At 40.6% G+C, this 121896-nt stretch overlaps 3 protein-coding genes across 5 annotated transcripts; 1 reads left to right on the top strand and 2 right to left on the bottom strand.

Moving 5' to 3' along the window:
• Nucleotides 1–472: 472 nt before the first annotated feature.
• Nucleotides 473–80179, top strand: LOC126358757 (RRP15-like protein). 3 transcript variants are annotated; one of them, XR_007566226.1, is made up of 6 exons: nucleotides 513–1011; nucleotides 12367–12698; nucleotides 24956–25041; nucleotides 36891–37071; nucleotides 57535–57752; nucleotides 77205–80179. XR_007566226.1 is itself a non-coding variant. In XM_050007575.1 (6 exons), the coding sequence occupies exons 1-5, from the start codon at nucleotides 957–959 to the stop codon at nucleotides 57670–57672; spliced, it is 792 nt and encodes a 263-aa protein (XP_049863532.1). In that variant the 5' UTR covers nucleotides 513–956; the 3' UTR covers nucleotides 57673–57684; nucleotides 77205–80179. The 3 variants fall into 3 exon arrangements, 2 of the variants coding, with proteins under 2 accessions (XP_049863533.1, XP_049863532.1); XM_050007575.1 differs by having other exon boundaries at nucleotides 57535–57684; XM_050007576.1 differs by lacking the exon at nucleotides 77205–80179 and having other exon boundaries at nucleotides 473–1011; nucleotides 57535–57782.
• Nucleotides 80180–83378: 3199 nt separating this feature from the next.
• On the bottom strand, nucleotides 83379–83873 carry LOC126364340 (N-acylneuraminate-9-phosphatase). The gene has a single exon (XM_050008050.1). It carries the CDS (start codon nucleotides 83871–83873, stop codon nucleotides 83379–83381), a length of 495 nt encoding a protein of 164 aa, XP_049864007.1.
• A 364-nt stretch (nucleotides 83874–84237) lies between these two features.
• On the bottom strand, nucleotides 84238–97667 carry LOC126358658 (neurochondrin homolog). Its single transcript, XM_050007567.1, has 2 exons — nucleotides 94745–97667; nucleotides 84238–84288 (listed from the first exon to the last, which is right to left on the bottom strand). The coding sequence occupies exon 1, from the start codon at nucleotides 97283–97285 to the stop codon at nucleotides 95054–95056; it is 2232 nt and encodes a 743-aa protein (XP_049863524.1). The 5' UTR covers nucleotides 97286–97667; the 3' UTR covers nucleotides 84238–84288; nucleotides 94745–95053.
• Between the last annotated feature and the right edge of the window lie 24229 nt (nucleotides 97668–121896).

The following is a 121896-nucleotide window of genomic DNA, read 5'->3' as shown; positions in this document are numbered from 1 at the left end:
AGAGTGGATGTATAGTTAAAATTCATACTGTATATCTATGTCCATTTAAGGGACATGTTGAGAAACATAAATTGATTTCGACAGTATTTTTTGTTTATTCCTTTGCGTTGTAATTAGTCGGTGGTGATTATGGGTTCTGGGGTACGTAGTTCCTGTTATACACGTCCTGATTAATTAATAAAACGTTAGTTCAGAAAGCTTTCACTTTTATATTACAAAATGCTTAACATATTAGCAGCCCGAATTTCACATAAAAATTAAGAACCTGTACAGTAAGAATACTACAACGATAGTAAAAAGGTCTTAAGTTGCCAGCTATCTCAACCGAACTGCCCTTTCATCTCGCATACTTGTATCTGACTTCTCGATAAAGAGTAAATAATATTCCTAAAAAGAAATTCAAAAGTAATTTTACTCACTCATTTACTTTTCAATCGACATTTCGTTCTGTATTAAAAACTCTTTCATCTTTGACGCCCCTAAATGTTTTCAACGGGAACTACATTTTTGTATCCAGTGTTTGTGGGGCCACTTTATTTTCGTTAACGCGTCTGTTAGCTCTTGACTTAGGTTCTGACAATTACATTTACACCGTCGGAACTTATGTCAGCATTTTGAGTACGGTGGCAGTGAGAAATCATGTTGCACGGTTTGAAACACAAATGGTGTTTCTGGGAGATGGTGAGAGGGTGCATGTGCAAGTTTTCCTTGCTTGCCGAGGCCACACATGACAAATTGACATTATAGGTAGTGTTACGAACTTTGGTTACGACTCTTCGTGTTAAAGCTCTGATGTTATGACGACGATGTCAACATCAACAGTGTTGCACGTGGGATTGTTTTGGTGGAAACGTTATGTTTATTTTAGCGTCTCTGGTGTATGTAGTGCGTGAAATAAGCTTAACTGATTAAAAAAGAATTAGCAGTAAATTTCTGGAAATACTGACACACTCAACATGGCAACCTTTCTGAGCTTTTCGGAAATTGTGGAGGAGCCACGAATTAATGAAGGTATATGACGATTAATTTATCCAAACGTTACTCCTGCATGTTACGTCTCTGAAACTGCATGTTGACGTAACCTTCCACAGAGAGTGGAGGGAAACCTTACAGTTCTGAACACAAACACCTTCCACACATTTGACCATTTTAATTACGTTCTTGTTTAGAGTACAAACGCATTATCGTTTTAACCTCGCATCCTTCACAGCTTCGTAATTTGAACTTGTCATATTCAATTCGCAATTCTGTTATCACATCTCAACGTGACCAAGATATCGTGGTACACAGCTTTTCACTCAGTGACCAATACTGATAAATTTAGAGCGCTATGGGGATTCCTCAGGCACACAACTTATCAATTTATATCTAATAATACACATTTGGGTGATGAACTTCAGATAACATTTATTGGTCTCTGAATAAGCACAAGGAACTGTGAACTTGGCAACGACCTATCAACAATGGAATAACCGATAATATTACTGAGTTATTCCTGGAAAAAATATCAATTTAAGATATTCGGATTGCAACCCTCAACACTCCCCCTCTATTCAAATCTCTCAACTATTTCCATGCATGTGCAAAAGGAATCCTGGGGTAGATTGTCTTTTTCACTTCCAACATCTGTATCTGCATAGAAGAGAACCAACTCAGCTCCTCTCCCACAGTTCAAACATAATTTAATCTAGTTTTTAAGTTCCCTCAAATGGCACCTCATTGTTTGCTTTTGTATGTAATGAAATAATTTGCTGCTACATTCAGGCCCAGTCTTGTAAACAGAGCATACACTATACAATCTGTCAATTGGCAAAATATTTCGGAATCACGTGTCTAATCTTGATAATTATTCTACTCTTCTTTGCTTTCCGCTTTGGGTGAGGCATCTTCTACACTAAAATGTAGTCCTATCTGAAACGGAACTGTTTTCTGTTTAGTTTTCTTTACCATTAATCTTTGTGGTATCTTGCTAGAGTGGCTACATGTATGCCTTGTGCGGAAATTACATTTAACATGTTTAACAGCCATGAAAGCATTGTACATTTTGTTGGTTTTTGTTTTAGTTATTGCATGTCATTGCTGTGGCATGTTTGAGATATACCTAACAACGACATACCATGAACCTATCCAGTACTTGGTTTGTACGCTTATAGTGTGAAAATATGTTTTGCAATGTTACTCAGATCCAATCTTTGCTATTCAAAGACTGTGCACCATCCAAGCAGACCTCACAGAGCAACTCGGAGCATAGTTTCTTTTCGTATACGCAATATTCATGGCTGCTAGCCTTTCCACACAAAAAAGTTGTAGGCCCTGCAGGGATCCTTACAAACAAACAAGTTCTACTATCGCACACCCTCATCCACAAACAGATTTGCCATTCCACATGGACACTAGAGAATTTTTGTGACACTGTATATCTATTGAAAACATATTTTGTAGAGTGGACACAGAAAGCAAAATCAGTTACTTTTTTTTTTTTTAATTCGCTTTTAGTGTCTTACAATGTAGTCATACACTTAATACCATATAATATTTGTTGTATAAAAATTGTGACCAGTTGTCAATGCAGACATCATAAGAGATTAAATCTTCAGTCCAGTCACAAATCTTTATTTGTATTCAATACAACCATACTTTTGTGAATGGTTGTTGGTGTGATACTGAGTCAGATGGATTTCAGAAGTCAAGAACTACTGTGTGCACCTCATTTTCTTGCCTTTTAGATGTCATGTGAGAAAAGCGCAAGTTGGGTTTTAGGCAATCAATATTCTTGGAGTCGATGTCGGTTGACACCGAGGATGTCATCTGTTTGAGATATCTCGTTTTGTTGGCGCTCATAGTAGGTTCTATAGTAGAGTCGATGAAAAAAGACCCTAATAGCTGGACTAAGCTTTGTGTGGCTGATTTACATGTGTATCACAGCCAGTCACATAATACGAATTTGTATGCATCTCTGTGGCAATGTCTCAGTGTTGTTGCAGCTCTGTAGACAACTGTTGTTTTCACCTGCAGACATTTGTGCCTTACAGTTAGAAGCTGGAAAGAGCACTTACAGTTATCAGGTATCATCTTTTACCGTCACTGCTGTAGAATACTCTTAACAGATGGCCCCTGTTGAGACAAGACGATAGTTTTGTGGATTACTTCTGCTATTTTTCTTGTAAACTAGTGTGACATGCTTTCTTCCTGTCACTGGCCACAGTTTTCTGTTTGTTGAATCTGTGGTATATTATGGTTAAAAGGCAGCTAACTCAGCTGAAAATTCTGAACGGAATCTGACTGGGATTACATCTGTCCCTGGAGCCTTGTTTAATCTTAGCCATTTCTCAGTGCCACTAACTATAATAATATCTACATCAGTCATCTTGGCAGTGGTGTGGAGATTAAATGAGGCAAGTACTTCTGAATCTTCCTTAGTAAAGGAACATTTGAAAATAGAGTTCAGCAGATCTGCTTTTTCTTTGCTACCCTCTGTTTCAGTTCTTGCGTCATTCATGAGTATCTAGACACCAACTTTGATGCCCTAACAGCTGTTACATATGGCCAGAATTTATTAGGATTTTGTGATTGAGCTTTTGATAAGTTTCTACTATGGTAGGCAATGAAGACTTCACGTGTTTCCCTCTTGACAGCCAAGCACATTTCACTCAACATTCCCTATCTATAGCCATGTGCTTTGTTTACACCTATCATGCAGTAGGCTATGTTCCTTTAGAAGTTTCTCCAATTGTAAACTATTCTGCTAGGTAAGTATCTATTAAATGCTTGGGCAGCTATTCTTCCAAAACTGAGCCACATTTCTTCTGCATGCTCCTCCTCAGAAATTGTTTATAGTTCCGTATTGAGATATGACACTACTTCACCTAGTTTGCTGATGATATAACTGTTTCTGTTTGTTTTAGCTGCTGTTTGTACTTTAGAAATCATAGTTGCTGCAATGGCCCCATGTCCACTGATACCAGCTTCAATATGAGTGCCTTTCAAAAATCAGTGACACACTGGTTGTATTTAGTCTTCCAGACCATATGTTCAAGGTAGTTTTCAGGGAAGACATTAAGTAGCATTTTACAGGATGTTTTGTCAGACCAACCATTTACTAAATTGTGATTTACCCAGTGGATTCCTGGATGATTAATGATGACAGTATGGCTTCTGTTAGCTAAGTCTGCTTTTCTCTAAAGTTTTTGGTTACATCTGGGTGTGAGCCTGGTGGTTTATAGACAGATGTGATTATAAGTTCATGCATGCCCTTGATGCTGAGTCTTGCTCAAACAGTCCAGTGGATTTGAAGTGTCTACTGTTAGAGTCCTTTATACAGGTTCCGTACATTGGGAGAAATGCCACTACTTTGAAAACGTCCATTGCTCATTTTGTTGCTGTTTTTATGTAATATCCTTAAACAAAGTGCATAACAGAAGCATCCAATTCCATCCCTCTGCTTTGACCAATGACGTCAAAAATATGGGGCAAACAACCATTCACAACATCTCTGATACCGCTCCTATGATGTCATCAGGTAAACATGACAGCAAACACAAAAATAGTTCGAAAAAACCACCAAACTGATATTCCTCCAAAAATATAATGAATCCTTAGGACATCTGCACAAACAGCCGTCTGTTCCGAGATGCAGGAACTAGTAAGCCTCATTTCTTCACGACACACTGAACATTTCACGACTTCAGCCAACATGCCGAATAGCTGAAGAAATTTTAGTAGACAATGCACTGCCCCCATCATCGCCAACAACCGAAAACTGTTTGCCTTGTCCGTCATATCTGTACCTAGCAAAGACATAAACAAAGCAGTTTACTAAAATTCACACACGATGAGCAGAAAAAAGAACTACAATAATGTCGACATAACAAAACCAAAATCGTTAACACACTGAAAAATATTTCGCTGAAAGCACAGTCGCCACTGATACCACACACGTGCAATGCTACCACACAAATAAACCCTATATGCCTCATAACATGCTACCCATAAACACACCACCAGAGAGAACCACCGACCATAACAATACGCCACCTGTAAACACGACACACCTGCAAACTAAACCAAAAACATCACCTAACACACTACACATAAACACACCACCAGATAGCACCACCTATCACATCAAAATGACACCTACAAACACGCCACTCACAAACTAAACTCCGCACCATTGTGACGTCACACACGACAACAGACTTACGTTACGGGTCAAAGCCGACGGGTGGAATCGGACGCTTCCGTTGACCCCAAGGTTCTACTGTAATTTTCCCGCTGTCAGCTTTTTGCATACTGACAAAGTCAAGATCTGTAGCATACAAATATTAGAGCTGTAGAGTTGTTCCAGGATGCTAGAATTCATGTTTTCCAATAGTAGCAGAAATAATAATATTGCTGCACGTAATGTCGTATATTTCTCTCTCTCTAGAGGTTGAGTACCAGTCTCATCCTCATTGATGATATGGTTTAAGAATGTGTCACAATTGCATTGGGCTCGGAGGTCAACAGCAAAACTGTAGTATTTCATTCCATTGTTGTGTTAATATTCTGGCCAATCATACATATTTTGGTACTTCAGTAAAATTGCACTTACAATGTATTGAGGTGCTTGTGTTGCATACTGCTGTTGCTAACATTTCACGTGATAAATGAAGGGAAGTGAACACAGTGAATTGTGAGTTAGATGTGAGTAGACAGTCGCATTACTTGTTCATAGTTTCCTATGCTTCATAAATGATGGTACATGGTATTTTATTTCATTTGCAAAAACTGAAGCTAAAACATTAAGTCCAGCCTAACCCTAACCTTAGAAATTGTGACTGGTGAAAAAAAAAAAGCTAAATATATTCCAGAATGATTTTTCGCTCTTCAGTGGAGTGTGTGCTGATATGAAACTTCCTGGCAGATAAAACTGTTTGCTGGATCAAGACTTGGACTCGGGAACTTTACCTGTTGCAGGCAAGTCCTGTATAGATTGAGCTACCCAGCATGATACATGACCTGTCTTCACAGCTGGCTGAAATAAAGCTTTGAGGATGGGTCATGGGTCGTTCTTGGTTGCTCAGATGGTAGAGCACCTACCTGCGAAAGGCAGAGGTCGCTAGTTTTAGTCTTGGTCCAGCACCCTATTGTGCTTGCCGTAAACTCAGCTTCGATGGAGCATTGCAATCTGCTCGGTGGTAAATCACCAGATTTACTTGCTTGTCCACTACTACCTCCGCTTTTTCTCCTGTAAGTTTCAGCAATGCACACTCGTCAGCTTGTAGCAAGCAATAGATCACGAGTCTCTAGCAGAACTCTCTGAAATCAACTATGGATCATCTCAACCTCCCATCCGCTAAAAGGTGGGGTGAGGTGAAGGGGGGGGGGGAAGCACCATATAAGCCTCCTTGTTAACATGGCATTTACTGTCAGGCTTAATCTGTCTCTGATAATGCACCTGCCTCCCTCTCTACACCTTTTGAGAGGTAATGCATTGATTATGCCATTAACTAGATAACCACCATTTCTTATCATCTGCAACCATCCTTTGCCGAGCAGATCAACCATAATTTAAGGGCAGCCTTAAATATATACCATGCTAAGAGTCAGTCATGAGTTTAGCCTTTAATACTGCATTTTTTGAAGCCCATAGAACTACTCCTGCTCAGTTGATGCTGGGCTATCCGGTCAACTAGAAACTTTCTAACTGGTGGATGATTGGTGACGTGATGCCAGACAAGGTTGACCCATCAGATATGAACTCTACGTGGAGCATGGCATATTGAAATATCGCTCATGCACATCAGAAGCAGCCCAAGTGGTACAATCAGAGGCATCAGGAGTGTAGTTTCGATACTGGGGATTTGGTTTATGTGCAGAATTTAGGAGCTCAAATCAAGGCCTGTCGGAGCATTACCCAGAAGATTCTCCCTAGTTTTGCAGGTCCATGCAAAACTGTAGGAAACATCTCTCCTGTCAGTTTCCAACTGCAGCACACCATAACGAGGAAGCGAATGCAGGTCCAGTTTAGTCAGATTAAGCCTTGTGGGTGTGTTTAGTGTGGGACATTTAGACAGTCCATAATCGATTACAGAGTCTTACCATTGCCCGCATTGTATTACTCACTGTGAGGTGGTGAGCGTGCAGCACCAAAGCTTATAGGTGGAAAGTGCAGTCTGGTGGAGACACTATTGGATGGGCCAGTGAATATAGCGGTTCACCATCAAACGGATTGCAGTGCTTCATCAAAGTTGACTGTACAGCAGGCATGAAGTGGAGTGGCACTGAAATGTCCTTTAAAATTGTAGTACACAGAAGTGGTAGCTGAGCAATAGTGTGATGTATTACTAAGCCATTGTTCATGGGCTTACATGGAAATACAGCGTTCGGCATGAAGTAAGTTCCTCATTGCAATGTGTTGACACTTTTGTGGCTTGCTAAAAGTGGAATACAATCGATGCAAAACACCTTTAGTTGCTGTCACATTGAGAAGGTGTTGTGTACTGATGGAAAGTTATTCTACATAGTTAAACAGTATAGAGCTTTGCTTCAGCATGACGTGGGTGAGCATCTGTAAGTGTTTACAACTTTTTCAATGCCTGTGCTTTGTTTGTAGTATTTCTGTCCTGCTTCTGATGCCACTGAGCTTTATTACCCTTATATGAATTTGGTGTGTCATTGTGCTTGCCTTTCAAATAACAGGTATTTTGTTTCCATATGTGTGTCAGGGTTGTTTTAAAAGCTTTTGTTTTATTTCCATTTTATTAAGTTATCTTAAGTGTGGCAAGTTTATCAAATATGCTTTCATTCAATAACCTTAAATTTACAATCATTGGCCTATTATCTAGTCATCGCAACTGTTCACTAATTGCTTATTGTTGGACATTCTTGCTACTGTGTGTGTTGCCTTTTCAAGTAAAGTAATCTGGTCCCTTCAACCCACACCAACCAACCAAGTGAAGTAATGGCTGAGTAATTTTGTGGCTCTGACTATATTTTATTTAAAGACAATTTTTAAAATTTTCTTACTTGTGAAAATATATTATGAATTATAGTTATTGTTGTTGTGGTATGATCCTGAGCTGGAGCAGATTCTGAGCTTTTGAAATCATTATGTTAGTGGTTAATGTATGCTTGCTTCTTATTTTATAAGTTTCCTGTATCAAGCTATAACCAGTGTGTTTCTGATATGGCTGACAGGTGCTGTTGGCATAATGCGGGCGTGATGCGCCCCTTTTCTAACAGCCTTTGTAATTAACAGTGTTTTTGGATTACAGCTATTTATCTGATGTAAAATATTGTAATAAAGTGTAATGATTTTAAAATTGTTGCCTCTCAACCTGTTGTAGTTTTTGTTGTGGCTTTCAGTTCAGAGATTCTCTTTGATGCAGCTCTCCATGCTACTTTATCCTGCACATGCTTCTTCATCTTCGAATAACTACTGCAACCTACATCCGTCTGAACTTGCTTAATATATTCATCTCTTGGTCTCCCTCTACAATTTTTAGGCTCCACGCTTCCCTCTAGTATTAAATTGGTGATCTCTTGATACCTCAGAACGTGTCCTACCAGCCAATCCCTTCTTCTAGTCAAGTTGTGCCATAAATTCATCTTCTCCCCAATTCTATTCAGTATGTCCTCATTAGTTACGTGATCTACCCATCTAATCTTCAACATTCTTCTGTAGCACAGCATTTTGAAAGCTTCTATTCTCTTCTTGTCTAAACTATTTATTGCTCATGTTTCACTCCCATACATGGCTACATTCCATACAAATACTTTGAGAGACGACTTCCTGACACTTAAATCTATACTCAGTGTTAACAAATTTCTATTCATCAGAAACACTTTCCTTGCTATAGCCAGTCTACATTTTATATCCTCTCTACTTCGACCATCATTAGTTATTTTGCTCCCCAAATATCAAAACTCATCTACTAGTTTAAGTGTCTCATTTCCTAATATGATTCCCTCAGCATCACCTGATTTAATTCATCTATTGCATTATCCTTGATTTGCTTTTGTTTATGTTCATCTTATATCCTCCTTTCACGACACTGTCCATTCCACTCAACTGCTCTTCCAGGTCCTGTGCTGTCACTGGTAGAATTACAATGTCATCGGCAAACCTCAAAGTTCTTATTTCTTCTCCATGGATTTTAATTCCTACTCCAAATTTATATTTTGTTTCCCTTGCTGCTTGCTCAACATACAGATTGAATAACATTGGAGATAGGCTACAACCCTGTTGCACTCCTTTCTCGACCACTGCTTCCTTTTTGTGCCCTCGACTCTTGATTACTGCCATCTGGTTTCTGTACAAATTGTAAATAGCCTTTTGCTCCCTGTATTTTAACAGTACCATTTCCAAAATTTGAAAGTCAGTATTCCAGTCGACACTGTCAAAAGCTTTCTCTAAGTCTGCGAATGCTAGAAATGTAGATTTGCCTTTCCTTAATCTATCTTCCAAGATAAGTCATAGGGTCAGTATTGCCTCACGTCTTCTAACATTTCTACGGAATCCAAACCCATCTTCCCTGGGGTCGGCTTCTACCAGTTTTTTCATTTGTCTGTAAAGAATTTGTGTTAGTATTTTGCAGCCATGACTTATTAAACAGATAGTTTGATAATTTTCACATCTGTCAACACCTGCTTTCTTTGGGATTGGAATTATTATATTCGTCTTGAAGTCTGAGGCTATTTTCAGCTGTCTCATACATCTCGCTCCCCAGATGGTAGAGTTTTGTCAGGGATGGCCCTCCCAAGGTAGGTCTAATGGAATGTTGTCTACTCCCGGGGCTTTGTTTTGGCTTAGGTCTTTCAGTGCTCTGTCAAATTCTTCATGCAGGCATCATGTCTCCCATTTCATCTTTATGTACATCCTCCTCCATTTCCATAATATTTCCCTCAAGTACATCACCCTTATATAGACCCTGTATATACTCCTTCCACTTTTCTGCTTTCCCTTCTTTGCTTAGGACTGGTTTTCCATCTCAACTCTTGATATTCATGCAAGTTGTTCTCTTTTTTCCAAAGGCCTCTTTAATTTTCCTGTAGGCAGTATCTGTTTTACCTCTAGTGATATATGCTTCTACATCCTTACATTTGTCCTCTAGCCATTCCTAGTTAGCCGTTTTCCACTTCCTGTTGATCTCATTTTTGAGATGTTTGTATTCCTTTTTGCCTGCTTCATTTACTGCATTTCTATATTTTCTCCCTTCATCAATTAAATTCAACATTTCTTCTGTTACCCAAGGATTTCTTTCCCCCACTCCAGTCAATCGTTCCCTAATGCTCTACCATTAACTCTCTACAACCTGTGGTTCTTTCAGTTTATCCAGATCCCATCTCTTTAATTCCTACCTTTTTGCTGTTTCTTCAATTTTAATCTACAGTTCATAACTAATAAATTGTGGTCAGAGTCCTCATCTGCCCCTGGAAATGTCTTACAATTTAAAACCTGATTCCTAAATCTCTCTGTTGCCCTAATATAATCTAACTGAAATCTTCCAGTGTTTCCAGGCCTCTTCCATACAACCTTCTGTCATGATTCTTAAACCACGTGTTAGCTGTGATTAAGTTATGCTCTGTGCAAAATTCTACCAGACGGCTTCCTCTTTCATTCCTTATCCACACTCCATGTTCATGTACTACTTTTCCTTCTCTTCCTTTTCGTACATACTGAGCGAGGTGGTGCAGTGGGTAACACACTAGACTCGCATTCGGGAGGACGATGGGTCAATCCCAGGACTGGCCATCCTGATTTAGTTTTTCCATGATGTCCCTAAATTGCTTCAGGCAAATTCTGGGATGGTTCCTTTGAAAGGGCTCGGCCGAAGACTGATGACCTCGCAGTTTGGTCTCCTCCCCCAAATCAACCCAGCCCAGCCCAACCCAACCTTTTCTAACTGTCAAATTCTAGTCCCCCTTAACTATTAATTTTTTGTCTCCCTTAACTATCTGAATAATTTCTTTTATCGCATCATACATTTCTTCAATCACTTCATAAACTGTGGAGCTAGTTGACATATAAACTTGTACTACTGTGGCATATGGGTGCTTCGTGTCTATCTTGGCTACAAAACTGCATTCAGCATGCTGTTTGTAGTAGCTTATCCACGCTCCTATTATTTTAATCATTATGAAACCAACTCCTGCATTACCCCTGTTTGATTTCGTGTTTATAACCCCGTATTCACCTGATCAGAAGTCTTGTTCCTCCTGTTACCGAACCACACTAATTCCCATTAGACCTACATCTAACTTTAACCTATCCATTTCCCTTTGTAAATTTTCTAACCTACTTGCCCAATTAAGGGATCTGACATTCCACACTTCAATCCGTAGAACACCAGTTTCCTGTCCCCTGATAACGGCATCCTCCCGAGTAGTCCCCATCCGGAGATCAGAATGGGGGACTATTTTACCTCCAGAATACTATACAGTAAGGCTGCATGTCCTTGGGAAAAAATTGCTCCTCAACCTATAGTCATTCAAAGCAATTAAAATGACAGAGTCCATTTTAGTTGGAGAACTATAAGGAAAAATAGATCATCTATTGTAAAACAGTTGTAAGACTGCTAGGGATTCGTTTCTTGAATATTGTTCTTTATCTGCATTTGTTGCAAAGTTGCAGTCATTAGAGAAGGAAGGGGAAAGGAGACACAGCTACGTGAATCTCATTGGGCATGTTCAGCTAACATTGAATGCATTGACAAACACTCATCTTTCTTCACTGTGAGAAGGTATGGAAAGACATTAATCTTTTGGATGACTGGTATTGAATCCGAGGAACTTCTCCCCAAAGAGGCTTCTCCTTACATGGTAAACAGTTGCTTTTTTCTGCACTGCATTTGAAAATAATTTAGATAGGCAAGAAGAGGTACTGCTTCTCTGTGGCATTCAATTTTGAATGTAGTGGTGTAGCTGCAGGCAAGTAGTGGATAATTTAACCAGTGAAAGTAAACGTGCCAAAAGCTGATGAAACACAGCAGCAAGCTGTTTATGTTTCATGACATTTTCTTATATAAGAATCCCTTTCAGCACATAGTGTTTGTGTGTCAGAAAAATTACATAGCAGCTTTTACCTCACTTCAGAGCAAATAATTAATTCTTAATTAGACTTTGTTCCACTTAGGAGGGGGGGGGGGGGGGGGGGAGCACCCTCGTGTATTACCTGTGATTCAGTTTCTGACTGAATTTTCTGTTATTTGACTTTCTGCTCTAAAACACTGTTCTACTAACATTGTTTTTGTAAAATTATAATTTATAATTCCATATCTTTAAAAGTTAAAAACGACGGAGCTATGAGCCCTCACATGAATTACTGGTGCTTTTCTTTCTGTCTTTCTGCTTTTCTTTATATTGTGTTTACATTTGTTTAAGATGAAGAAGCTGAAATATCTTCACTTGATGAAGACCACGAGATGGCTGAAAATACTAATGACAGTGACTGTGGAACAGACACAAGTAAGAGTGCAACTGAGGGGACAGGTGTCATTGGCGGGAACCCTGGCTGGGCTGATGCAATGGCCAAGATTCTGAAGACAAACAAGCCAAAAAATAAGAAAACCATTGTGTTAGCTAAAGCAAAGAAGCTGCAACAAGTTGCAAAAAAGGAAAAACCAGCAGTAGAAACTGATACTACTGAGAAAGAAGAGAAAGATACCACTGTAAAATTTGAGAAAAACGCTATGAAGGATTCCAGAAAGTTAAAGGTGAGGCCCGATTTACATGTATTGAAAGTAATGAAATTGTTGTCAGCTCCCAATTATTTTCACTGTTCTGCTCTTTGCATTCACATAGTCCTAATTTTATAATTAGAAATGCAAAGAAACAACAACAGACTAGGCAGACCTCAAATATTGGTGGGCAGGAACTGCTGAGCATTGTTGAGGGTGGCTGTAAAAGATACGTGAAATCAGTGGGAGTGATAAGTGCCCTTGTGGCGTCAGTGGTGCTTCTGCTGTGTGCTGCTGTTGGCATTTTGTTTCTATTGGTTATAACCAATCAGGTGATACAGGACTTAGTATACAGTAGCCTCTGAGAACCACTGAGTCTATTGACTTGTTTCGGCAGAAGATGTGGCTTTATTACTTTTTTTTTCAACATGGATAATGCTAGATTGAAGATTACTGATCTGGCTGTTGTTGATTAAAAAGCTGTTTACCTTTTTTGGTATGTATTTCTTGCATTGTATATTTTGCTCGGAATACTACAGAATTTCTTGGAACATTGTTTCATATTCCAGTGTGATAGTTTCATTGTAAGTTGGTGAAGTTTGTGAATATGCCTGGAGGAAACCTGGCTGTGGTAACAGACTGATCTGTAGCATAGCCCAGTGATTGTTTTGAAAATTTTGTGGGGTATTTTCAAATTGTCCCATTTCTGAGGTTGTGGTTAAGCATTAACCTAAGAATACAGTTTAAATTTTGTGGAGTATTCTGTTTTAAATGTCAACATTCTGTACAATATATTCCATTATGCCACCACATAATTTTGTAAACTCCACATCATGATGACATTTATCGAACAGTATTTTCTCATTGGTTCCTCCAGTTGGTTTAATCATGTGACTCATAATTCATCATGCCCACTTCCCATCATTCACCACAGATACAATTACCAACTGCAGCATGCAATGGAAAAGCCGCTGACAACATATGTGCTCTTCAATCCAGTGGAAGCACTTACTCTTAAGTTCCAAGACATTACCAGCTGACCAGGTAGTACAGTGACTGTGTGTACGGAGTTAAGAAATATTAGGTACATGTTCAAACAGCTCCAAATAAGCCACCCATTTTTGTAGTCAGTGCTAAGCGACAATTGAGATGGTGTAAAGACTGACACCACTGGACAGCATTTGATTGGATATGAGTGATTTGGAGTGACGAGTCATACACCATGAGGCAATTTGCTCGAAGGGTTAGCATTTGGTAAATGCCTGGAGAATGTTACTTGCCATCCACAAAGTGGGGGGCAGGTGGTGTTATGGTACAACTGTGTTTTGTGTTCCCCTTATTATCCTGAAGAAAATGCTAAATCCCTAGCAGAGGTCAAGCAATCATAAAGGCAAAGGATGGACACACTGAAGCTTAATATCCACTAATAGATGTCTGCATACTTTTGATCATGTAGTGTGTATCACACTGTACCATAGACAGGATAACCTGTAATAGGAATCAGGTCATGTGGCAACTTCACTGCAATCTCTAAACAGTTTTCTTTTCTTTTTTTAATATAAGCATGATAACCAATCAGTTGTTCATCTGTATGTATGGCCGTTGTGAAACTGTTCACATGGATTTTTCCTTACTCGCTGATAAAAATATGTTACTTATAGTGATATTCCTTTATTCTGGTCATGCAGTGTAATACTAATAATTAATTTGTTATAGATTATTAGTTGAGTTAAACCAATTATATTTAGATGTGACAGCTTTTCATTTCAAATTGAAGGAAACTGGCACGTAATCATTCTTTAATCATCTGGATTGGTGTCTGAATGCAACTAGTTATTCACAATGCTCAAATTAAGTATGCAGGAACTCTCAAATTTCAAATAACTGTAATAAGTGTCATGAATTTTAATTTATTTCATATCATCAAAGATCTTACTTCCGTACTGCTTACCATGATCTTACCAGCAGCTCATGTTATTTTGTGCTCTGTTGTTAATTTCAACAACTCATAAAAACTTAAGCCTTTATGCTATTAATTTCATCTTATTCTGTGTGTTCCTACAAAGAAACACAGAGACTCAGACACTGATACATACATTGCCTTTGCACTGTGGTTGCAAGTACCAAGCTTGGAGTTATTTGGCAGAACCTTAGCACATTTCTGTCCATTACAAAAACTTAGAATCTATGTCTCGCTTGTTAAACATCTTGTAAATTGCTTTAGTGTTTCTATGCACACATTGTGTTTTCAATTCTGTGTAATATTTTGTATCAGAATCCCTGTTACAGTTTTTTGTGAATGTACAGTACATGCACTCTTTCCAATCAGATGCCACTTGTAATTTACTCTGCTAACAGATTATCTGCCTGGGCTGCATATGTTGGTGTAATAATCTAAAAAAAAGTGTGAGACCAATGGCTAGCAGTAATTAATGGCAGTGTGGAGAAATTTGAAACAACACATTCACAAATATGATGGTTTTTCAAAATACCAGTTCATTGCCCTCTTCTTACAAACAGGGTCACTGTAAAGGTGTTGATGACAGACTGGCTTGAAAATTGTTTATCAGTAAAAAAAAAAAAAAAAATACGTGTCAGAGATCATATGTGTGTCACAAAATTAAAGGGCTTAAACTTTGAAGTTAAACAATGGATTTGGTATATTCTACTTGCAGGGCCACCAGACAGTATAAACCTGTGACTATGAGCTTGGAAAAGTCAAACTTGCCAATCATTTGAGACACCATAAAAAATAAATTGTGAATTTGGTTATAAATCGAGTAGTGACATTGCTCTACTAACTTCTAACAAATCTTCACTGTATCTTGAAATATAGACAACACATGTGAATCATAAACAAAAGTTTCCTACACGATGAATAAGAAAACAAATATTTGTTACTAAAATAATAAACCTTCTTAAACCAATTTCTATAATCCACACTATTTTTACATTAAATAGCTGGCAAAATGAATTTGAGGCGCAATTCTGTCAGACATCTCCAAACATAGAATTGAGTATAGTTAATTGCAGGACAAGGAGCCTAGACCAATTTTTGATAACACTATTTGTTGTAGAATGTCAGCAGTGAAAACAACACTCATCTTGCTGTTTGATGTCATAGTAACTGTTGTTATAGTGATTCTTTGTCCTAAAAAAGAAAATGGGATTTGAAACAAATACTAACAAAGAGATAGAGGGGCTGGCCAGTACTTACCTCAGCTCAGTACAGCCGATAGATACACAAAAAACAACCGAAAATTTACGTTCCTAGCTTTCGGAATAAATGTTCCTTCATCAGGGAGGAGAGAGGGGAAAGAAAGGGAAAAAGGGAAAGTGGATTTAGTTACTCACAACCCAGGTTATGAAGCAACAGGGAAAGGAAAACAGGGAGGGTAGAAAGGATGGAGGCATGGTTGTCAGAGGGAAGCCAAAGATATTCTATTGTAAGTACTGTGCCAGCTTCAAACCAAAGAGGATGCATACAGAAGTAAAGAGGTATATAGTATAAAGATGTAGGATGAAAAGATGCACAAATGGCTAAAGAGGAAAGGGAAAGAGGAGAAGACTGAAGAGTAAATGGGAGTGAGGTTGTTTAACATAGGTTCAGTCCAGGGGGATGGCGGGATGAAAGGATGTGTTGGAGTGCAAGTTCCCATCTCCGCAATTCAGAGTGACTGGTGTTGGGTGGGAGAAGCTAAATGGCACATACGGTGTAGCAGGTTCCTAGGTCCCTAGAATTATGCTGGAGGGCATGCTCCGCTATTGGGTATTGGACGTCTCCTAGGCAGACAGTTCGTCTGTGTCCGTTCATGCGCTCAGCCAGTTTAGTTGTTGTCATACCAATGTAAAAGGCTGTGCAGTGCAGGCATGTCAGCTGATAAATGACATGTGTAGTTTCACACGTGGCTCTGCCTTGAATTGTGTATGTTTTACCAGTAGCAGGACTGGAGTAGGTGGTTGTGGGGGGCTGCATGGGGCAGGTTTCGCAGTGGGGTCGGTTACAGTGGTAGGAACCGCTGGGTAGAGAAGGTAGTCTGTGAATATTGTAGGGTTTAACAAGGATGTTACGGAGGTTAGGGGGGGCGACGAAAGGCAACTCTGGGTGGTGTGGGGAGAATTTTGTCAAGGGATGATCTCATTTCAGGGGTTGACTTGAGAAAGTCATATCCATGGCGGAGTAACTTATTGATGTATTCGAGGCCTGGATAATATTGGGTGACAAGGGGGATGCTTTTGTGTGGTCTGAGGGTAGGAACATTGTTGTTGGACGGAGAGGAATGTATTGCTCAGGAGATCTGTTTGTGGACAAGGTCTGCAGGATAGTTGCGGGAGAGGAATGCACTGGTCAGGTTATTGGTGTAATTATTGAGGGATTCGTCACTGGAGCAGATACGTTTGCCACGAATACCTAGGCTGTAGGGAAGGGAGCGTTTGATGTGGAATGGATGGCAGCTATCAAAGTGAAGGTACTGTTGTCTGTTTGTGGGTTTGATATAGACAGAGGTGTGGATGTGAGCTTCAACAAGATGAAGGTCAACACCCAGGAAGGTGGCTTGGGTTTTGGAGAAGGACCAGGTGAAATTCAGATTCGAAAAGGAGTTGAGGTTATGGAGAAAATTAAGGAGTGTTTCTTCACCATGAGTCCAGACCACAAAGATGTCATCTATAAACCTATACCAGGCCAGGGGAAGCAGCTGTTGGGTCTTCAGGATAGCCTCCTCCATGCTGCCCATGAAGAGGTTGGCATAGGACGGAGCCATCCTGGTTCCCATGGCCGTTCCCCTGATTTGTTTGTAGGTCTGGCCTTCAAAACTGAAGTAATTATGGGTGAGGATGAAGTGTGATAAGGAACAAGGTTTTTGGAAGATCTTTGGGTGGGCATTGGGAGAGGTAGTGCTCAAGGGCAGAGAGACCATGGGTGTGTGGGATGTTTGTGTAAAGTGATGTAGCATCTATGGTGACAAGAAAGGTTTCAGGTGGGAGAGGAGTGGGAATGGATTTGAGGCGTTCTAGGAATTGGTTTGTGTCCTTGATGTAGGATGGGAGTCTGCAGGTGATAGGTTGGAGATGTTGGTCTACCAGAGCTGAGATACGTTCTGTTGGGGCTTTGAAGCCTGCTACAATGGGACGGTCAGGATGATTCTCTTTGTGGATTTTGGGTAATAGTTAGAAGGTAGGGGTACGTGGCTCAGGTGGAGTGAGTAAGTCTATGGAAGGCGTTGTGAGGGACCTTGGATTTTTAGGATTTTCTGCAGCTCATTCTGGATGGAGGGAATGGGATCCTGGGTAACAGCTTTGTAGGTTGAGGTGTCAGAGAGTTGACGCAGTCCTTCTGCCACATACTGCACACGGTCAAGTACCACAGTTGTGGAGCCTTTATCCCCCGGGAGGATGACAATAGAGCGATATGTTTTCAGCTCCTTAATGGCACGGGATTCAGCTGGGGGTGATGTTGGGGGTTGTCGGGATGTTCTTTCAAGAAGTCCCTCTGAACTGCAGAGATGGGAACTTGCACTCCAACACATCCTTTCATCCCGCCATCCCCCTGGATGCTTGTGTGTGTGTGTGTGTGTGTGTGTGTGTGTGTGTGTGTGTGCGTGTGTGTGCGTGCGCGCGCACGTGCGAGTATATACCTATCCTTTTTTCCCCCTAAGGTAAGTCTTTCCGCTCCCAGGATTGGAATGACTCCTTACCCTCTCCCTTAAAACCCACATCCTTTCATCTTTCCTTCTCCTTCCCTCTTTCCTGACGAAGCAACCGCCGGTTGCAAAAGCTCAAAATTTTGTGTGTGTTTGTGTGTTATTTTATTGTGCCTGTCTACCGGTGCTTTCCCGCTTGGTAAGTCTTGGAATCTTTGTTTTTAATATATTTTTCTAATGTGGAAGTTTCTTTCTATTAAAAACAAAGATACCAAGACTTACCAAGCGGGAAAGCGCCGGTAGATAGGCACAATGAATAAAACACACACACACACACACGCACACACATACACACACAGAATTTCGAGCTTTCGCATCCAGCGGCTGCTTCGTCAGGAAAGAGGGAAGGAAAAGGGAAGATGAAAGGATGTGGGTTTTAAGGGAGAGGGTAAGGAGTCATTCCAATCCCGGGAGCGGAAAGACTTACCTTAGGGGGAAAAAAGGATAGGTATATACTCGTGCGCGCGCGCGCGCACACACACACACACACACACACACACACACACACACACACACACACACACACACACACACACATATATATATATATATATCCATCCATACATACACAGACACAAGCAGACATATTTAAAGGCAATGAGTAAGGGCAGAGATGTAAGTCGAGGCGGAAGTGTGGAGGCAAAGATGTTGTTGAAAAACAGGTGAGGTATGAGTGGCGGCAACTTGAAATTAGCAGAGATTGAGGACTGGCGGATATCGAGAAGAAAGGATATACTGAAGGGCGAGTTCCCATCTCCGGAGTTCGGATAGGTTGGTGTTGGTGGGGAGTATCCAGATAACTCGGACAGTGTAACACTGTGCCAAGAAGTGCTGGCCGTGCACCAAGGCATGTTTAGCCACAGGGTGATCCTCATTACCAACAAACACTGTCTGCCTGTGTCCATTCATGCGAATGGACAGTTTGTTGCTGGTCATTCCCACATAGAAAGCGTCACAGTGCAGGCAGGTCAGTTGGTAAATCACGTGGGTGCTTTCACACGTGGCTCTCCCTTTGATCGTGTACACCTTCCGGGTTACAGGACTGGAGTAGGTGGTGGTGGGAGGGTGCATAGGACAGGTTTTACACCGGGGGCGGTTGCAAGGGTAGGAGCCAGAGGGTAGGGAAGGTGGTTTGGGGATATCATAGGGATGAACCAAGAGGTTACGAAGGTCAGGTGGACGGCGGAAAGACACTCTTGGTGGAGTGGGGAGGATTTCATGAAGGATGGATCTCATTTCGAGGCAGGATTTTAGGAAGTCGTATCCCTGCTGGAGAGCCACATTCAGAGTCTTATCCAGTCCCGGGAAGTATCCTGTCACATGTGGGGCACTTTTGGGGTTCTTCTGTGAGAGGTTCTGAGTTTGAGGGGATGAGGAAGTGGCTCTGGTTATCTGCTTCTGTACCAGGTTGGGAGGGTAGTTGCGGGATGCGAAAGCTGTTTTCAGGTTGTTGGTGTAATGGTCGAGGGATTCAGGACTGGAGCAGATTCGTTTGCCACGAAGGCCTAGGCTATAGGGAAGGGACCGTTTGATATGGAATGGGTTGCAGCTGTCATAATGGAGGTACTGTTGCTTGTTGGTGGGTTTGATGTGGACGGATGTGTGAAGCTGGCCATTGAACAGATGGAGGTCAACGTCAAGGAAAGTGCCATTGGATTTGGAGTAGGACCAGGTGAATCTGATGGAACCAAAGGAGTTGAGATTGGAGAGGAAATTCTGGAGTTGTTCTTCACTGTGAGTCCAGATCATGAAGATGTCATCAATAAATCTGTACCAAACTTTGGGTTGGCAGGCTTGGGTAACCAAGAAGGCTTCCTCTAAGCGACCCATAAATAGGTTGGCATACGAGGGGGCCATCCTGGTACCCATGGCTGTTCCCTTTAATTGTTGGTATGTCTGGCCTTTAAAAGTGAAGAAGTTGTGGGTCAGGATGAAGCTGGCTAAGGCGATGAGGAAAGAGGTTTTAGGTAGGGTGGCAGGTGATCGGTGTGAAAGGAAGTGCTCCATTGCAGCAAGGCCCTGGACGTGCGGGATATTTGTGTATAGGGAAGTGGCATCAATGGTTACAAGGATGGTTTCCCGGGGGTAACAGACTGGGTACGGATTCCTGGCGTTCGAGAAAGTGGTTGGTGTGTTTGATGAAGGATGGGAGACTGCATGTAATGGGTTGAAGGTGTTGATCTACGTAGGCCGAGATACGTTCTGTGGGGGCTTGGTAACCAGCTACAATGGGGCGGCCAGGATGTTTGGGTTTGTGAATTTTAGGAAGTAGGTAGAAGGTAGGAGTGCGAGGTGTTGGTGGGGTCAGGAGTTTGATGGAGTCAGGTGAAAGGTTTTGTAGGGGGCCTAAGGTTCTGAGGATTCCTTGAAGCTCCGCCTGGACATCAGGAATGGGATTACCTTGGCAAACTTTGTACGTAGAGTCGTCTCAAAGCTGACGCAGTCCGTCAGCCACATACTTCCGACGATCAAGTACCACGGTCAAGTGGAACCCTTGTCAGCCAGAAGAATGATGATGGATCGGTCAGCTTTCAGATCACAGATAGCCTGGGCTTCGGCTGTGGTGATGTTGGGAGTAGGATTAAGGTTTTTCAAGAAAGATTGAGAGGCAAGGCTGGAAGTGAGAAATTCCTGGAAGGTTTGGAGAGGGTGATTTTGAGGAAGAGGAGGTGGGTCCCGCTGTGATGGAGGACGGAACTGTTCCAGGCAGGGTTCAATTTGGATAGTGTCTTGGGGAGTTGGATCATTAGGAGTGGGATCAGGATTATTTTTCTTTGTGGCAAAGTGATATTCCCAGCAGGGACTACGAGTGTAGGACAGTAAATCTTTGACAAGGGCAGTTTGGTTGAACCTGGGAGTGGGGTTGAAGGTGAGGCCTTTGGATAGGACAGAGGTTTCGGATTGGGAGAGGGGTTTGGAGGAAAGGTTGACTACTGAATTGGGGTGTTGTGGTTCCAGATTGTGTTGACTAGAATTTTGAGGTGTTGGGGGGAGTGGAGCTGGAAGTGGGAGATTGAGTAGATGGGAGAGACTGGGTCTGTGTGCAATGAGAGGAGGTTGAGGTTTGTTGGAAAGGTTGTGGAGGGTGAGTGAGTTGCCTTTCCGGAGGTGGGAAACCAGGAGATTGGATAGTTTTTTGAGGTGGAGGGTGGCATGTTGTTCTAATTTGCGGTTGGCCTGTAGGAGGATGCTATGTACAGCCGGTGTGGATGTGGGAGAGGAAAGATTGAGGACTTTGATTTGGGATAGGAGTTGATGGGTGTGTTCATTGGCTGAGTCGATGTATAGGTGAAGGATTAGGCGGGTGAGGGCTATGGATTGTGCTGTTTGGAACTGGTATAAGGACTGATGGAAAGAAGGATTGCAGCCAGAGATGGGAACTTTAAGTGTGAGGCCTTTGGGAGTAATGTCAGACAAGCCTGAGTAAATAAAATATGGGAGCGTAATCTGGCTAGGGTGAAGGCATGTTTGCGGAGGGAATGTAAATAAAATTTAATGGGGTCGTTGTAGGGATGTTGTGATGTTGACATGGTATTAGTAGGTGGAATGGGTAATATGAGGTTAAAGTGAAAGTAAATAGAGATTTATATAGGGAGAGATAAAGGTGTGAAAAAAGTCAAAAAAGTGTTGGTTTGAGATGAGCTATGTTGATCATGTGCTGAACTTAGGTTGGTGAACAACAATGGGTGCAAAGGTTGGGTAGTTATGTTGTCTCCAGATCACGTTAAAGGGTGGGGAAATTGAAAAAAAATTTCTCGAAAAAAATTTTTTCGAAAAAAGTTTCGAAAAAATAATTTCCGAAAAAATAAAATTCGAAAAAAATTTTCGAATAAAATCTCGAAGAATATGTGTGTAAATGTATTCAAAGGACTGGTTATGTACTGGCAGGTTATGAGAATGAGGCTAACAATTGTTTGATGAAGAAATAATAACGTGTAAACCTGTGGGAAGCTGCTAAAAAATGATCGGTTATGTGGGAAAAACGGGAATGGAAATAAAACGAAAGTTGTTGGAAAAAACTGAGATGGTTGTGTAATGGGTGAAAGGAACTGAAGCTGTGAAATAGTATTCACGAGTTTACACGAAATGTTTGTAAAGTTGGAACAATGGATTTTATAGCAGCGGTTATGTTGAAAGTGTTGAAAATTTTAGGTTATGGTTTGGAAGTAAATTACGTATTATTGAGTATAATTAGGCAGGATAAAATGTATGGTAGATTACGGAAAAATGGACGATGAATACAAAGTGAAACTTCTTGTACAAACGAAAAGAGAAAGTAAGACGATAGAGAATATTTCGAAATGCAACAGAGACAATAACAAACGTAATTGTTGGGTTCAAATTAATGATGATGTAAATAAAATAGAAAGAAACTTCCACATGAGAAAAATATATTAAAAACAAAGATTCCAAGACTTACCAAGCGGGAAAGCGCCGGCAGACAGGCACATGAACAAAACACACAAACACACACACAGAATTACTAGCTTTCGCAACCGATGGTTGCTTCTTCAGGAAGGAGAGGGAAAGACGAAAGGATGTGGGTTTTAAGGGAGAGGGTAAGTAGTCATTCCAATCCCGGGAGCGGAAAGACTTCCCTTAGGGGAAAAAAAGGACAGGTGTACACTCGCGCGCACACACACACACAACCACACACACATATCCATCCGCACATACACAGACACAAGCAGACATATTTAAAGGCAAAGAGTAAGGGCAGAGATGTCAGTCGAGGCGGAAGTACAGAGGCAAAGAAGTTGTTGAAAGACAGGTGAGGTATGAGCGGCGGCAACTTGAAATTAGCGGAGGTTGAGGCCTGGCGGATATCGAGAAGAGAGGATATACTGAAGGGCGAGTTCCCATCTCCGGAGTTTGGATAGGTTGGTGTTGGTGGGAAGTATCCAGATAACTCGGACGGTGTAACACTGTGCCAAGATGTGCTGGCCGTGCATCAAGGCATGTTTAGCCACAGGGTGATCCTCATTACCAACAAACACTGTCTGCCTGTGTCCATTCATGCGAATGGACAGTTTGTTGCTGGTCATTCCCACATAGAAAGCGTCACAGTGCAGGCAGGTCAGTTGGTAAATCACGTGGGTGCTTTCACACGTGGCTCTCCCTTTGATCGTGTACACCTTCCGGGTTACAGGACTGGAGTAGGTGGTGGTGGGAGGGTGCATAGGACAGGTTTTACACCGGGGGCGGTTGCAAGGGTAGGAGCCAGAGGGTAGGGAAGGTGGTTTGGGGATTTCATAGGGATGAACCAAGAGAGCCACTTCCTCATCCCCTCAAACACAGAACCTCTCACAGAAGAACCCCAAAAGTGCCCCACTTGTGACAGAATACTTCCCGGGACTGGATCAGACCTTGAATGTGGCTCTCCAGCAGGGATACGACTTCCTAAAATCCTGCCCCCAAATGAGGTCCATCCTTCATGAAATCCTCCCCACTCCACCAAGAGTGTCTTTCTGCCGTCCACTTAACCTTCGTAACCTCTTGGTTCATCCCTATGATATCCCCAAACCACCTTCCCTACCCTCTGGCTCCTACCCTTGCAACCGCCCCCGGTGTAAAACCTGTCCTATGCACCCTCCCACCACCACCTACTCCAGTCCTGTAACCCGGAAGGTATACACGATCAAAGGGAGAGCCACGTGTGAAAGCACCCACGTGATTTACCAACTGACCTGCCTGCACTGTGACGCTTTCTATGTGGGAATGACCAGCAAGAAACTGTCCATTCGCGTGAATGGACACAGGCAGACAGTGTTTGTTGGTAATGAGGATCACCCTGTGGCTAAACATGCCTTGATGCACGGCCAGCACATCTTGGCACAGTGTTACACCGTCCGAGTTATCTGGATACTTCCCACCAACACCAACCTATCCGAACTCCGGAGATGGGAACTCGCCCTTCAGTATATCCTCTCTTCTCAATATCCGCCAGGCCTCAGCCTCTGCTAATTTCAAGTTTCCGCCGCTCATACCTTACCTGTCTTTCAACAACTTCTTTGCCTCTGTACTTCCGCCTCGACTGACATCTCTGCCCTTACTCTTTGCCTTTAAATATGTCTGCTTGTGTCTGTGTATGTGCGGATGGATATGTATGTGTGTGTGTGTGTGTGTGTGTGTGTGTGCGCGCGAGTGTACACCTGTCCTTTTTTTTCCCCTAAGGGAAGTCTTTCCGCTCCCGGGATTGGAATGACTCCTTACCCTCTCCCTTAAAACCCACATCCTTTCGCCTTTCCCTCTCCTTCCTGAAGAAGCAACCATCGGTTGCAAAAGCTAGTAATTCTGTGTGTGTGTTTGTGTGTTTTGTTCATGTGCCTGTCTGCCGGCGCTTTCCCGCTTGGTAAGTCTTGGAATCTTTGTTTTTAATATATATATATATATATATATATATATATATATATATATATATATATATATATATATATATATTGTGTGTGTGTGTGTGTGTGTGTGAGAGAGAGAGAGAGAGAGAGAGAGAGAGAGAGAGAGAGAGAGAGAGAGAGTGTGTTTTATTATTTATTTTATATTTGAATAACACATATAGCCCGTAAAGCTTTTATCAACTCTTCTATCTTGCAGAAGAAACTGTGGGAGAACAAAGGCAGGGTACAACCACATATTTTGGACAAGAACAGAGAAAAGGCGTTAGCCAAGATAGCAACAAAGTAAGTAACAGGATAATTTTTATTTCTTGCATAAAATAATATAGAAAATTAATTAGCTTTTAAAACCTGGTAAGTACATAGATATGAAAACATAAATGTCAATTACAATGTCAGATGCTCTGTTGAAGTTGACATAAGTGGCCTTAAGAAATAAAATTGGTGGCCATAAGTGTGGGGAACAATAGGTTTATTGAATATATCTTGGAGACGTAACTATGAGAAATAACTGGATTCCTATAATTAATTATCTAATGGACTCTTGTAAATACAGGCAGAAACATGACTGCGTATGCATAGGCACCACCACCATCACCACTAAATAACAGTTGGTAATGGAATTAAGAATTTTGGAATTGATGGTTCTATTGCTAGGAACTAGTGAGGCGAATGTTGATAAAAAAAAAAAAGGCTGTTTAAGCGAAGTATAAGACTGTTGAAACAAATTCAGGATGATGTGGACTTTTCCATGAAAGCAGCAATTAGAAAACTGTAATATTGTTGTGAGCTATGGTATGGGTTACTGGATGGTGTGCTGCAGGTTGCTATTTCAAACCTGACCACCAGCAATTAGTTGTTACTTAGTATTCATTGTTTCTGGAATTACTTCAAAATACCTTATATTTGTAATGGTTGTATGTTCTGTTACATTCAGTATTTGTATCACTACCAGCTTTCTGGAATATACAATGATTGTATAAATCCCTTCAAGCAGAACAGAACTGAGTTCCTGGACAGGGAGTGCAGCCATTTATACAAACACTGTATATTCCAGAAAGCTGGTATTCAGTAAAATGTTCGATGGGAAATCTGTTATTACTCAGAACAAAATATCTGAACTGAATTTCAGAATAAAACATAAGAGACTGACATTAACTCTCTCCTTTTCTTCTGAGTGTTTACATTGTCAGTAAGGTGCTTCTTCTGCGCTTTCCAAAACACTGCCAAGCTGTGACACCAAAGTATAAATGCCACCTCTAGAGCAGGTAGAGATTCGTGGCAGCATCGTGTCTTGCCGATGTTCTCTGCTCATGCTTCTTGCATTGTCTCTGCAGAAACCAAAATCAAAGCACGCACAGTGGATATTCTTTAGATACTAAATATGTAGAAAACATTTTTACATGAACATCTTTCATCTGATTTCAAGGAAAGGGTGTGGTAACCTGTTATACCACAGGCTGTATGTTGTAGTCAGTAATAAATGTGCTTTCACTGCTAACTGTTTTCCCTTAATCCAAGACCCTACTTTCCTATTTGCACTTGATTGTGGTTTTGCTGTGACATTGTTTGATAGAGATGTCGGGTACTTCAAAACATCTACATCACCATGGCTCCAATTAGGCAATGTAAAGGCCATCACCTACACAGAGGAACTGAAATACAGGCAGTGCATTCAGGAGATAGATAGCATCCAGAACACCAGTGAGTGAGCTGCATCTCAAGTATCTATCAGTCTTTTTCAAAGACATTGTGCAGGATATGACAGAATGGCTGAAAGGATTTGACCGAGTCACCAGATACAGTAGATGGGACAACATGGTGTGTTTGGCAAATGTGTACTTTTATTTGGATGGCACAGCTCAGCACTGGTTCAAAAACAATGAAGAGAAGCTTAATAGCTGGGACAAATTCGAGGCCAAATTGAAGAAACACATTCAGTGACAGCCTGCAGCAAATCTGTTTAGAGGCAGAAAAATTGAAAGATAACACCCAATGTCATGAGGAAATGACACTGTCATACTTACAGAATGTTTTGGCCCTATGCCGCAGTATAAATCTGAATATGATAGAAGCTAACAAAATTTCACACTTCATGAAAAGAGTTGCAGAAGGCAAACACCAAGCTCTTCTCATAAAAGGATGTCACAGTTACAGAGGAATTCATCAAGTGATGCCAGTGAAATGAGAAAATTTAACAGAAAAGAGTCTGATGAAAGACTGCCAAATGTGCTCCCTGTGGCAGTTGTGGAAGACCACTATGAGCTTGTCTCTCTCATACACTAAATAGTTTAGTAATGTTAAACTGATTATACAGGAGATTAGCAGCCATGAGACAACAGAGAGTGTTGAAAAGATGTGTATCAATCTTTGGCACCATTCTCAATCACTAGTCGAGCACACCATGAAGAATGGATTCGGCCAACTCAAACTTATGCTGCAACTGACAAACAACCACCCAGCATTGAACCAACACAGGTGCAACTGACAGGTAAGTCAAGTACAGTGCACCACAGGAAAACAGGCATTTGGAGGACTGGGAACAACACCCAGATATGTTTTCACCTGCAGGATCCCTGGATATGTTGTACACTGCAGCAAAGGAGGGAAGGCAGTTTTCAGTTACTGATATGGCATCAGATGTGAACTATCGCAACAATTTTATTCACACTACTCAGCTGCAAACAATATACAATCAACATGTGTGATGAAGCCCATCACTGTACACTGGACAAGGTTACTTCTCAGCGTGTTGCCATATGGAAGTATGTGTCATTCACCTATCACCCAGCTTCAGGAAAACTTAAGTGAGGTGACATGGAGGTAAAGCTGACACAGATGAAAATCATCCATGGATGACAGTCCCTAATATCTCAGGAAATCTCATTGAAGTTGTCTTTGACAGCTGACCTGCCCAGGCACTAGTTGATTCATGGGTTTCTTTGTGTGTAATGTCAAATGATTATCATTGTCATCTAAACAAGACTATGTTCTGTGATACAAAAGCAGTTGTGCTGAGGGTTGCAAATGGGAAATACATCCAGCTGACAGGAATGTTTATTGCAAGAAGAGCTATCAGTGTCAGAATGCAGCCTTTCAGATTTGTTGTGTTAGCAGAACATAGACAAGATGCTATTATCGGATGGGACTTCTTGCAGAAGTTATAGACTGTGAAAACCGAGCGAGGTGGCGCAGTGGTTAGCACACTGGACTTGCATTCGGGAGGACGACGCTTCAATCCCGTCTCCGGCCATCCTGATTTAGGTTTTCCATGATTTCCCTAAATCGCTTCAGGCAAATGCCGGGATGGTTCCTCTGAAAGGGCACGGCCAATTTCCTTCCCCATCCTTCCCTCACCCGAGCTCGCACTCCGTCTCTAATGACCTCATTGTCGACGGGACGTTAAACACTAATCTCCTCCTCCATAGACTGTGAAAGATCAGAGCTCCTTATTGACAGAGCTATTCCAACAGACACACATAACAAAGATTAGGCTAGGGGATGTTCCCATTGCAGATGCTATCTGGCCATCATCAACGAGATGAGTTCTAGTCATCAGTTGAGATGCTCGGTGCAACTATGGAGTTTTTTTGATTGCAAAAGCTACTCGGGCTCACCAAAGAAATCTACATGCCTGCGATAATCATGGGTATTGTAGATCGTCAAGGAGGACTTTGGATCACTAATTGTCATGAACAGCCACAACTCATCCCTGAAGGTATGTGCTTAGGGACAGCCAAACAAGTCCAGGGGGGCAGCATAGTGTTATCGACAAAGAACCATTCTTTGCTACGACGAGGCATTGCAGTGAAGGAAGCTGCTATCAATCTGGCAATAGTATGTGGCCTGACTGAGGAGTAACGTCGACATGTGATAGCTGTTCTGTGTCAATTTTCAGGTGCTTACAAATCAGGAGTGATACCTGTGAACATTCAGAGAGTCCTTAATCCTCTCCTATGGTCCTTGGGAAGGAGGAGGAGAGCACATAGCACTCCTGCGTTGACTGTCGATGACTGAACAAATTCATGTAGAGAGATGTCTATCTGTTGCCACAAGTTGACTAGCCTGAAGGATCCAACAAGTCGACTATTGAGATGGGCACTGAGGTTTCAGGACTACAACATTATAATGGTATGCAAAAATGGGTGCATACACATGGAGGCCAACTGTTTTTCAAGAAATTCTTTGGCGAATCACAGCAGCATGGATGAAATCCCAGTCATCGCTATGTTAAATGACGTGCTGCTGAGCAGAGGGAAGATCAGCACTGCCGAAAACCATAAAAGCAGGAAGGAGGAGGCACCAACCATAGGAGAATTTCAGTTCATTAGTTAATGGAGCATCATATAAGAGGGTCAGTAATCCAATGGGGTGGTTATGGTTGTTCGCCATCTGACCTCACATAAAGACAGCTATCCTGAAATTTTTCCACAACATTCCCAACATCTGGTCATCTGGGATTTGTGAAAACTCTAGATGAAATCAGACTCAGATATCACTGGTCAGGTCTTTACTGATCCATTAGACAGCATGCCAATGATGGAAACACGTGCTGCAGTTACCTTCGAGGCACTTGGATTTATTCCTCTGGCTGTTATCACTTTGTGATCTCTGTTGAAAGCATCTTCAGACTTTGATTTTGAATACTTGGAGGCCTTTTTTTTGTTTCTTGTGTACTGGTAGATTGTGGTTTTGGGTTTTGTGTCAAAAGACTTAGAGTACCCTTTTAGTCACCACATTCACTTCCATTCATTTGAGGAAACCACAAAATTATGCATATTTTTTTAAAAAATGTTTGTGATTCTTTTCTACTTTACACTAAATTTATTTGTTGAACTGTTTAATGAAAGCTGTTCTTGTAAGTGGTTCTCAGAATTATCTGACACTCTTTTTGCCCAAACTCTCTCTCTCCCCCTACGGGTTTGGGGGTTAGAATAGGCCCGCAGTATTCCTGCCTGTCATAAGAGGCGACTAAAAGGAGTCTCAAACTTTTCGGCCTTATGTGATGGTCCCCTCTTGGGTTTGACCTCCTTTTTTCCAAATTTCCGTTGTTAGTGCATGCCATTTGGGGAAGGACGCCTTACATGGTGTTTTTCTATTGGTCCATCATGCACCATCATCTTGCATGCTACCTATTGTCGTGTGGCGGGATTTACACCCAAAGTCTTCTGGGTTTCCTCCTTCTCGTCTTGTGCGCAATCCCCTTCTTAGCGCCCACGACAACTGTGGACCCTTTCAACACATAAAATCCAGCACGGTAGCCAGTCCGTTGTGGTGGGGTCGTCATGTACCCTCTTGGTGGTAGCCCCCTGACCACGCAGGGATCGCACTACAGATGCCAGAGCTGGTTCCTCCCCATGCATGCCAAGGAGTATGTGCCCATCTTGTCTGGGGCACGAGGACTCCGGGCAATGGGATATCGGCCAGGTACCTGTTGCTTTGGCTGGGTGGCGCCCTTGGGGAGAGCCTTCGTTCAGAGTAGGTGGCATCTGGGCGGATGTGGCGCAATGAAGCGCAATAAATCACACCAAGCTGGTGGTCGCATGGCCACCAGTGTCTCTAAGCGAGGCAGAATTGAATTTGATGCTGCGCAATATGACCCTCAGTCGTTCCCCTCGTTGGCTGCGCCGTGGGAGGGATGCGTATCTAGTGCCAAGCGGGAGCCTTACGTACCACAAAGCCTTGTTTGCATCAGGACTGATGGTGACTCCCTTCTTACAATGAAACCTCTGTTTTTTGTGGAACACCTGGAGGATAAGTTTGGGGAAGTGGCGGGGTTGTCTAAAATGAGGAATGGGTCCATCCTCTTCAAGACGTCCTCCCCAGCCCAGTCACGGGCGTTGCTCTTGTGTGATACTGGGTGACATCCCTGTTACCGTCACTCCCCACAGTAGCTTAAATATGGTCCAGGGGATTATTTACCATCGTGACCTATTGTTACAATCCGACGACGAGCTGAGAGACGACTTGGAACGACGTGGTGTGCATTTTGTCCGTCATGTACATAGAGGAACCAAGACTAACAGGGTGGCCACCGGTGCCTTTATCTTGGCCTTCGAGGGTGCTGTATTGCCCGAGAAGGTCAAGGTAATGGTTTACCGTTGTGACGTCAAGCCATACGTCCCTCCCCCGATGCGGTGCTTCCAGTGCTGGAAGTTTGGGCATATGTCCTCCCGTTGCCCATCCAGCGCCACATGTCGAGATTGCGGACGCCCCTCTCATCCTGATTCTCCATGTGCGCCTCCGCCTGTATGTGTCAACTGTGGGGAGCACCACTCTCCATGCTTGCCGGATTGCCCTGTTCTTCATAAGGAGCTGAAGATAATGGAATTTAAGACCCTGGACCGGCTTACTTATCGAGAGGCAAATCTGAAATTTGAAAGGTAGTATCCTGCTTCCCTTCGAACATCTTATGCTGCAGCCACATTATCGTCGCCCTCGCGAGCGGCAGTTGTTGCCTCATCAGTGCCGCCTTCAGTGGGCCCACGGGGCCGTGCATCTCTGTCTGCCCCCCTAGTGTCTGGGGGCAAGCCTTCCTCTGTTGCCCCCTTAGCAGTTGGGGGCAAACCCTCTTCTGTCGCTCCCCCCATGCTTACTTTGGGAGTGACATCAGCTTCAAAACCGGGGGACTCGATGCCTCCCCCTCCTTCTCCGCCGGCATTGTCTCTGCCGGTTCCTCTCTCGCAGAAGGGGTCCCTCGGGGCTCTCCCTTCCTCCGTTTCTTCTCCTACCCAGCCGGATGTCAGCCAGTGCCTGTAGGTTCCGTCACCTGCTGGTCGTAGGGCTTCTGCGTCGTCATCAGCCTCTGACGCTCCTTCAGAGAAGCTCTCCCAGCCCTCTAACCCAAAGGACAGACGTAAGAAGAAGGAACGGAACGTGTCCAAGAAGAAGGACGTTCCGGCGGTTTCAGTACCACCTGCTGTCAATAGTTCTGGCTCCGGGGAGGAGGTGGAGATCCTCGCCTCTGCCGCGGATCTCGCCCTCACGGAACCCTCGTGGGCCTTTCCTCTGGATGCAGCTGACTCTCCCCCAGTGGCGGCCGTTGGCTCTGAGGCGCCGTGTGCCTCTTAGTCACCTCCGCGCCCTCCCAGTCCCTTCCTGCTTCCATTCTGCAGTGGAATTGCGGCGGTTATTTCCGCCACCTGCCTGAGCTCCGGATACTTCTGAGTGTTTCCCCTGTTATCTGCATTGCTCTTCAGGAAACTCGGTTTCCAGCAATGCGGATCCCCGCCCTTCACGGTTATCAGGGATACTATAAGAACCGTGCTGCCTGTCAACGAGCGTCAGGTGGAGTTTGCCTCTTTGTTCACCACTCTGTCTGTAGCTCTCCCGTACCCCTTCTGACGCCTTTAGAGGCAGTCACTGTCAGGGTTGAGCTCTCGCCGGCTATTACTGTTTGCTCTGTTTACATTCCTCCAGGTGGGGAGCTCCCCCGACATGTCTTGGCTGCGCTGCTGGCTCAACTCCTGCCTCCATTGCTGCTTCTGGGCGATTTCAATGCCCACAACCCTCTATGGGGTGGGACTGTCTTGGCCATTGATCTCTCTCTTTGCAGCCCTGGACTTGTCCTATCCCTCCACTGGAGAGTGCATGCTGACCTGTGTGGTAGTAACCATTTTCCCATCTATTTGTCACTGCCCCAGTGTCATTCTTCTGGCACCTGCCCCGCTGGGCTCTCAACAGGGCTGACTGGCCGGCTTTTACTTTTGCTGCCATCAGTGAGTCTCCCACACAGGGTGACATTGATGAGGTAGTCCATGTCTTGTCCACGTCAATCATTTCTGCGACTGAGGCTGCCATCCCCCGCTCTTCTGATCTCCCTCAGAGGAAGGCTGTACCCTGGTGGTGGCCGGAGATTGCTGAGGCTATTCGCGACCATAGGCGGGCTCTCCAGCGTCATAGGCGGCACCCGTCTCTGGAGACCCTCATCGCCTTTAAGAGGCTCCGTGCCTTGGCCCATCGTCTTATTGCACGGCGTAAGCAGGAGTGCTGGGAGAGGTATGTCTCATCCTTGGGCTCCCGTGTCTCCCCCTCGCTCGTGTGGTCCCAGATCCAGCGGATTTATGGATACCAGACCCCTATGGGTGTCCCTGGGATCTCCCTGGACGGCGCTGTCTGCACAGACGCTGCCGCCATTTCTAACCACCTTGCCGCGCATGTTGCTACGAGCTTTGTGACTTATCCCCCCCCCTCTCCAGGGACTGCCAGAGACACATCCTCACTATCTTTAACCGCATTTGGAGCGAGGGCGTGTTCCCTTCGCAATGGCGAGAGGGTGTTATTGTCCCCATCTTGAATCCCGGTGCGGACCCACTGGCGGTGGACAGCTATCGTCCCATTACCCTCACCAACGTTTTGTGCAAATTGCTCGAATGTATGGTGGGGCGGCGTTTGTGTTGGGTCCTTGAGTTGCGCGGTCTCCTCGCTCCATCCCAGGGTGGATTCCGTTGGGGCCGGTCTGCTGCAGATAATTTGGTGCAGCTGGAATCTGCTATCCGTACGGCCTTTGCCCGACGACAGCATCTCGTTGCTATATTTTTTGATTTGCGGAAGGCATATGACACCACATGGAGGCATCACATCCTTGCTACGTTGCATGAGTGGGGTCTTCGTGGTCAGCTTCCAGCTTTTCTTCAAACCTTTTTATTGCGCTGCTCTTTCCGGGTGCAAGTCGGTGCCGCCTCTAGTTCATCTTATATATAGGAAAATGGGGTCCTGCAGGGCTCAGTGTTGAGCGTCTCCTTATTTCTAGTGGCCATTAATGGTCTGGCTGCAGCTGTGGGGTCGTCGGTGTCTCCTTCTTTGTATGCCGACGACTTCTGCATCTCATTTAGCTCAACGACTACGGGAGTTGCCGAATGCAGGCTGCAAGTAGCCATTCGCAAGGCAGCATCATGGGCTTTGACTGATGGTTTTCAGTTCTCTGAAGCCAAGACTTGAGTTATGCACTTCTGCAGGCATCGGGCGTCCACCCTCATCCTGAACTTCACCTCGACGGCCACCTACTTGAAGAGGTGGACACCAGCCGCTTCTTAGGACTCGTCTTTGATGCACGGCTCACATGGGTTCCTCATATTACTCATCTGAAGCAAAAGTGCTGGTGGCACCACAACACCCTCCACTGCCTGAGCCATGCATCTTGGGGTGCAGATCGCTGCACGCTGTTGCGATTGTACAGAGCCCTTGTGCAGTCCAGGCTTGATTATGGGAGCCTGGCCTGTGGGTCTGCATCACCCTCAGTGTTGACGTTGTTGGACCCGATACACCACTGTGGGGCTCGGCTTGCAACTGGCGCTTTCTGTACGAGCCCCATGGATAGAATACTGATGGAGGCTGGGCTTCCCCTGCTGCGGATTTGCCGCCATCGCCTGCTCGCCGACTATGCTGTCCACGTGCATTGCTCGCCGGGCCATCCCAATCATCGCCTGCTTTTCCCTGCCATGGTCCTCCATCTGCCCGAACGGCGACCTAGGTCTGGGCTTTCCATTGCTGTCCGTGTCCAGTCCCTGCTGTCGGAACTGGGGTCATTCCCTCTTCTGCCTCCCTTCCGGGTCCGTGCACCTACGCCTCCCTGGTGTCTGCTCCGCCCAGACTTGGCACAGCAACCCAAGGACTCAGTTCTGCCTGAGGCCCTCTGTCGATGTTTTCTTGCACTCCACTCCTCATTCTTGGGCTGTGAGACTGTCTACACTGAAGGTTCCCTGGTTGATGGTTGTACTGCCTACGCTTTTGCTCATGCTGCCCATGTAGAACAGCACTCCTTGCCAGCTGGCTGCAGTATTTTTACTGCAGAGCTGGTGGCCATCTTGCACGCTCTTGAGCATATGCGTTCCTGCGCAGGTACGTCCATCGCCATCTGCAGTGACTCCCTGAGCAGCCTCCAGGCTATCGACCGCTGCTATGCCTCTTCTCCTCTGGTATCCGTTATTCAGGAGTCTGTTTCTGCCATTACCCGCTCTGGTCGTTTGGTGGTCTTTGTTTGGAGGCCAGGTCACGTTGGCACCCCGGGGAACGAACGTGTTGACAGGCTGGCCAAAGGGGCGATCGACGCCCCAGCTTTGGAGATCGGCCTCCCGGCTCGTGATCTGCAGTTGGTGTTGCGCAGGTGCTTGGGCTGTGGGATGATGAGTGGCATGGCCTGACATCGCCAAATAAACTGCGGGCTGTTAAGGAGACGACCGATATGTGGCGGTCCTCCCTGTGGGCTTCTCACAGGGACTGTATCGTCCTGTGTTGGCTCCGCATCGGCCATACCTACCTGACGCACGGACATCTTTTGCGTCAGGAGGATCCCCCTCTGTGTCAGTGTGGGTCCCGGCTGACGGTCGCCAACATTTTGTTGGAGTGTCCCCGACTGCGCACCCTGCAGCAGTCTTTTAATCTCCTGGGCACGTTGCCTTTGGTTTTATGCAACGATGCCTCCATGGCTGACGACGTTTTAAATTTTATCTGTGGTAGTCCTTTTTATGGTTCCATTTAGGGAGGTCCTGCACCTTTCCCTTTCTGTGTCTCTTGTCCTCGAGTCTCATAATTGGTTGCAGATTTTAGTGTGTAGTCGGATGGTTGACTCTTTCCCTTTTTTTTGTTCTCATGGTCAGTCAACCAGTCTCCAGCCGTCTTCTTTTCTTCTGTTTCTTGCTGTCTGGTGTTCATCTGTACTCTCCTTGTCTGTAGTGTTCGTTGCCGCATTTGTGTTCTTTCAGTGACTGTGGGGGAGTCTCCTTCCCCTTGGGGTTTTACCTGCTCTGCAGATTTTCGTCTCACCTGTTTTTGGAATGGGGGACTAATGACCTTAGCTGTTTAGTCTCCCTTAAACATCCCAACAACCACCAACTCTCTCTCAGAAGTTGCCATTTGTGTTTCTGCTGCATACAAAACCGCTGCGTTCAACATCATCATAGAACAATGTTTCCTTTTGTTCTGTGAAAGGCATTTTTGTTGTTGATTGCTAAAATTTGCATATTCTTTTTTGAAGTGCATCTGCTCTTTCATTGGTGTTCAGTTTTTGGTCTGGTGTGGTTCCAGGTGTTCCCTCTGTGGTCCACTTCTGCTAGAAAAGTTCTTAGACATTCCCTCTTCAGTCCAGTGCACCAGGCCAGGTGCAGGTGCAACAGACTGAAGACATAACACCAGCACTTGACTTGGTGCACCAAATCAAAGAGGGAATAACTGAGAACACTGCTTGTGGGAGCAGACTGCAGACAGAACGCCTGGAACTGACCATGGGAGGGGCAGGCCATTGATGTAATTACTGGACCCATTACACTTGATGAGCAGTCTCTGGTAGCACCTAATGAAGATAATGACTCACATTGTCCAAATGGCATGCATGAACAATGCTGGTGCGTGGCAGAATACAAGACACCTAAAGATGTCAAAGCTAGTCAGTTAACTGCGGTACCTTTAAATTTGTTTCCCATTCTTATTGGGCTAAACAGTTTTTGTTTTTCTGTTTGATTTGGACAGTATTTTCAAGAATGCAACTGTAAGGCAGTTGGGGGGAGATCATTACCTTGTCAAACACCTTTTTTGTGTTCTTCTTTTCTGTAAACTGTGAAATTTTGTTGCAGAGATACATATTCAATTGAATGAAATTAAGTAAACAAATAAAAAAGTAATAAAAATCTTTTACAATTGTAATGGTGCTACTCTTTAAAATTATGTCTTTGTGGTAGTTTGCCTTATTTGCAATATGCATAGAAGCCTGCTCCAGCAGAAATAGCATATAAATCATAACATCTGAAATTGACACTAAGAAGGAAATGTGGGTTTTTGAAGTATTACCCAAGACTATAGAAAATTTACTTGGTATTCTTCTACCAATTAATTGTGTGACATTATAAGGATTCACAGGACTCAACCTTCAAAAATAAATAAATCTATCATTTTTTGTTTTTACAGAATAGTATCTTCCGTACTTTTAGAACCAGGTATAGTTTCAGAATACTTTATGTAGAGTAAGGTTTGCCTTTATACCCAATAGCATTTCATCCCTTATATCAAAATCTGTATAAATGGTTTGGTGTCAGTGTGTATTGTAATGGAGAATGTATTTTTTAATCTACCTAATTAATGAAAAATGACCAAACTTCAGTTGAGAATTTTTATTTGAATTAATACTATATTGTTCACAGAGGGGTGGTGCAGTTGTTTAATGCAGTGCGACAACATCAGAAAAAGCTGGATGAGCAGTTTAGAGAAGTCAAGCATTCTGAAGTTAAAAAAGATAAAATTATGAAGTCTGTTGATAAAAAGGCCTTCTTAGATGTGCTAATGGGGAAAGGCAGTTCAGCCAAATTTGAAGCTGATATGAAGGTAAGCATGTTTTGTATGTTCAAGTGTCACTGTAATACAGGGTGTCCCAAAATAATGTATACACTCTTTGAACCTGAACATCTCTTTAATGAAAGGGATTAGAAATACAATTTGAGTTGTGTTAGGCGCCTCATGGTCTGACTTAAGGTGGTAAATGTTCAAACTTGTGTCCGTCCATCACAATACACCATCGACGATTCACGACTGAGCGACATGCCAACTTTATTGTTTCCAACAGAATAGCATCACAGACTTTTCTGTGCGAGTACACCACAGAAAGAAGTCTAGAGGAGTTAATCTGGAGATCAAGTGGGATACTCTACATTCTCTCTTTGTCCTATCCATCTGACAGGGAATGTATGATGGAGAAATGCCGTCACATACAGGTGAAAGTGAGGTGGCACCCCATCCTGTTGATAGTAATAATCTTCATTTCCAAAGACAACACTAAGACCAGGAGTTACCATTTCCGAGTACGAGTCACCCGTGGCAGTGTTTTCAAAGAAGTACGGCCCGATTAACTCTAGACGACAGACCACACCAGACTGTTACTCCTGGTAGATTGTCATGCCTTTGCTCAGTTACATATGGATTCTCCATGGCCCAGTACACGCAATTTGGCAGTTAATTGTTCCATAAGATTTAAATGTCGCTTTATCTGAGCAAAGAATTTGATCTTGGAAATGTTGCTGTTCTTCACGGCTGTTAATGAACCACTCACAAAATTTGATTCACCTCTCAGGATCATCGTCGTTAAGAGCATAGAGAAGTCTTGGAATGTGAGGCTTAAAGTTCCGAGACCACAAAATTCTATGAACACTGATTTTGCAGTTCCCAGTCTCATAAGAACTTTGCCTCACAGATTTCTTTGGGAATCGTGTGTATGCCTAGATTACTGCATCAACACTCCCATTGTCTGTTGACCTTCCCTTTCATCTGCTATGTCTCTTCTTCATATTGTGCACCATTCCTTCGACTTCAAACTTATCTCTGATTCTTGTAATTGTTACTCTTGTCAGTGATGGTGTCCCAAATTCAACTCTCCAATGTCAGCGTACCGCATGTACATTCTCTGTTTTCCTCTTTAGCACCCATTTCTGTTGTTCAAACGATAACTCCATGTTTGCTAACAACCCTGAAACAAAAGAAAGCATTGTTATGTTTTTTACCCCCTTCTAGATTATTACCCATAAAAATTATTATCCAAATGGGACGGAAATCAGTAGATGTTATGTACACTTACAAACAAATAAGGTCGTCAGATCTCTCCCCCAACTGAGAACATTTGAAGCATTATGGCCAAGGGCCTCCAACCAGCTTGGATTTTGACAATCTAACATGCCAATTGAACAGTATTTGGCATGATATCCCTCAGTAGGCTATCCAACAATGCTGTCATCAGTGCCAAGCAGAATAAGAGTTTACATAAGTGCCAGAGGTGGAGCAACACATTATTGATTCTCAGGTTGTGAACTTCTTTGTCTTGAATAAATCATCCAATTTTTCTGAAATTATAATCATTTGCTTGTCTGCAAGTGTACCTTACATCTACCAAATTCCTTCCTATTCAGATAATTCCTTCATGGTGTGTTGTAGGTGCCAGACTAATGTTTTAGCCACTACTCATATACCTTGTTGATCTGAAACTAGAAAAATTAAGCTGCAATTGCTCTGAAGTGAGGAGAAACTTTGGATAAGACCACTTTTGTAGTGTCTTACTTGTTGAATTATCGATAATCAGTAAAATATTTTGATTCTACATAGAATCTACTACTAGTTGATGAAAATCGTCTAGACAGTCGTGTGTTTATCATGATGGCAGTGAAATGGAAGGTGATAAGGAGGATAAAATACTAACTTTTCTCTTCCAAAATGATCTTACCAAGGAAAAGACAACAAAGTTCATATTTTCAACCATCACAAAGATGTGGAAAAGACAAAAACAGGAATAAATGATTCTCAGGACTGAACAACAACTGAAAAATGCTTCGTAGAGGAACATCTGCTACACTTGATGGTATACCAATTACAGTCAGTGTTGAACTTGCTCATTTCTATAAACAGACTTTTATAGGTCAATGGAACATCCATTATGATTTTAAAAAGACTCAACTCATTGAAGTCTTTAAGAAGGCTCGCATGGCAAGTGCACTGAACTACAGACCTACTTTGTTGATGTCAATTTGCAGTAGAATAATGGAACATATTTAGTGCTTTGTGTCAATACTTCCTTGGCAACTGAAAAATTTCTTTCTTCAAATCAATATAGGTTCTTCAGACACAGATTGTTTGAAAATGGCTTGCGCCGTTCGCTCACAAAATCCAGAAGTTTATAGAAACTAGAGCCCATGTTATGCTGTGTTTCTTGATTTGAGGACACACTTCTTTCTTCTATACTGATGCTATTCTCAAAATATGTCAGCTGTGTGTACTACTTGATTAATCTGCTGTTCACAGTTGTATTCATACGAGGATTTTGTGGAGTATTACCCAGGGCATGGACTGAAGCACAAAAGATTAGCTACGTTTCAGGTTATATCCAAGGTTATGGTGCATTATGGGCCATGGATATGATGGATAAATGCAAGGCTTATGAGAAGTTTGAGAAGGCGTTTCTTGCTAAATATTGGTCCCATGGCATGCAAGAACGAATAAGGTAAGAAGTATTTAACCTGGAACCTTTCTGTGCAAAATCTGTAAGTCTACGGTGATACTTTGAGAAGTATTTAAACAAAGCTAATTTAAACAAAGCTAGATACTGGGATGAGCCTATAACACATAAGGATATTTTGTGGATTTTGAAGGCGAAACTTCTGGCTGAGAAGCAAGAAAAATTAATACATGCATCAGAGGAGAATTTAGAAGAATTTATGTCAGTCTTGGACTCCACTGACTTGATCCGAGAATATATTAAGGCAAGAGCAGGTAGAAATGGCTCGTACTCGAAGGCAAATAATGCCTATGGCAGCCGTGTGAGCAATCAGCTAATTCAAGAAACAAATGCGAGTTGTGTGCCGCAGCATTTTAATAATTATGGCCAACATCGTAACCAGTGTAGTGTCAATGCGAATAATGTCTGTTATGGCAAAAACAGACAGAATAGACATGATAGACAATACAATCCAGGATATAATGTAAATCCAAACACTAAAACTGGCAAAACAATTACGACAGACGCAGCTTTCTGTGCCAATGAATAATGACTGGAGACAACAGACACCAGTTATTAGAGAAGTGAGAGAGGGTGTGATTCATGCAAAGGAATCGCGCTCGGAAAACTAATTCCGACTGAATCGTGCCCCGGAGGAGTAGTTGAGGAAAGGTATAGGGGCTATGGACAGAAAGTTTGTATGAGAGATATAATGAAGGAAAGTTAATAGAAGAGGAGTTTTGTGCTGAGACAGCCACATGTACCGAAGAATACTTATCCGTACCCACATCTGCATTAAAGTTGTAATAGAGAGTATTCCAGCAACAGTAGTTTTGGATACGGGTGCATTGGTAAATGGAGTATCTATGAATATATTTAATAAATTAATGAAGAAGACCCAGTTACTGACTTTTCCTGCACAACACTGCAAGATACTAGGAGCGTTTGGCATGCGATCCCAACCTGTGAGGTTGCAGGCGATGCTAAAACTGAATCTAGGAAATGCAGCGATAACATGCATGTTCCTAGTAATTGATAAATTAATAGTCAGCTGTGTGTTTGGCTTAGAGACTATTTGGGAGAAGGACGCAAAATTAGACTACTCTACCAGGAAGGTAAATTTTTGGATCGATGGGGCCCTAGCCCAGATAGGCTTTCTAAGGAAAGAGGGAAAACATGGAAGATATTACCGATGGGCAAAGTTACAATTAATAATAAAAGAGCACTGCCAATTCAAGACAAGTCCGATTAGAGTAATGCAAGTAAATAGAAGTGTCCGAGTAGATACAGCAGAGCTCAAGTGAGCCAGAGCACCTTAAAAAAGAGCAAAGGACACAATTGTCTGCTCTATTATGCAAGTATACGAGAGTATTCAAGAGCAGCCAGGCATCGTCAAGGGTTTACAAGTCATCTAAACATCAAGCTAAACAGAACATGCTGCTATAGTTTCTATCCCGTTCCTTGGAAACAATGCAAAGCAGTGGACTAAGAAATACAGAGGATGTTAGACTGGAATATGACTGAAGCTTCAAACAGTCCCTACTGCACTCCGCTTCTTGTTGTGCCAAAACCAGGTTGAAAAGTATGTCTAGTGTTTGATGTACACGTAATTAACACAATTATTGTACCAGCATGCACTCATTCAGAAAATGTAGATGAGCTGATTCAAAAGTTCAGTGGAGTGAAGTATTTTACAACAATTGATTTTCGTGCTTCATACTGACAGTCACGTTAAATGAAGATTCAAGAAAGTATACTGAATTTGTATACAGTGGCAAGAGTTACCAATTCAAGGTTCTTCCATTTGGTTTGAATATCAACGCAGGCGTATTCATATCCACATTGGATGCAGCATTAGGACCTGAACTAAGGAGTCAGTTTACATTATTTGTTGATGACATCCTGATAGCTACATATACCTGGGAAGAACATGTGAATATACTGATATGAGTATGAGAGAGATTTTGTAGAGTGGGAATAACAGTGAACCTACAAAAGTCACATTTCTGCCTGGAGAAAATAAAATTCTTAGGACATTTAATAAATTCAAGAGGTATTTTACCCGATGAAATTAAGATCAGTGCATAAAAAATTTTCCTGTTCCTAGAACAAAAAGGCTGTTAAAAGGATTCCTAGTTTTTGTATCATTTTTTCATTGGAGATTAGTTGATGAATTCTAGGCCATTATTAAATATGTTAAGGAACAATGTGTATTGGCAGTGGACTGAAGAATGTCAACAAGCATTCAAAGCAATCAAGCAACCTTTGTCCAATGTGAAGATTATATATTATCGTGATGTGTCAGTTGAATTTGGATTAATGACTGATGCTTCATCTGTTGGTTTGGGTGTAGGGTTGTTCCAGATTCAAATTATAAATGGCAAGCCCACCTTTTGCCCAATAGCTTTGGCTGGTGGGACACTATCAAGTTGCGAGAAATCTTATACTACAACAGTACAAGAGGCTTTTGCAGTAGTGTGAGCATTCAAAAAGTTCATTATTATTTATATGGAGCAAGAACCACTGTATATTATGACCATCAAGCTCTTAGCTTTTTACAAACCAGTAAGCTATTACATGCGAGATTAGCAAGATGCACAGCTGCTCTTCAGGAATACCAATTTAGTATTGTGTATATATATATCCGAGAAAAGGAGACTATCATAGCAGATGCGTTATCCTGTCTTCCAGAAAAATTAGAAGAAGGCATCATGTCGGTTGAAAATGAAGACGAGTTTCCAGTATTACTGACGAAAAACAAGGTAAACTGAAGATACTATTTAGAGTTATGTGGAGATATGACGAGACTCCAACAAAGTGATCCAAGGTGGATAAACATTAGACATAAATTAGAAGATCCACAAGTAGATAAAATAAGCCAGTACTATCAGGTAGTGAATGATGTACTATTTCATTGCCGGAGCAATATGAATCAGAACTGATGTGTGTGTATACCCAAAGAATATGAGGAAACGTTATTAACGAATACTCACAACACTTTGGGACATTTTGGTGTCAGGAAATGAGCAAACAAAGTGCGAATGTACTGTTACTTTGCAGATTTATGTTGGAAAGTATGGAGGGTTCTGAGAAAATGTGTTATGTGTCAGAAAACAAAACCGAACGACACAGGTAGTAAAGGCCTCTTACATTCGATCGTTCCTGAAAAACCGCTAGCTATTTTATCAGTCAATATCGGTGGATGGTTACCGAGGGCTAAAGGAGGCTATAAATATATTGTAGCTTTCTTGGATGTATTTAGCAAACATTTAACAGTCTATTGAATGAAAACTACTACAGCAGCATCAATTCTGAATCGTCGCGTTGGGAAGCCGAATGCAGTTTTATCCGACAATGCTACAAATTTTACCGGATATACGTGGAGGCACACATTAGCCCTAGCAAATATAACACAAATCTTGATTTACAAATATAATCAGGGCACGAACCTGACTGAGAGGGTTTTTCGTGAATTGAACAGATTTATGTGAACTTATTGCCATGTGAAACAAACAAGATACCTTTGAGAAAATCTTGAACAGTTTGCCTCATATGACCACAAACTTTACACCACCTGAACTAGTTCCAAAATTAAAGTATTTGTTTCCTGTAGAGATGAAGCTGCAGTCTCCTCTACACAAGGAATTTCACAGCTTTCTGGAACTCCACTCCTAATTGTTCTTCTACCTCCTTAACATATTCCTTAATATTCTCTGAAATTGGTAAGCCTACAGTAAGCCATTTGCTTACTGCTTCTTTTATGCTTTTGTCTACACATTGCATCACTTGCTGTTCTTTAGAGGATGCCCATTTATCCATTTTAATTTGTGATCGAGTCTTGACCGTAAGCTAATTAGACCTAAACGCTTTTACAAGCCTAATTATACTACTTTACATAAAAAATTCTCCTGAAAAGAATGCACAGAATAGTTGCCTAAGACTACTTCTGAAGAAAATACAGAAATGAACTGAAAATATGGCACAGTTCTACAGTGTACAGGTTGAGCCTATTCAGATCATAGCTCCAGATTCAGACAAGAATGTTGATAGTTGTGTGTGCTTGCCTTATACAGCTTGCAGCGATGTGAATTTCTGCAGTGGGGATTCAAACTGAGCAGCTCAAACGACCAGACTCCACCAATATTAATTATTGTACGTGAAACACACACACACACACACACACACACACACAATATATGGATTAGTAATGCATATAATAGTGAAATATAATATATACAACAATTTCTAATTGTTGGACATCCTGTACTCAGATGCCAAAGTAATATATTATAATTTTTTAATTGAAATATTCTTTATTTATTTATTATTAGTAGTAAATACTCTTTAAGTGTGCTTTTATTTTAGTTATTGGTTTAGCTTAATTCCATATTTTCTTTTATCTTCATTCTCCTAAAAACCTGGAAAATATAAATAATTCATTTTAAATACCACACGAGATCAAGAGATGTATTCCGCAGTGTCAATCTTGTGGAAATTCCTTGTCATTATCTGCTTCACCTGGAATGTCTGAAACCTTTATTCACTATGCAGATCGTTTGATACAACTGAGTGCTATGTTGTTCAGTGAGTCTGGATGATAAGTCCAGCAATATAGCAAGTTAAAGTTTAGTAATTTGGAGATAATCTCTCAATGAATTATGACCGTGGAAAATCCAGGTTCGCACTATCGTACCAAACATCACCTCCGAGCGATCTGCGTCTCATAATACCTGTATCATAATAATTAACTAATTTTGGTATGGATATATACACACCTTGAATACCTGATGTTAGTTATTGGATTTTTTTGTGCAGAAAACTATTTGAACATTTACTATATACTGTAACGGCATCTCACAACAATACAATCTCTCTACTTCTCACACATGTCTGATCTCTCCATTTCCTTCACAAAGAGCCCATAAAACAAAATCTATGACTTGGTAAGACACAGTTGCGTTCGTAGCTCGGAACGTGTGACTCTCACAGTCAGTATATGCTGTTCACCACAATATAAATTTGTCCCACCCAAGTTAGAGTTTTGCACACATTGTTACACCATAATGTGTTTCTTCTTTATATAATTGTTATCCATTAAGTTATCTTATTGTGACAACTGAAAATTTGCCGTTGACTTGGGATTCAAACCTGAATGTCTACTGATTGCAAGGATTTGCAAGTACCAATTAGACAACCATTGTAAGCTGCAAGACTTAACTGCATTTCCAAAGTTATTGATATTTAAACTGCAATTACAGGTTCTCTTTTTGGTTGTGTGAGAATGATACCACTGGGAGAATGCATGGGGTGGGGGAGGGTGGGCTGCACCACAGACTGAAGGACGTAAATATCCACAGAATTACTGATACTCAGGGTCTGTGGCACTGTCTTGCCCTTCCATCCATTCACCCAGCCTCATGTTATTCGAGCTGATAGGAACAAAACATTGTGAAAACTGTCCTTGAGAAAATAAACTTTGTTGTTTCATTATATTTCTTTCTCTTTTCCCTGTTCTGAGAGGGAAAATTCCTATGTTGCAGTTTGAATCCTTTGATCTTTATTAACGTGCCCTTATTGCTCTTCTTTGTTCTTTTCTCCAACTGGAATAATTATTATACACTATGTAATCTAAAGTATCGGACAACCCCAAAAACAGATGTTTTCATATTAGGTGCATTGTGCTGCCACCTACTGCCAAGTACTCCATATCAGTGACCTCAGTAGTCATTAGACATCGCAAAAGAGCAGAATGGGATGCTCTGCGGAGCTCATGGACTTCAAACGTGGTCAGCTGATTGGATGTCATTTGTGTCGTACGTCTGTACGCGAGATTTCCACACTCCTAAGCATCCTTAAGTCCACTGTTTCTGTTGTGATAGTGAAGTGGAAACTTGAAGGGACATGTACAGCACAAAAGCGTACAGGTCGACCTCGTCTGTTGACTGACCGAAACCACTGACAGCTGAAGAGGGTCATAATGTGTAATAGGCAGACATCTATCCAGACCATCACACAGGAATTCCAAACTGCATCAGGATCCACTGCAAGTACTATGACAGTTAGGTGGGAGGTGAGAAACCATGGATTTCATGGCCGAGCAGCTGCTCATAAAGCACACATCACGCGGGAAAATGCCAACTGATGCCTCACTTGGTGTAAGGAACGTAAACATTGGACAATTGAACAGTGGAAAAATGTTATGCTGAGTGACAAATCACGGTACACAATGAGGCGATCCGATGGCAGGGTGTGGGTACGACGAATGCCCAGTGAACGTCATCTGCCAGCATGTGTAGTGCCAATAGTAAACTTCTGAGGCGGTGGTGTTATGGTGTAGAGATGGGTAGTTCACGAACTAACAGGTCCAAAGAAACGGTTCACCAAAATGAACAGAATGAGCATGGAACGAATTCTAAGGTAAGGCCTTTCATTGTTCAATTCGGTCATGGCTTTGGCTTTCTACTTATAGTTCCCAGGAACGGGAAACAGTCAGTCTTGTTCCTGCAATGACATGTTGAGCGGTCTCATTCCAGCCTCGGTCCCGTTCCCGTCTGTCTCAGTCTCGGCTCTCTACTTATAGTTCCTGGGAACAGGAAATGGTCGATATCGTTCCTGAATGGCATGTCAACCGGTCTCGTTCCAGCCTCGGTCCCGTTCCCATCTGTCTTGGTCTTGCTCGGCCATACTTGTCCATCTTTGCGTGGCCACTAGTCGCAGTTCCACTGCAGATTTTTCATAGTTAGTTCAGTGTTGAGTAGTTGTTGTTCGTTTCATTAGCTTTGCACGCCCATTCTAGATCTGTTTCAAATCTTTTCTGAACTCTGGTTCTTTTCGTATTCTATTCAGTGTCCATGACTGGTAATTAAAATGATTATGTGAATTACGTAAAAATTACGTGGTATGTAATACATATATCTTTTCAGGTAACAAAGCAGCATATCAGTTTACTTCACTATTTCGATAAAGAGCAGAAGAAATACTTGTAAAAAGGCAAGATTTTTGGTGATTACACATGCAAAGGACATCGTCACGGCACACATGAGTGACCATTTTCCATCTTTTTTTTTGACCCAAGGTACAAAAGTATGTTCATTGTTATGGAAGGCAGACCAACTCACAACCAAATGAAGCCCACGGTCCGTAATTGAGTGTATGGTATTACTTTTTGCAAAGAGAATATGGTAACTCCTACAATATTATTTCAGTGGTATGGGGTGGCACACAAAAAAGACCCCGAGTACTAGACTGCTCATTGTCGCTTACCAGTCATCGTCTATTGTTTGGAAGCAGTTGTTTGCATTAGCTTATTTGTTATTTCTTCACTGCCTAATTATTACATGTTCATCTATTCTGCTCGTAGCTGTCAACAAATAGTGCATAATTGGCAAGCAGTCAGTACTCGGGACAGGATTTTTCGTGCGCCTCCTTATATTATTTCACTGCGATCAGCCATATAATGCTACAGTTGGCTAAATGAGATGTTTTGCAGAATCACGAAAATTACTCTGTACTCTAGGGGGTAGGCAAGTGCCCACTCTTAGCGCCTTCTATTTTCAGCCACCTATGCTACTAATTTTCAATTTTTTCATAAGAACCATATACCAAGCACAATGCATGGTGAACGATTAAAAATGAATGAGTCCCAGAAAAGAGCGATCACCAGTGAAGTAGTTCCCAAGGATGAACGACTTTGTCCATCTCTGTTATGGTGAGGTCATGTTTTTCATGGACGGGGTTTGCACCCCTTGTTGTTTTGCATGGCACTATCACAGCACAGGCATAGATTAATGTTTTAAGCACCTTCTTGCTCCCACTGTTGAAGAGCAATTCGGGGATGGCGATTGCATCTTCCAACACATTTGAGCACCTGTTCATAATGCACGACTTGTGGTAGAGTGGTTACACAACAACAACATACCTGTAATGGACTGGCCTGCAGAGTCCTGAATCCTATAGAACACCTTTGGGATGTTTCGGAACGCCGACATTGTGCCAGGCCTCACTGACTGACATCAATACCTCTTCTCAGTGCAGCACTGCGTGAAGAATGGGCTGTCATTCCCCAAGAAACCTTCCAGCACTTGATTGAACATATGCCTGTGAGAGTGGAAGTTGTCATCCAGGCTAAGGGTGGGCCAACACCATATTAAATTCTAGCATTACCAATGGAGTGTGCCACGAACTTATAAGTCTTTTTCAGCCAGGTGTCCAGATACTTTTGCTCACATAGTGTACCTGATTCATAACTCACATTCCACAAGAAGATTTATCATCACTGAGTTTAACTTGAACAGTGTCCTATCTGAATATTAACAACCTTAATGATTCCATGATCAATAAACATTAATTTGTAAGTCAGTTTTTGTTACAATATTGACCTTTCACACTGGGTGTAGTGATGGGTCATTAAGAATGCAGGTGCATTATGTATTCTGCACACACACACACACACACACACAGAGAGAGAGAGAGAGAGAGAGAGAGAGAGAGAGAGAGAGAGAGAATGCTTTGTGGTTGCACCAGTGAGCGGTCTTTCTTTGTCCCCCAGCACAGACTTGAGCTGTCACCTACTTTGGCAACTGGCCACACTACGGTGCTGTGGCATTGGGCCACTGTTTCTGCTTCTGAGTCTCCTTAGAATAATGTATATGCTCAGAAGATTATCGCTGTCACTGGGTAACATATTATTTGATGTGTATGCTGTATGCCACCCATAACAAACATTACGATACCTAAGTATCTTCACCATACCAAAAATAACATGAAAATCAATGCTAAATCTTTTCTGCACACACTGAAGTGCACTCTGCAGACAGATTCTGCGCAATGGCTGTCGCACACCACCCCTTGTTACTGTGCTTCATCCTGCCAATGACCTTTTTATATGCGCACCAATCTACTTAGTGGGCAACAGATTATTCTCAGCCAATTATATGTAGTAATTCTGAGACAATGGACATAGAGCAAAACATCTAGAGGGAATTCTACGGTATTTATCAGTGAGTCCTCGTTATGGTTCAGGGGCATACTAACTAAAGTGTAGCCCAGCAACCTCTATGAGGGCAGCCTTCTAAGTCTTTACAAAAACAATGAAAAGAAGATATTTTAGTGGTAAGAAAGTTTGCCTTCAAAATTTATACACTTTAGCATGTGTATGAATCAATTTTGGAATCATTTTGATGTTGGTACATAAAAGACAACATGAGAATTTACCAATTTCCTGAGGCAATGAAAATTGCCGACCACACCATTTTTGTTTGACATAAGGAAACAAAAAAAGTTTTAAGTGATGATTTGAGCATTGACGGATTAATTTGATATTTTTGAATGATCAAATAACTAATTGTTTGTTGGGCTGTATGAAAAATGGCATTGTTAAGATAATGATTAAAAAAAATGATTTCGTGAGTTACTTGAGACCGCGAAATTGTTGTGTATACGATTCAGCATTAACTGTTCTTCGGTCTTCTAAAGCAGTGGTGACAGTGTCCTGTTTAAAAAAAGAAAAAAGAGAGCATTTCCCTGGAACTGCTTTAGCTAGTTTTGATTCACACCCAGACCGTTTTTGGCTCCTAGGAATATACTTGAGATTTGTCTGCTGTTATGATGCTGTATATAAGGTGTTTGCATTTCCTCAGTCGAATTTTTCAGCATTTCCTTCCCCCAGTTGACATGAGCCAGCTTTTGAGCTTTTTCACAGGTAAATGATCAGGTAAAATTTGAATGTTGTGCAGTCAGCGATATGCCTAAGAATGGCTGTGTATTTATTTTAAAGCTTGCCATAAACAAAGTACTTGGCCAGTTTCTGAGCTACCATTGTTTTAACAATGACAAATAACAAATTTAAAATAGTAATAATATCACACTTCCTAGGGCTATCTATTGATTATTTTATAGCACTAACCTGGCGCATTTATGTTGCTGCGACTTACCTTACAGTTATACATAATTGCCACAGTTACTGCGATCCTAGTAATGTTACCCTTTTATAGGGCTTGACTGTGAACATGCATGTAATGGGTTGAGCAATCAGACTCTGAATTTTTTTTCCTAACATAGCCTCAAATTAAAAAGAATGATCTGAAGCAATAATAGGATTCAAACCAATCTTCCTCAGCTATAGTAATTTTATGTGGCAATATAAACACAAACAGTCTCCAACTCGTATTGAACAGATGATTTCTAAACAAGTCGTAATAATTTTAGCACTTCAAGAATGAATACTGAACTTTAAATTACCTCAATTTTCAAAATGCAAAACTAAAGTAAATTCAGATGAGGATGCGCTAGCAGGCTCAGTCATTTATCTTCAATTTACATTGGTCTATTGATATGTGTGGATAAAGCAGTAAATTTTGTCACACTAACTTGTACTAGCAGATGAACTGCATAACCCCTATATTCTGTAGTGAGCTTCAGTTGGCTAATGACCAGTACAGTATTAGTGAATGGAGATCCAGAATCTCTTATGGTGTATCACTGAACTTTTGATTGAACTTTTATTGTACACAGACACATAGATTTTATCAATATATTACACAATGTAACAGTAAAGAACTTTTTCGGAAATGTAGATTTTCTTAATGTCTTTGCCTCTTGAATTCAAAAATGATGCTCAAAGTATCATATTTCACAGTTTTGGCACCAATTGTATACTTTGCCAATATTGATCTCACATATTGAAGTAGTACAAATATATGGCACATGAATGATGCTAAAGTAGGATAAAAATTTAAAACAACAAAATATTGAAATAGGCACACAGTGGACAGATGAATACAGAGAATGTGGTACAAAATATGTGCTGACCTTATTCATTCCATACTTTCTTAGTTGTCATGGTGTTGCCTTTCCTCGTATTGGGCATTTCCATGTGCTCATGGTGAAGCATCCAGCAGTACTCACCCATCATCTGAACATCCCAAGTTCTCATATCGTTGTTCCATGGTCTTGATATGCTGATGGAATTTTTTTGGAATTTTTCACCCTCTTGCTCACTTACAGCTATTCCCATGAAGTTTTAAACCACACACTTAAAGGCAGTCCAGGATTCTCACTCCACAGCATTCATTGAATGAAGGAAATCTTTGTCTAGCATTAGTTTCTGAATATCAGGACCATTGAACACACTCTCGTTCAATGTAGCATGACATGTTGGGGAACTTGTAACAGAGACATGTGAAACAGTTGTCGCACTCAGGTAATGCCTTGACAAACTGCTTCATTATGCCCAGTTTGATGTGCAGAGGTGACAAGAATATTCTGTGTCTTTCCACTTTGCAGTGTGATTGCTCTAACATTGTATAGACACAGTATCAGAAGTAACAACAACCAAGTTTTATTCTGCTTCGAAATGAACAACTTTACAATAACACTGAATGAAGTATAGAACAGTACAAAGCCTCATAACTGTAGAACACATCAGTACACAGTCTCATAGGTGAGTATACAATAAGCAAGTAAACATAAGTGAGGCCGAGGGGCTGGTACGCAAGGCTTATATTGGGCTGCTTTGCACACAGCACAGAACTTGCTGTGCCCTGTGGTTATGAGATGACCTCTCTAGGCCAGTTGTGAAGGTACTTGTATCATTTACTGTTTGATTATGGACAGTCACCCATAGGGTTACAACTGTGACAGTGACAGCTGAAGGTGCAGTTGAACAGTTGAAAGCGATGCGTCACTTCTGAGCTTCATATGGTGTTTGTGTATATATTATCATTATTGCAAATGTATGTGATTTGTGTATCGGTTTTGAGTTAAGGAGACCGAAACACATAAAGAATGCCTACATTTCCAAAAAAATGTATTTATTACCTTGTAGTTTCGTGCTTTGTGTTGTTATGAAAATTAACAGATTTTTTGAACCACGCAGTGACTAACACATGGGTACCGTGAATCCATTACAATACGCTAATGTGGTTCTAGTCAAACCTTCACTGTGTACAAGCTCATAAACCTTAACCAAATGTCACTTAATGAAATTAGAGTGATTAATAATGTGCACACTGTCTAAAGTGTGAAGTACCCTAAAACTGTTAAATTATTTACTACACACTCTTTTAGCAGGAACTCTTACTATGGATCAGCGTGTAAGATATAGATACACTATTTTGAAATAAACTTCACTTATTATAATTCAGTGAAAAAAAAAATGAAATGAAATGTCGTGTGACGAGGGCCTCCCATGGGGTAGACCGTTCGCCTGGTGCAAGTCATTCGATTTGACACCACTTCGGCTACTTGCGCGTTGATGGGGATGAAATGATGATGATTAGGACAATACAACACCCAGTCCCTGAGTGGAGAAAATCTCCGACCCAGTCGGGAATCGAACCTGGGCCCTTTGGATTGACAGTTTGTTGCGCTGATCACTCAGCTACTGGGGCAGACTTATAATTCAGTATATTACCTAGAACATGAGTCAGGCCCTTAAACTAATATGACCTACAACATACTTTGCTAAACACTTTTCAGGTTCAGATATGCATAACAAATAAAATATACTCAGCATTAGTTCATTAAGTAAATTTAAGCAAATATAACTTTGTATTAAATTAAGTTAATCACTTCAGTGAACACTTGAAACTGTTTGTGATTTAGGAATAGCATCTTAAGATACGTGAAGTGACATGTTCAAAGTTATATACCTGGCACATATCTACATCGATACTTTGCAGATCATACATAAATGCCTGGCAGAGAGTTCATCAAACCACCTTCACAATAATTCTCTGTTGTACCACTCTTGAACAGCATATGGAAAAAAAATGAAAACCGATATCTGCCTGTGCAAGCTCAGATTTTCCCTGTTTTATTATGATAACCATTTCACCCTATGTAGGTCAGTGTCAAAAAATATTTTCACAATCAGAGGAGAAAGATGGTGATTGAAATTTCATGAGAAGAGCCCACCACAATGAAAAACACATTTGTTTTAATGAAGTTCACCCCATGACACTCTCTCCTGTATTTCTCGAAAATACAAAACATGCTGCCCTTCTTTGATCTTCATCGATGTACTACATTAATCCCATCTGGTAAGGGTCCCACACTGCACAGCAGTACTCCAAAAGAGGATGGACAGAAGTAGTGTAGGCAGTCTCTTAGTAGCTCTGTTGCATCTTCTAAGTGTTCTGCCAATAAAATGCAGTCTTTGGTTCACCTCCCCCACAACATTTTCTGTGTGTTCTTTTCAATTTAAGTTGTTTGTAATTGTAATTCCTAGGTATTTAGCTGAATTTAGACCTTTAGATTTGATTGATGTATCGTATAACTGAAGTTTAATGGATTCCTTTTAGTACCTTTTAGTACCTCACTCTTTTTATTTTTTAGGGTCAGTTGCCAATTTTCACACCACACACACATCTTTTCTAAATCATTTTGTAATTTGTTTTGATTTTAAGGTGACTTTATTAGACGATAAATGACAGCATCATCTGCAAACAACCTAAGACGGGTGCTCAGATTGTCTCCTGAATTGGTTGTGTAGGTAAGGAGCAGCAGAGGCCCTATAACACTCCCTTTGGGGACTTCCCATCAGTTACTGCGAACTGTGACCTCTCTGACAGGAAATCATGAATCCGATTACATAACTGAGATGATATTCCATAAGTGCACAATTTGATTGCAAGCCACTTATGAGATACAGTTTCAGAAGCCTTCTGGATATCTAGAAATATGAAATTAATTTGATATCACTTATTGATAGCACTCTGTTCTGTGTATGTAAAGAACTGTTTGTGTTTCACAAGAAAGATGTTTTTTAAATCTACATTGACTTCTCTTCACCATAATTCATAATGTTCAAAAACACAGTGTATGTTCTAAAATCCTGGTGCATATCAGTGTTAATGATAGGGGCCTGTAATTTAGCGGATTACTCCTATTGCTTCTTGAATATTAGTGTGACCTTGCAGCTTTCCAGACTTTGGGTATAGGTCTTAAGTCGAGCAGGTGGTTGTGTTGTATTTGATTGTTAAGTACGAAGCTATTGCATCAGCATACTCTGAAATGAACATAATTGGTGTACAGCCTGGACCAGAAGACTTACTTTTATTAAGTGATTTAAGTTGCTTCACTACTCTGAGGATACCTACTTCTAAGCTACTCATGTTGGCAGCTGTTCTTGATTAGAATTCTACAATATTTACTTCATCTTCTTTGGTGAAAGAATTTCAGAGGGTTGTGTTTAGTAACTCTGCTTTAGCAGCACTGTCATCAATAGTATTTTCGTTGCTATTGTGCAGAGAAGGCATTGATTGTGTCTTGCCACTAGCATCCTTTACATATGATCAGGATCCCTTTGCATTTTCTGTCAGGTTTCAAGACAAAGTTTCTTTGTGGAAACTATTGTACGCATCTCATATTGAAGTCCTTGCTGAATTTCAAATGTCTGTAAAAGATTGCCAATCTTGGAGATTTTGTGTTCATTTAAATATGACTATTTTTTTCATTTTTTTCTGCACCATTGTTATGACCGGTTTTGTGTACCATGGACATCAGCTCTCCCATTTGTTAATTATTTTAGTATAAATCTCTCAATTGCCGTTGATACTTTTTCTCTGAATTCAAGCCGCATCTGGTCTACGCTTACATTGTTAATATGAAAGGAGTGGAGAGTATATCTCAGGAGGTGTAAAGTGCATTTTTAGCTGCTTTTTTGAATAGATATATTTTTATTTATTTTTGTAGGATTTAGAAGTCATGGTATTTGGTCTTGCCGTGACAACCTTATGTTCGCTAATCCCTGTAACCATTTTGAAGCTCCTTATTAGCTCAGGATATATGTTCCTAAGAGGTCAGATGTGTTTTCACAACCATGTACCGTTTGAGTAGTCTCATGAGCTAACTGCTGAAAATAATTTTCAAAGAGTGTGTTTAGCACTATTTCGGATGATGTTTTATACATATCTCCAGATTTAAACATGTATTTTCACCAATGTACTGAGGGTAAATTAAAGACACCACTATAATTGTATGAATTGGGTATGTGTTTGAAATTAGACCCATGTTTTCCTTGAACGTTTCAACATTTGTATCGTCTGAGTTGAGAGGTCAGTAAAAGGATTCAATTATTATTTTATTCCAGTTGCTAAGGATGTGCTCTACCCATACTAACTCACAGCAACTATCTACTTCAATTACACTACAAGATAAACTACTAACAGCCACAAACAAACCCCCTCCAACTATATTTAGCCTATCATTTCTGAGCAATGTTTGATCCTTCACAAAAATTCCAGCTGAACTTAGCCCCACCTTCAGTCAGCTTTCAGTCCACGTAACAATTTGACTATCAGTACTTTCTATTAGCGTTTAGAGCTCTGATACTTTACCAACACAGCTACTACAATTTACAATTGTTATACCAATGGTTCCTATACCTATATTCTTCCTGTGTTCAACCTGCACCTTTTGATACTGAAGTCCTTTTTGTGTTTCCCCAATACCCTCTAACCTTAACAACTGCTCAGCTCATGTCACACACTCCTACTATCCGTGTAGCCACCTCCTATGTGTAATGGACTCCTGACCTATTTAGTGGAACATGAAACTCCACCAGCCTATGGCACAAGTTGAGGAATCTGCAGCCTACAAGGTCACAGAACCGTCTAAGCCTCTGATTCAGACTCTCCAGCTGGCTATGTACTAGACATCCGTAGTTCGTTCTGTTGACTATGCTGCAAATGGTGAGCTCTGCTTTCACCTTGCAAGAAAAGCTGGCAGCCTTTACCACTTCTGATAGCCACTCGAAACAAGAAAGAGTCTCTTCCGATCCAAAGCAACACGTCATTGTTGTCAGTGTGAGCACCACTTGCAATTGGTTACATCCTCTGCTTCTCTTGGCATCTGAAAGGACCCATTCCACATCTGGAATGACTCCATTCGGTGTGCACATGGAGTGCACACTGGCTTTCTTCCCATCCTTGGCAACCACATTCCTAAAGGGGTCCATAAGGCACCTAATGTTGGAGGTCCCAACTACCAGTAATCCCACCCTCTGTGACTGCCCAGATCTTGCAGGCTGAGAGATTTCCTCTGAAAAGGATAAGCGACTGAGGGACAATGTCAGCCACAGACAGCACCTAAAACCTGTTTGACAGACTAACCAGTGAGGCCTTATGTTCAGCCACTCAGGAACTCTTTCACAGCCTGCCATGCCCCAAGGCGACCTCCCACTTGAGTGTGACTGAGAGGTCAACCTCAATGTGAACAGTCACTGGGCTGGCCACCAGTGCAGATTGATCAGTGAAGTTGGAGGCTACACTGGACATTTGTTGGATCCTCATGGCTGGTCCAAAGCAGTGATACTCATCCACTGCAGCCTCAAGCCGTGTAACTGAAGTCAACACAGCCTGGAGCTGAGAGCGAACTGTCACCAACTTGGCTTGCATCCGCACAGAGCAATCACACTCCCTATGCATACTAAAGACTCTGGAAAACTACACTACACAGGCAAAGTACTGTCAACACCCACTGCAGAATTCTACTGTAGACACTGATGAAAGTGTGACAACTGTGTCTAATAAATTAGATTAAAACACACAGATTCAACAATGAAGGTAACAAAGCACGCAGGTGAGACTAAATAATTCACCTCTGGGTAGGGACTTCTAAAATGTCACAAAATTTCAGGAAACACATTCAGAACACATTAAGAAAAACTGGTCCAAACATAACAACACAGTTTTAGTGCATTACATTACCAGAAGGTGTTCAAAGAGTTGAGCTGCTGTGGTGGTAGTGCTGGCCAGAATTATGCAACTGTGGCTTTTACTGCAGAAACTTTTCTGGGCAACAGAATTATAAATTAGGGCATATGACTATTTACCATGCAACCGTAAATAAATGCCCAACTCCATCTGAAGCTCATTCTTTACAGTTTTGTAATAACATTGCCTCTCTCTTCTCTCCTGTTGCTTCCATGTCACTGGCTATCCACAGACTGTGTCTTTGTTCTAGTATTGGTGTTCTTTCCAACTGTTTCAGTTGGCATGTTCACCTCCCAGGCATGGAGGCACGTCCCTCTACCTTTTCCTGTTACTTACAGTCCTAAAAGCCCTAAGCATGAACCAGTTATATTGCATATTAATTCATACACTTAATGTACAAAAGACACAGACTTCATAACAATGTTCAGTGAAATTACAAATGTGCAAATATTCAAAATTAAGAACACAATAAAATACATGTGTGTCAGCTAGGATTCCAGCAAGAGGGCTGAATGAAGCATTGGCTGCTCAGTGCGGCTATGCACACACTCGTTTGCACAGCAAGTGCCACCTACCATATTTTACCTAAAACCAGTGCCTACACAACTTAGTCAGTCAACTAATGCCACCAGTCTTGTGTGTGTCATACTAAATGTCTGGTGGATCAAGTGTCATGTATGTTTTATTTTAAAAATCGTACGACAAAGCCCTACAGTATCAGATTTCTACCTTCAGTAATGCATTTTCACTGTTGATGTTTATGGTTGACATGCACTTTGTATTAGAAAAGAGCTTTTTGACTCCAGCATCCATTCTTGTAATTTAATGTTACAGAATTTTGGTAAAATTATTCTAGTACCCTCTCGTGGAATGTGCCACTTCAGAAAACATTGCATCGGTTGAAATGAGACTGTATAACTTGTTTACTTACTTTAATTTTGTGTGTCGATTGTCATGGCTGAAGGAAAAGGTACTTCTCTACCACAAATAGAAAACTGCAGAAATGGCATTAGCACCTGTGGGGAAGTTGTATAGAGATCAAGTTGCTGATCATGTCTTTTTATCGAAAATATTTCACAGAACATACTTATTTTTCAGGAGGAAGAGGACGAGAATAAGGAGGATTCTGTAAACCAAACATGGAAAGTATTGCAGGATGATTTTATGACCGGTGTCAAACTGAAAGACTGGGATAAAAATGAACTTGACCTCGAAGATGACATAATGCATAAATAAGTAGCTGAGTTGGTAAGCGTTTGCCAAGCTACACAAAAAGATTTTCATAAATTTTGTAATATAATACTGTGTAACTAAAGGTATGTAAATAAACTACTAGTAATTTTTTATTTATGATTTTTAATCACACAAACCTTTGTCACAACATTATAACTTGAAAATGCAGTCTTCTGCTGGTGTATATCAAATGAGTGCCATGTAACAAGAAATATATTGTGTCTGTCTTTATCATCATTGCTAGAAGGTAATGTCATCAAATAATTTCAGGCACTCAGTAATGAATAACTTCATATGGCCTGCTTGTATAGTTTAATGTGCAGCCTGCTAACTTAAAAAATAGGGAGGCAAGCCATCATTATGTAAGCAATGATTTCCTATGTTAAAGGTAGGCAACATTACATATTAGTTTAAAAATTGTACTTAGCTTTTCAAGATGATTTCAGCATCAAGTCAAATATTAAGAAGTAATATCCACCACAGGGTACTCAACTCTACTCTTGGTGTGGATAGCTGGTTTGTAGGCATGCTCACATCAAATTCTGTGCAGAAATTTCAGCAGAGCTGATACGTAATTTGACTGCTGTCACAGGTGGGTGCGCCTCTCATAGGATAGGATATGGAGGAGCAGATTGTATTAGGTGAGTGTTTCAGATAGGCAGAATACCACTTTGAGGGATCTTGAATAATGACAACAAACCAGTGGCTGTATTTGAATCAACAATTGTTTATTCCTTTTAATACATGCTAACAGTTTCGAATGTGCAATGAACAGAATTGTAAGCAGCAGTCACCTTCAATGGCAACAACAAGCCCAGCATGGTTGTCTGATCATGCTGGGCTTGTTGTTGCCATGGGAGATATGAAATTCAGTTAACTTTGGCCTGCTGCATACGATTCTGTTTATTGCACATGAAAATGGTTGTGGATGGAAGGTTATGTTCAGGGCCTGAAGATGACACCATGTGGTGTTGAAACTGGAAGCATGTATTAAAAAGAACAAGTAATGGTAGATCCAAATACAGCCACTGATTTTGTTATCATTATCCAAGTACTATATGTGTGGCTGCAGTCTTGCTTTCCTTGATAGTTTACCAGACTTTGAGGGAAGGTTAACATGTCATATTTTCTCCATTTACAAGCAGATGATAAGCAGTTGAAGCCCTGGTGAGGAAATCATGATTGAGTGATGAGGGGGCTGCTCCTTTGCAAATGGTTACTGGGAGTGGTCAGACGATAAGGGCCATAAATGGATATGATAGAGTAAATCTAGTTGCAGACTAGGTTCAGAGGTTAATGCTGTCTGTGAGGACCTTAGTAATACTTTCAGTCTACTATCCAAGGTATTGCTTGTGACAGCAATGTGCCATCTGTGGGTGGCCAAACTATATGGAAGAGACATTTTGGTGTGGAAGGGCTGGCAGCTATCAAAGTGAAGGTACTGTTGCTGGGTTATTGGGCTTGGTATAGATGAAGCCACTGGAGAGGTAGAGGTCAATTTCCAGGAAGATGGCATCCTGTGCTTAGGAGAACCAGGTGAAGCAGATGAGGGAGAATGTGTTGAGTCTGTGGAGTACTAAGGGTTCAATGCCTTGGCCTTGGGTCCAGATCGTGAAGATTGTCACTGAAGCTGAACCAGATACATACTTTGGGATTTTGGTTGACTGGAAAAGTGTCCTCTAGATGGCCTATTTACAGTTTGATATGGGAATGTACCATGGAGGTGCACATGGTCCTGCCACAGATTTGTTTGTTCATCTCTTCCCCAAATAAGAAGTAGTTACACTTAAAGATACAATTTGACAGATGTATAAGGAATGAGTTGGTGGGTTTTGAGTAGATAGGACATTAGGAGAGAAAGTGATTGGTAGCAGCCAGGCCATGGGCATAGGGTTCATGTCTGATATGGGAACTGCAAAATTACCAGTCTGTGTATTTTCTTTCTGTTGTGGATTGCAGTGTAACATGAGATTATTCAGAATAAAATGTTCCACTCTTATCCTCTTAGGCTGATGAATGATGTTTGTGAGAGCTGAAAATGTTGTTTAGGTAGTTGTTGAGGGGAAAACGTCTCAGTGTGCACGTTCTCATTTTATGTCTGTGCAGATATTGTGTAATTCACATCAGTTTCAGACATTGACAATGTCTGGCAGCAAATAAACCTCTCCTCCTGCTGTGACAGAGCACTTGTTCTTTGGATATCACAGCTTGGTTGTGCTTGGAGGTCAAGGGGCAGAGAGATCCATTCAAGAATATAAACAAGCAGAAAGAAATGAAATATCTTTTTGAGAACTGGTACTGACTCACTCATTTTCGGTTGCTAATGTCATAGCAAGACACATGTCTCTTTTAAATTGTCTACATCTACATCTATAGTCTGCAAACCAACATGAGGTGCATGGCAGAGGTTATGTCCCATTGTATCAGTTATTAGGGTTTTTTCTTGCTCCATTCACGTGTGGAGCACAGGAAGAATGATTGTTTGAATGCCTCTGTGCTTGCAGTAATTATTCTAGTATTATCCTCATGATCACTGTTTGAGTGATACATAAGAGGTTCTAGTATATCCCTAGAGTAAACATTTAAAGCCAGTTTTTTAAACTTTGCGAATAGACTTTTTTGGGAGAGTTTACATCTGTCTTCAAGATTTTGCTGTTTCAGTTCCTTCAGTATTTCTATGCCACTCCTCCATTCCCCTGTTAGTCCTATATGGCACAGGTCCCACACACTTGAGGAATATTCTAGAACTGGTTGCACAAATGATTTGTAAGAAATCTCCTTTGTAGACAGATTGCACTTCCCCAGTATTCTAGCAATAAACATAAGTCTACCACCTGCTTTACCCATCACTGAACCTATGTGATCATTCCATTTCATATCCCTACAAAATGCTACACCCAGGTATTTGTTATGAGTTGGCCGATTCCAGTAGTGATTCATTGGTATTACGGTCATAGGATACTGTTTTATCATTTTGTGAAGTGCACGGTTTTACATTTTGGAATATTTAGAGCAAGTTGCCAATCTCTGCACGATGTTGAAATCTTTTCAAGATCTGACTGAATATTTATGCATCTCCTCTCAGTTAGTACTTCATTATAGATAACTGCATCATCTGCAAAAAGCCTAATTTTACTATTAATATTGACTGCAAGGTCATTAATATACAACATTTACAGCAAGTGTCCAAACACACTTCACTGGGGCACACCCGAAGTTACTTCTACATCTGATGGTGACTCTCCATCCAAGATAATATGCTGTGTCCTCCTTACCAAAAGATCCTCAATCCAGTCACAAATTTCACTTGATACCCCATATGATGGTACTTTTGACAATAAGTGTAGGTGTGGTAGGTTTTTAGCTCAGAACATGCTGTCAGATTCTGCATTAAATCAATGTCAAGAATATCGGATGGTAATGTTGTGGATCCACGATCCTTCTTGTAAACAGGTGTGACCTATTCCCTTTTCCAGTAACTAGGAATGGTTTTTCGTTCGAGGGATCTACTATAGATTATAGTTAAAACAGGGACTAACCCAGCCTCAAATTCAATGTAGAATTTGACAGGGACTGCATCGGGGCCTGGAGCTTCATTCAATTTTAACGATTTCAGCTGTTTCTCAAACCACTGACACTAATACTTGTTTCATTAATCTTTTCAGTGATATGAGGATTAAATTGGGGCAATTTTCCAGGGTCTTCCTTTGTAAAGGAACATTTGAAAATGGAGTTCAGCATTTCAGCTTTTGTTTTGCTACCCTCAATGTCAATCCCTGACTCATTTGCTAGGGACTGGAGACTAATTTTGCTACCACTAACAGCCTTAACATATGACCAGCATTTCTTTAGATTTTGTGAAATGTCATTTGACAGTATTCTGCTATGATAGTCATTGAAGGCATCACACATTGCTCTGCTGAAAGCCAAATGCGTTTCATTCAGCATCTCTCTATCTATACCCCTATGCTTTGTTTTACACCTATTATGCAGTAATCTGTTTTTCTTGATGTTTCTTGACAATGACTGTATACCATGGAGGTTCCCTCCCATTATGAACTATTCTATGGGGTACATATCTATCCAGTGCATGGTCAACTATTCTTTTAAACTTGAGCCAGAGTTCCTCTACATGCTCCTGACCTGTGCTGAAAGTTTCAAGTTCCTTATTGAGGTAAGACATTACTGAGGTAAGACATTACTGACTTTATCTAGTTTACTGAACATATAAATCTTTCTGCTTTTTTAAGTTGTCCTTTGTACTTTGATAGTCATTGTTGCCACAACCGTTTCATGGTCACTGATACTAGTTTTGATGTGGCCATCCTCAAAGAGGTCAGGTCTACTTGTTGCCATTAGATCCAATATATTTTCATCATGAGTGGGGTTCCTAACTATCAGTTCTAGATAGTTTTCAGAGAATTCATTTAGTAAAGTTTCACAGGATGTCTTATCATGCCCGCCACTAACAAAATTGAAATTCTCCTAATTAATTATTGGATTATTAAAGTCTCCACCAGTGATTATAATAGGGCTGGGGAACTTACATACAAGTGAACTAAAGTTTTTGGTTACATCAGGAGATGAGTCTGGTGGACAATAGAAGGATTCAGTTATCATTTTATTCCCACCCCTGATACTGAGTCATACCCAAATGATCTCATATGCAGCTTCAATTTCTATCTCATTGGATTTGAGTTTCTTGTCCACTGTGACAAATATACCAGCTCCATTTCTCATTTGCCTATCTTTTCGACACATGTTTAAATTTTCCTCAAAAGTGTCACTGCTATCAATTTCAGGTTTCAACCAGCTTTCTGTACCTAATATTATGTGAGCTTCATTGCTTTTCAGGAGTGCTTCAAACTCTGGCACTTTGTTGTGTATGCTTTAGCATCTTACCATTAGGATTTTAACACTCTTACCAGTGGGAGGCATTTCTTTCAATCCTACACTGATACTTCTGGGTTTCCTACAGCCATCATTGTCTGGATTGGATGGAGACTCACTTAGTCTTAAAAAAACTTGTGTGCTTCGCACATGCAGTCAGCCACCTGAGTAACAGCCTCTGATGTGTAGTGCACACCTGACCTAGTTGGGGGACCCTGCTGTTCTCAACCATATGGCACAAGTCCAGGAAGTTGCAGCCTAGCTTGTCAAAGAACTTTCAAAGTATCTGGTTCAGTCCTTCCAGTCGACTCAGACCCAATAGGGCCATGATCAGTTCTGGGACTATGCTGCAAATTGTGAGATTTGTTGAAACTCCACAAGACTGGTCTTATCAGCCTTCTCTGCCAGTCGCTGGAATGACCCAAGAATGACTTCAGAGCCCAGATGACAGGCATCATTTGTTCCAATGTGTGCCACAATCTGCAGTTGGTTGAACACTATTCGCACAATGGCTGCTGGAATAGCCTCTTCAACGTGTTGAGTGAGGCACCCAGACTTACACATTGGGTGCCCCTGATGTCCTGGCCTGTCCTTTGCTGCCATTTCCCTAAGGTGTACCATGATTCACTGTACATTTGAATTGCCAATGATTAATAGACCCCTACTCTTTTCAGTTTAGACAAGAAGGGAATGGAAGCTTTTGAAATGTGGTGCTTCAGAAGAATGCTAAACATTAGGTGGTTATATCAAGTAACTAATTAGGAGATACGGAATAAAATTGCTGACAAAGGAACCTCCCCATTGCACCCCCTCAGATTTAATTATAAGTTGGCACAGTAGATAGGCCTTGAAAAACTGAACACATCAATCGAGAAAACAGGAAGAAGTTGTGTGGAACAATGACAAAATAAGCAAAATATACAAACTGAGTAGTCCATGGGCAACATAAGCAATATCAAGGATAAGATGAGTTCAGTAGCGCCGTGGCCCCGTGGTTAGCGTGAGCAGATGCGGAACGGATGCGGAACGACATCCCTCGAGCGAAAAATTTAATTTTTTTTTTCAGTTTATGTCACAAACTCTTATGTTTTCATCACTTTTTTGGGAGTGATTATCACATCCACAAGAAAACCTAAATCGGGCAAGGTAGAAGAATCTTTTAACCCATTCGCCAAGTGTACAAGTTAGGTGGGTCGACAACATATTCCTGTCATGTGACGCATATGCCGACACCAGTGTCGTATAGAATATGTGTTTTCCTGTGGAGGAATCAGGTGACCTATGACCTTGCTATCAAATGTTTTCAGTTCCCATTGAAGAGGCACGTCCTTTCGTCTACTAATCGCACGGGTTTGCGGTGTGGTCGCAAAACACAGACACTAAACTTATTACAGTGAACAGAGATGTCAATGAACGAATGGACAGCTCATAATTTTACGAAAATAAATAAAGTAAACTAATCACTCGATGGAAGACTTGAACCAAGGACCTCTCGTTCCGCAGCTGCTCACGCTAACCACGGGACCACGGCGCTCCTATGTTTACGTTCTCGTTGATGTTGCCCATCTTGTGCATGAACTACTCAGTTTGTATATTTTGTTTATTTTTTCATAGTTCCATACAACTTCTTCCTGTTTTCTCGATTGATCTGTGCTCAGTTTTTCATGGCCTATCCACTGTGACAACTTATAACTAAATCTGAGGGGGATGCGATGGGGAGGTTCCCTTGTGAGAAGAGGAATTTGTGGGACAACTTGACTAGAAGAAGGAATTGGTTGGTAGGACACATTCTGAGGCATCAAGGTATAACCAGTTCAGTACTGGAGGGAAACATGGAGGGTGAAAATCGTAAAGGGAGACCAAGAGATGAATATAGTAAGCAGATACAGAAGGATGTAGGTTGCAGTAATTGTTCGGAGATGAAGAGGCTTGCACAGGACAGAGTAGCATGGAGAGCTGCATCAAACCAGCCCCTGGACCAAAGAACACAACAACAACAACAACAACAACAACAACAACAACAACAACCCTTTTGAGGTTGACTCCTCCTGACAACAGACAAAACAGATGAAGTGAATCCCACTGGCTCAGTTTCAGTGAAAGACAACACTTCAAACTTATTGGTTAGGGGGATTGGTACAACACCATGAGTCCTTCGTGGTCCCCGTCCACTCTGTACAGGATGCCTAGGTCTACCATTGACAAACCATTCGTAGTCAAGTGGATGGGTAATCACAGATTCTGTACTTTCTGCAGAGGAGAGACGATCCACAGGAGAGGATAGTACTTGAGGTACCACTGGTATAGGTATCACAGGTACACAATTATCAGGAGCTCTTCCAACACACCAATTCGCAGCGGCTGTCAATCGTTTGACAGTAGCCAGGGGGATTTCCAGCAGCTAACAAATGTTGACGAAACCTTCCATTGCTTGGGAACAGCATTCTGGCTGGTGCAATGCATTACAAGGCAGTGAACAAAGGATTTTAAATGATATTTCTATTAAGGCTACACAAAAACATGTGGTAGAAATTACTAGTTTCCTAAAACGTTCTGATGTTAATTATACTTGTTAGCAAACTCAAAAACCAAGATAATTTACGATAAATACAGATAATATATAGGGTTACTCCTCTGTCAGGGAAAACTAGATGTAACACAAAATATTAGTTAGAAAATCTGCATCAGTAACTAAGTCACTGACACTGATTGCTCATAGATTATGCAAAAGACGATGGTAGCTTCCAAAAATTCTCAAAAATGCGTGTTTATTTGCATTGATATACAATGAAATTCAGGGGTGATGTATACTTTGACTGAACTGTGAAGTACAACTGTTGATTTGCTACAAATTAAATTATGTATCCAAAACAATTATACCACCAACTTACGAAAATACAGTATTTAAGTGTCCGAAAATAATTGGACAATGAAATTAGAGAAAGATTGTTTTGAATGAGGATAGACCTGCTGTCCCTAAAATTTTTAAAAGACAATAATTTAGTTTAAGCTCAAAACTGACAATAACAGTACTAGTTTATCGCTGCACCGGTGAATGTTCAAAATTTCACAGTATATTACATACAAATGGGCATTGATTCAATCAATGAAAGCTTATGCAGAAGAAGTGACACAAACAGTAAAGAGTCTGTCATGAGCCATGAGATCTATTCACCATTCATTGTAGTTGAAGCTATCTATCAAAACCAGTGGATGCAAAATACAGAGGATTTATTGCAAAGCATTACTTTCGTCTGTACTCAGTTCATTTGCAACTAACATTACCTTGTAATCCATTGAATTCACTCTCAACACAATATTAGCAATAGTACTAGTACTGACACTAACGACAGTGAGCCTAATTGTCCTTCAAATCACAATCCACCAAAAATAACACAACACATCATTATATATTACACATACATACCCCGTCATTCACAATAGAAAAGTTAATAGTTAATAAGATACTAGTATCATGGAGGCTGTAATAAATGTTATTATACAAAACGAGCCACTGATTTTTATTGATGCAAATACAACAAAACTGTTAACACGATCATAACCATGTGCACACTTACGTCGAGGTGTAATCCTGCGATTGTAAGCCACAAACTGTGACACACACATGTATACGAGGAGGTGTTAATTATGTAATTGTTAGGTATGGGATCTCAATGAGCGATGAAAAGATGTTAATTGCTTGACTGTCTTGCACAAACTTTTTAACACGGAGGTGTTGATTGTACAAATGTTGACGCAGACTGAGGATTTTTGAGGTGGGAGTTCTGTGTAAAGAATGGCGTTATGATTTTTGTGATTTCGATAATTGCATTATAGTTTATAAAATGGCTGTGTGAAAATTTAATAGAATATATTATCTAAATCAGGGCTGGCCAAACGCTGCACAGTGTGCAGACGTGCGGAACTGCTGCACATGTGCGACAGCAACATCTGTTATTATACATGTGTCCTAAATGAACGGCGGCGCCTCTACTTCCCTGTTTATGTGGTACAAGCAAGAGTGCAACATACCCAGTCTCGTTTACCCCTGGTGACCATAACCTTAACAGAGATATAGGCTACTGAGAAATGGCAGGTACTATGAAAAAGCAAAGGATGGGAGATCTATGTTCACAGTCATTTAAAAATGACTGGGAACTGCAATTCTTTTTTTGTAGCCGTTGGTGAAAACTCACAGTTTGCTGTGCCGCCAAATAATAGGCGGCCAGCGTAAGTTTTCAATTGAAAGACACTACAATACATACCACAAAGTCGAGTGTTGTGTACTTAACAGTGAAGAACGGCAAGCAAAATTAAATGTCCTTAATAAAATGGATGAGACACATCAACTCGATTTTACTGTACGTCAAAGTAACTGATAATTCTTCAACTCTTATTTTCTTGTGTTACATTTATGTCTTTTACTGTACGCTGTACAATGCACTGTTTTCAGTTTTCCAGAATGACAACCACACTAAATATTTACTGTGACCAAGTTTTTAAATTGCATTAAGAACTGCACAATCTGGGAAACCCTTTTCCAAAGGGGAGTTTGTGAAAGGGTGTCTGATTGATGCTGCAGAACTAGGGTGTCCCACGAACGTTAGCATGTTTCAAAAAATCAGTCTATCCAAACAAACAGTGACAAGACGTATCAGTGCTATGGCCTGCGATGTGCACAGGCAGCTAATAAATAAGGCTAAAGACTTTGTTGCTTTCTCTGTTACGCTCAATAAAGCACCCGATCGTACAGATACAGCCCAGGTTGTGATATAAATACGAGATGTCGATAACGCACTTTGTGTAAAAGACTTAGTACCTTTGAAAGGGACTACTACAGGTGCGGACTTACTTCAGGCTGTCAAGCAAGCGATTGATGATGTTGGTATGGACTGGAATCGGTTAGTCTCAGTGACCACAGATGGAGCACCATCAGTGCAAGGCCATCAGAGGGGACCCATAGCACAGATGCGCAAAAAGCTAGGGGGCGCACAGACGAGACGTTGTATGGAATTCACTGGATTCTGAATCGAGAGGTGCTTTGTGCAAAATCAGTAACGTTAGCAATGTCATGCAAATTGTTGTGCGTACTGTAAACTATCTGAAGACACATGGGCTTACTCATCGACAGTTTCGGCGGTTCTTGGAGGAATTAGGAATGGAGTACGGCGACATACCTTACTATACCGAAGTATGCTGGCTCAGTCAAGGTAAAATGCTGAAAATATTTTTTGATTTACGTTTGGTCATAGTGACATTCTTACATGAGAAGAGAAAAAGTGAACCTATGTAGGAAGGCCCTTGTTGGATATCAGACCTTGCATTTCTCGTGGACATTACGTCTCACATGAACAGTCTGAACGTCAGTTTGCAAGGTGAAAATAATTTAATTTCTCACATGTTGGAAAAAGTAAATGCCTTTGAAAGGAAGCTTGCATTTTGGGAGAGCCAGCTATTGACAGAAAACACTCCACATTTCCCGACTCTTGGACTGGTCCATGAAAGTGCTAGATTTCAAGAATACATGTCAATAACTGTAAAAATTAAGGAACAATTTCTAACACGATTTGCAGATGTTACGAGTTTATCTCCTTTCATTCACCTCTTTGCTCGACCGTTCTCGTCGTCAGTTGAAGATGTTCTGAATGATCTACAGATGGAACTGATCGACCTACAGTGCAGTACAAGCCTGAAGGACAAGTTCTTTGCAGTGTGAAGTACAAAAGAATTCTACGAAAATTTTTCACAACAGGAATTTCCAAGCCTGCACTGAGAAGCTCCGAGAGTTATGTCCGTGTTTGGGTCGACATATGTCTGTGACAGATTTTTCTTGCTGATGAAAATGAATAAATCAAGATTTCGATCAAGCATAAATGATGAAAATCTTCGCAACAGCTTGCATTTGTCAATGAGCCGTGCTTTTGTGCCCAATATTAACTATATCATTTCTCATGACCAGTGATAAACGTGTTTGGATTTATTCTTTTCATAATTAAAAATTATTTTTTACTTACTGTGCATTATTGCCTCATTCTGCTCCATGTTACATTATTATCAAGAAAAATAAGTCATTAAACCAATAGTTCCAATGTATGCTTACATTTACGGTTTTTTTAGGGGCTACGTTCAGATGAAGTCGATAAAACATAACATTCATCTAATTGTTGGTTATTATGCAGATTGCAGACGGAACTGATGAAAAATATAGCAATAATGGTATTGAAATAACAGGTGATCATCGAGAGGTCTGCGGTTATCATTCTGCTCAGAAGTCAGTGAGATAGAAATAATGTGGGTGTAACCGAGGGCACCAAGAATTAGTTATAGGAAACCTTACATTAGTTTAATATTATTTGAAATCCTGAATAAGGTTCGTTGGAAGTCACTAAGTGCTCTCTTTCTTAAATACTAGATAAAAAACATTACATGTATTTACGTGCAGTCAGTCAAGCTGCCTTAATAAAAGGCCACGGTTGTTAACTGTATTACTTGTCTTACCGGTTTAAACTGTTAACATAAAAGTAGACGTCTAAATGAGTAGACTGTGACAGTATTTTAAATGTTTAATGCGTGAAATACCTTCCCATGGTTGGCTTGCAAGCCGTGGAAAGAGCACTGGAATACACCGGTACAGAGTATCCTAACATGTGGATAAAGCGACATCTGTGCATAGAAACATGCACTACATGAAAACTGACGGCTGCGTTGTGCATGCTGCAACCCGGAAGTTGCACATGTGCAGGAGCACCGCATGCATGCAGAATTTCTGGCCAGCCCTAATCTAAAGGTTCCAAAAATGGTTTGATTTAACTGAAGGGTAATTTGTTCAAAAAAATATAAAAGTTCTCAATACAACAGTAACTGATATCCCTGGATGAAAAATAGGTAGAATAAGGGAAAGACAACCACTTACCAATAGAGGATGGTGCATAGAAACACATAACAGAAAACAGCTAACACTAGCTTCCTAACGTGTTCTTGCTCTTGCTCTTTTTCTGCTAAGAGTAGACACATTCACACAGGCAACCAGACACCCAAACATACTCGTTCGTGGTATTGGCAAGACTGATTGTTGAATATTGATTGTTGAAAGTTGGAGGTGGAGAGGAGTAGGGAAGGATGCACGAGGCAAGGAGGGGTAGAACGGTAGTGTGAGGCAAGTCTTTGGCCAAATACTCAGCAGCTAAACAACATGAGGAAAGGAGTTTAGAGAGTAGGGGGGGAGGAAAGGAGCTGGAGGAGATTATGAAAAGGGAGACAGGGAGGTGAGAGAGTAAGGGAGAGGGGTGTAAAATGGGAGAGGGAGTCTGTAACTTACCAAACGAAAGTGTTGGTACATTAACAGAAACAGTAAGAAACACAAACACAAATTTCAAGCTTTCACAACCCATGGTTGCTTCATCAGGAAAGAGGGGAGGAGAGGGAAAGACGAGAGGATGTGGGTTTTAAGGGAGAGGGTAAGAAGTCATTCCAATCCCGGGAGCAGGAAGACTTACCTTTGGGGGGAGGGGGGGGGGGGACAGGTACACACACAGACACACACACACACACACACACACACACACACACACACACACACACACATAACAGAAACAAGCAGACATATGTAAAGGCAAAGAGTTTGGGTAGAGATGTCAGTTGAGGTGGAGGTACAGAGGCAAAGATGTTGTTGAATGACAGGTGAGGAATGAGCGGCGGCAACTTGAAATTAGCGGAGGTTGAAGCCTGGTGGATAACAGGAAGAGAGGATATATTGAAGGGAAAGTTCCCATCTCCGGAGTTCTGATAGGTTGGTGTCAGTGGGAATTATCCAGATAACCCGGATGGTGTAACACTGTGCCAAGATGTGCTGGCCGTGCACCAAGGCATGTTTAGCCACAGGGTGATCCTCCTTACCAACAAACACTGTCTGCCTGTATCCGTTCATGTGAATGGACAGTTTGTTGCTGGTCATTCCCACATAGAAAGCTTCAAATATATATGATATATTGTGCAGATGGATATGTGTGTGTGCACGCGAGTGTATACCTGTCCTTTTCTCCCCCTAAGGTAAGTCTTTCCGCTCCCGGGATTGGAATGACTCCTTACCTTCTCCCTTAAAACCCACCATCCTTTTGTCTTTCCCTCTTTCCTGATGAAGCAACCGTTGGTTGCGATAGCTTGAATTTTGTGTGTGTTTGTGTTTGTTCGTGTGTCTATCAACATGCCAACACTTTCGTTTGGTAAGTTACATCATCTTTGTTTTTGAAACTATGGTGGGAGAGGGCAGTACACAATCTGAGTGGGGAAGGTGTGGTATGAACACTGAAGTGAGAAGGCAAATGGTAAAGTGAGGCAATGGGAAACAAGTTAGGGAAGGTTTAGATCAGGGGAACTGTGAGAATGCAAGAGATGCTCGAGAGAGAATTCCCACTTGTGTAGTTCAGAGAAACTGGAAATAAGTGTCTAAATGGCCTGTGTTGTGAAGCAATTGTTGAAGTTATTACTGTTGTGGTGTGCAGCATGTTTGGCATCTGAATTGTCAGGTTTGTGGTTTACCACAGATTGGTAGTGGTCATTCATGCAAGTGGTCAGTTGGTTACATGTCATGTCCATGTAAAATGCTGTCCAGTAATTCCAGGAGAGCTGATATATAACATGGCTGCTAACACATTGTCCTGCCTTTTATTGGGTAGGAAAAGCCTGCGTGACTGGACTCTGCTAGAAAGTGGTGGGTGGATAGGGTGTTCAGTGTCTTGAAAAACCTGGATAATAGGGAAAACTCATGGTATTTTTTTGTTCTGGAAACTCAGGGAATTTTGGCCTTCTGCCTAAAAATTCTGGAAAAGGCATGGCACCTGATTTTATTTTCAGCAGAGGCATTTGCTTGTCTTGATACTGTCTTGCACTGACCTTTCACCCTCAGTTCAGTGCTGTGTGACCTCCTGCCACCGTTGTTTTGACATCTCCTCCCCCCTCCCCCTCCCCTCGTTCAGTCCAATGCAGTGGCCAGCTTGCAGGGTACCCTGGCTGAGGCCAGATGAGTTGTGCAGAGATTTGTTGTTGTTGATGCGGAATGGCTTCAGGCCTTTTTCTGCAGCCTGTCTGTGCTTCCCTGGTTTGTTGATGTGTGGAATTTATCGCACACTGTGACCAGCAAGGAGCTATGCATTTGGTGTGGTTTACATTTACATCTGTTCAAATGTAAGTATTCCCTTGTTTGCTAAAATGATGTGATCACAAAGATTTGCTTTTAGGGCAGTTTGTGGCCTATCTGGAGCCATTTATTGTGAACCAAGGATACTAAGGTAAGATCGGTGCACATACAATATGTTGTGTTTTGCATATATACCGAAAAATTACATAGCATGTCAACATTTATCGATCTGATTCCTGTTGTGTATGAATAAGATTGATTATAGATCTTTTGTGGTAGGCATAAAATAGTGTCATTAGAAAGCTAACAGTCAACCATTGGGCTTTTGGCATGCAGTTGTTGGTTTAATTAACATTGAACTAAAGCCTGTGGCAGGAACAGTGCAACGCAGGTGGGTGGAAGTTGGGAGGCGACACTCTGCATCATTTATATCCTCATTTGCTAACATTTTCAATGGATGTAGTAGGTACAACGAAACAGTAGAAAAGGAAAGGGCAGCTGAGAAGTCCTCAAAAGAAATGGGAGAAAAAAGAATGTGAGCAGAGAAAAGCTAAGAGTGCTAAAAAAGTATGAAAACAAAACTCATGGATACTGCTGAGAAAGAGGTTTCTCAGACTGAAGAAGGTCTCACCTGCTTGTGACTTCGCTTAATGTTCATGTTAGTGCCCTCATCAAAATGCAATATTACTGTTCCTTCCATAATTTCTTTGTTCAAATTTGAATTTTATTTCAGCTCTATTTCTAAAAAGTGTAATTTTTATTGAAGTAGATAATGCTCTTTATTTTTATGTGTGTGCTCCCAGCAGCTGATGGTCCCCAATGTAAATATTATTATTAACAATGTTACCTGTAAATATTTTTAAATTACATTTCACGGTTAGTTCTGTTGTCAAATCGTGGCATATTTATTTTTTGGTTGAAATAAACCATTTTGATTTTAAGTCTTTTTCTTTTAACTCAGAATATAGCCATCCTTATGTTCCTATAAATTGACAAAGTTTGCAGATTTCGTCATATAACTGATCAGAATAGGTTAGGTACTAAAAACAGTAAGACCCTAGAAAAATACAAAAAATAACCTGGAAAACTTAGTTTTTTGAGAATCGCTTTGCACCCTGATGGATGTATGGGACAGGTCTTGCACCTGCGTCAGCCCCAAGAGAATGGCCCATGGGGTTCAGGACTGGGAGCAGGATTGGAGTAGGGATGGTCAAGGATATTCTGTAGGTTGGGTAGGCGGAGGAAAATTACTTTGGGTAATGTGGGTAGGACTTTGGGTAGGCTGTTCCTTCTCTCAATGCATGATGAAAGTTAGTCAGAGTCATGGTAAAGGTTGAGGTTTTGCTTTTCAAAGGAAGGGTGATTCTGGGTGATTACAGGAGTGCTGGTCAGTGGCTAGTTGACAGGGTTACTGGTGTCAGAGGAAGAGATGTCGCAGGTGATCTGTTTACATATGAGCTCTGATACAGTTATTGGTATATTTTGACGACTCCAGCTTTCCACTGTAGATCTACAGATAGTGAGGCTGTATGGAAGAGCCTTTCTCACATGACATGAAATGGATGACAGCTGTCAGAGTGGAGGTACTGATGATGGTTGGTGTGCTTGATATGAAAGGATGTATTTATGAAGCCATCAGAGAGATGGAATCAACACCTAAGAATGTGGCTCATTGAGTAGAGAAAGATCTGGTGAAGTGGATTTGGGAGTAATTGTTAAGGAAATGGAGGAAGGAACAAAGGTTGGCCTTGTTATGAGTCCAGATCATGTAAATGTTATCAATGAATCCGAACCAGACAAGTGGTTTTAGGTGCTGACTTGATAGGAAGGATTCCTTCAAAATGTCCATGAATAACTTAGCATAGGATGGTGTCACGCAAGTACCCATAGCAGTACCACAGATTTGATTATAGATTTGTCTTTCACAAGTGAAATGATGTGGTTGTCTCAGAGGATTAGGAAGGAAGTGGTGGGTTTGATATTAGCAGGATGTTGGGATACGTCGCAAGGCAATGGGCGTGGGGGATGTTGTTGTATAAGGCTGTTACATCCACAGTGACCAACAAGGAGTCTGGTGGCAGTGAGACAGGAACTGTGGACAGGGACTGAAGGAAGTGACCAGTGTTTTTAATGTAGGATGGGAGGTTACGGGCATCAGGTTGGAGATGTTAGTCAATAAAGGCAGAGGTTTGTTCATGGGCTATTGGAATTCCTGTTGGGCTTCTGGTGTGGGATCGTTGTCATAGAGTTTGTATGCAGATGTGTCAGAAAATGGTGGAGACCCTCAATCACATAGTCACTATGATTCATGACCACTGTGCTGGAGCCCTTGTCTGTGAGAAGGATAAGGTCTGTGTGTTCCATAGGAATGATGTTGAACTCACTGGGGAGAGATTTGGGAAAGGTAGGTGAGACCAGGTGGGGAAGTCCTGAAAGATAACCAGAGGATGACTGGGTGGAAGGAAAGAAGGATCACATTTTGAGAGGTTGTGGAACTGTTTTAAACAAGGTTTTGTGCAGGGATATTGGTTGGCTGTTGTCAGTGGGATGTATGATGGAGAAATGTTTCCACTGCAGAGAACGGATAAAGGAAAGGAGGCCACTTATAAGTGCAGCATGGTTGAATTTAGGTTTTGGGTGAAATCATTTAGAAAGCACTGAGATTTCTGCAGGGATCCAAGTTTTGGTAGAAATGTTACTGCAGTGTTACAGAATGGATGGTTAGGGGTAGTGTGTTTTGTGGATGTACATGTAAATGTGTTAGGGGATATAGAAGGTGGAGTAAGCTAGCAAGGCCTGGTTGGGGAGTTGTGAGGGGCTACATCAGAGTAGTAGGCTCTTTCTTGGCTATAGCTAATCCCATGCAGGTATAGGACAGAAGTAGCTGGGACATCTTCCTCATATAGTGCTGGGAATGCTTCCAACTGTTAAAGGGCAAGAGTGTCTGTTGTAGTAATAGAATTAAGGAAGTTATAGTCACAGAGTAAAAGGATTTTGCAAAAGGGATAGAGGCTGTAAAGTACGGTTTGAGTTTGGGTAGTATGATACGAAGGACCATACTAGTGAGCGTGAGGGACTGATGGAAGGTTAAAGTTCTTGTGGTAGGATGGATGGCAGCATGATACGTTAATTTCAGCAATAAGCCCATCAGGCAGGGTCTCTTGCATCAGACAAGATTTCAGAAAGAGGGCATGTGCTTGGAGTTCTACTAGGACGAAGAAGAGTTTCTGGAATTGGCAGGGTAGAACAAACACTAATGTGTGGAACTGTTTCAAACTGTTCCACCCTTATTCCAGCTGTGATCCCTCCTCCCCTTCCACTCAATCCTCCTATGTTGTCCTTCAGGAATTCCTCATCTTCGTTTTCTAAATCTCTCCCCAGTGAGTCCAACATCACTTCTATGGAACCAATTGTCGTGAATAGCAGTGACTGTGTGGCTGCAGGTCTCCACCAATTTTCTGATGCCTCTGCATATAAACCTTAAACCATAATCCCACCCCAGAAGTACAACAGGACCTTCAGCAGATTCTCAAGGCCTTAGTTCCATCCCAAAACCTGAACCCATCTCCCTCATCATCCCCACTCCTCCCCCCACACACAGATTTCTACCTTTAATATGTAAATGTTGTGTGACTAGGGCCTCCCGTCGGGTAGACTGCTCACCGGATGCAAGTCTTTCGATTTGACGCCACTTCAGCAACTTGTGCGTCAATGGGGATAAAATGATGATGATTAGGACAACACAACATCCACTTGCTGAGCGGAGAAAATCTCTGACCCAGCTGGGAATCAAACCCGGGCCCTGTGGATTGACATTCTGTCATGCTGACCACTCAGCTACCAGGATACCTTGAACTGCTTCCCAAACACCACGAACCCAACCCCACAGGTCCTCCCACTGGGACATCCCATTGCAGCTGGTACAATGTTCCAACAAAACTTCCTTTGTTGACCAATGCCTCCAAATCATTGTCTGTAATCTCCCAACCTACATTCAAGACACATCAAGAAAATGTTTTCAAAGTTCCTGTCCTGTTACCTGTGTATGCTGCATCTGTAGTGGAGAACAGGATTACTGAAATATATTGATAACTTTACAAAAGCCTTTATTGACAGCCAATATCCTGTCCAGCTCACACATAAAAATATATCCCACGCCATCTCCTCTTCTGATGCCAATAATCCTATTAACCAGGCCAAGACCTGGCCTCGGAAACTTCAATCACATCCTCCACCAAGGCTTTCTCCATGTCTTCTCATGCCCTGAAATGAGTGATAGTCTGCCCACATCACCCAAAGTAGTATTCTGTGGCCCATCAAATTTACAGTACATTCTTGTCCATCACTACTCCAGTTCTGCTCCCCATCCTGCACTCTATGGGTCATTCCATTGTGATGAACGCAGTGCAAGACCTGTTCCTTACATTCACCCAGTCCCTCCCACAGCAGTCCAATCACAGGCACCTCCTACCCAACAAAAGGCAGCACTAGGTGTGAGGGTAGCTATGTTATATCAGCTATGCTGTATTAACTGTACAGCATTCTATGTGACAAGTAAACCCTCTCCACTCACTTGAACAGCCATCGCCAGATTGAGGCAAACCATGAGCTTGACTATCCAGGCGCCAACCATGCAGCACACTGCGACAATAACTTCCAACAGTTGCTTCACTGCATGGGCATTTGGATTCTCCCTTCCAGCACAAGTTGCTCTGAACTATGATGCTGAGAATTCTCTCTCCAGCATATCCTGTGCACTCACAATCCTCAGGCCTAAACCTCCATTAACTTGTTTCCCACTGCCTCTATAGCCGGCCGGTGTGGCTGTGCGGTTCTAGGCGCTTCAGTCCGGAACCAAGCGACCGCTGCGGTCGCAGGTTCGAATCCTGCCTCGGGCATGGGTGTGTGTGATGTCCTTAGGTTAGTTAGGTTTAAGTAGTTCTAAGTTCTAAGGGACTGATGACCTCAGATGTTAAGTCCCATAGTGCTCAGAGCCATTTGAACCATTTTGAACCACTGCCTCACCTTACCATTTCCCTTTCTCTTCAGTCCACAACACACTTTCCCCATCCAAATCATGTAATGCTTTCTCTCACCTCTCTTCCTCCCCCCATGTGAGTTCTCTCTCTCTCTCTCTCTCTCTCTCTGTCCATCTATTTTTCCTCCCCTCTTCCTTACTCTCTCGCTGTTCACCACCACCTTCCTCTCCTTTCATTCTCTCCCTCCTCCTCAGAAATCCTTTCATCTTATTGTGCAGCTGCTGAGTTATGTGACGAAAGACCTGTCTCACACAATCCTGCTATCCCCTCCTTGTCTCAAATGTCCTTCCCTATCCTCTCCCCACCTCCATCTGCACAAGCAACTGCTTTCAATAATCAGTATTCAGTAATCAGACATGCCACTACTGTGAGCATGTACACTTGGATGCATGTGTGAATGTATGTACTCTTATTACAAAAACAAAAAGAGCAAGAGCTCAAAAGCTAGTCTTAACTGTTTTCTGTTACAGGTTTCTGGGTGCCAAGCACCAATCCTCAAGTGGCGGCTATTCCATTATTTTTTACATTAAGTTTTCTGTACGATTTGATTACTCTCTGTATACTTACATGTTGAATTGTGTACTTTCAGGTGAAGTTGCCATGTATGAAGTTTTGTTAATTTATGCAAATTTTTAATTAAGTTCTTAACTGAACAATGAAGGGTTATCCAGCTCAGAAGCATTAGGGCAGAAAATTATATAGTCGAATCCTGGAATCTAACAAGCATAGTGGCTCAGTAGACAAAAGTAAATTTGTGTGTGATTGATCTGTGATTAAGAATATATTTCATGTTTGTTTTAATTAAACTGAAACTGGTTACTAGAAAGAATGTCGCAAGGCTTTCTAATGATTGGGTTAAGTATTCACTTAGATTTCACCGTTTCTTGTTGTTATAACAATTCCAGTTCCCCATTTCTTTTAAGTAATAAAGCTTTCAATGAAACAAAATATTACCCACTTCAAATATGTACATGACATATACCATACTTTCATAAGTACAATCAGCTGAAGGAAAAAAAAATTATTAATAGAAGGAGTAGAACAATAGCAAGTGGAATAGTTTCAACTTGCATCTCAAACAGTATGGGATCTTTTCATCTATTAACATGAACTACATTTATTTGTGTTGAGGATCAGCTGCCAATGATTGCACCAGGCATTGATCAGAACTGCATCCAGTGTGTTCAGTAGCTTCTGTCAAAAACTGCTATACATCTTTAATGAGCACCTAGCATATGTACTATATATCTTTAAAGGGCACCTAGCATATATGTACTGAATGCACAGCAGAGTTGTTATTTCCCTGAGAGATTTCTATCATCTGTTTCACATTGGAACTTCCAACAACGAGCAGTCCCATCCTTTGTGCAAGCTCAAGTCCAGCAAACCGATTGGGCCCTGTCCCAAGAGCTAAGGTAATTCGTGCTGGCTCACCTGAGTCATGAGTAACAATTAATTACTCACATCTGTTGGTAAGGATTATTCACCTTCAGGCCATATACACTTGACCTGATCAAGGTCTGTCACTCATCCTGAAGTGTTCATAATTTTGCCAGGGCAGGTGTATGTATTGCTATATCAGGCTTCACCAGTAGGATAGGAGGTACCTTATTAGTTTGTCTTTTAATGCTCAGCTCAAATGCCTTAATTGTGTTCATTAACAAGCACCTGTGATTGTTGACTTGGTTTTAACACCTCATAGTACATGACGTTGAGCTGGTCCCATCAAATGCAGAGCAAGATCTTGGAGCCATAAATATTCGGTTTGGCCGTATACGTGAAAGCATGGCCGGGATATCACCACGATTTTTTGCCTTTAGGTTTATCGTAATGAGCCCATTTTTTGTCCCCAGTCACAATGTGATGCATAAATCCCTTCCATTTTTGCCTCTGGAGCAACTGTTCACAAACACACAAATGCCGTTCAACGTCTCTTGGTTGCAACTCACACGGGACCTAAGTTCCTTCTTTCTGAATCATGCCCATAGCCTTGAGACATTTTGAAACAACTTGCTGTGTCACTCTCACTAATCGTGCCAATTCTTCTTGAGTTTGACGTGAGTCTTCACTCTGCAGTGTCTCCGATTCTGCATCTTCGAAAACGTTCTGTCTTCCACCACTATGCCAGTCAACGATGTTAAAATCACCATTCTTGAAGTGTTGAAACCACTCATGTCACATTGTGTCTCTAATAGCGTCCTTACCATATGTACTTGAGAGCATTCGATGAGACTTCAGGCACTCTTTTCTTCATATTGAAACAAAACAGTAACACCTCCTGCAAATGACGAGAATTAGGCTCGTAAACTGACATTTTCAGTCAAGAACAACTTTATGATACAGGCACAAATCAACTAATGCTTGAATGAGGTTGTGTTGACTGAGGTCCAAGCTAACTGCCTGACGTCTGCAATCTGTTTCTTTCGACCCCTACTTACCGTTGTCGCCACCTGTCGGGAAACGGCATAAGCAAAGTTGTACACTTTGTATTACATGACCAACATGCTATTCCGTGTTGCTCAATTATTTCTCAGTAATGTTGGCATCTCATGAATTAAAGAATGACTCAAGGTGGTGAAAGCCTATACACTGTTCTTTCTACAACTTCTGTACAGAATGTGCATTGTAGATAGCCGTGTTCTAACCTTGAAAGATGCCATTGCATTTTTGGAAAAGGTGCAACAATTTCAGGTGCTTGACATACCAAATGGTTTATACACCACAATTACCCTGTACTGCAGTTACATTACATGGTGAACCAGTAGTCATTAACTTCTTAATGTCAAACACTTTAAGTATGGAAGCTCTTGAACGCCGTACAGGAACAGGCATTTGTGTGATTGGGAGATCCACTCTCCTGGTCCTGTGTTCTTTATCAGACCCTGTTCAATCATTTTCTTTCCTGTTTTGCTGATGCGCTCATTACCTGTATTCAGTGCAGCGCTGTTATGACGTTCTATGTTGATTCATTGCTTACAGTTTATGTTGTACAAGTTGTTGCATTGATCATTCATATTTTGTACCCTTTTTAAGTTTTCTTACAATAGAGAACATTAACCATTAACCATACAGAAGCCACAGAAACTTTATGTGATACGTAAAATTCATCAACATGCAGTAGGTACTGATTTGGTATAGCTTACACATGTAGAAAGTCCAGAACATCTTGCATAGTGAATACTGACCAATCTGCGCCTAGTTTTATCCAGTTTCCCTAATACATAAATAGATAATTTTGATGTGTTTGCAGCTTCGAGATCATAACAATACAGTAAATACATTTGTCTCTACAGAACTACGTATGCTATCACTATCTAAATATGCATTTCATCTGAATGTTTGAGGAAAGATATTAAATGGGCTTCAGTGGAAACCAGTAATATTTATGGCACTATTCCTTTGTGGACTTTTATTTTAATAAAACTTGGATCAATAATTTGCATTCCTGGCTGGCAATAAGCAGAAATACTCTCTTGAATACCGAAGGTGACTATCATAGGACTATAATAATTGGTAACTTTGAAATATATGAAACTAATGGTTTAGGGAAAAAAAAGCTACCATTCATTCTATGCGCAAGGAGATGAGTAGTGGACAGACTCATGAAAGGTAAGTGTTTTCTGCAGTGGTTTCAACTTTTGCCTAAGTTACTCTTCAGAGCAGAGAGACAAAGGAAAGAGAGAGAGAGAGAGAGAGAGAGAGAGAGAGAGAGAGAGGGAGGGAGGGAGGGAGGGAGGGAGGGAGGGAGGGGTTGAACTATTTTTCCACTATGAAGAATGTGAAAATTCAGCAAAAACACTCCTTTTTTATGATTCCTCTTGCCCTCGTTTCTAATATGAGGGTGTCCTATCCCTCAATAATTATTTTAAAACAAGATATTAAATTACTATAGAACAATGTCTTGAAACCATCAGAGGCAGTTGTAATGAATATTTATTTGTAGGCAACTATTTTCAGTCAAGCAACCACCTTTCAGTTGCAGAATAACATGACAACAGTTTCAAAGCAGTTTCCCTGTAAATTAAATTTGGTACAGTGTTGGCCAGACATTGTGCTTAACACTGTAATAACACTTTCTGTTTTTGTCTTGGTGACTGCTGGAAAATCTATCAGATAAAAGACACAAATGCAGGTGACAGTTACAGTAAATAAAAAAAAAATTGTGTTTTTCATGCTCAGCAAACTCCCTTAAGCTGGATGTAATGTTAATCTGTGTTTTGAACATATAGTCATTTGACTGAAACTATTTGCCTGTGAAAAATTTTCATTACAACGTCATTTGGTAGTTTTGTGGTGCCATTATTTAAACACATTGAAGTCTTGCAGCACTGTTTACAGAAAACACTTAACATATTACTGTTGGTTGGTACTTGTTCTCCTCCAATAAGTAGACACTCTGCTCTGTGCGTTAGACGTAGTAAAGTAATTAATTTTGATATTCCATATTATTCATTTAAGTACATGATTATACGAATTAAAGATTATCTCACAAATAGAATACGATATTTGAAATGTGGCAACATTCTTCTCTGTGAACGTTCCATTTGCACTGTAAACAAATTTGTGTGGAAATCAATGGTTTGCATTTTTCTTGGAAAGTGGTATACCATGTAAGGGAAAATGTCATCCAAATAAACATATTAAATTTGGTATCATTTATTAAAAAGTAAATCACCTTTAAAAGAGTTAATATATATAAATATATTTATACAAATTTAGTAACAAACATATTACTCTGTTACAAACATTTTATATAAATAAAGGCACATGCAGTCTTCTAGTAGGAAATTACAAATGGTCTGTGATTCCTCCCCCCCTCAAAAGATGAAATAATTAAAACACACACAAAATTGTTGCTTTTTAACAAATAAGTTGACATGCTGTCTTATAAAGGCAATTATCTTAAGCCCAAAAAAGCTTCTCTAAAAAAATGATGCATATGTCTCTATGTACACACAATTTTAGTGACAGGCAGTATTTTAAAGTATGATTGATGCTGCTTTCCAAAGTTGCGTTTCTGTGGATTTATGACCCTAAGTACTGAGGTTATCAGCACCCTGCCTGCTATTCTAAGTGTGGCTCAGGTACAACTTCAATGCATGAAACAGTGTCAACCCCGTGGAAATAAATCCAGATTTTATAATGCTCTTCAGAAGCAGGACAGAAATTTGAACTGATAAATGTTTGCAAAGAATCAAGTTATTTTGTTAACCATTCGTACATTAATTATGCCTATAGAAACATACACCTCTTCTAATAACAAGGCCACATTTGTTTTGAATAATAGGTACTTAACAGTTGCCACAGTTTTCTGTCTCACATTAACTTGTTCAAAGTTTTTCAGTTTTGTAGTTGACATTCACAAATGAACACTTTCTTTACTCTTCACATTACCTTCCAACCCTGTTTCCTATGACCAAATAGAAGTCCCTTATGAGGCAGCATGTACCAACTGAACTGTTTCCCAAATGATTAAGTGTGAGGATTGGTCAGAGTATGTTTTGTAACATCTAGAGCATGACAATTCCAGCACACAGAGAGATTATAATGCTTTGAGAACATCAGCTCGTTTAACAGGGCAGAGTCACAGTGTCCCTCACCCACTACTGTAGGTTTAATTAGTTAATAACTGGACTACAAAAATTTTGAATATAAAAAAAATAATTTTGTGGAAGCTAAAATTTGTATTCCCTATACAATGTGTTCCACTAAATACAGAAGGAAATAATAAAAGAGTATTGACAGCAGTATACTAAAGACTTGTGAAAAATGAGTGAGAAATAACTTTTACACTTTCCTGCGGGCATCACTGTTGGCATGGAGGTAAACTTGGAGTCAACAAAGGTCACAAGGTCAGCTAACAAATTTGAGATTTAACAGAAGACAAAGCACAGAGAACCACTTTGTATTTATTCTGTTGTATTCCATGTAATCAGGGCTGGAGCACTGATCTACAGACTGAGACGTGTATGAGTAGTCAAGATAATTGACATTTTCTTACTTGCGGTGGTAAATCAATTGGGTGTGAACCTAACTTTCATCAGTGCAGATTGTTGAAGTTATTTAATCTACACTAAGTAGGTAGGTTGTATTGCACATAATCATATAGCATGCTAAAGCTCACAAACCATAAGTCTGTGCTAAACAAATGTGCATTATCCAATGAAAGCCCCCGTGTACAGGCACTGTACTTTATAAATTGCTTTTAATAGCAAAATGTATCGTAACAGGACATATATCAAATATTTGCAATGTACAACAATCACTGCATGTTGCTGGCTGCTGTGAAAACTGATTGTAAAGCCCAGTGTGAAATACACCCACAGTACAGCTATCATAATCATTTGTGAGATTTTCATATGAGTGATGGGATTTAGTAGGCGTAAGAATTCTGCAGGGCCTAATATTCTCACGAAGTTACCAAGGGAGTTAATGGATTTGGCATTAGCCTTTGGCAGTAGGACAAGTTTCACAGTTTGGAGTGTACAGTTGTCTTTCTTGTTGTACTAGTTTTCCTGTAAAAGTATTTACTTCAATTACATTATTTTTGCTTAATCCTAAATTCATTATTCACTCAAGAGTCCTAATAACATTTGGTTTTACACACAACACTGTAGCAGGAAATTTCAAACTTGTACATTATGCTAGCTCAAGCTGTTGCATACATTACTACTTTCTGATTTTATGTCAGGAGACGGGACTGATCTGTGTGAGTAGGAAAATGCCTTTGATCCAGAAAGCATATGCAAAGCTTCAGGCAGCTCAAGTATGGAATTCAGTATGAAGTCTGGCCGTGGATCCAGTTCTTGTTGTCCTGTAAGTGGAACCCATGCAGTTGTTCCAATATCAGCCAACAGTGCACCACAGATGTCAGTTTCAAGTTTGTCACCAACCATGAGACAGTGTTCTGGTTCTGTCTGAAGCTGTTTGCATGCCTCTAAAAATATTGCTTTTTGAGGTTTTTCCCAAGGCAGATCTCCAGATACCAATATACAGTCAAAGCAGTTTTGAAGACCTAATCCCTGTATCTTCTCCCACTGAGCACGAGATGTTCCATTTGTTATCAAACCTAAATGATACTGAGACTGAAGTTTATGCAGCAAAGCCCAGATCTCAGCACCAGGAAGTAGGTATGTCATTCTTAATTGAAGCCACATCCTGTATACATTGTCTGTAAACAATTGTAATGGATAATTAAAATGTGTTCAATGAATATATCAGTAAAAGTTACATATTATAATTGAAAATACATTATTAGTAATAATAACTAGAATAATAATGTTCCTATTAATTGTCATTATTAAGGATTTACAGATGCCATAGTTTCTTTGTTTGCTATGAAAATTCTTGACATAATAGGACAGTTAGTAACAACCAACCTGATATGTGTGCATATGTAGAGCCAAGTGCTTGAGTCCATAGAAAGAGTCGCCATTGGTCAAGACTCATGTCACTATTTTCTGGACAAGATTGGAAATTCTTCAGAAATATACGTGTGTATGCTTCAGCTTTTGATTTTGGTACATCATATTCTTCTTGTAAGTATTCTGAAACCTGTTAATTTACAGTGTTTGTGGTTTATTTAGCTTGTATGTTACTCTGTCAAAGTAGGTAAAAATTTAAATATAGACCATTAATTAAGATTGACTGTATTATGAATGACGAACCAACATTTCCTGACTTCTTTTTCCCATTTTTGCCTTTCACTCAAGGTTTGAGCTTGATGGTCATCAAAACAAGGCATTTGTTTATTACTTCCTAGTTCACAACTATAATAAGCAGTTTCTCTATAATTAGCAGTTTCAGTTGCCTTAGACACAACTGGATTGCTTTCAGCATGGAAAAGAACACCCCACTAAGTACGACATTAGATTATTTTGTTTGTTTTTAAGTCCATAGTCTGTAACTCTTAAACAAAACTGTTAATTTATTCCTAAATCTGAATTACTGTATTTGCTATTTATTGTTGTATTCAGAAGACCTCAGCAGATCTGAATGTTACATGTAAAGAAAACTGAGTAACATTGAAGTATGTAGTATTATGTTAGAATAGAGGAAATTTTCAGCAAAGAACTGACTCCACAAAGAAGCTTTTGACAGAAGATTGTTTCATATTCTCAGAAAGGAGAAGATATACTTTTTAAACTAGAGCAAGAGACTGTGTTTTTATGGCAAGAAGGTTGTGAGCGTCTTAATAATTATTCAGCTAACTGAAAATAAATATGAATCATCTTGCAGCCAGATAACACTGCATGAGCCCTATTATTTATCATATGTCTTTAATTCAGATCTTAATAATACTGTGTTCAGCCGGTTCTTGTTTGCCCCCCTCCCCCCCTGTGTAATTCACTAATCAATTTTTAATATCTCTACCATTTTTTCTTATAACACTACAGCTTTCTCTAAAACTTGACACCGGCCTGTATGACCGAGCGGTTCTAGGCACTAGTCTAGAACCGCGCGACAGTTACGGTCGCAGGTTCGAATCCTGCCTCGGCCATGGATGTGTGTGATGTCCTTAGGTTGGTTAGGTTTAAGTAGTTCTAAGTTCTAGGGGACTGATGACCTCGGAAGTTAAGTCCCATAGTGCTCAGAGCCATTTTCTAAAACTTGACAGTGAGCCAGTGAGGTATTTGCATTCAAGTGCTGTACTAACCACTTTGGTCTCATTGCTTGAGCTGAGTATTATACAGCCTTCTCTTTGATTTCTCACAATGTCATCGTCAAGATGCAGCTTTAGCCAAAAAATTGGCAAGTACGAGACATGACTGTGTCTCTTAAAATATATGTACTTTGTGTGTTGCCTGTAGACTTTAAACTTATTCTACGGATTTCTCCCAGAACCTGAAATTCGATTGCCTTGGAGACAACTGGATTGCTTTCAGCATGGAAAGGAAAGCTCTTCTAGCTAGTATGACATTTAGGTTTTGTTTGTTTGTTTTTAAATCCATAGTTTGTGAATGTTAAACAAAACTTTTAATTTGTTCCTGAATTTGAATTATTTGCTATTTTATTGTATGTATTCAGAAGACCTCGGCAGATCTGAATTCTACATGTAAAGAAAACTGAGTAATATTAAAGTATGTAGTATCATGCTAGAATAGAGAAAATTTTCAGGAAGGCGCTGATCTGCTTAGTCACTACTGCAAAAACTTTTCAAGCTAAAACTGAATGGCAAACAGATATTACATACACAGTTATTACTGGAACCAACTCTCGGAAGACAAAATTGTGTAGAGGCACGCAGTCACATTTATGTCTATGAAGAAACACTGTCCTACTTAGCTATCTAAATACTTTTGTTAAAGAAACCTTTTGCAAGAATGTCTCAGTGTATACTCTCTCTCTCTCTCTCTCCCTCCCCCCCCCCTACCTCCCTCTCTCTCCCACAGTCATTATTGTGACAGCTGACATATCTGTCAATTCTTTACACTTACCGATACTCCTTACTTAATCTTCAATTTCAGTCATTGTCTGTCTTCATTGCCATTGTAATTTTTTTCACGTTGGACACTACAGACATCAAATTAAGATTATGCTTGTGATTCATATATGTGTGAATTAATAAAATGAAGAATTCAATAGGAATTGGTTTAAAAGATATCCTTAAACTTTTCAAAATAAAGTTGAGCACTTTCAGAAGGTTTACATACTTTTGGCAAAAGAGAATATACGTATATAAGCTCCACAATACTGCACTATGGATTGATAGATAGGAGAAAGAATTAACATATACAAACTGCTTCACAGCACTACACTACACTGTAGAGTCCTACAGTATACCATCTGATTATTGTTCACTAGCTCGTTTGGTACAAAATTTCCCCACAGTATTTTGGTGAATTTCTCAGGATGACTAATGCATTCAGTTATAAAAATACCCTTGTTGCTCTTTTTCCATCCTACGGCTTCGTGTGGTTGGTAGTGTCTAATTTCAACGTCATTGTGATCCATAAGAGAAAATAGCTTGTTTCATGCAATGACATAAATTTGGAATCATTTGAAGTTTCATTAGAAAACTTAACTACCAATTTTTGTACTGATAGAGCATTCCTGTTAGTTGAATCAAATGTACATGTGTGAACTTGATCATCTAAGAAATTAGAAATCTAACAAGAACAAAATTGCCTCCAAATTATTCCCTGTTAGTGTAATTACAGCAAATCAACTCATTTCGTTTCAAGTCTACTTCGTCCATCCAAGATAAGGTTCCAAGCTGCACTGAAATTTCTTTCACTAGTCATATTTCAGACTGGAACACAAAACATTCTTCTTGCTAAATTAGGAAAGAGACTGCTGTTGTGGATCGTCATTGTCACCACTGTCCATTCAGGTTAAATACAAGTCAATTTCATCATCAGATTGAGTATGACATGTTCCACAATCTAGTCACTCTGAAAATAGAGCATTTTTTTGACTGCTGAGCATGATTGACATTCTCTCAGTGGCCACTATAAAAACAGTGAGATATTACTGCCATGTCCTAATTTTGTTGTAGCTTATCAGGAACTGAATCTCATCTCACATTTGATGCACAGTATTTAGTGTTTCATCCCTATCAGAAACAGACCATTTTCAATAATCAGAAGGTCAATCACAGACACATTTCAGTTCTGTTCAACTTTTGAATTTCAGCTTTCTCCCCTACGAAACAGAGACAGCACTCATTCAACACTCATAGTATCCACAGTTAATAGATAATAATATGATAGTTGTGCTGTACTGTCTAGATACTTGTGCCACTGAAATTGGCACTTTGCAGTTTTCATTTGCAGGACATGCAGAATCTGTTAAACAAGAAAGTGGGTCCACAGTAATTTCAATGTACCTCTGTATCTTTGGGCCTTGTGTTACAATGACTTTTTAATTTGTATACCCGTAACAAAACAGACTGAATTGTTAGAAACTTCTTGCCTTCCAGCACTTCTGTTGCATCTTTGAATGGCTCTAGGAATGTGACGAGTTCTTTTGAGTGGTGTTGTCGTAGCTAGTAAGTTCTTAAGACAGACGTTTCTCTCCCGTGGCATTTTCATGATTTAATCATACTGCCTAACTGCAGCATTCTGTGGAAGCCTACCTAGTGTCCATTTCTTGCTTCAAGCTTGTCTGCATCAAATTCACATCACCAGTTTTCTTCACAAAGTGGACAGTATCTCTGACAGCATAAGTTGTGGAATTAATTACAGCAAACTCATTTATCAAATGATCATCATCAAAAATGCATTTCAGGACTGTGTTCAACACATTTGTAAAGCATTATGCATGCTGAAAGTATTGCAATGCCTTGCATACATTAGTACCTCAATCGTCAACAAGTGAAAGCATATTCAAATGCTGGCAGTTTACTCCTACAAAGCAAGTAATGTTTTCTAGATGTAGTTGTTAATAAATTCCTCAGATTTTTTCTTTCTTCACAGGAAAAGGGATTTGCTTTCACACTCCCCTTCACCTCATATATATGCGCCATGATCCTACAGCGGGGAACTGAGTGGCCACTGAGGTTAGGATAGTAGACTTTTTGACCATTTGAGCCCGCTCAAACGAGCACCAAGGAAGTTGAGTGCACTTGCTCGCCATGTCCAAAGCAGTTGTATTGACATCTGCCAGACTTGAGCAGAACTGGATTCACCGAGCAATATGAGTGAGCATAAATGTCAGATGCAGACCTCTGTTGCTCAGTTTTGAATATCTGTATGTGATGTCAAGATAACACTTGGGTAACAAAGCTGCTTTTAGATGTAGCACCTTTCAGTTACATTACTGCAGGTGCTCATTATCACAAAGAACATGTTACAGATTGTCAACTTTAGAATAATTTTGGGACTCATTTAAAAAATAAAGTTAGAAGTTAAACTGGAGGTCTTTTTGGTATTCATTGCTTTATTATTAAGGAGTTTTGTGTGCTCAGACACTGGAATTTAGCCAAATAATGACAAGTGTCAAACACTGAAAGACTGGATCAGTTTGGAAATGGAACAGATTTTACGAGAGTATCATAACTTTGTTGCAGAAGTGTATTTGATGCAGTTTTTCCATTCTTTAGTAAACCTATGTTTTCTGTTGAAAGCAATACCTGAATGGTCTGAAATAACTGATACATGTATCATTGCATCTGAACAACTTACATTTTTTATACAAAGTAATTTAGTGGAAAGCTCCATTTAAGCAGATGGCAAATGAACATTCTCCCATCTTGTTTCTTGATAACTGCCTGTGCATGGCTCTCAATGGTCCATTAGATAAAAATATAGTGGGATTCAGCTATAGGAGGGGGATGTAAAGATTTTCCTGCTATCAAGAAGTCACATACCACTGAAACTAAATAAAGCAGAGTATTTTTTGTGAAACTAAATATTTTGTGAGAAAGTCGGAACTCTTTCCTCTACAGTACACTAATTATTCAGTAATCTGAAACACCATTCATAGAGTTTAATATTTCTGGAAAGGATAATGAAACATTCAACATATTTTTTTTTTCTCTAGTTTAATGTAATTTACCTTCATACTTCCTAATGCAATATGACTGGATAAGATAAATTGGTCCGTGTACTTCTCTTAGTGATATCATACAATGCAACAAGATATGAGGAAGTCCACCAGAATGAAAGTAAAAAATAAGTACAAACAACAATTGTCACATGAGGATTTTCCACTCATGAGCTACCAAAGGAAAGACAAGAGATCAGAGCTGACACACACAAAGTCAACAGCAGGAGTCATGAATTATACTAAAACTTGGTATGAATCTAGCTTGTTAAGCAGTTCAGTGTTGAATTGCTGGTATACAAACTTGCATATATGTGAGGAGAGTCACGAGGGGTAGATTATGTGTGCAGTGCTTTCAATAGTTGACAAATGGCTTCCATGCCCATTCCTGATTCAGTTGTTTCGGCAAATTAAGAATATATTCTTCTTATATTAAAAATATTGTTAGTGCAAGATGGAGATATCTGACCAAAAGTATTTGAACACCTGTTAGTATACATTAATATGGATGTGTGCCTCCTGTGCCTTTGTGCCAGGTTGAACTCTGCTGTGGACACTTTCAACAAGGCATCTGAATGTCTTTGGAGCAACTGACGGTGCATTCTTCCTCAAGAGCCAAGACCAGAGAAGGTAGTGGTTTTTGATGCTGGGGTCTGGAGTGAAGTCGACTTTCTAATTCCTCCCAAAGATGTTCCATTGGATTCAGGTTGGGGGTCTGGAGGAGGAGGAGAAGAAATGGTGCCCTTACCATAACACAACACTAAACCTGATGGCAGGCAACCTCCGTGCACTCCCAAACCCTAACACTTCCATCAGATTGCCACATAGTGGAGCATGATTAATCACTTTAAATTACTCGTTTCCAGTTATTCATTGACCAGTGCCGCCCGCTCTTTTCACCGCCTCAGGCGTCAGTATTGGCTACAAAATGTGTGGCTTGTGAGAAGCTGCTCAACCATTGTGCCTCATTCTTTTAAAGTCCTTATGCACGGTCATTCTGCTAGCTGTTCTGCTGGTAGCACTCTGTACCTAACTAGTGGTTCCTTCCAATGGTATCATGTGTCTTTTTTATGACTATCCTCTGCAATGCTCTAGACAGTCCCAGTCTGTCAGCACATGAAGTCTGCCTGGTGTGGTTGTTACTTCGCATTTCCACTTCACAACTACAAATCCCATCACAGACAGTGAACATCTTATGACATCTAGTGGCCAATTACAGATTACATATGGATGTCAGCATCCTATTATGTATATATAGGTTCATGTTCACTTAAACTGGTGAGCAGTGTTTCTCAGGCAGAAAACTAATGTACAGCTATGATGAGTCATTTCACATAATTCCTTTTTTCTAAATCAAGTGCAAAATACGTCAAATATCAAGATCCTTTTTAACATAAACATTTATGGTTTATAGCATTTCATTTGAATCACAATGCACATCATCCTTATATGTTCAGTTACACAAGTTCGACCCTCTAATGATTCAGTCTTTGGCTATTTGAAATGAGATACTATGTTCAGGGACCACAGACCATCATTCGACTCAGTGCCAAGCATGTACTGTAAACTGAAAGTTTCAGCGTTGATGATTGAAAATGTGTACCGGACCAGGATTCGAACCAGGGACCTTTTGCTTACTAGGCAGGTATGTCAACCATAGCACCACCTGAGACACAGCATTATCGCAATTGTGCGGACATATCGGCACTTCTCATGGCCAATCCACATTCCCACTGAGCACCACCTATCCACAATCCCTATCAACAGCCTAGATCACATAAAATATTTCGAGAGACTTTGCTGTCATCTCCAGGTCTTAAAAATCTTTTTTTTTTTTTTGTGGAAAATATGTTCATATATACATCACAGATGCTTGTTGCATTATGACAAATCTTTTAGAATGTGCTGATGTTTATCCACGTGACAACTTGATGTGAAGTTCAGTGTGAAATGGACATGTTTTCACAACAAACATATTTTTAAGACCTGAAGATAAGCAAAGTCCATCAAAACTAATTGTCTTAAATAAAGAAACGCCCGCATTTTATGCCATCTAGCCTGCTGAATGTTTTTTAGCAACTGAAACAGATCACACTTTCATTGCTCTCAAAATTAGAAAATTCAATTGTACTATTTGAGTGTATCCTTAATGGCCTCTTTTTTATGCAGCAGTCTTACAAGAGAAGATGGAGAGTGTAACTCACACTGCTTTGGTTTCATCAACTTCATCTGTTCTAAGAGACAAAACTATATCAGTCAATCCCCTCAAGAAAACCTTTGGTTGCTAAATTACGAAACTTTATGATTTATGAATGTAGGTACTTTCCCATATGCTTTGCATTTAGCGTAATGCTTCACGTTATACCATGATAACGGCTCAGCCTCCTAAAAATCCAGTATAACTTTGTTAAATACATTTTGTTATTAAACATCTGTATGTATCATTGGATATTGTCAGTTATGTAGGATTGATATGTTAAAAGGTCTACCAGAAGATGAGAGCATAATCATAAGTAGTCTTCGGTATATACAGTTCCAAATTAAGGGAAGTCATTGTCCTGTGTATGTTGTTTTTATTTTGGGAATAAATGCATTCTCTATCAACTGCATCATCTTAACTTGCCTCAATAAATAATTTTAATTAGTAGTGAATAAATGAAGTCAATATTGCTCTGCTTGAAATTCATTATTCCATCTGAGAGACATCATTAACTTTCACCTATAAACATTAAATAACTGTCAATGCTGAGAAAGCACAGAATTATCCTGTCTTTAGGACCAAAGAAAGTATCTTAAGACAACATGTTAATGGTCTATGTTGCAATGTTTTTCACTAAGTAAATGTACTGCAATTTTAAAACGGCCTCAAGAGAGATTGTATTACGATCTGTGAAACATGTGAAAGCTTAAAACTTTTATCTGCGCCTAGTGAAAAAAATTCAAACACAATTTGTGAATTTGTTCCACACAGTTACATGACAGTTGTAACCCTTAGTCAGTACTGGTGGTAGTGTTCACTGGCAAATATTTCAGTAATGTCTCTCACTAACATCATGAACTGTCACACCAAATATAACACTAAAATATGCTACAGATTTTACGAAGTAAGTTGGGCACACTGGATAGATGTCAGCTTTCCAGCTAGTGAAAAAAAATGCATTCACGGGTCTGAAAAGGGAGCTGGATGCAAAAAGAAGAGATTATACGGAGAAGACAAGAAAAAAAAAAGAGCAAAAGAGTTGAGAATGCAGCAGTTTTACTGTTCTGAACAGAAGTATATTTTAAACAACTACTGTATGTGCACAGAGTGGAGGACCTGAATGTAAAAAGTTTCAATTGTGGTGAAAAAGTATTGTGTAGTATGGGCAGTGAGTGTGAAGTATCTGTAAACACTCTCATGTGTACTTCCAGACCTTCATAATATTCAAATACAGTGAGATGAAATCAGTGCCAGAGATCACTTAGTCCTACAAAGATTTTTTGCTACATAGAAATGTGTATCACTAGTATATACATCTTGTGACTGTGTATTCATTTAATCTAAATGCTTAATGCTTGGCATAGTAATATTGTTAGTACATCATGAAATATGCTATAAAAGTCCCTATACATGGTTTTTGTGTGAGCATAGGCTAATGATGGTAGCTGTGCAGATGAAAGCTAGGAAAAGTTACTGTACAAATATAATACAAGCTGAGTGTACATACATGAATCCTAAAGGACAAAAATCATAATTTTGGCTGAATAATTAGTCAATTACTTCACAGAATTAGTACAAAACTGAATTGAGTATACATGCAGTCTCTAAAACACAACAGACTATACACAAATAATTATATCAATTAGTCAACAACACCAAAGTTACAATCAGTCTCCAAAGCACTGTGTTAATTACTTCTGCTCTGTCATTTTTCTGTTTATATTGTCCCATGCTTCTTTGCATGCTACCTTAAATCTAGTCATCTAACAATGTTCTATGCTGCTGCTCAAGTATCCTCTACCTCCTCGATTCTTCTTTCTCTTTCCCATATTTCTTAACACTAACTTATCATGTGTTGTTTGTTAACTCATCTTTGTGTAAATTTCTCTTTCCTATATAATTTGCACATAATCTTCTTTATGAATGATCTGATCTCCTTTTTGACAATGATGTATTTTATCTCCTTTACTGTATTTCATATCCATCAGTATTATGAAAATAAAGAATGAAGGCTCTAATTTCACCGATTACTTTTGGTAAAATGGCAGTAGTCATTACTGGCAAGTAAAAACCATGTCTGTCGAAATGTCAGTCATTTATGTAAAGGAAAAGAACCTTAAAATGATCAAGCAATAATTTTCAGGCCAAATTCTAAGGCATAAGTTTCCGAACAATATTCAAACATAGCGCAGGTAGACCGTTACCTTCCTCGAACTAATGCTGGAGACAATAATTAGCACAATCTAAAACTGTGTGTACTAGGTATGAAGTCTTTGTAGAACAGCTACACTGATAATGGTGTTGACTCTGCACCAGTGCTTTGCTGGTGGGATGAACAATGTCAGTGATGTGAAATTTTGTATCTGAAATTGTGGCTGTATGCAATTCGTAATGGCAGCAATTACAAAAGACCAGTAACTGCAAATACCCCTTACTGTTAGCTGCAAATATTTCAGTTCACAAGAACTGATATACAAGGGGCCTGCTGAGATACTCTCTGGCCTGTCACTACACTTCTATTTCTTTCTTAATGGACTTACCAAATGTAATGGAAGGTCAAGAGTCAGTGTATAGTTATACTGTTTCTATTTACATTTGACAACTGAAAAGTACGCGTTGTTCTCCTCCATTGTTGTACCCCCAACCCATACCTATGATTATTCGTATTTTGTACTTTACATGCCTATTCACATTACTGCCAGTTTTGGACTTGATCTTGATCTAGAAATACTTTTTATTGTTAATATGATATTAAACAGAAGCAAATGAAGGTGAGAAATGTTTCCCTCTTACAAGCCACTCCCCTTTTTTCCCCTCTGAATATAGTCACTTTCACACAATTCAATTACATTTTTAATTTCACTGGTCTTTGTGTTCACACACAGTCTGAAACTTCACTGCTCAATCACCTGTAATGCTTGTTCTATTCTTTGCTGATTCTTCATTACATCATGTCTGTCCTCCAATATACCAGTAACCACTTTAAACAGTAAATATCAAAATGTTTCATGTTACCATATCATACAGCGCATTTCTCTATGTTTACCTATTCTACTCAATGCATTCTCTGTGTTTACCTATTTTACTCAATGCATTAGATTAAGACTGTTAATTTGGATACTAGGGATTGACTACAGGCCTTTTTTCCCAATAATGTGAGTGGTTACACTATCATTTCTCATGCTAACAGTCAATGGAAAGTTTTTCTCATAGCCTATTATCACAGCACACTTGTGTTACCCAAAAAATTCCTACAGAATTCACCACACTAGATAATGTAATTACACCCCATGCCATATAGTATACAATCTGATCATAAAATACCTCTATCCAACAGTGGCATAGATTGTAGTACTCCAGGACTCGTCCAAAAGTAGCCAGACTGAAGTTTTTCTTGTGAAATTAAGCATTATGGTTGTGTTGGAATTTATAAGCAAGTACAATCAATGACAATTTTTTGATCTCCACATGTTATCACAGAACTCTCACAATTGAAAAGTAATACAAAAATATATACTATTTTTACAGAATTTGTAATTTCCCATTATTAATGCCTACAATAACAAAGAAAATAAAATGCTTTATAGAAAAGACAACACAATTTAGTTATACAAAGTTAAAAGTAACTGACAACTAATCCCCAAATAGACGTTTTCCAAGTTCCATAAATCTGTGGGTTCTGCAAACTGACAGAGCATCATGTTTCTTAAGGACTTTTGCAACACTGTTGTTTGCATCAACAAGGCGACAAAGGAAATCTTCATATGCTGCTTTGGTATTTGCTGGTAGAGAACCTGTTTTAACTTTATTCAGTGTGTCAATAATACCTTGAGCCCATCCACTTTCAATTGCAAATTCAGATATCCAAGGGACAAGGGCCAACACGGCACTCATAGTCTGCATTCCTAAAAACCACAGTTCCATGAGTTCCATCCAATACTTCTTATATGCCATAGTAACAACAAGTGAGGTGGCATCATTTGATTCATCTACATTAAATGCATCCCATAAGAAACGAATTGTAGCTTGTATATACCGACAGATGGTGAAATCATTTTTCTTCACTTTCTTAGCCTGTTGTTTCAAAAGTAAAAGACCAAGAACCGCCATGTTGCCATGAAGGACCAGATTTTCTGGTATGTTTTTCAGTTCTGGTAAATTATTAAAAATAAATTTCAGTAATGTTGCAAACAAAGTACTTTCTTCAACAAGTTTTGGTTCTAATACAGTTATATTCATAAAAATATTACAAATACTAATCATGGCTGCTCTGGAATCCTTCATCTCCTCTAGTGTTTTTGGATCTAACTCTGGTTCTGGACCTCTTACTTTGCCCCTCTCCGATTTAGGGACAGGTGGCTTTTTATAGTGTACAATTGACCAATGAAATGCAAAAGATTCATACAATACTTCATCTTCTTTCACATCCAACAAAATTTTTCGGGCTTTTTCTTCTACAGCCAAATGACACAAAGCTGGAAGCATGAAACGCAATACATTTGCTTGACTAATTGGATCTTTCTGAACTGCTGCCATATCAGTCACTCCTGACTGGGAGGCTTGGGCCTTCTCAGTCAGATATCTTGATCTGTATGCATAAAATGTTTCATTAGCTATTGTTAACATAAAAGGTAATAAAGTATAAACTGCATTCCTCATGGCTGAGGTTTCTTGTGCAAGCCAAGCAGACAAAACTCTCACCATGGCACAAATAAACATTTTTGCTTTTATGTCTAAAGTGTCCTTATTTTTAGGAAAGTCTTTTGATACTTGCAAAAGAACATTCATCACAGCTGCAAATGCACCTTTCAGTGCTGTATACAGTTGCTGTTTTTCTTTCTGTTCCAGTTCAAGTGTGTCTGATGCTACAAATGAAATAGATAATTCTAACACAGTGAAGCAAGCTGAAACAAGATCTGCATTGGCCATAATAGCCTGAAATTTCTGGTCCTCAAGTTGCATTCTAACCTCAATTGAGCAAAGTTGAACCAAGAGCATAAAGAACTGACGAGGCTTATCTTCATCTGTCAGTGTCCACTCAACACCCAATATTTCTACCATGACTGAAGCAAGTTTAAGAGCAGGGTCTCTCTGTGATTTACCTATTTTGCTAGACAAAATATCTGTCAATCCTTTTTGAATAGTTCCAGGCCATATTTCCTCAGTGGCTGTTGCAGCAATTATGTCCTTCCTGCAATTAGCCAGTAAGGCCTGAAGCACCCCGCAGAGTTCAAACTTCCGCTCACTATGATCAGTCTCAAAATCTAGCGCTATTTTAGTCACTATCGCATGGAATGGTTTTGGATTATTGTCCCATGCAGAAGGCCCGACACAGCTAACAAGAGTCACTAATATACTAAGGGCTTCATCAGTCTGAAAACTTTGCTGCGAATATATCTCAGACATTTTGGAAATAGCACCAGCATCTAGCAAAGCTTTCTGACCAGGTTCATGTGCAGCTATATGCTGAAGGCATGTGTATGCCTCATTTACAACCATCAGATTATCATCAAGATCGTCATCATCTGCTTGTTGCACGATATCCAAGAACACGGGTATATTAGCAAGCATCTCTGGGTGAGTTGCGAGTTCAGCATCTGAACAGAAACTTGACAAGACTGACAATGCCACTGACTTGTAAACAGTTGGTGGACAATCAGCAGGAACGTCCGGGCTTAGCAACAGTCTCTTCAAAAACGGGAAACCAATTGCTTCAAACAGAAGTCTTTTGCTAGCGGTATTGCAATCTTTAGCTTTAACAAGTTTCGTCACCATAAAAAGGGCAGCAAACTTTTCAGTGTCGCTCTGGGACGCCTTGAGAATAGCTACACACTTCTTTACAGATTCTGGAACCCCTCCCGACATGATGGAGGAAGTATTCACACACTTTTATGAATGGAAACTACGTGAAGAACATAAACACAAATTCGCCGTTTGCACTGCTTAAACTTTCACTTCCAAACAACTGCGTAAACGGGCCGCTAAGCGACTAGCAGAAGCTGCCTATCAGTCAGTCTATTTTCGAAAACACATTGACCGTCGCCCCGAAGTCTATATTTGGAACACATGTCTAGAGTTTCCATAGCGTCTCCATCGGCTTCCGTGGTCGAGTTATTTCTAGCACTCAAACGCGAGTTCCGCCACTATCTATCGATTATCGGACAACATCGATATCCTTGTGTAGAGTCGCTTGAAAATTAACCTTGAACAACCGGTATATAGATGCGTCTTTGTTTTCGTTTAAACATACTGTACCTTTTCACACGTCAGCTGATCACTTTTCCTGGTAGTTATTAATGTATTGTCAAGATCAAATAATATCGCAGAAACCTTTCGGGTTGTTATCGAAACATCTTTGATATTTGTTCGCATACTGCGTATAATATTTCTTCCACAGGGGTATAATACACGGAGTATCATAAATCACTGTAGTGAGTAGTCGTTTTCTACAATTCACTTTTAAAGGCCTTTGAACTGAAACCAAAGCCCACAACGCCGAAGATAGGAACTGATCAGTTAATACACAATAAATGTCATTGATGTTCTAGAAGGCTGTATAGGTTATCTTCAGTAGAGGTGTAAAATGCATATTGCAGTCTAGTTCAGACTTAATTTTATTTGGAAAATGATACGTCAACAATTAATTTCTTCTTCCTATGTGTACCAGAAACAAGTACTATGAGGAAAAGTAGTTGCTCATTGTCTTAAAAACACTAGATGGTACAAATTGTACTCGCGAGACGCGCAAGCGGAACAACACAGCGTAACTCGATTTAACTTTGCATCTGGCGTTCGAGTCGCGACAACTTGTGCTTCATTAGGGGAAGCCGATTACAATTCCTCAGAATTTGGAAAGTCGGCAAGCTTGAGTTTTGCGAAAAACTGAAACAATGGAAAATGGATAAACCTAAAGATAAAAAAGGAGAGAAATTCAGGTGCTGAAAAAGTCGCATGTAGCAGATTTTTAGTGACGATATATGAAGGAGAGGAAGGTGTTTATTGATAAAATAATATCTAGAATAGCTGAGATAAGACAAACTGTGGTGATGCTTTAATTTAGTTTAGGAGGAAATCTCATCGTTAATTGGTGTTTTTCGTCCAGTTTTTGTCTTACCAACTAATGTTTCACCTATCGAGTGTCAACATCTTTCGTGTCACGACCATCATTATGATGAAGAGAATTTTTGCATACTGTCTTTGATGAATCGAAGTAGGAAGATAGCTTTCCAGAGAGTCACATATGCAATTTGTAAACAGCTTTATAAACAAAATAAGACCGATGTAATTAATTTATCTTTCATATTTGTGGTCTTGACAATAATGAAGCTATGTGAATAAACATGTACTGTAATATAGAATATTTACTTTGGAGCAATGTATGTATTTTAAAATGAAACTATATTGTTTATGATTGTCAAAGTTCCCCAGATAGATAAGATTGTATATTTATTTCATACTATACACAATGCCTTTGTAGATATTACGTTGTTTTTTATTAAACTGAATATAATTCGCACGTTTTTAATTGTTGGTGGGTTTATGTTTTAGAGTTTCTGATATACATTTAAGTAACACCATGTCCGGCAGAATTATGCCTATAATAAGTTTCACCTGTTTTGCTTTTGCCACAAGGAGTAATGTCTAAAAAATATCTCAGTGACATGACATACAAGTAATTAGTATTGACCAGGCAGTTATTAAATTTAATATTCACTTCACATTTAGAGCATTCATATCACTTATTATAAACATTTATATAAAAAGATTCCATTTGTGGGCTTTACTGCGGTATGTGTGCAACAGAGCGTGAGTACAATATGCAATGACATGCAGGCAAGGGATTAATGTGGCAAATCTATCTTTTCAATGTGCGTACCGTAAACGTGGAAACTTGAACTATAGTGATGTTATTACCAAATTTGCCTAAACAGGACCACTATGCTGTTATTTTTTCTCAGCTGCCAAAAGGCAGACAGTATGAGGCATCTACCAGAGAATGAAGAATGTTTATGGGACAGCATGTCTGCCAAAAACTACCATTGTGGAATGATGTGCCAAGTTCAGTGCTAGTCACAGGTCTACGCAAGACGCCAGTCAGTGTGGGTGACCACCTCATCCACTGAAAGTGGAAGACATTTTAGCACCAACCCTACAGTCCTGATAATGTAATTCAGTACAGCCGCTATTTCCCTTCAGCCTGGCTGTCCAGATCACCTCATCTTAATTCATGTGAGTTCCGGGTATGCAGCTATCTGAAAGATGTTGTGTTCTGTGCTCCAGTTAAGATCGTTGCTGAACTGAGCACTCGTATTGCACAACACATTCTGAACATTACCCCCAAGAAACTCGTCTGTTGTGGAACATGCTATTTCTCAATTTCAACTTGTGCCAGAAGACATTGAACAGCACATTGAATATGTCTTGGGCCAGTCTCACAACAATTAGAAACTAATGTCATCTCGCTTTTTATGCAGTTTTTGGCCCAGGGCAATTAAAAACAGATTTTCCTCATCTGATGTCATATGAACTTGTTGTGGTGGACGGGCTTACCTAACTAACAGTGACACAATTGTTGACTACCAAACTTGTGTAGTCATGCACATTAAACAGTATGGATAGTGTAATGTGCAACTCAAACTGTAGTCGTCGTTTTGCAATTCATTTGTTGTTTGTAACTGACCCAATTTGCATTAAGACTCTTACAGTACCATTTATTGCTAAAAATTTGGTTAAATTATTAATTTTTTGTTCAGTGATGTTCCCCTACCTCAGTAACATGGTGTTCAAATGTGGTTCTATTTCTGCAGAGATTTGAAGAATGACCCACCAGCAAGAAGGAATTATTTGAATGGAACGGAAATTGTAGGTGTGATGTGCACAAACAAAGAAACGATTACAATTTCTGAAAAATTGGACGATTTATTCAAGAGAAAGAGCTTCACAAATTGAGCAAGTCAATAACGCATTGGTCCACCTCTGGCCTTTATGCTAGAAGTTATTGAGCTTAGCACTGATTCGCAGAGTTTTTGGATGTCCTATTGAGGGATATCGTGCCAAATTCTCTCCAACTGGAGCGTTAGATCGTCAAAATCTCGACCTGTATGGAGGGCCCTGCCCATAATGCTCTCAAAGTTCTCAATTAGGGGAAGACCTGAAGACTGTGGGTGAGCATTACGTTACTGAAATTTAGGTTGTCAAGCCATGTGGTGGACGAATCAGGTTAGTATCAAACCACTGTCTGAGTCTTCTCCAGATATGTCTTTGCTGGCCATCAGGGCTCAGTTCGTAGTGTGACTCATCAATGAACGCGGTCCTACTCCAGTCAATGAAATTCCAGCCCTAATGTGCCTGACACCACTGCAAACAGGCTTGTTGATGTACAGAGGTGAATGGTAGTCGATGCAAGAGGCGCCTTGAGCTCAGCCCCCTTTCTGTGAGCTGCCTATTAATTGACATTTTGGTCATAGATGCCATAGTTACACATCAGATCAGTGATAAAGATGAATCAGGGGTTCTGTGTGCTTCTTTGACAATTGCTCAGTCAACATGTTCTGTTGTCTCTCTGGGTCGAACACTGCCTTCGTTGCACTGTTTTATGCCTTGGTTCATCCATTCCTGCTAATATTGTCGACTAGTGGCGTCTCTCCTGTTCAAATGTCGAGCAGTTCGCTAATTACTCCAGCTGGCTTCTTTGAATCTAACTACATGTCCTCTCTCAGCTGCTGACATCTGTATGTATTACTCGTGCACCTGTCTGTGTGGCAAAGTTACTGTTCAACTGAGTACACAGAATGAAATTCACAAATAATTTATGCCCTGGTATCGGTATGTCCCCTGTTTACTATTCTTGCCACCTGTGTGGTGAAATGGTGCTGTTGCGTCACACTTCTGTCCATTGGCTGCCAAAGTTCACAATTTTGCATTTTTTGTTAATACCTGTGTGAATGTTTATTTCTAACCAGTTTTGAGTCATCAGTCTTCTGTCTGGTTTGATGTGGCCTGCCACGAATTCCTCTCTTGTGTCAACCTTTTCATCTCAGAGTAACAGTTGCAACCTATGTCATCAATTATTTGCTGGATGTATTCCAGCCTGTGTCTTTCTGTACAGTTTTTACCCTCAACAGCTCCCTCTTGTACCATGGAAGTTATTCCCTGTTGTCTTCATAGATGTCCTAACATAGAGTCCCTTCTCCTTGTCAGTGTTTTCCACAAGTTCCTTTCCTTGCTGAATTTGCAGAGAATGTCCTCACCCCTTAACTTTTCAGTCCACCTAATTGTCAACATTCTTCTGTAGCACCATACCTCAAAGACTTCAATCATCATCTGTGCCATTTTTCCTAGAGTCTATGTCTCACTACCATACAATGATGTACACTAAATGTACATTCTCAGAAATTTAGTGCTCAAATTAAGACTTACGTTTGATACTAGCAGACTTCTCTTGGCCAGGTACGCCCTTTCTGCCAATACTAGTCTGCATTTTATGTCCTCCTTGCACCACCCATCATGGGTTATTCTGCTGCCTAGGTAGCAGAATTCTTTAACCTCAACTACTTTGTGATCCCCATTCCTGATCTCAGTTCTCTCGCTGTTCTCATTTCTGCTGCTTCTCATTACTTTCATCTTTCTTCGATTTACTCTCAATCCATATTCTATATTCATTAGACAATTCATTCCATTCAGCAAATGCTGTAATCCTTCTTCATTTTCACTGAGGATAGCAATGTCATCACTGAAACTTAACATAGATACCCTTTTGTCTTGATATTTAATCCCACTTTTGAACCTTCCTTTTATTTCCTCATTGCTTCTTCGATGTGCAGAGTGAACAGTAGGGGCAAAAGACTACACCCCTCTCTTAAAACATTTTTAATCCGAGCACTTTGTTCTTGGTCTTCCACTCTTATTGTTACCTCTTGGTTCATGTACATAAGGTATGCTACATGCCTTTGCCTGTACCTTACCCCTATTTTTCTCGTAATTTGGAACACCTTACACCATTTTACATTAGCGAACACTTTTACCATGTCGACAAATCCAGTGAAAGTGTAGTGATTTTTCTTCAGTCGTGTTTCCTTTATCAAACGCAACGTCAGAAAAGTTTCTCTGGTGCCTTATCTTTTCCTAATGCCAGACTGTTCAACATCTAAACAATCTTCAATTCTCTTTTTCCGCTCTTCTGTATATTATTATTGTCAGCTGACTGTGTGACAATTCATACAGTTCTCGGCTCTTGCTATCTTTGGAATAGTGTGAATGATGTTTTTCCGAAAGTCTGGTGGTATATCGCCAGTTTCATATATTCTACACAGGAATGTGAATAATCATTTTATAACCATTTCCTCCAATGGTTTTAGAAATTCCAATGGAATGTTATCTATGCCTTCTGTCGTATTTAATCTCAAGTTGTTCAAAGCTCTTTTAAATTCTGGTTCTAATATTAGATCCCATATCTCTTCCCAGTCGATTCTTGTTTCTTCTTCTATCACATCATCATACAAGTCTTCCCCTCATAGAGCCCTTCAGTGTACATGTACTCTTTCCACCTCTCTGTTCTCTCTACAGCATGTGAAATTCCTATTGCATTCTGAATGTTATCAACCTTGCTTTTAATTTCACCAAAGGTTATTTTGACTTCTCTATATGGTGAGTGTCCTTATGAGATTTTTTTTCGAATTATTCACATTTTCATACTGCCATTTCGCCATAGTTTTCCTGCACTTCCTATTTCTTTCGTTCCTAAGTGACATGTATTTCTGAATTTCCCTGAACATATTTGCACCTCCTTCTTTCACCGATTAATTGCAGTATTTCTATTGTTATCCATGGATTTTTTGTAGTTACCTTCCTTGCACCAACGTTTTTCTTTCCAACTACTGCGATTGCCTTTTTTAGAGCTGTCCACTCCTCTTCAACTGAACTTCTCACTGAGCTATTCCTTATCACAGTATCTATAGCGTAGAGAATTTCAATCATATCTTCTTATTCCTTTGTATTTTCGATTCCCACTTCATTGCTCATTGTCCCTCCTGACTAGTCTCTTTAACTTCAGTCTATCTTCATCATTACTAAATAGTGATCTGACTCTATATCTGCTCCTAGGTGTGCCTTACATCCAGTATCTGTTTTCGGAATTTCTGCCTGACCATGCTGTAATATAACAGAAATCTTCCCTTATCTCCAAGCCTTTTCCAAGTATACCTCCTCCTCTTGTGATTCTTGAACAGAGTATCCGGTATTACTAGCTAAAATTTATTGCAGAACTCAATTATTCTCTCTCCTCTCTCATTCCTAGTACCAAGCCCAAACTCTACAAAAACCCTTTCTCGTCTCTCCCCCTACAACTGCATTCCAGTCCCCTATGACTATTAGATTTTCCTCTCCCTTTACATACTGAATTAACCATTCAATACCCTCATATTTTCTCCTCTTCATCTTTGGCTTGCGCTGTCAGCATGCATATCTGAACTATAATTGTCACTGTTGGTTTGCTCTCGATTCTGATAAGAATAACCTTACCACTGAACTGTTCACAGTAACACACACTCTTTCTTACCTTCCTATTCATAACAAATCCTACTCCTGTTATACCATTTTCTGCTGATATTGATATTACCCTGTACTTGTCTGATCAGAAATCCTTGTCTTCTTTCCATTTCACTTCACTAACCCCCGCTCCCCCACACTATATCTAGATTGAGCCTCTGCATTTTCCTTTATTTCCTTTTTCAGGTTCTCTATCTTACCTATCATGTTCAAACTTCTGACATTCAACACCTCAAATCGTATAGCGTTAGACTTTCATTGTTTATTCAGTCTTTTTCTCATGGTCACCTCCCCTTGATAGTCCCCTCATGGAGATTCAAACAGGGGCTAGATCTTTCGGCAATGCAGAGATTATCATGACATTTTTTCAGGCCCCATGTCCTTTGCATACATGTTATGTGTCTTTAATACAGTGGTCTCCATTGGTTGCTGCATCCTCATGCCATTGATTATTGATGATTCTTCCACCTTTTATGGGCAGTTTCGCACCCCACAGGCAAGAGAGTGCCCTGAACCTCTGCCCTCTCCTCCATTCTCTTTGATAAAGCTATTGGCAGAATGGGGGTCACTTCTTATGCCAGAAGTCATTGGCTGCCATTGCTGATGACCTTTATTCAAAATATAAGCAGTTGGAAGGTTTGAACCCAGGACCAAAAACTTTTTGATTATTTGACTAATCACACTATGCCTGAACTGCACGTCTTTTTTTGTCTTAGAGTGTATATTACAATGGAGGTACCGTTAATATGTTGCAATCTTGAAGTTTAATTTTACAGGACTTCCTCAATGTAAATTTCCTCTGTGGAACTGACGACTTCCTTGCACAAATTTTATAATTTTCGTGGCATAATAAGTTTGGGAAAAAATCCAGTAGTATATATTGAATAATTTTTGGCTGGTTAGCGTATCAAATATTTTTGTCTCTAAAATGTGTTTATATTTTTGAGCATATCTTTTTATATGGTTTTCCTATATAAATATTTTTTCTACTGTCAATTTCGGAATTTGGAAATGTTCTACATTCCACTTCTTCTAGGCATGAGTCCCCATTGTTAACAGCAAAGGAATTTATATTTTTGTTCTGTCTGAAAGTCATCGTAAATAGCTTTGTTACTGCTACTGAACACGATTTTTGAAGATACATTTCGACACTTTCAATGATCTATATGTTCCATATGCCGAATCTTAAAGTGAATCAGTACTTGGTATTAATTCTGTGTCACCAGTATACACTATCATATATTGTTGATGGGTTTAATATGTTATTTGCAGAATAAAAAAGATTGCAGTTATGGCAACTATCCCTGGGTTATTGTTTAAATGTAATATTTATGTTTGATTATTTATTCCTCCATCTTTAACCATTTGCATCCAATTGATGGTGTATTAAAAAAAACTTTTTAGTGTGCATGATGTGTTGAAATATAGGTTATGTTTTGTATAGTGTGTGTCAGGCTTCTGACAGCTGTTGGGGAAATTTATTTGATAAAGTTCTGATAAGAAACTCATACCTATAAGTGTGCCATTTGGATTTGAAATAAGTTTCCATTCAGGTCCACATTCAAATCTCCTAGTCGACTGTGCACACACAGTGGAGACAATCAGCTCTGCCCTGTGTGCTCTACAGGAGCTGTAGATGTGAGTTTCTTATCAAAACTTCATCAACTATGTCCCCCTCCAGAACTCTATAATATGAATTCTGAAACACCTTATATAGTATTAAACTGCTTTATCTGAAATATGCATTACCAAAATTAAAATAGTATACAAATGTTATAAGTATTCATATCCAATATAATATCCAATCATCCCCTATATTAAAATCTCAGCTGAGAAAGCGCAATTATAAGTATCCCCCCAAAATGTAGTGACATAAAATATCATTCAGTATCAGCTTTTAGAAAACCACTATTACAGATACCAGTTTTTATGGGAGTTTATACTTACAAATTTTTGGTGATTAAACAGTGAAAAATCTAGAGTGGAGTAACAACAATATTATGAAAAGGAGAGATTGCTTCTCAATACATAGAGAAGGCACTGAGTCACAGACAAGCAACTACTAAACATTTCAATCCTGTAAATGTGTGTTTGTTTTCTGTTTCTGAAGAGGGAAGATTTTTGTCTAAAAAGTTTAAATATTTAATATTCATTTCATTGAGCCTGTCTGTGACTGAATGCCTCCTCTACATGGTAAGCACCAATAACTTTTTGATTGCAGAGTGAAAATCTCATTCTGGAAATAGTATTATTCTTTTTTCATGGTGTTGAATAATATTTGCTGTTAATAATTGGCAACAGCATCCAAGTGGTGTGCGTCTTTTATGCAGATGACTGAAACACAATATCTGCATTTTCATTTTTTGTTTATTTTTTCTTCGAAAATTAGATCCACAAATATTGTAACTGACAAATCAATCAATGGGAAAAATGAATAGACTGTAAAATATTACGAAAAGGAAAGTTACCACTGACAGATAGGTACAACAAAAAGACTGTCACAAGTAAAGCTTTCGGTCAGTAAGGCTTTCCTCAAAAACAGACAACTCCCCCCCCCCCCCCAAACACACACACTCACTCACTCACTCATGCAAACACAACTCACACACACATGACTGCAGTCTCAGCAACTGAAGCCACACTGTGAGGACTAACACCAGTGCCTGATGGGAGTGGCGAAAGGGTAGAGGTAAGAAGGAGGCTGGGCTGGGGAGGGAGTGGGATTGTAGGGTAGGGGTGGTGGACAATGCAGTGCTGCTGGGGAGTGTGCAGGGACGAGGTGCAGAGAGGGTAGGGCAGTTATGCGCAGTCGGGAGGTTAGGCAGAGAGCAGGGGAGAAGCGGGTGGTTACAGAAAAGGAGAGAAGTAAAAAGACTGGGTGCGATGGTGGAATGAGGGCTGAGTAGTGCTGGAATGGGAACAGGAAAGAGGCTGGATGGCCTAGGACAATGACTAACGAAGTTTGAGGCCAGGAGGGTTATGAGAACATAGGATACATTGAGGGAATGTTCCAGCTGCGCAGTTCAGAAAAGTTGGTGTTGGTGGGAAGGATCCATATGGCACAAGCTGTGAAGCAGTCATTGAAATGAAAGATATCATGTTTGGCAGCGTGCTCAGCAACAGGGTGGTCCACTTGGTTTTCGGCCACAGTTTGCCAGTAGCCCTTCAGATAGCTTGTTTATTGTCATGCCTACTTAGAATGCAGCACAATGGTTGCGGCTTGGCTTGTAGATCACATGACAGGTTTCACAGGTTGCCCTGCCTTTGATGGGATAGGCGATGTTTGTGACTGGACTGGAGTAGTTGGTAGTGGAAGGATGTATGGGACAGATCTTCCATCTAGGTCTATTACAGGGGTATGAGCCATGAGATAAGGGCTTGGAGCAGGGGTTGTGTTGGGATGGATGAGTATATTGTGTAGGTTCAGTGGACAGTGGAATGCAACTGTGAGATGAGTGGGAAAGATAGTGAGCAGGACATTTCTCATTTCAGGGCTGTACGAGACGTAGTCGAAACATCGGTGGAGAATGTAATTCAAGATGAGTGGTATAGTGAGCAGGACATTTCTCATTTCAGGGCTGTACGAGACGTAGTCGAAGCATCGGTGGAGAATGTAATTCAGTTGCTCCAGTCCTGGGTGGTACTGAGTTATTAGGGGTATGCCCCCTGTGGCTGAATGGTGGGGCTTTGGGAAGTCGTGGGAGACTGGAAAGATAAGGCACAGGAGATATGTTTTTGTACAAGGTTGGGAAGATAATTACAGGCCCTGAAGGCTTTGGTATATTTCAAGAGTTACCGCTCATCACTGCAGATGCGACGACTTCAGTTGGCTAAACAGTATGGAAGTGACTTCTTGGTATGGAACTATGTGGTAGAGGGACAAGAACTGTGGAGAGCCGGTGGAGGAAATTGCTGGTATCTTTTACATAGGAAGGTAGGTTTATGCCCGCACAGTATGGTTTGGATGGTGCCATGTGGGTGCCCATAACCATATCTCAGATTTGTGTAGGTAATACCTGCAAAGGAGAAGTGATTGTGGGTAAGGAGATAGTTAGACAAGGTAACTGGGAAAGACGTTGTTGGTTTTGAATCTGTTAGTTGTTGGGAAAGGTAGTGTTCAATAACAGTGAGGCCATGGGCATTAGGGGTGTTTTTTAAAGGGAATTGGCAGCAATAGTCACAAACAGGGCACCATGTGGTAGAGGGACAAGAACTGTGGAGAGCTGGTGGAGGAAATTGCTGGTATCTTTTACATAGGAAGGTAGGTTTATGCCTGCACAGATATCGCTTCGCCATTTGCTCCCTGGCAGCGGAGCTCACCTCAAACGTTTGTGTATATATTGTCCCGGCTAGTTAAGAACCAGTCCTTGCCGTGTGGGTCAGGCATAAAACATCTCTGAATCAAGTTGTGAATCTAGTCGTGTGAACTAGCAGTTGAAAATTGATCGCGTTTTTCCAGAGATATTTCATACCCTGCATGCATTCGTTGAATCCCATTAAAGGTTTTTCAGCTTGCTTCAATAACCCTTGAATGTTCACAGATATTATTGTCTATGTACTAGCTGATAGTAGAATTTAGTAAACACTGGGAATGTCTCGTATATTTCTGTTTTATTGACACAATTAAGTTCTTGAATTAATAAGAGATGGCATTAGGGGATAAATGAAAGGGGAGTTGATCCTAGTGTGTATTGTTTTGGTATGATAACAGTCAGTCAGTACTATTCCTTCATGTACCTATCACCAAAGATATGCTTTCCCATAAAACTGTCCAATAAATTATAAATATGTCTCTCAGCCCTACAATGTCTAAGCTCCTCAATTCTCACAACACGATATTAATGATGGGTTTGAATCCTTTCAATGTCTGCGTAGTACAAGTTTAATCTTTTAACGGGCACTATTTTTCACTTCTCGTTTATTAGCGGAATCACCTTGGCAATTAGTGGTAAAGATACTATTGTGATAAGGTCCAAACTATTTTCGGTCCTAATACTCTTTAATAATTCGCAAAAAGCGAATAAAGTCCTAATTCAACATAAAAGTTTCCGTATTGTCAATAAATCCCTTAACAGTCGTAAGTATACGATCGTATCGTTTCGTTCAAACGTACAATCACCATTGAATATCAATATTTGTTCACCCAGTCACTTCTCATTGACTCCATCTCTGAATTTATCCCAAAATAATCTATTCTCCAGCATTCCAATGTTCAATTCAGTTCCAAAATTGCAATTTAATTAGCCTTCTAATCCCAAAATTCCGACGACCATGGAAGAATGGGAACACACTCGCCACTGAAGAAAAGAAAAACTCAAGAGACTTAACAATGCTGCACATTGGTTAATGTATTACATTCAAAACAAAATACAGCTCTGTTATGTCTTCCTTGGATTCCCTTTGTACTACTTTGCGTTACTCTATTTCGAATATCTACTCTTTGTACAATTTTAACTAACGATTACTTCGAAATACTAGTACAGTTTTTTGGCTCTTATGTCATTTCGTATTACAGAATTTCATCTAATACTCGTTTCTGTATAACCACTCTCTAAAGAGTGGTTCCAGGTAACAGGTTGAAGGTGTTGGTCTACAAGAGAAGAGATTCATTGAGTGAGTGCACAGCCTGCCACCATAGCTGAATGGACAGCGCGCCGGCTTGTCACCCTAGGTTCGATTCCTGGAAGGATTAGAGATTTTCTCCGCTCAGGGATTGGGTGTTTGTGTCGTTTCACCACCATCATTTCATCCTCTTAGATGCGCAAGTCGCCGAATTGGCGTCACTTCAAAAGACTTGCACCATGCAATCACGAAGGGCCTCTCCACATGTCATTTCATTTCAGTTCAGTGGGGGCACACTAACTGGCCACAACGGGGCATCCTGGGTGGTTGGGTTTATCGACATTAGGAAGCTTGTAGGAGGTAGGAGTGCAGGGAGTGGTAGGGGTGAGCAAAGAGATGGACTCTGGAGAAAGTTTCTAGTATTTGATGGTGACTGGAGATCCTGGATTTCTGATTTCTGGGATGGGGTCATGGTGGCAAGGTTTGTAGGTGGATGTGTGTGACAGCTGGTGGAGACCAACTGCCAGGTAATCCTTGCAGCTCAAAACAACAGTGGTGAAGCCTTTGTTTGCAGGTAGGATTATAAGGTCAGGATCAGTGTTTGATAATGTAAGGTTAGTTTGCACGCTGAGGGATTTGGGAATGATGGTGGGGCAAGGTTCAAGGTTAAGACATTCTGGAAAGTTGACTGGGAGTGCTTTGGAGGCAGTGGGTGTCGATCATAGTTAGCCGGAAGAGTAAACTGAGTTAGACAGGGTTCAACATTGGTCTTTGGTTGATTCTGATAGGATTGATGGCGTCCACTGTAGGGACCACGACAAGAAGAGAAGGTCTTTAGCAAGTGCTACATGATTGAATTTGGGAGTGGAGCAAAAGGTGAGGCCTTTGGAAAGGACTGATATTTGTGTGGGGCTAAGGCTTCTGAAGGAAAGGTTTATGACTGTGTTTCGAATTAGTTTAGGTTCTGTAATCTATGTGGTGGTGGGAGGGAGTTTGGGAGGATGGTGTAAAGGTAACAGATCTGTGAGATAGAGTTTCTCAGCTATGAGGGGATGTGGAGGAGGCTTGGAGGTTCTTGTAGAGGTGGCGAACAGTGCTAGTATAAGGTGGGAGTGGGAAGAGAGCAGACTGGAGAGCTTTTTGAGTGGCATTGTGGATGTTGCTCTAGTTGCTGGAGGGCAAGAGTTTCGTTGTGTTACGTGATCCAGGAATTTGGGATTGCATAGTAGGAGAAGTTTTTGGATGGAGAGAAGGTGCTGCAAGGAGGTTTGGACTTGGTTAATATGGTTTTGCAGGACTATATTGGTGATGGCTAAGGATTGGCGGAATCTTGTACAGATGGAGGTCATTGTGGAAGGAGGGGTGGCAGACGGAGATGGGTAATTTGATGATAATGCCATTTGAAGGATTCCATGAGCCAAGCAGCAACGCAGGCACAGTATGCAGGACTGGGTTCTGGGTCGGGATAAGGAAACTTTTCTGTATTGACGCAGATGGAAGGAACACGGATCAGTTGTGATGGAAAAAAATGCGAAAAATTATGTAAATAATGTAGAATTATGTGCGAAAAATTCGCAAAGATACACACAAATATGTGTGAAAAATCACGAGAAGGATGAAACGGATGCAAAAGTGAGAAACAAGATGAAATTTGAGGGCGTCAATGATAGCTAAAGGCGAAAACTCACTAAAATTGGCGTGCATAACGGGTCTGAGGCTGGGTAATTATGAAGAAGGGGGATGGCAGATGTGACAATGAGGTGGAATTAGTGGGTGCGAACTGGGATAGAACAGTGAAAGTTTGGAGGGTGGGGAGGGCATCGGAGAATTACGGGAAATAACACGCGAAAATACGGGGGAGTGACGCAGGGAGAGTGATCAGTTTGAAAGTTTGGGATTAATGATACTGGTGGGAGTAGTGTGGGACATAGATGCTGCCATAACAATCAGCGTGGTCTTGGAGCCATCTGTTGTAACTGACAAATATTCCTATGTAGCCAGAATATTGCACATATTGATAACAGAACACTGAATCTTATGTTTACATAACTAAAGCTTAGGTGAACTTAAAAGAGTCAAAACATGTATATGTTGCTGTCAAATCAAACAGATTACCTGTCTTAAAGTTAATTAACAACTGATGCAAGGAACTAACGCAGACTTAAGTGCAACTTAAAACAACTGCTCCTGGCACCTTCTCACATATGTATGTGGGTTAGGATTTGATGCTGCAAGCTTCCCGAAAATTACTGCCTTTTAATTGTAATACATTTATAATTATTTTTTTCATAATTATATGTTTTTAGTGTTCATGGTTTTATTGCCACAAAAGGTTCTGTTTATTCTTTAAATAACGTTCGAATTTACATTTCAAAAACCTGGAAAACAAAGATTATGCTCTTTGTTTACACAGTAATCTCTGAATTTTTTTATTTGAAAGACTTTTCAAAACCTAACTGTTATCATAACCAGGAAATGTTTAATTACTAGACAATGAATTTCAGTCTTAGTCCACTTAAGCAACAAATTTTACAACTTTCTAAATTTGTGTAATGTTCATTTAGATTTGGCGTCTTAAATAAATGAAAACTACACTATCTGAGCAAATAGTTGTCTTCAGTATTTTATCCTTATTCATCCTTATCTATTTCAAAATCAAATAGTATTTAAATGATGAACTTTTTGTGACATATGATATGCTTACATAATATGCAATATAACAACTAAACGAACTGCTCAAATTAGTGGCTGACAGATTTAACTGAAGTATTTACTTTACTTGCTAAATTTATCACGTAATTCCAGTGTAAATATATATGAAAACCAGTTTTGGAAACTTCAGAAATGAAATTTATATTTTCCCTCATACTTTACAAGGTATGGTGTTAATAGGATCTTAGTAAGAAACTTTATACACGTAATAACGCTATACAAAGACCAATACAAAACGTAGTGAATGAAAGAACGATCAGTATTTTCAGTTATTTGGTAACATCTAAAGACTTTTAACTACTTTTCAAACCCTTAAGTGTGTAAAGTGCCTTTTCTTTCATATTTTTTACTTCTGCAGACTGTTCTCTGTATGAATAAAAAAAGTACACAAAGCTGTATCTTTCCTTTTTAATGTCATAGCATAAACCTAATCAGATTTTGGAAGGCCTACATACACGCTGCAGTATAATTCTATGGATGTGAACGGTAGCCAGTAGTGAAAAATAGGCTGTCATACACTGATGACACAAAATATTGTGATCAATGTGCTTAATAGCTTGTTTGTTCATCTTTGGAATGAAATACATCGCTGATCCTGCATATCAGGGAGATATAGACAACTATACTGCTTAAAGATGACATTACCGTCGGGGAAGATATCAAGCATCTTTGATTACTGCCACAGGTCGTATGCAAGCGCAGGAGAATATCTCCCCCATTGCATAAAACTCCTCCCACCAGCCAGCATCCATAGCGCAGTATATGTTTCGAGCCACCGTACACTGTTATGATGGAGTTTGTGGGGACGACCATCGACCTAATGAACAAAAATATGATCCACCCAAAGAGACGACTCATTTTCGTCGATCAAGGTCGAATCCTGAGGGTCCCATGCCAACTGAAATCGTAACTGATGAGGTCATTGTTTGAACACAAGAACATGCAGGAGTGGTTTGCTCCGGAGCTCCACGTTCAGCAACGTACGATGAACAGTGTGCTCCAAAACACTTGTGCATGCACCAGCATTAAGCTTTTTCAGCAGAGATGACACAGATCATCATATGTTCTACTTTACAGAGCAGACAAGCCTCCAAACCCTGCGTTGTGTGAAGAGTCTTGGATGTCCAAACATTTTGCGCCCAGTGGTAGACTCACTGTCCTACTTGTTTCCATAGATGCTCATGGCAGTAGCACATGAACATTCGAGCAGTTTCGCCGTTTTCGAGATACTCGTTCACAGGCTCTGCATAATAATAATCTATGTGAAAGTCGGTTATCACACAGGATTTCCCCATTTGCAGCCCATATCTTAGCTAGGAAGATCCCTAGTCCATGTCTGCTCTGCTTACATTCTTCTGTTATCGTATCAAATGCCACTAAGTGACAACCAACGTCGCTGTCTGCAGTGGTCATAATCTTTTGGCTGATCAGTGTATATACAGTAAATGAAAAATGAGAGCTGCGGATTTGCGTTATGTTCTAAACGCAATTCCCATCGAGAAGCATGAATGGCTACCACACGGCCAGAAAATGCTAGGGTGTGGAAGAAGAAGTCTGCGACACTAAAAAGGGTTATCTGCGACACTGGGTGCCTCTGTTATCCTCATTGGTGACGCCATCTATATATGGAATGTCAATGGTTGTCGGATAAATGCGACCAGCAGCTATGCGTGACTCACCTCACATGCCATGAGCTGGAGGCGAGCCTATCTCTCCAACTCAGAGGCATGGCACATGGCGCACTGATGTGCCTCTGCATGCATCCTGCACTCACGAACATTGTCTGTCATTCCCACAAGAGCCAGTGAAACAATGGGTGGACAAAGATACGGGAGGGGGGGGAGAGATCATCTGAGAAGAGGTTGGATTAATGATGTGGTTAATGTATCAAGTCGATGTCAATAATCACTGACAGTGGCGACATCAAGCCCCGCTGACCCTCAATTACTTCAATGAGAATCGACTGTCTCCCCATGCTCCTTGTGTTGTGTAAGTGATGAGTGAAATGTTCAGTGTAGAAATAAAAAGACTTCAAGAAGAGTATAATAATTCCAATCCCAAGGAAAGAAGATGTTGACAGATGTGAAAATTACCGAACTATCAGTTTAATGAGTCACAGCTGCAAAATACTAACGCGAATTTTTTTTACAGAAGAATGGAAAAACTAGTAGAAGCCGACCTCGGGGCAGATCAGTTTGGATTCCATAGAAATACTGGAACACGTGAGGCAATACTGACCCTACGACTCATCTTAGAAGCTAGATTAAGGACGGGCAAATCTAAGTTTCTAGCATTTGTAGACTTAGAGAAAGCTTTTGATAATGTTGACTGGAATACTCTCTTTCAAACTCTGAAGGTGGCAGGGGTAAAATACAGGGAGCGAAAGGCTACTTACAATTTGTACAGAAACCATATGGCAGTTATAAGAATCGAGGGGCATGAAAGGGAAGCAGTGGTTGGGAAGGGAGTGAGACAGGGCTGTAGCCTATCCCCGATGTTATTCAATCTGTATATTGAGCAAGCAGTGAAGGAAACAAAAGAAATATTCGAAGTAGGTATTAAAATCCATGGTGAAGAAATAAAAACTTTGAGGTTCGCCGATGACATTGTAATTCTGTCAGAGACAGCAAAGGACTTGGAAGAGCAGTTGAATGGAATGGACAGTGTCTTGAAAGGAGGATATAAGATGAACATCAACAAAAGCAAAACGAGGATAATGGAATGTAGTCGAATTAAGTTGGGTGATGCTGAGGGAATTAGATCAGGAAATGAGACACTTAAAGAAGTAAAGGAGTTTTGCTATTTGGGAAGCAAAATAACTGATGATGGTCAAAGTAGAGAGGATATAAAATGTAGACTGGCAATGGCAAGGAAAGCGTTTCTGAAGAAGAGAAATTTGTTAACCTCGAGTATAGATTTAAGTGTCAGGAAGTCGTTTCGGAAGTATTTGTATGGAGTGTAGCCATGTATGGAAGTGAAACATGGACAATAAATAGTTTGGACAAGAAGAGAATAGAAGTTTTTGAAATGTCATGCTACAGACGAACGCTGAAGATTAGATGGGTAGGTCATATAACTAATGAGGAAGTATTGAATAGGATTGGGGAGAAGAGAAGTTTGTGGCACAACTTGACGAGAAGAAGTGATCGTTTGGTAGGACATGTTCTGAGGCATCAAGGGGTCACCAATTTAGTATTGGAGGGCAGCATGGAGGGTAAAAATCGTAGATGGAGACCAAGAGATGAATACACTAAGCAGATTCAGAAGGATGTAGGTTGCAGCTGGTACTGGGAGAAGAAGAAGCTTGTACAGGATAGAGCAGTATGGAGAGCTGCATCAAACCACTCTCAGGACTGAAGACCATAACAACAACAGCCGATATGTGTGTACAGCGACTATTAGTCTGTTCATTTAAGACAATTACTAAATCTCAAATAATGTTTTAGAATGAAAGGACGGAACTTGAGAATGTGAGTAAAGAAAAGAGACTTTAGTAAGTTTTCATTCTCACATAGGTTATTAATTTTTGATAATCACAGATCAATTTGTTTTACATTAGGGCAATTCTTGATTGATGTAAAATGAAGAACATTAGTTGTCATTATCCACAATACTATATAGGGTGAGACATTTAAAACTGTTTGTCTGAATATTTGGCGGAATACACATCAGATTAAAAAAGAGTGGTAATAAACGTTCGTCTTGAAGAGGGGGATTCATCAACATAACGCTCAACCACCCTGCACCAATCATGGGGGCACCAGGGGGATGGCTTTGAAATCTTAAATAGGAACCCCCTATTTTTAACAGCAGTTTAACAGCAATTTGCATTCTCCATGAAAAATATTTACTTTTGTATGAAACATTTCTATTGTTTCATGACAGACGACACTGTAATTGGTAAACATGGAAATGAAGTGACAGTTGTTGAAAAACGGTAATATCTCCCACAAATAAACATCCAATTAAGACAATCGAAGTAATTGTTTGATATTTTTGATAAAGCTATCATGTGACACCTCCCACTATGGAATCAAGCACAGACTGTGATCACGCACTCAGTCTGTGGTCAGACTGTGCATGTTACTTCAATGATTCAGACTCTACACATCTCAGTCCCCATCCCCTCGTCGTTATCCAACCCTCACTGCTGTGATCACAAAACACAGCCCTGTGGTCACAGAGGCTGAGGTGCTGGCGGAACTCAATGACTATCCCGCCCTGGAAATCCGCTTGGCCCGCTGTATTTACAACTCCTCTGGACCTACTTTGCTCATGCATATATTTACATAGTCCGCCTCCACCACCGACCACCTCCTCACACAGGGAGCCCTGATTTTCAACTTCCACCACCCTGTTGACCCATCCCGTTCCCCTCCCCAATCCTACCACTGCCAGCACTGTCTCCTGTGCAAAGACCACCTCACCCAAAACTGCAAGAACCTCCCAACCTGCCCCCATTGTAAAGCCTCCCACTTCCTTAAACAGTGTCCCAACCTCGCCTTCCCCACTTCCTGCAACACCTGCAATGAACCTCACCCCACCTATTCCTCCAAATGCAAAGCCAAACCCCCTCCCACCAACCCTAAGCTCACTGTCGCCGTTTGCCCCAGCGACCCACCCATTCACCCCAATAATTCCCACCGCCCTCCCCCCCACAGCAGAAGACAACATCTGGTTCCTCACCATCGTCCTGCAGAACATCCACCCCATCCAGTGCCCCCACACACTACAGCAGATTTCCCTCGCTGCCCACTCTGTTTTCCACTTAAAGACCTATGCCACCTATTCCCACAACTAGGCCCACTTTACCTTCATCTGTCTCGACATCCTCATTTAAGCCCCTCTCTCCTCATCCCGCTTCCTACCCATCTCCGACCTCCTGGCACCACCAGTATCATCTGCTCTACCTCAACATTCACTCCCTCCCTGTCAACAAATACCTCTTCATGCATACCCTACCCCATCACCAGGTTGACTCCTTCATCCTTAATGAAACCTTCCTCCAACCCCATCACGTTGTCCACACCTCCCCCTATCTCCTTCACCACACTGACAATCCCCTTCCCCTTGCCCGAGGTGGGGTAACAATAGGCCACCTCAAGCATCTCCCTGTCTGGTCACAAACCCTCCTCAATGACCCAACTGAACACCTCCTCCTCAGCCTATTTTTCCCTCCATCACCATCACCTGTGCCATTAGCAGCTATATATGCCCTGCAGCTCCTCTCCCCCTCAACATGTTGACTGTACCTTCTACGTGATTGTCGCTGACCTCAATATCCACAGCCATGACCCTGCCACCCTTCAGTGGTGGCATCAGTTCCTTGCCACCCTCCATGGTGACCTCGTTACTCTCCCACAGCACACCCATCCTGAAAGTAACTCCACCCCCTATGTTATCTTCGCTTCCCCTGACCTCCTTGGTCACATTGCCATTAGCGTCCTTGATCCCATTAGCAGTGACCATCTCGCTGTCCTTCTCACCATCTCCTCTGCCCGTCGCACCCCTGCAGCCACCCACCCAGCCGCCCCTCCAAAGTCTGTTCATGACTACCATCGTGCTGACTGGGATGCCTAGTGGGAATCCATTGCCTTACAGGTCGAAAGTCACTCCCTCACCTTTCACCATCCTACTGACATCAACCATGCCGCTTCCTTCCTTCAGAAGGCCATCACTGACGCTGTGGAGGCTCATGTCCCTACCAAACTCATCCACCCTCACTGCTCTACTCTTCCTCCACAGGCTGTCCCCCTTCTGCATGAATCCCGCGGGCTCTACAGTTCCTTCCTTCGCACCTGTGACCGGGATACACTCATCAGCCACTGGGAATTACAGTGACACATCCAGAACCTCCTTAGAGCAAAGAAACGCCAGGACTAGCGCCAGACATGCACACGCCTCAACTCCATCCTCCTTGTCCAAGTAATGGTCTTCCTTCCATCGCCTTACTGGTAGCCATCCCATCGTCTTATATGTAATATTTTATTCTTGTCTTAGTTGTCATGTCACTCGACTGAAGAGCAGCGGATTGTGCCGCTGACAGCCTTCCCGTGCCCATATGGAGCAGGGGAATGAGATCACAATAAAGAAAAAAAAATACACATCTCATTGCAATTGCTCCACGATACTAATGTTTGCAGAGAGGGTCAATATCATTGCCGTTTTGTTTTAGGCTCATAGAAATGTTGAGAAAGCTTGTCAAAGGTATGCTACTCTGTTCCCCGATAGGAATGTTCCGTCTACAACGACGTTTCGCAGTATTGTCCGCCTGTGTACTGAAACGGGAAATGTTAAGTCTAGAGAAAGAGTCTGACCGCGGCCTGTGAAAAACGAAAATAACACAGTGAACGTTTTAGCTGCGATTGCTGAAAATTCTCACATTAGTTCTCAGCAAATTGCTCGAGGTTCAGGAATTTCGCAAAGAAGTGTTCTATTTCTACTGCATGCACACGAATTGCGCCTATTTCATTTATCGCTGGATCAAGAACTGCATGGTGACGATTTTCACAATCGCCTGAATTTCTGCAACTGGATACAGGAACAACTGGCAGTCAATGATAATTTCATTTCACAGATACTCTTCTCTGATGAATCAAAATTTACGAACCATGGTCGAGTTAATCCACATAATATGCATTATTGATCAGTGGAGAATCCCCATTGGGTAAGACAAGTTGAACATAAATGCCCACGGTGTTCAATGTTTGGTGCGGTATTTTAGGTATGCAAGTAATCAGTTCATACTTCATAGAAGGTAATCTGATTGGTCAAATGTACAGTGACATTGTGGATAATGTTTTACCCATGCTTATGGGCGATGTCCCATTTCAAACAAGACTGGATATGTGGTTTCAATACGATGAATACCCAGCGCATTATTCACGACTAGCTTGAGAAGTTTTGAATCGAAACTATCCGTGTCAATGGATTGGACGAGAAGGTCCTCAGACGTGGCCCGCACATTCACCCGATTATACTTCTGCTGACCTTTTCCTGTGGTCATGGCTAAAAGATAGAATTTACATTGATGTACCTATAACCCCTGAAGATATGCAGTACCGAATTCGCAATGAATGTGAAAACATTAGTGCACAGACACTAATACATGTCGAATTGTCATTCAGACACAGAGTTGTAATGTGCATTAGAAACAACAGACAACATTTCGAACATTTGCTGCATTGAAACACTTGTGAGAGTCAAGGGGACTCACAGCCATCAAGCACCCCAAGACAGTGAGAGACAAGAGGACTCACAGTAATCAAGCACTCTGAGATAGTGAGAGGCAAGGTGACTCACAGTAATCAAGCACCCTGAGATAGGAGGGGCAAGGGGACTCATCAAAATCGAGCATCCCAAAGGGAACACATTACTACTATGTTCTTGTCATTGTTCCTGGGTAACGCTGAATGTAGTCTAAGAATGCAATGCAGGAGGGTAGACAGTGTCACATGATAGCATTTTCCCATGTATCAAATAATGATTTTAGCTCCGGTTTCCGGATTTTGGAATTCCGTTATCAAGGAATCAGTGGAAATACGTCTTGTCGATAATCTTATAAATCGTGACAACGGCTTTCAGCTGCATAAAAATTGGAATCCTGTTATTAAAATTATAGAATCACAGCGGAATCGACAGCGGCATTCGATACTCAATGGCTAGATGATCTTTTATTTTCACCACCGAGGGCAGCACGTACAACTCGGCTATGCCGCGCATGTCAACACCTGATGCATGCACTGTAGGATGCCAGTACATTTCACATGCGCGAGATCCGGCATAAATACCGCGACTGCACCTAGGCTCTTCAGCAGTTGTGTATTCACCTGATTATGGCCGGACGTCTCTGGGCCGAAATATCGTGGCAGAATGTCGACGGGATCCGGCTGCATACCCGGAAATTATTAGAAGTATCAGTTTTTCTTTTGCAGTGGGTACCCACATGGTTATTATTGATTTTCTGTGGCTCCTTCCATTTGAAAGAATTTTTCATAGGATACAGTTCAGTTCACTGTTCTTAATTGCAATCTCACCTAATTTCTTATAAATTTAATTTCCCGTTTAAGGCTTTCAACCATTGAGGCTATTCTCTCCTAAACCCAATTTAGTTCTTGTTTCCCTTATCAAATAGCTGAATGAATTCTTTCTCTTTTAGTCCAAATGTATGTGTGTGTAATCGATCTTTCCCAGAGACTCCCAGTTTCAGATGATCGTGTTACTGATGTATGCATTTCTGATCATTTTAACAGCAATATTCAGAATCAACACTCCTTGGTAGATGAATGTTTATACGTCAAATATAAATTGTTCCTGCGCTTCCATTTTCAAGATTTTGTCTTGCAATAAATGTACAGTAAAGTGAATTCTTGGTGTTCAATAACTCATCTGCTATTTATCCAATTCCCTACTGCGTCTCTTCCAGGCCAGGTTAGTTCACACATATGGTTTTTAGTATATTTAACATCATTTTCCAATATTTCTCTTACTGAATTAATCAAGATTTATCGAGGTATATCACAATTTCATTACTTTTTTCCATAACTGAGTCTCGTCCATCAACTGTATTCTTTCCAAGGAAATGTTCAGGGTAATTAAGTGGTATGTCAATTCAGATGGTGACCTGAGGTATCTTCTGTAATAAAGTACCAATTTAAATTGGCATAATATGCATTAAGCTACGTAACAGAATAATTTTCTATCAGCCAACCTAACAGGTACATTACCATTTTCACAGAATTAACTTTAAAAATGCTTTACTAATTAAATATTCGCATAAAGCTTTACATCCCCTATTTCACCCCTTTTGTGTTTGAATTTCCAAGAACACTGAAGGGTGTTGTTTTTATTCTAACCAAGAAGTGAAATACCAATTTTCATAGATGTAACTTTAAAAATAGTTTAGTAGTTCTTTAATAAAGATTTAATTTGAGAAAACCCTTCACCCACTATTTTACCCCTTTGTGGTTGAATTTCCAAAATGCTGAAACATTTTCGTTTCTACCAAGAAACCAAACACCTATTTTCATTGTTCTACCTTCAGAGTTTCTTATTAGCGAAGTATTTTCAAAAGGCCTTTAATACCCTCTTTCACCCCCTTAGGAGTGGAATTCTGTACAATCCCTTCTTAAGACATGTAAACAATCTAAGATCCACAGCCTCCTTTAATTCCAAGTCTCTGTCCTCAGCGGTCAGGTGGCTTGCGGAGTATGGATGTAGATGTAGATGTAGATGGGCTGGGCAATGATGAATCTGTGAATCAGTCTGGTTTCATTTCATCTCCTTAGGGGATGAATTTCCAAGAAAACAGTGAAACACTATTTTTTTCATTTCTGAGACCTCAAACATCAAATTTGAAAGATTTAGCTTTAAAAATGCTTTCACAATTAAATATTTTTATAAATCATTTAATCCTCCTTCTAAATTCGGGGAGAAGGGTGATTTTATTACGAGGTTACACCACTGGCGAAGTTCATCTACACTTTCAGTCGGTTAATACGATCACTTTTTATGCCAGGTTTCAGTAACATGGTCATTGCGTCTATCTTCCTACACTGGTATCAATCGCAAGAAAGCAAATGGAGCGTGTCCATCGATCGCGGATTTTCGTTCAGTATTGTTTGGTGTCACCAGAATTCAGTTCTTGGCGAAGTATT

Source organism: Schistocerca gregaria, chromosome 1 (assembly GCF_023897955.1).
Source record: "Schistocerca gregaria isolate iqSchGreg1 chromosome 1, iqSchGreg1.2, whole genome shotgun sequence".
Lineage (NCBI taxonomy): Eukaryota > Metazoa > Arthropoda > Insecta > Orthoptera > Acrididae > Schistocerca > Schistocerca gregaria.
Note: the sequence above shows the minus strand (reverse complement) of the source record. Positions and strands in the feature narration are given on the sequence as shown.

What these genes read in the sequence shown, in the direction of transcription:
- LOC126358757 (XM_050007575.1), top strand. Translation starts at nt 957, where the DNA reads ATGGCAACCTTTCTGAGCTTTTCGGAAATTGTGGAGGAGCCACGAATT. An exon ending in GGAGCCACGAATTAATGAAG is followed by an intron (nt 1,012 to 12,366) that starts GTATATGACGAT and finishes CATTTGTTTAAG; the next exon opens with ATGAAGAAGCTGAAATATCT. An exon ending in AATTTGAAGCTGATATGAAG is followed by an intron (nt 37,072 to 57,534) that starts GTAAGCATGTTT and finishes CTTATTTTTCAG; the next exon opens with GAGGAAGAGGACGAGAATAA.
- LOC126364340 (XM_050008050.1), bottom strand. Translation starts at nt 83,873, where the DNA reads ATGACATACCTACTTCCTGGTGCTGAGATCTGGGCTTTGCTGCATAAA.
- LOC126358658 (XM_050007567.1), bottom strand. Translation starts at nt 97,285, where the DNA reads ATGTCGGGAGGGGTTCCAGAATCTGTAAAGAAGTGTGTAGCTATTCTC.